This window comes from Solanum dulcamara, chromosome 7 (assembly GCF_947179165.1).
Source record: "Solanum dulcamara chromosome 7, daSolDulc1.2, whole genome shotgun sequence".
NCBI classification, from domain to species: Eukaryota; Viridiplantae; Streptophyta; class Magnoliopsida; order Solanales; family Solanaceae; genus Solanum; species Solanum dulcamara.
In genome coordinates this window covers 7,843,880-7,958,785 of record NC_077243.1, presented here as the reverse complement: position 1 = coordinate 7,958,785, position 114,906 = coordinate 7,843,880, and the positions used below count along the sequence as shown (strand labels likewise).

Here is a 114,906-nt window from a genome sequence, read left to right as displayed (position 1 = left end):
GTGCAAATTCTTGAGTTTTATAGAGTTAAGAGGTGAAAAAGTGATTTTCAGTGTCAACCGGAGCTACGGGTCTTGGAATGGATTTCCGTCAATTCCAGCAGCTCTAAAATGTGGAAATTGGTTTAGGAGAGTTTATGAAATTAGTTTTTGAGTTATAACAAAGATTTTAAGTCTTGAGTTGGGAATTTAAAGAATTTTAGGCCAAGATTTGAGTTTGGTCAACTTTTGGAGTTTCGATACTCGAAATGGAATTCCGACGACTCCGTTGGATTCGGGGGATGGTTTTTGGTCTAGAAGAAGTGTTGGCTGAATTTTTAGAGGTCCCGAGCCCATTTTGATATTTTGAAGGCCTAAGTTGGTTTAGTTGCGATTTTTTGAGTTTCGGGTCAAGGAGACCTCAAATTCATATTTTGATAGTTCCATCAGCTCCAGAATAGACAAATTAGGCTAGTAGCATTGTCGTCATAACTATCGAGACAATCGATACGAGTTTGGGTCATTTGGCGTTTTTGACTTTGAAAGTTAGCCTATGGTTGACTTTGGTCAATATTTTTGGAAAACGCACTCGGATGAAAATTTTGAATGCGCCATTGAGTCCGGAATATCAAATTTAGTGGGGTAGCATATCTGATTTATTTTTATCGGATTCCGAACGAATTCCGAGGGTCCGTTCAGAGACTTTAAATAATGCAAAACCAGAAAAATCTGGTGCAAAAGTGCAGATTTTACACCAGATTTTTCAGACTTTTCTCTCAACTTTGAACCCTCATTTCTTGAGCATTTCAAGTCCAAATCTAGTCATTCAAGAGGCTATCTTCAAGAAATTTTCGCGAGGATTCCATTGGTGAGCTCGGAATTAGAAGCTTCGTTTTAGGTAAGATTAATGTTTTAGATGCTGCCTCGACCATTTTTTGATTCAGATTTTTGTAAAGTTTGGAAGATGATTTCTTGGTCATCTTAGATCCGAATTCAGTGATTCAAAGCTCTAAATTGTGTAGTTTTTCCATAGGAATACAGTGGTGTAATCATAAAGTGATGGAGAAGATTTTTTTTTAGGTAAGATTCGCGTTATAGCAGCTGCCCTTTTTATTTTCGGATTAGATTTTTGATGAACTTTGAGATTTGATATCTTGAGCATTTTGGGTCCGTTTTCAGTGATTCTTGAGGCTAAATTCCTGAGTTTTTTGTAAGGATCATTGTGGTGTGATCAGTTTTAGCTGTAGAGGCTTTATTTCTGATAAATCGCTGTTTAAAGTTGCTGTCTTTTGCCATTTTCGTAATGAAATTGTGGTGATTTTTAGAAAATTGTATTTTCATGATTTGGAACTCGATTCTTGCTCAATTTTAATGGAATTTTCAGCCACGAATCCTACTCGATGTGTAGAATATAATTTTTAAATAAAATTCCAGATTTGACCCTTTTCAAAAATAAATATTTTTTTTGGACAATTTTACCCCCGATTTCGAAACCTATCAATATGGGTGTCATTGGACTCCTTGTGATGTGTATGTTTCATTGTTGATAGTGGATTGTCATTCCGAGCGCTGAATTTGAGAGTTGCTTGTCCGGTGGAGGTATTCGGGTGCGGTTTCGGCAATTGAGGTAGGTTTGGCTATCTTTCTTTGAGATTGAGATGGGGTAATTAGTCATTCATATGTTATAGACTTTGGGATGGGGTTGTAGTATGAGTTGAGAATGTTATATATATTGTGATGCCCGTGTGGAGGATTATTTATTAATGTGTTATCGTGACGGGGTTTATTTGTATTACATAGCCCGTGTGGGGGCCTTATTTGTTATTTTATTTGCTTTGAGAGCATGTGAATTGTGATTTTCCTAAGAGAGAGGCTTGAGTATATTATTTGACTTGTGATGCCGCCTGAGAGATTGAGTTGGGGGTTTTGAGCATACTTGAGTATTGAAATATTGTTGAGAAAGGGGTGAATATTTAAATGAAAGTGTGTTCTTCCCGTTACAATTTATTGAGGGTGAATATCATGTGTAGGTTAAGTTTTGAGAACTTTAAACCTTATACCACATGTGAGTTGATTATTACTTCCATGCATATGTGTTTTAATGCATTCATCCTCATTCATCATATCATGAAACATGGAAAGTTGAGAAATATGGAAATTCTTTTTGAGAAAGAAAATGAAACACCTTTAAACCTTTATATCTTGAGTCCCTGACCGAGGCAGTTTTCCGACAGGGTAGTGGATGCATTGTGATCTCAATCTTTGTATCTTGAGTCTCTGACCGAGGCAGTTTTCCGGCAGGGTAGTGGATGCATTATGATCCTAACCTTTGTATCTTGAGTCCCTGACCGAGGCAGTTTTCCGGCAGGGTAGTGGATGCATTGTGATCCCTTGACCACGAGGAGGTGGCAAGGATAATGAGATATTGTGATTGAGGTATATGGTCTGCGAGACCCCCATGGGTCCTGCTTGGTAGCACAGCTCGGCAGGTGTATACGACAGGCTGTGCGATAGTCTTGATTCCAACGTACCACCACATCATTGCATCATCATATTGCATTGCATTGCATTGATATCTGTGCTGCTTGAATTATCTAATTAATTGTGATTATGAGCTGTTATTATGGGTTTACTTTACTTGCGCCAATATATATATAAACTGGCGGCACCGATGCCGAGGTGGGACTTTTCTGTATGCAGGTGGAAGCGTTCCTTAGTTTATTTTATAGGTTTGATTAATTCCTTATACTCAATCAGCTAAAACCTACTGAGTACATGTGAATTGTACTCACCCCTACTTTTGTGTCCCTTTTTTATGCAGATACTAGTCGGGGTACCTCATGTGGTAATTAATATTCTAGCGGATTGTGTATTCTCAGATTAGTGGTGAGGTCCCAAAATTCGGATCATCACTAGTCTGTCTTTATTTTTCAGTCTTTTGTATCATTCAGAGACTTATGTTGTAACTTCTTATTCGAACCTAGCATTAGATGCTCTTTATACTTATGACACCAAGTTTTGGGATATTTTCTTCATTGTTTTTCTTTTTACTTAAATCATGACATGATTTTCCCTTTAGGAGTCTCGTATGAGTTTTATTTTTAGGCTTACACATCAGGTTGAGTTTTGGGATGTGTGCCATCATGACTTTGATTTTTGGGTCGTGATAATTAGGGTGATCAAGGAAATGTATGAGGGTACCAAAACCAGGGCAAGGACAGTAGGAGGAGACTCAGAGCACTTCCCAGTTGGGATGGGGTTGCATCAAGGATCAACTCTTACTCTATTTTTATTTGTCCTGGTGATGGATGGATTGACGCGACAAATCCAAGGCGAGGTGCCATGGTGTATGCTTTTCGCGGACGACGTAGTCTTGATCGATGAGACCTGTTGTGGAGTTAATGCTAAGCTGGAGGATTGGAAATATACCTTGGAGTCTACAGGGTTTAAGCTGAGTAGGACCAAGATAGAGTACTTAAAGTGCAAGTTTAGCGAGATACCTCAGGAGGTTGGCGTGGAAGTTAGGCTCGGTGGCCACATCATCCAAAAGAAAAGTAGTTTTAGGTACCTTGGATCTATCATGCAAGGCAATGAGGAGATTGATGATGATGTCACACATCGAATTGGAGCAGAGTGGATGAAATTGAGACTAGCTTCCGGAGTGCTATGTGACAAGAAGGTGCCACCAAGACTTAAGGGCAAGTTCTACAAAGTGGTGGTTAGACCGGCTATGTTATATGGGACAGAATGTTTGCCAGTTAGAATCTCCCAAGTCCAAAGGATGAAAGTTGTCGAGATGAGAATATTGAGATGGATGTGTGGGCATACTAGGAGCGACGAGATTAGAAATGAGACTATTCGGAACAAGGTAGGAGTCGCTCCGGTGGAAGACAAGATGAGGGAAATGCGACTAAGATGGTTTGGGCATGTGAAGAGGAGAAACACAGATGCCCCAGTGCGGAGATGTGAGAAGTTGGCCATTGACGGTTTCAAAAGAGGTAGGGGTAGGCCAAAGAAATATTGGGGAGAGGTGATTAGACAGGACATGGCGCAGTTACAGCTTACCGAGGACATGACATTAGATAGGAGGGTGTGGAGGACCCACATTAGGGTAGAAGGCTAGTACATAGTCTTGTGATTCTTTCCTATTAGTAGGCACATTAGTGCGCTACAATTTTGGGAGCTCGGATTCTGTTATTATATATTATTATTTATTACTTTCTGTACTTTATTTACTATATTTTATCTGTGTTGCTGCCATTATTTGCTTTCACATATTACTTTGAAATTCTGAATTTCTTAACATTATATGACCTCTTTTTATGCTTTTTTTGAGCCGAGGGTCTTTCGAAAACAAACGTCCTACCTTGGTCCCAAACCCCACGTTATGAAATTTTCACTGGGTTGTTGTTGTTGTATACATTTAATGATTGAATAAAATTCAGTAGAAAAATAAAATTGTATATTTGCTCGTCTGTATACGTTTCATGATTGAATATGTTTGTTAATAATTTGTAATATTAATTTGTTTTTCGTTTTTAATTAAAAAAAGTATTTAAATTATATACATATAAAAAGTAAAAATCCCATATACTACTAATTGGAGTTGTAAAAATGTAACTGAAATAGCATATATACAAATAAAACATGCTGCAATGACATTAAAATTCACAAACAACCTAAAATATTTAAATGTATAACTAAAGAACGGTTTAATTTGAATAACCAAAACTTAATATTTGTATAAATGTTGTTTGACATATATGCATAATCCTTTGAATATGTATAATACTATTGAATTAAACTTATACATATACAAAAATAAAAATTAATTAAAAGGAAAATAAAACTACCTGCTTATCACCACAACCACGTTACTCACTTGCATCAACATCATCTTCACAATGGGTTTGGGATTCATCTTTACTTGAAGATGTTTCTTTTGCTTTTCTTTTTTTTGTTGGAAACTGTAGAGCCGGCTTCAGAACACTTTTTTTTGCACTTTTCTTTTTTTGTTCGACATTTTTGATTTCGAATTCTGATTTTTTTATTCAAAGATTTTAGGGTCATTGCGGGATTTAGACCTAATCACTTGCTCTATTCTATTTTCAGACATGATTTTGAATTTAGCAATAGAGCCTACATTTTCTCCAAAAACTTGAGTTAGACCCAAGAAAAATGATGGATATTGAACGGAATTTGGAACATGCAAATATATACCTCTAATAATCCGCATTGAGGTAGATTGTTCATCCATATTTTTGAATGAAAAACACTAATTTTACTGAGAGAATGCAAATTTTAAGATGAAAAATATGAGGCAAAGGAAAGAAGTAGAAAAAAATAAACATAACCAAAAAATAAAAGAAACTCAAAATTTAAGAGGGAGGAACAAATTTATTTTTTTTTAAAAATTAGCTGTGTTGCGTGATTTTGGGAGAATATGAACGATTTTGTAGAAAAATAAGCAGTTTGAGGGGAGAGAAGGTAAAAAGATTTGAGGAGAGAGAAGATAAAAAGATTTGTATAAAGATTAAAGACATTTGAATTGATACAACTGCTAAATCCTATAGACGTGGGATACGCCTAATAGCTAAAAGGATAAACTATATCCCTTATTTGTAATTATTTTAAATGTGTTAAGTGGAGTGTCCACATATAAGTGGAATGCCCACCACATTTTTATATTAAAGTGGGGCCCACTAAAAGTGGGCATCCCACTAAATTAACACCTATATATACATTACCATGAATTGGTAATTCATAGTCGTGAAGAAAAGAAAAAAAATATTCTGTGCTTTGCTTCTTCTTCAGTTCTCCTATTTACTCTCTCTTTCAGTATTAAATTGTTAATTTAGTCTCATTTTACAACACGTTATCAGCACGAGGCTCCGACTAATTTTTCAAGGTAACAAAAAGTGGTAAGAAGTTTATTTAAATTTATTTTCATAAAATGGCAAATATTTCAAAAATTGAATTTGTTGCTTTGGATATCTCTGGAAAAGATTACTCTTCATGGGCACTAGATGCCGAAATTCATCTTGAATCGATGGGTCTGGCAGACACCATCAAAGATGATAACACGGCATCTAGTCAAGACCGTGCAAAAGCTATGATTTTCCTCCGCCACCATCTTGACGAGGGTCTTAAATTACAATATCTTACATTAAAAGATCCCTTGAAATTGTGGAAAAATTTAAAAGAAAGGTATGACCACCTGAAGTTGGTCATGCTTCCACAAGCACGTTATGACTGGTTAAATCTGAGACTGATGGACTTTAAAAATATAACTGAATATAATTCTGCTTTATTTAGAATTATAGCTCAGTTAACTTTATGCGGAGATGAAATCACGGAACAAGATAAACTTGAAAAAAAGTACTCCACATTTTCACCCGCGAATATGCTCCTGCAGCAGCAATATCGCGAAAAAGGCTTTAAAAAATATTCTGAATTACTTTCTCACCTTCTTATTGCTGAAAGACATAATGAACTATTAATGAAAAATCATGATAGTCGGCCAGTTGGTTCTTTGCCACTCCCTGAAGTGAATCAGGCAAATTCTAACCAACGAGAAAGAGGCCATGGCCCCAGTCGTGGTCGTGGTCGTGGTCGTAATCAAAGAAGAAATTTTAATCATGATGCTCGGCTGGCACCGAGAAATAACCAGCAATATAAAAGGCAGGGTAAAAAGCCAGAAGCTTTACCGAAGAATAATTCAAAAACAATATGTCATAGATGTGGAGGTGTGGGGCACTGGTCGCGGATTTGCCGGTCATCAAAACGCTTGGTTCAGCTATATCAGGCATCGTTAAAGAGGGCAGAAAATAATCCAGAGACAAATTTTATCTCTGAGGACAATATTGAGCCCATGCATCTGGATGTAGCTGATTTCTTTAATTTTCCAGAAGTAAATATGAATGTTGATAAGCCAGATAATATTTAAACAATTATCTTTGTTGTTGTATTTATTAAATATTATGTTTGTATTTTTCTAGATCCATGTAATAAAATAAAATTTTGTATAATAAATTATGTATTAATTATAATATTTACTTTCTTTCTTTGTGAAGAAAATATGGAAATGCGTCAAATCTTGTTTGGATCAATGATAAATCACGAGGATATTTGTGTAATTGATAGTGGAACAACCCATGCTATATTTAAAGACGAGAAATATTTTTCCAATTTACTTAGAAGAAAAGCTAATGTTACTACAATTTCTGGTAATTCAAAAATGATAGAAGGCTCCGGAAGAGCTACTATAATTCTGCCTAAGGGAACAAAAATTGTTATAGAAGATGCACTATTTTCTTCTAAATCCTCACGAAACTTGTTAAGTTTTAAAGATATCCACAGAAATGGATATCATGTTGAGACACTAAATGAAATGAATATTGAATATCTTGGTATAACCAAGAGTGTCTCAGGCCAGAAATATATTTTGGAAAAATTACCAACTCTGTCATCTGGCCTATATTATGCAAAAATTAGTGCAATTGAAGCAAATATGATCGTAAACCAGAAGTTTACTGATCCAAATATATTTGTGCTATGGCATGATCGAATAGGTCATCCTGGATCAATAATGATGAGACGAATTCTTGAAAATTCAACTGGACATCCGTTAAAGAACCAGAAGATTCTTACAAATGATGAATTTTCATGTGCTGCTTGTTATCAAGGCAAATTAATTGCCAGACCATCGACCCTGAAGGTTGGCATCGAATCTCCTGGCTTTTTAGAGCGTATACATGGAGATATATGTGGACCTATTCATCCACCTAGTGGATTGTTTAGATATTTTATGGTCCTAATAGATGCATCATCTAGATGGTCTCATGTGTGCTTATTATCATCTCGCAACCTGGCGTTTGCGAAATTGTTAGCACAAATAATAAGATTGAGAGCGCAATTCCCAGATTATTCAATTAAGGCCATTCGCCTTGATAATGCTGGAGAATTTACATCCCAAGCATTTAATGATTATTGTTTATCAATTGGGATAAAAATTGAACATCCTGTTGCTCATGTTCATACTCAAAATGGCCTTGCAGAGTCATTTATTAAGCGCCTACAATTAATAGCAAGACCTCTACTAATGAAAACAAAATTGCCAATTACTGTTTGGGGTCATGCTATCTTACATGCAGCAGCACTTGTACGTCTCAGACCGACTCATTATAATAAATACTCCCTGTCACAATTAGTATTTGGTAATGAACCAAATATAGCTCATTTAAGAATTTTTGGTTGTGCGGTATACGTGCCTGTAGCACCACCACAACGTACAAAAATGGGCCCTCATCGAAGGTTGGGCATATATGTTGGGTTTGACTCACCCTCCATAATTCGATACCTTGAACCGTTCACTGGAGATTTATTCACTGCTCGATTTGCAGATTGTCGGTTTGATGAAACAATTTTCCCGCCATTAGGGGGAGAGAAAAAGGAACCCGAAAAAGAAAAAGAAATTGCGTGGAAAGTTTCATCACTATCACATTTTGATCCACGCACCCGCACATGTGAGCAGGAGGTCCAGAAGATCATCCACTTACAGAAAATAGCAAATCAAATGCCAGATGCATTTACTGATTTGAAACGGATAACTAAGTCACATATCCCTGCAGTGAATGTACCTATCCGAATTGATGTCCCAAAAGGATCATCTACAAGTATCATAGCTTCTGAATCTCAAACACGCCAGAAGCGTGGTAGACCGTTGGGCTCAAAGGATAAAAATCCTAGAAAAAGAAGCGTAAGAAATAATAAAGATGATACTACACAGGAACTTCCTGAAGAAGGTCAAGGTTTGAGTAATCCTGATATTCCTGAAGAAATCAGTGAACCCGATACTCAAGTGAATGAAGAACTTTCAATAAGTTCTACCGGTGATGAGATAAATTTAGATCGATCAAAAATTACGGTGGATAATGTTTTTGCGTATAATGTTGCAATTAACCTCATGCAAGATAGTGAAAGTCTTGAACCTAAATCCGTCGAAGATTGTCGACGTAGATGTGATTGGCCAGAATGGCAAAAGGCAATTCAATCAGAATTAGACTCACTTGCTAAACGTGAGGTTTTTGGACCTGTAGTCCAAACCCCTGAAGGTGTAAAACCAGTTGGTTATAAATGGGTTTTTGTTAGAAAACGAAATGAGAGAAATGAAATTGTAAGATATAAGGCACGCCTTGTTGCACAAGGATTCTCTCAAAGACCCGGAGTCAACTATGAAGAAACATATTCACCGGTTATGGATGGGATAACATTTCGATATCTCATCAGTTTAGCTGTACATAAAAATCTTGAAATACACCTAATGGATGTGGTTACAGCTTACCTTTATGGTTCACTTGATAATGAAATTTACATGAAAATCCCAGAAGGATTAAAATTGCCTGAAGCATGTAAAAAGTCTCGGGAAGTATACTCAATAAAACTCGAAAGATCATTATATGGTCTGAAACAATCAGGGCGTATGTGGTATAATCGCCTAAGTGAGTACTTAATAAATGAAGGTTATATTAATGATGTTATTTGTCCATGTGTTTTTATTAAGAAAACGGAATCAGAGTTTGTTATACTCGCCGTTTATGTTGATGACATAAATCTCATTGGAACCCCTGAAGAGGTCCAAAAGGCAATTGAATATCTAAAGAAAGAATTTGAAATGAAAGACCTTGGAAAGACAAAACTTTGTCTAGGTTTACAAATTGAACATTTAGCAGACGGAGTTTTTGTCCATCAATCTGCCTACACTGAGAAAATCTTAAAAAGATTTTACATGGACAAAGCACATCCATTAAGTACTCCAATGGTTGTTCGATCACTTGAAGTAGAAAAAGATCAATTTCGACCTCCAGAAGAGGATGAAGAAATTCTTGGTCCTGAAGTACCATATCTCAGTGCTATTGGTGCACTTATGTACCTTGCTAACGCAACTAGGCCTGATATAACATTTTCTGTAAATTTGCTAGCAAGGTATAGTTCATCCCCAACGCGAAGGCATTGGAACGGTATCAAACATATTTTGCGATACCTGAAGGGTACTATTGATATGGGTTTGTTTTATACTAACAAAGGTTGTGCAGACCTTATTGGTTATGCAGATGCAGGGTATTTATCAGACCCACATAAAGCTCGATCTCAGACAGGTTATCTGTTTACACACGGAGGGACTGTTATATCATGGCGATCTACAAAACAGTCCATAGTTGCTACTTCTTCAAATCATGCTGAAATAATAGCAATTCATGAAGCAAGTAGAGAATGTGTGTGGTTGAGATCGATGATACAGTTCATCAAAAAAAGATGTGGTCTAGAAAATAATGTTAAAATACCCACAATTATATTCGAAGACAATGCCGCGTGTATAGCTCAATTGAAAGGTGGCTTCATAAAAGGAGACAGAACGAAACACATTTCACCAAAATTATTCTTCACACATGATCTTCAGAAGAATGGTGAAATTGATGTACAACAAGTTCGTTCAAGTGATAATCTTGCAGATTTATTCACAAAGGCATTACCAACATCAACTTTTGAGAAGCTAAGGCATAAGGTTGGAATGCGCCGTCTCCAAAATATCAAATGAAGCATTCATCAGGGGGAGTAAATACGCGCTGCACTCTTTTTTCCTTCACCAAGGTTTTGTCCCATTGGGTTTTCCTGGTAAGGTTTTTAATGAGGCAGCAATCAAGGCGTATTATCAGATATGTAGACACAACATCAGAATAACTTAGTATATTATTTCTTGTAAAGTGTTTTTATGTAAACACATTACACGTGGACATCCAAGGGGGAGTGTTAAGTGGAGTGTCCACATATAAGTGGAATGCCCACCACATTTTTATATTAAAGTGGGGCCCACTAAAAGTGGGCATCCCACTAAATTAACACCTATATATACATTACCATGAATTGGTAATTCATAGTCGTGAAGAAAAGAAAAAAAATATTCTGTGCTTTGCTTCTTCTTCAGTTCTCCTATTTACTCTCTCTTTCAGTATTAAATTGTTAATTTAGTCTCATTTTACAACAAAATGATAGTTATATGTCATAATTAACCCTTATATGTTAGCTTAGTCATGTAAGTTATACAATCTCTACTATTTATTTGCATATTTTCAGTCAAGGATTAGTTTAGCTTTTAGTAAAGAGAGGGCCAAAAATGTGGGTATTGTATAGCAAACTCCCGGTTCTTATAGTGTATTTACTAAGGAAGTTAAAAAAATCCTTCCTTATTTCATGCTCCATAGAAATTGACAATAGAGTGGTGACACTAAATCAAATAATTTAATATCGAAATTGAATATATATATATATTAATTAATTAATTAATCATAATTATGATATAAGTGTATGTATTATATTTTACATCTTATATTTATTGATTTTATATAAATATCGAGTGCGTGTATAATTTTGTCTATACATGAACTAGTAATTTTGAAAGATCGTGTTAAAAATCAATATTAAATTCTTGCACTTCAAAATTCAGCTCATTATTATCCAAAGACCTTGTTCATATATGCGCTTAATATTAATTTATGATTTTGAAATCAAGATGATAAATGATAGTTTTACGAAATATGCTGCGTTCTTGAAAGTTGAAACTTTATTATCTTTCAACAGTTCAGAATTTATACCCAATTCTTTCTTTTTTTTCAACTTACTCAATCTTTTTATCCAATAAAGTGCAACATGACATTTTAAATTATCATAAGCCATTTTGATGAGAGGTGTTTGGTATGACCAAAGTCACTTTACCGGAAAATGTTTTTCAATGCTTCGTAGATGAGTGAAAAATATATTAAAAATTAACAGTAACAATATTACCAAATTAGAAAGTATTTTGATGATTTTGAGTATTAAAAATTAACGACAATGCCAAAGTGTTTTGATGATTTTGAGTATTAAATATTAAGATTGTGTAAGGAAAATGTTTATGCCCGTAAGTGACGATTTTTTAATGTTTTTTTACTAGTAAGATTGCGGTGGAGTGATAAATATTCTTTCATTCTTAATCACTAATCAAATGTTTTGAGTTCGAACCCTTTTAGATACGGAGTCGCATTTGTTATGAAGCGTTTTATCCCAATGTGAGACTTTTCAATGTAAATCCAAATGTAATCGGCCTTCGATATCGGATAGGAACAAAAAAAAATAATATTTTTTGGTCATTAAATATTAGATTCATGAAAAATATGTATATTTTAAAAATAATTTCCAGTCATACATGTCACGTGGACTCTATCACACTTTGTAGAAAATACATGGGAAATGCCTTTTGACTTGTGAAGTTCACAGTTGTCAACAAGCACTTCAGTGAAGGTTAATAAGAAGAATAAAAAAGCAAGGAAAAAAATATGTTATTAGTTCTCCTTTTGAGGTCAAAAGGTTAAAGGTAAAACTAGTTTGTACTACATGATATTTAAGAGTTCCTCATATGTCTTTTTTCTCCTTTTTGTTGATGAGATAAACCGCATCAAGCAAGTCTCATGCAATGAATTTGATCGAAAAAATATGTAGATGATTTCAAATCTAAAATCTCAATTTATTTGAAAGATCACCTGCTTAATTAATTCGTCAATTTTTATCTTGTTCTTCGGGGGTACTTTGATGAACTATGATCCCACAGATTCTACCATAAATTGTAATTACCCTCTGTTTTTAATATTACATTAGGTATCGTATCATCATAATAAATAAAGGTGAAGATTTGCCGTGATGGACCCCAAATATCTGTTTATAACGGACCTTTCACAATCTGACACTTATATGACCGTTACAAATTCCTATAATTTTAAATATTCAAATTTGGCCCTCTTTATTGCCACTCCAATTTTTGCTTTCACCAGATGCCCAATATTTACCTTTTTACCCTTCTGAAAGTTGAAATCGGAGTGAAAATAGCAATAAAAAGACTCTTTAAAAACACTCACTCCCTCGCTTTACTGTCAACCGTCGATCTTTCTTAAATCAACGGTTCATGTTTATCCCCCCAATATACAGGATCTTGTTCTTTCCCTCTTTCCCCAACTTCTCGTTTCTCTTGTTTACTCGAGACCCAATCTAGCTAATTAGCATCAAGAATCTTGAATTTTCACTGAAAGTTGTCAACTTTCTTGCAATCCAATCAGTTTTAGCTACTGGGTTACTCGGGAATCAGCAAGGGCATGTTTGGGAGTGTGAGGTTTTTTTGATAGAATGCCAGTTTTCACAAGATCTCAGATAACTGACTCGCAGCCACAGAATGATCAAAGAATTAGACCAAGAACAGATCAAGAAGATACCCAAATGGCTCGAAATTTGAGAAATCCACACCATGGTTTGAAAGAGAAGATGAAAGCACTTACCCTTTTGTATGAACAGCAAAAGCAAGGCTCTGCGGCTATCAAGAATCAATCTTTCAAGCCTGAAGATTCAAGATTTTCGAGTCACCCTAGTGTAGACCTTGTCAGTTCAGGCAGAAGAGCTGAGAAAGAGCAAAAACAATCAAAGCCAATTAGTCATGTGATGAGGGAGAACACTATACATAGTTCAACTGTAACAAAAACTTATGTGCCACCGCCGCCGCCTTCAGGGTTAGATGATGGGAAGGAAAATGTCGCGGTGGTGGCAGGTGGTGACAGAATAGTAGGATTCTCATACCCAAAGAGGGTGAATGCGTCGAGTACTGTGGCAAGAAAGCTTTCAATGGGAGGCCCAACAATGCCACATACAGAGCCTAGGGCAACTAGAAGGACAGTGAAAGAAAATGTACAAGAGTTAGATACCATTTCGGAGAAAGCAGCCAGCAAAGGGGGAGATGGTGATGATGGTGGTAGTAGAATTCTTGTTTTTGTAAGGCTAAGGCCAAGTTCAAGAAAGGAGAGAGAAGCTGGAGCCAGGTGTTGTGTGAAAATAGTGGATGGAAGAGATGTTTATCTGACTGAATTTGCCACCGAGAATGACTACCTTAGGCTAAAGAGGCTCAGGGGGCGACATTTTACTTTTGATGCTTCCTTTCCTGATACTGCTACTCAGCATGATGTTTATTCCACAACGTGAGTTGGAACAATTTTAGTAACTTTCTGTTGATTCCACTAATTGATCCATGATCCATTAATCAAGAAAACAACAATTGTCAAATTTTTGTCAATACTATGAGCCAGCCTTTGATATTTTGATGTGTTAGTAACTAAATAAGTTGTGGCTGCAGTGTCATTTGTAGAATCTTTTAAGGTCTAAAAACCTTTGATGTTAGTGTGATGGCAACTTGATAGTTTGTGGCTGCAGTGTCATTTGTAGAATCTTGTAAGGTCTAAAAGCCTTTGATGTTAGTGTGGTGGCAACTTGATAGTTTGTATCTACAGTGTCATTTGTAGTATCATTTTATTTCTAAAAGCCTTCGATGTTAGTGCGGTAGCAACTTGATAGTTTGTGAGTGCTGTGTCATTTGTAGTATCTTTTGAGGTGTAAAGCTTAAAAATTTGTATTTAAGAGATGGATATTTCTTAGTTTAAGGCTTCTGACTTTCCGTAGTCTTTCTTGAGCAAACCCCAGTTTTTTTGGCAATAGGAGCACATTGTCTGTCTAGCAGATCTTACCTAGTTGTAACATTTGGTAGGTTAAGTGCTCTCATTAAGGCTTTTTACACTGAACCATTGCAATAAAATGGACCTAAATAGAGCAGAATGAATATAGAGTATTCGTTTATCAGACCCCACATGGTAATGCGTCATAGGGGTTGATTGATTGATCTTCAAAATAGTGAACGCTTAACAGAATTGTGAGATTTTAGTCGCTTGTTTGATGAAAAGGGATTTTCTATTCTTTTATTTTTTTTTGAGGTCAAGCTTTTGCTATCAGAGGTAAGACTACCTAAGTCTACTCCTCCTTGATTAAAAATGTAGATAGAATTGAACACTTGGAATCTTGTATTTTCCAGAACAGCAGAGGTAAGACTACCTAAGTCTACTCCTCCTTGATTAAAATGTAGATAGAACTGAACACTTGGAATCTTGTATTTTCCAGAACAGCAGAGCTTGTAGAAGCAGTTCTGCAGGGAAGAAATGGTTCGGTGTTTTGCTATGGTGCCACAGGTGCTGGAAAGACATACACAATGCTTGGTACAATTGAGAATCCAGGGGTAATGGTTTTAGCAATCAAGGATCTCTTTAGCAAGATACGGCAAAGGAGCTTTGATGGGAATCATGTTGTTCATCTTTCATATCTAGAGGTCTACAATGAAACTGTGAGAGATTTGCTGTCCCCAGGAAGACCTTTAGTCCTAAGAGAAGACAAACAGGTATGTGCTTATTTCTAAAGAATGATCAGCTTCACAAACATTAGTCATTAGTGCTTGCCATTTGTTTCTGAAATAGATTAACTGCATACTGTTCCATAATTTTCTTTTGTTGTCCAATCTTTTATACTTGTCTACTAGTAGCTGTAGTAGTTTCTGATCAGGGCTTTCATCTCACACTGCTTATAATGCAGGGTATAGTGGCAGCAGGGCTTACACAGTATAGAGCATACTCCACAGATGAAGTATGTATCCTTGTTTTCTTTTAGATTGGTCATAGTAGAGTATTAGTTGCTAAAACAAAGTTTTGTTGACCTGTATTTCTTTTATGCAACAGGTAATGTCATTGCTCCAACAAGGAAACCTAAACCGAACCACAGAGCCCACCCGCTGCAATGAAACGTCCTCACGCTCTCATGCTATTCTTCAGGTCATTGCAATTTCGTCATATTCATAATTAACGTAGCACCACCAATATTTCTTGATTTTTAATGATATTTTTATTCAACACACAGGTTGTGATTGAATATCATGTCAAAGATAGTTCGAATAACATTGTAAACCGAGTCGGAAAGCTCTCACTCATTGACCTTGCGGGTTCAGAAAGAGCTCTAGCTACTGATCAGAGAACCCTGAGATCACTTGAAGGTGCTAACATAAATAAGTCACTTCTCGCGCTGAGTAGCTGCATCAATGCTCTAGTTGAGGGGAAAAAGCACATTCCTTATCGGAATTCTAAGCTCACGCAACTACTCAAGGATTCACTGGGTGGTGCTTGTAACACCGTGATGATTGCCAATATTAGCCCAAGTAATCTTTCATTTGGTGAAACCCAAAATACACTACACTGGGCTGACCGAGCGAAAGAGATCCGAACAAAGGTTAGAGAATTCATACTACTACTACGCAACATTGTTTTGAGGTCTGGTTGTCATCATAAGTAAAATACTTTTATTGACCATCATGATCTTTTGCCTTCGCGATGCAATGTCTAGTTTGGAATTAAGGTGTGGTTGATTGATTTATTATTCTATGTGTACTGCTTCAAATGAATTTGTCATTTTAGAAGTTACTTTTAGATGCTATAATCTCTAGCCCTGCAGTTGTGTTAAATTTCTGCAGCTTACTATCATACTATGTAATACATTGACTTAAAAAGAGGTGTACATTCATTGAAGTGTGTGTAATGCTACTTAATTATACCCATTGAAGTATCATGAGTTTGAAAAAAGAATGAATGTTGTGCTTCAGAAAGTTACTTCTAACTCCCATGTTTTTCATCTAATGCCAGAGCAGTCCATAATGACATGCAAATGCAGTTGACATTTACATTAGCTGTGAAGCATGAGCATCTATAATTTTCAGTATTTTAGGGATGCATTCTCATCCTAATATCTCCTTTTACCAAGTGCAGGCTTATGATGCACATGAGGAAATGCAAATGCCTGATTCTGAAACAGATCAGGCCAAGTTATTGCTTGAGCTGCAAAAAGAGAATCGTGAATTGAGAATGCGTTTGGCTCATCAGCAGCAAAAGCTGATTACAATCCAGAAGGAAAGTTTGGCTGCAAACTCTTCCCCTGCCCCATCAATAGTTTCCTCTATCTTATCACCAGCACTGTCTTCTGCTCAGCCAAATGAAAAACGAAAAGCAAGGCCCTCTTTCTTGGCTGGAAATTGTTTTACCCCGGAATCCAAGAGAAAAGGTGCAGATGACACAGTTAGAGATCTAAAAAAGATGGTTAAGGGATTGGAGGCAGAAATTGAGAGACTGAAGAAGGATCATGTATTGCAGATAAAGCAGAAAGATGATACAATCCGTGAGTTGTCACGAAAGAGTGCAAAACCAGCAGGAGGGACACAAGTGGGTGGTGTTAAAAGGGTTGTTACAAGGGCAAGCTTGCGGCCAAGGGAAGCACATGATGTTGATTTGAAGAGTCCAAGTCATCGTTTTCATTCTCCAGCTCCCACGGCAAAAAAACGCAGCTTCTGGGATATAACAACAGCGAACAGTCCATCAGTTGTCACTTTAAATGGAAGAAAGACCAGAAGCCATGTTAATACTGAAACAGCAGCAGCTCCATCCATGCTTCTCCAGGTACATTTGATATCTTCTACATTCATTTCACATGTCATTTATTTCATCAAGTTTTTGGCTATCCATGCTTCTTCAAGTATTTTTTCATATCTTCTTCTACATTCATTTCACATGGACGAATTAGTTCATCAACTCTTTGTTACGTGGTTAGATAGATATGGACTTTCAAGTGAGCAGTTGAACAATGGTCCTAAGAGATTTTAAATTTTAGCTTACAAGATCAAAAACAGATACAACTACCCCTCAATCCCAATCAAGTGAGGTTGGCTATATGAATTCTCACCGTCCATGTCACTCCATTTAAGTCCGTCTCAGTGCAATAGTATAAAAACATTAGTCTCTCTGGCACTAGAAGTCATCTACATTTTTCACTGGCACAAGAACCAACTTCATAATCATGCTTTAATAGTGTACCTTTGAGTTCCTTTCTTCTGCGAACTGATGCAGCTTGCATATCCATGTTTCTGGTTTGTGTTCATGTTTGGGCCTCATGTCTTCAATTACACCACTCAGCCAGGATTTGCTCGCCAAAATGTAAAGCACTAAGGAAGGCAGATCACTTGGCAATTCCAATCTAGCTGGGGGCGGCTCACAATCAAGCTTATCGTTTGTCACCCCGGGGCAAGGCAATGGAGGAGCACTCATTCACTAGTATTAGACAACAGTCTAACTGTCTAACAGTGATTAAATCTGTAGTTGTTTATGACTTTTCTCTCTTTTTCTTCCAGATTACTTGGGCTTATTGAAGTCGTGCTATTAATATTATTTCATTGTTTCTTCTGTTATTAAAATTTTGGAAGCACATTTGCTTCAAGTTTCTGTAGATTAGTGTGCTTTTCTAAGTATAAAAATGTTTCAGGATCGCTATGTCTTGACCTTGGCAGATGGTCTTCTTAACCTGAGCAGTGGCATTGTCATCCTATTTTCTGAGTTTGAGTTCCAATACCTAACATGATATGGCCATTAATGACATCAGAAATGAGTTTCAATGAATGGAATAAGGTATTTTTGAGCTATTTTGCTTGTTGGAGGACATAGTTAAGCCAAAGACGCAACGAAAAGGGCATTTTTTAAAGGAAAAAAAACATATCATAGGGTAAAACTTGACTTCATTATGAATGTTTGTTTCATGTTCTATTCTTCCTTTTTAACCACACTTTAATTATTTCAAGGTTGCTTATTATCTCGTGTCAATAAAGGTAAGATAACTCTGTCACTAAAATTTAAATATTATGAGAAGATATTACGTACCAAGTATTATTTTTTTAAATCTCCATGAGATTTGAAACCTAATCTCCCACTATCATTCTTTCTTTTTTTTATTACGTAAATGTCTTGAATGCTCTTTTAACAACGGTCGCAATTCCTTTTTGGTCCTACACAAGACGAGGCCATGTGAAACTAGCTAGGCATACTTATTTTGGCGTGATAGGCAAAAAAACAAGAAAATGTTTTAACAAAGATGATGTATATTTAGCAAGCGATAAATAAAATAAATGCACTGTACTTTCCTAATGATTGAAGCATTAGTAGCAGACTGAAATAATCATACCATACCCAAAAATCATGCTTATACCCTATGTACTTAAAACTGTATCATATCTTACTGGGACCTCTAAAATTCTTGAGATTTTCGTTTTTATTACTAGTATTTTTCCTCCTTAATTTATATTTATCAATTTGCAAATGAATATACATGATTAGATGGGACATAATACAGACAAAAACAATTCCTCGGCATTTTTTGAGCTTATCCTCCTTAAAAATTTGATTTGATTAAGTAGTAGCGGATTCAGATCGTAGTGTATGGATTTTCAAAAATTCATCAATTTTTACACAAATCTTTATCGAGAAATTCATTAAATATGTGACTGAAATTATTGTAGAAATTCATAAAATTTAAGTCGTGGATTCATAGATAATAAAGCAACAAACAACTATTGAAACTTTGAATAATGATAACAACATGATCGAAAGAAAACCTCGATTACTGTGAAAATGTAATCTTATTTTTGATATATTCATTTATTTGATTGTTGTACTCCATCACACATCCACTAAGATGGCCCCCTCAAATATCAACCTTCCCTTTTTCACTTTGTATAAAGGATGTTCAAAATAAAACAAATGAATATAAAGCCTTCAAAATAGGAGAAGAATCATTGCATACGGTAAACAAAACTTTTGTTTGAATGAATGAATACCTCTTTTCTCCTCATAATTAAGTTCTAATAACATCATATTTTACCTATCCCCCTTATTAGTTTATTTATTAGGCATTAATAAGGGGTCAGAACATATTCTGAGACAATCAAATGGACATATATTTACCTATCTAATAAAATTTTGATTTGTTTAGTTATATGTTATTGACCTTCTCTATTGAATGAATCTTGAAGCAATAATAAAAGTTGTTATCGTGTGATCTAGAGGTTTTGAATTCAAGCCGTGAAAACAATTTCTTGCCTTTTTCAGATTCATGCAATAGTGGGAGTTTGGTGTATCATGTTGCCCTTTTTAACCATCTCAATGGAATGAGTATTGACGTAACGGTAAAAGTTGTCATTGTATGATCAAAAGTCATAAATTCAACCTGAAACAATTAGTGTATCATGTTGTCCTGTTTAACCTTCTCTAACTTCTAAACACATCCTTGTTAATGGATATGTCTGTCAAATAAAAGATGCAAAAGTCTGGTAATTTTGAAACTTCTAATAGTATAAAGGGAAAGCTAAGTTCTAAAGCTGAGTAACATGTCAGTCAGTGAAGGAAAGTTTGGGTTGATTTTTGCTTTTGAGGACTTCTATGATTGAGCTTTAGTAGTAGTAGTAGTAGTTTAACTTCTTGGGGTTCTCATGTTACTTTGATCAAGTCCAGACCAAAGATGATATGCACCAAAACCAATGATTGGAACATGCAATTTTTTATACCCTTTGGATCAGATGCCCAAAATTTATCTAGTATCGTATCTAGCTAGTTGCCAGAAAAAGGAACCTAGCAAATCTTTAAAGATTTGAGGAGGAAAAAAGCAGTCAAGAAAAGAAGGAAAAAGAAAAACAAAACCTCTTATTACCTTTTGTCATCACACTTAGAATTTTTTTTTAAAAAGTATGAAGAAGAAACTAGTTAAGGGGTGTTTTTTGTGCTAAGATATTCAAGAATTTCATCATCAAGATAATTTGTACAGTAACAAAGAGCCAATTACTCTGATGTATACAGGAACAAATTGTGTGCCAAAATGTCATGGTATCAACAGAGAATTAGAAGACAAAAAGAATAAATATTTGTCTTATCTGATCATGGACAAATTCAATCATTTATAGGTAACATATATTTTCCATTCCACCCAAGAAAGAGAAAAAAAGATTACAGTAACCCATTGTTGTCCAAAATAAAAGACAAAAAAAAGAAAAAAGAAAACAAAAACATAGAACATTGCTAGATCTCCATGTCCATGGATCAAGAAAAGATTAATATATTCAGTTAAACTCTTCAAGAGAGAAGAGGAAAGAAAAGGACTTCATCTAATATTCTAATAAGTTTTGGTTGATAAACCTTAAACTCTTAGCAAATAAATGCTAAGTTCAGGAGCTCCATTACTATCAGGATTCATCATGTAGAATGCCTCTGAATCTCTTGATCCAATAACTCTCTCAAATTTAGCCCTCATATACATAATCTCACCAGAATCAGCACTTTCTTCTTCTCCATTCCCTGGCAAAACACCAGCACCCATTGATATTGGCTCCACAGCTTTAAGAATCTGCACTTCTTTTGCCCCAATTTCTCTTCTTGTTGCAAAGCCACATTTTTTACCATTACAGTAAGTCCTCCACACAGGCTCATCTATGAGTCTAGACACTTTTTTTTCTTCCTCCTTATCGCATTCCAAGGCGATTCGGACCAACCCGGACGCCATTTCTCGGACTAATCCACTTATAGGTGTGGCTAGCTCAATTAAAAAGGCTGGCTGTGAGCTGGAATCTTTTTGAAATGCAAAATGCACATGTCCACGCCTGTGCCCAAAAAGGGTGCCTACAACTCTGGTTCCAAGGCCTTGTTGGAAGTTAGACCTGTTTCGCCCGAACGCCGTTAGGACAGATTTTAGCCTGGTTACTGCTATAGTTTGCAGCTTCCTCCTAGTTGCTGAAGAAGATTCTTGCTTTAACTGGTTGTTGTTGTCCTCTGCCTTGTTTTCATGGATGGTGTTTAAAGTTGATGACTTGGTGTTTGAGACTTCAGGATTCTTGAAAGAATGTACCTTTATATTCTCTGCTTTCCCTTCTGAGTGCTTTGGAGATGGATCTTTTGATGTTACTTCTTCTTCTTGTTCTTGTTGGTCTTCTTCTTCATTGCTGACTTTAGCTGTCCAGTGGAACTGCCTCTTAGAGGACAAGTCTTGAAAACTCTTTGACATGATTGTCTTCATCTAAGAAAAGAAAATAATCAAGAGTAGGCTGCACCTTTAAAGTGATGGAAGGTAGGAGAGGAGAGTGAGGGGCAGAGAGATTCTTGCTACTACTTCTTTATTCAAGGGATTTTCTTTTTTCTCTCTTTATCTTTTTTAATTTTGTTTTGCTTCTAGTACTTTGTTCAAGCAAATAAGAATCTGATAAAGAAAAACACAAGTGTCCCCACCAACTGTCATGGGAATTGGGAGTATAACACAGAGAAAGGTGAAGGCTTGAGAGGATGTGAGGAGAGAGGTAAATGTTTTGAAATAAAGAAAGGAATCTCAGGGAGACATAAGATGTGTTATTTCACTTTCTTGTGGGGTATGGTGAGAAAGAAATAGCTTGACTGGCTCTTTTTTGACCTGAACACAAACAGTGTGGTCACAAAAATCACAGTGAAAGAGAGAACCAAAGAACCATCACTATTTACACTAGACATCCTCCCAACACAACCTTCTGCTTCATGTCTTGTTCGTATGATAAAACCTGCACACCTTTACCTAAAAGAAACAGAACAGTGATGATGGTTTGCCTCAGCTCCGCAATCAGTCTCAGATTCTGAAACCTTACAAAAGAGATGAAATATTATGTTACTACTCAAGACACAATAGCCTGTGATACGCAGTTCATCAAAGCTGACACTGTGATAAGGGATTTACATCTCTCATTCCTCTTTCTTTTTTGCAGAAAAGAGAAATGCCAACCATATGGTGGGCCTAAATAAAGGCATTTTCTTCAATGTTTCAATGCTTAGTTTCCCTTCTTTGGAAAGGGAAAAGATTTGCACCAAAACCGAGTATGGTGGAGCACCAAAGGCACGACTTAGCAGTCAAAGAAGTGAGTGAATTACTATAGGAAATCATGAGTCAAATGCTAGTAGAAACAAAGTCAGTTGGGGATAATGGTGGATCCAAAGTAAATAGGACACCAATTTAGGCAACTTACAAGGAGGACCCTAGGTTATTGCCATGAGCACTAAGTTGAGTTGTAAAGCCATTACAACGACCAAATAAGCATTCATCATTCGTCCTCTACTGGTTTTCAGTGCTGTGACAATTTTTTATTAGGTAAAAGTAATAAAGATGCAAACCCCAACGCAATCAATCACATAGGTCCTGAGTGGGGGCTGAGTAGGCCAATTAGTGTGAAAGGGCCAACTGACGACAAAGAGACCCAGCAATTCCCACTCTTGACAAATAAAAAACATACTGAAAGCACTTGTAGGCCGTAGAGACTATTCTGAAGAAAGTTCACTAGTCACAAGAAGGCAAGGGTGCCAGGAGCTTTTTGTACATGACAAAAGAGAAACCACTTGTAAAACCAAAGTGGTGCTTGCCTAAAGAAAAAACTAGGCCCTAAGTTAGCAATCCAATTTTTTCTCCACTTCCGGGTCTTGCTGTTTGGGCGGAACTGTAACAACCCCATTCATCCTCGCACGTGCTTCAGCAAACATCCTTTGTTGTGCAGCTAATGCTTCTTCTTCAGTCATTTCAGCTACATTATTGCTCCACTTCCCAGCTCTCACAGTGTCCTATGGGAGAAACACAAAGCAAAAGGGCTCGTTAATGAAGATTTTTTCACCATTAAATCATTTCACATGGTTGCAAAAATTATCGAATTCCAGAATAAATGTTGCATGGCACATTGATCAGTTAAAACTCTAGCCACATGTAGAGAGGCTTTTGGACCAAGGGTGAGAAGAGAAGAGGAATGAATATAAACACTTTGTTTCAACAGCAGAAGGATGTCTTCAAACATCCTAATTTATAAGCCATCCATAGATGCCAACTCATGTAAGAAGACAAACGAGCTCCTACGTACCACGGTCTCCAGCTTGTGTTGTTCATATGCAGCATAAACTTCTTCAATATATTCCCCAAATCCGAGAACCTGAAAGACAAAAGTTGTTATCATTCCAAGGAATTGGAAGGATATAGAACAAATTTTCACAGGCTAACATATTAAAAGTGACCTAAAGGTGACTATTTAGTTAAGATTTCTTGTCATTCAACACTTGCAACTACAGAAGTATTTAAGTACCACACAATAAACTGGTCCAATAGTTGACGGTGAAGGGTAGTTCCTGGAGACCTAAAGAAACACAAATATGATCTCCGCAATTGATGTGGCTAACATCACCACTATGTGTGGTTGTGTGCGCGTGAGGGGGCTAACAAACCAAACATGAACACAATAACAAGGTTTGCATTTCATCATCCTTATTGGAGTCATGCAAATCTGTGATATCATATGAGAAGAGGTTTGAAATCTTTTAAATCACCTTCAAATGAACTCACACTAACGGTGATTACAGGTGAAAACGACAGAGACTTTCAAAAAGAGCAAGATGGAGATGATGAACATAGTAGAGAAACTACAGGATCAAAAAGTACCTCTAAAGCCTTGAGTACGTGTTCTGGTGCAATTGTTCGTTTATCTTCTCTATTACAAACTTCATTTGATTCTGATGATATAAGATTGATGAACTCTGCACAAGAACAATGAAAGGTGAAATACCATGCAAATTAGAATAAGAACCATAATAAGACGATTCTCAGTTATGAAGTCAAGCTACGATTTTATTATAAGGAATGCAAAGAGATGAAATTATATGGGTTATAAAAAGAATGAACCTATATAATCTAGTTGAAGGAAAGAACATAGGAGAGACTTCAATCCTGTTGAAATAGCAAACACAAGTCACCAGCCAAAAAAACATGAATGGAAATATACTTATAAAAAAGCAGCAGCACAAACATATTGTTATGCTTTGTTTCTATCAACCAAATCACAACAGATCTTGAAGGACCAAAACAATTATGGAATAGGTTTTTACTGAGAAATCCTCCCTTTTTGTTTGTTTGGAAGGTTTCCTGATACTTGTACAGACTTAGCATCAAAAGGAAAAAAGAAAAGAGTAACAATCAAGTTTCATTAGAACTCTGTCATTTTAAGTTCCCAAGGCATCTATGGAATACAACTCAAGATGAGTTAAAAGAACTTGAATGCCCTTAATGGTAACCTGTATTATCCAACTATGTCCTAAACTGTTCAATCCTTATTATATTCCCTGTCTTGTGATATGTGTCAAAGAGTGACAACCCCAATAGCTAAGAAACAACTAGAGCAAAAGTCTCTTAGTCAACCATCCTCCTCCAATGTAAATACAGATTAGTATTACTTATTCCACCATAATATTTTACAGAAGCACAGTTGCTATTAGAAGAAAATAGCTACTAACAACAGCACAGCACAGCAGCAGAACTTTAAACTGAACTCAAAAATAAAATCAGACATATTAAATCAACTCACCCACACAACATTCAATCAAAAGATCCTGCGTATCTCTGGCAACACGAACATCAGGGGGCAACATTTCTTTAATAATCTTTGTCATAGTTGCTGAGAAGAGAAAATAGAACTATCAGTATATTCAGCCAAGAAATAAGTAAACCCTCAGGCAAACTCACTCATCTATCCCAAATAGCTAACTCGTTTAGAAAACAAAATGATTCAGAGCATAGGATGAAACCAGAAGCAACAAAAAGAACTTCAATATTTCCACTATTTGGCTTCTGCAACTAAAATCATCAATCTCATCACTCTAATAAATTATCAAATTTATGTTTTTGATATTTGTTAAGTGAGATACATTATAATGACTTGTCAGTAAATTACATATCCTAATGTGTTTCTGCCTCTGTTCTCCTTGGCAAATGGGAGAGGATACATGAAAATATAAACATAACATATAGATAGACATCTTAACGTAGCCTCGTCTAATAACTAAACATTCCAATTTTGAAAATGTACATCTAGACACCTTAATTTGGTTTAAGTTGGCCTCGTCAGCATCCAACTTTGAGAAGACACCCACATTTTCAAAGTTAGATATTTGCAAAGTGCACTTGTGTCCGGTTGAAGTGTCTAGACGGTGACAATGAAAGTTGGAGTGTTCAACTAGTGAAGGCCAAGTTCAAGTATCTATCTAATGTATTATGCCTAAATGATATTGGATAACTCTTTCTAGACAGAAGCAATTAGTATCACTTGTCAGTCACAAGTCTAAGTTTTACCCTCCTCAGAAAAAATTCACAAACTCAGGGGTGGAGCTAATGGGAGGCAAACTGAGCTCAAAAAGATGAACTTCGCCAGGAAATTATACTGTAAAATGGGGCAAAAACGTTTTTGCAGTTATATATAAACAGATGTTAAAGAGGAGATTCTGCTGTTGTGGTAAAGTTGCTTTAAGTCTCAATTTCAAATCCTAGGTGTCACACTTCAGTATTATTTTTTTTTGCTCCACCACTGTCTGCCAGCCTTTGCAAAATTTAATGGCTTTTAATTGCCTGAATCCCCCTTCCAAAAGCAACTAATGTCCCTCTATGCTTACTCCTATTGTGCACTTACATACAAATCTATATGTAGTTCATCTCCTTCTAAGAAAAATATCCAAAGTTTTCATTTTGATGGAATTCCGTCTAGTAAGCCTCGAGATATCACCTATTCATCGGCTCAAAATCTCGTTAATTAGATTTCAACGATAATCAAACAGAAACAGAGGATAATTCACCAACACAAAAAAGTCATCAAAAAGCACAATCACGAGAGCAACAGAAACAAAGAAATAGAATTCATTCTCTGAATATACAGCAGATATGCGCAGCTATAAAGAAAACATGGAGGAAGAGGAAAACCTTTGGGAAGTGAAGCATCCTCCTTCGTCTTACCAACGATATCCATCGGTTCCATTTTAACCCTTCAAAATCAAATTCATAAATTCTTCGAAGAAACAATACCAACTTTCTGCATATCAAACAAAAGCGAAGGCAACGACTGAATACGATAAAAATAACTACAACAACTATTCTTACCTCAGAAACAAAAGTTGCGAAACTAGTAGATCGGCGAGACGAGCGGCAAACCGGCCGATTGGAAGAATTCGAAAGGAGATTGGAGGAGGTGATCGGAGTACGGTGGTGGTTCATGGTGGATATAGAGAGAGAAGGATGTGTTCGCAGACGACTAGGGCAAAGCGCATCCAACGAGGGATTCTCCACGCGCGAATGGATAGGTGTCGTGCATGAGCAGTGGGTCCCATCATCTTTGTGAATGCTAAATGGGACGTGGTAAGCACGCATGAGTGAAGTAGGTGGGATAAGAGGTGACGTTTGCTTATATAGTTTTCCAGTAAAATGGAAAGAGTTTTTGGGTGGATGGAGTTAGTGGTGTCATTAGTGAAAGAGAGGAGACGAGAAAGTTTCTGACTCTTTACCAATTATGTGATGCTGATTTCATTTTGTTAAAATTGGGCTTTCGAAAATCTGGTTTAGGATATCAACTTCATTTTTTTTATTTCTACATTTGGAAATTTAATTTGGGCTTCGTTAACTATGAAATGTCAGCTGCATTTCGTGATATCAACTTCATTTTTTTTATTTCGACATTTGGAAATTTAATTTGGGCTTCGTTAACTATGAAATGTCAGTTGCATTTCGATCAACTTAGATTTTTGAAATCTAGCTTAGAGATGTCAACCTCATTTTTTTTAATTTGAACCTTTTAAAATTGATCTTGGGCTTTATTAATTATGTGATGTCAAATGCATTTCGTTCAAATTGGATTTAGGGATGTCAACCTCATTTCTTTCAATTTGGACCTTTCGAAATTTAATTTGAGCTTCATTAATTATGTGATGTCAACTACATATCATTCAAATTGGCTTTTGAAATCTTGCTTAGGGATTTCAACCTCATTTCATTCAATTTGGATCTTTCGAAATTTGACCTGGGCTCCATTAATTATGTGATGTCAGTTGTATTTCGTTCAAATTGAATTTTGAAAATCTGGCTTAGAGATTTCAACCTCATTTCTTTCAATTTGGACCTTTCGAATTTAACTTGGGTTTCATTAATTATGTGATGTCAACTGCATTTCGTTCAAATCAGGCTTCAAAAATTTGGCTTAGGGATGTCAACCTCATTTCTTTCAATTTGAACCTTTCGAAATTTGACTTGAGCCTCATTAATTATGTGATTTCAATTGTATTTCGTTCAAATTGAGCTTCGAAATTTGGCTTAGGGATGTCAACCTTATTTCTTTCAATTTCGACCTTTCGAAATTTGACTTGGCCTTCATTAATTATGTGATGTCAATTGTATTTCGTTCAAATTTGGCTTAGGGATGTCAACCTCATTTTTTTCAATTTGGACCTTTCGAAATTTGACTTAGATTTCATTAATCATGTGATGTCAACTGCATTTCGTTCAAATTGGACTTTGGAAAACTGGCTTAGGGAGTCAGCCTCATTTCTTACAATTTGGACCTTTCGAAATTTGACTTGGGCCTCGTTAATTATCTGATATAAACTGCATTTTGTTCAAATTGGACTTTTGAAATCTAGCTTAGGAAACTAAACCTTATTTCTTTCAATTTGGACCTTTCAAAATTTGACTTGAGCTTTATTAATTATGTAATATCAACTACATTTTGTTCAAGTTGGACTTTCGAAATATAGCTTATGGATGTCAACCACTTTTTTTTTTTTTTTTTTATCATTTTGAATTTTTCAAAACTTGACTTGGACTTCATTAATTATGTGATGTCAACTGCATTTCGTTCAAATTGGACTTTCGAAATCTGGTTTAGAAATGTCAACCTCATTTCTTCTTGTTTGAATCTTTCAAAATTTGACTTGAACTTTATTAATTATAGGATGTCAATTGCATTTCTTTCAATTTGGGCCTTCTGTACCTATGTTCGGCGCTCCATTTTGGTTTATGATTTTGGGGCTATCATTTTTATTGGTAAAAAATGAATATGTGAGAGTCTAAATCCTATTTCGCTTAATTTGATGCTTTTGTAATTGGGTTGTGACTTATGCATCAATCTCCTTCCACCTCTGCTTTATATGTCGCGTTTCTAATATTTCATCTCATGCACTCTATTTTAGTCTTACTAAATCTAAAATCTTTAGACTCGATCTGTCACCAAATATGTGACCTATTCTTTACTCCATCCCATGTCAAGACATGATGTACTATATCATATGCGAATAACATACACCACGATATTTCTTCTTTATTTTGTTGTGTCACTTTGTCCATTATAAGGCAAATAGGAAAGGATTAAGGATTGAACCCTAATGCAACTCCATCATGTCCAAAAAGTATTTTGAGTCATCTCCCATTCTTCTAACCCAAATCCCGATTTTCTCGTATATATTCTTAATTTCCCTAATGTAAACTACAAATACACCTCTAGGCTCCCGATGACCTTCATAGGAACTTTATCTTGCGTCTTTTCTAGATCAATGAACAACATGTGCAATTTCTCTTCCTGACCTTTTTGGTAACAACTATAAATTATCATTAACACGCAAAGTCAATACACCTAAAAAGCTCCTAATTCAACATAGTCACTCTCCAGGAAGGATATTATGATTATTAGGCCTCCAACCATCAACTAGTTACAAGAAGAATTTCTCTATAAGTCTGCTATACCTGGCCTTTTTTTAGAAGTTCTAAGTACTCTTAGTCTTTCTATAATTCTTTTTTAAATTTGTGTCGCAGTTGATTCATTATTTACGATAATTCCTCTATACAATTTCCACTTCCTTGCATTTTAGTCTTTGTCTGATCTTATGTTACTCTAACAATTGACTTAAAAATACGTGATTTTTATGGTTAATTATTGCCCCGACATAAATATAAATTGATTCTATGAAATACACACCTTCATCCTTATACTTATCTTGACCACTCACTTCCACAAAGTTAGATGGGAAAATTAAATTTTACCCAATTGAAATACATCAAACGTATAAATGGTGGATTAACAATTTGGTAGTCACTCTAATCTCTCCTTCCAAAACTAATTACACCACTTAGTAATTACTGAAGATATATACCACACAAGTATATATACGACAGAAGGGAACCGCCAACGTGTAAAAGTCACGCCGTTGGTTAATATCCGCTCTCCGGGAGACAAATTTGTCGAATCAACGATCACATTTATCAAAATCAAGGAAACTAGGGTTTATAAGTAGCAATTCGAAATTTATTCTCTCCCCGTGTGATGCGGTAGGATCAACATATATACAGGAAAATGGATAGCGACGAGGAAGATTTCGTGTTCTATGGAACACCTATAGAACGAGAGGAAGATGTGAGCAGCCGCAAGAAGAAGGCCATTGCTGAGGCCTCTGGCCTGTTGCGAACTCTTCCCGTATGGAAACAAGAGGTATTCAATTTCATAATCAATGTCACGGGTTTGAAAATAGAAAAACTTCCGTTGGTTTAGGCTCTTGAATTATTGATTCCACTCGCTACTTGCTTGAAAATACTGTTTCTTGAATTCTTTAGAAGTTAGAACTCTATGTTTTAGACGAAGGCATAGTTTCTTGAAGTTTCTTTAAGTTTTCCTGTTTGTTCTTGTGTGAATTTAGTAGAATTTTAGAGGCAATGTAGCCTCGTTTGATGAACATTGAGTTTAAGGTAGTTTTCACGATACTATGATAATGTTGATAATTTGTTTTAACCTTTTGACGAACCTTGAGTACTTTATTAATGTCTATAGCCCATTAAACACCAGTCCCTGCTGATTAAAATGGGTGCTTGATCAAAGATTTTCATCTTCAGAAGCTTTTTATTTATCTGCTTCTATCTCAATTTTTTACTTGTTAATAAAATTGATTTTCAGGTCACAGATGAAGAGGGACGGAGGAGATTTCATGGGGCATTTACTGGCGGTTTTTCTGCTGGATACTACAATACAGTTGGCTCGAAAGAAGGTAGATTGTGACTTCCATTTTATTGTTCTGCTATTTCAGTGACATTTTTCTCAATTTTATTTTGAACCTACTTATGTGAGATTCTTTATGAACCGTCTAAAACAATGTTGTAGGATGGACTCCACAGACATTTACGTCGTCTAGGAAAAACAAAGCTGAAGTCAAACGACAGAGTCTCTTTAACTTCTTGGATGATGATGAGAAAGCTGTATGTTCTCTTCCTTCCGCTTTCTTCATAGATATAAGAATATAAGTATGTTATACTATTTTTGTATGAGTTACGCCAAAAGAAGTCAATCAATTTCCTGACAAAACATCAGCTTTTGGCTGGAGAATATGAAATAATACGGGATGCTTTTCTCAGTATGCTTAATCAACTTTGTTATCAATTAACTTCCGATTGCAAGGCTGGATTTCTTACTTTAAGAGAGATTTCCTGAAAGACACACGACGTCCAGTAGATACATCTAGTGTGTTTTCCTCTGCTGTTTCTTTTCCAAAAGTCACAATTCCAAGTTCATGCTGTCTGATTTGCTGTGGAAAAAATGTGAGTTAACCTATGAGAGACATTGCCTTAAAAATATCCGGTTTACTGTTGGTGATTGAACTCACGAAGTAGCATAATTTTGTTTGTGCTGAATAACAAATCTTGTAGTTGCATTAATGCTGGGATTTTTTTGAAATTATTGAAGAAAGCCATTTTTTTCCTCCTCTCAACTACACTGCCTGCGGAAGCTTGAATTCCTTTTTCTTTCTACCTCATCTTTTGGTTGCCAAGTATTCAAAAGTAGCTGACAATTGACTTGTGTGTTATGTAAAGTGTCCCGGGAAGAGGAAAGAATAAAATATTCATGTCTCTTGTCATTGGCTATGACTGATGTAAATGTTCATTTATATTGACCTTTGCTGTAAATCACTGACAGTTCATGTGTAAAGATAGTTGTGTATGGTGTACCCTTTTTAGAAACTGGTTTCACATGATTTTCTTTTTATTTCCATGCAAATAATTGACTATGGGATGGATGTGCCTGAGTTCTAACTATTTTGAAAGAAATGGTTAAAAGGTCTCTGATATAATTGACAGAAAATGCAGTTTTGTGGATGCTTTTAAAAAATGATATGCTAAAGGGTAATATGATATATAGGTGGATCTTTTCTATTTGAGCTGTGGAGTGTGCTTGAACATACAAAAAAGAAGTTGCAGTTGAACTTGAGCTTTTGCAGAAAACATGATGTGATAGCCACTTATTTCAGAAACACTCACCGTATCTGCTGATTTCTATTAATTCAATTTATTGGTTAAATCAACCATCAAGCCATTGCCTTCTTTTTCTTTCTTTCACTGAAGATTACATTCTATGAGGCTAGATTCTGTATGCACGTGCTGGGTATTTAATGGTTAAATTCATTGGTGTATGATGCCATTTGCTACCGTTTCTTCATTTTGATGAGATCAATTTTTGTGAAAGCTATATTTAGTTATATAGGAGCTCCTCTGTAAGTTTTGTTATCAAAACTAACACAAAAGCTGGTACTATATTCTTTGACGCTATAGATGGTTGAGGAACCCAGGCTGATAAAAAAAGCAATTCATATTTGAATGACTGTTAATGATTGTTGCTCCTACATTTTGATTGAGGATTAGTAAACTACCCAGCTGGTTATGTCCTAGTAGAGTAGCAGTGTAGAACACTGGGTACTTGAATGGCTACTGTGAAGCGTGCAAGTCAGTGTACTTCATTCTCAAAATTCCCTTGTTTTTTGAAGCTTAATGTTGTCCAGCTGATTCTAGTTCTATGACTTCATCAAAGTGTTAGTTTTGTAAATTATGTGGGAAGTTTAGAGTGACATATGTTTGAGTTGAGCTGGTACTGATCATTCGCTCATATTAATTTCCGTTCCCTTAGAAGTTTACTCTGGTTTTTTATATCGTAGGAAATGGAGGGTCGTCTAGGGACATCGATGCAGTATGATACATTTGGATTTACTGCTGCTGAACTTGCTCGTAAACAAGCTGAAAAGGAGCAAAAGCAGAGGTGTTCTATTGTGCTTAGCTGCTTCTTATGTATATAATTGTTAGTTTGTAGCTTGGACTTTAGCTGTTTACTACTTTGTCTTATGGCATCATGTGATTGCTATAATCTAAATATCATTACCTAATTGAGCTGCAACCCTGTTCCCCGCATCTTTTCTTTTACTGTTGAAAGGATTCTATGTTCATTTTTCTACAAGGCATGTTCTTTAAATACTATAATATATGTTTTTGTATCTTCCTGAACAATCTCGTGACTATAAAGGGAGCACTCATCGGGTGAGATAGTAAATGCATGACCTGAGACAACCCTAGACTCCTCTTGATGTACAAATATTATTCTGATTGATATACATAGTTGACATTTAGAATAGTTTTCTGATTTTCTCGATGTACGAGGAGTATAGCTGCACTTATTTGTTGTGCTTCTTTACACTGTCCATGCCAGGCCTACCCTATTCAACATGATTGAGTTAATTGTGTGTCTAATCTTTTACTTTCTTTCATTAGTGTTGGTTGCAAATCGCTTGAGTAGAACTGCATTGAAGGAACCTTAGATGCTTAAATTCCCTATATTGAGCTACTAATTTAGTGAACGTGCGTTGCACGTCTGTGTCACATTAATATTATTAAGTTGAATATTATAAATTTTTGAAAATATTGAACATTTCTTGCAAGCATACATATTTTTTTTTTGAATTTCCCATACGGTGTTTGAAACTAATATTATGTGGTCCTCTTGGTCTGGTGCGAAATTCCGGATAGTATCTTTTACCTAATTGGGATAAAAAGAAAAAAAGGTATTGATTCTATGAAGTTGGTATATGAATTCTACATAGTTGGAGTATAATTTGTGGTTTAAGATAGAAATTAAAAATTAATACAAATAAACTATTACGTCTAAGCAAGCTGTCGATAAAACTAACCTTTTATGATTTTGTTATGCTAGTGTAGGATGATGTCTTGCAACAACAACAATATACCATGTGTCCAATTTGAGAAGGGTAGAGTATACATAGGTTATACTCTACCCTATAGAAGATTGTTTTTGATAGAATTTCAGATCAAGAAAAGACAGTTCACAACAAACTCTATAAAGAAGTAATTAACAGAAATAAAATTAACAATAATAATAACAGAAATAGCTAATAGTATCAGAATGATAACTACAACAAAATAATACAAATTTCAAGATACATGAAACAACATATAGTAACAAAAAAGAAGTAAAAGATACTATAGGATCAATGCTATGACTACTAATATAAATGGACAGCGAAACAACGTACAACTACTTACTAATCTAATTTGTATTAGGATAGTTTGGGATATGTCAATTATCAGTAAAGAGCGAAGATGTGGTAATAATCACTTTTGCTCCTCATTGGACACATATTACTTCTGTTATTATCTTTCTATTACTTTCTGTACTCTGATTACTCTATTTTATCTGTGTAGCTTTCGTTATTTGCTTTCTCATATCGCTTTGAACTTCTTAGCCTTATCTGACCTCTTTTTATGCTTCTTTTGAGCCGAGGGTCTCTTGGAAGCAGCCGTCCTACCTTGGTATGAGTAAGGTCTGCGTACACTTTACCCTCCCCAGACCTCACGTTGTGGGATTTCACTGGGTTGTTGTTGTTGTAGGCTAACATAAAAGAAGATTGATTTCTTGGTGCCAGAAACTTGGATTTAATTCTCTTTTTTTTTGGGTCTCGGAAACTCTCATCTTAGTACCAATAACCTTCATACTCACACAATATACATATTTGATATAATATCAGATCAAACCATAAAACTCACCTGAATCAATCTGAAAATAGCAATAATAAAACATTGTAGTCGATGAACACAATACCTGCTCCGACAATAAACACAATCTCCATTAAGTTGCAACTGCATTATCAATGACACCCTTTGTCATCAAGAAAGAATTTCCAAGTGAAAAGTTCATTCCTAGATTTGCTAAGCTGAAATCTTGCAGCAAGCTAAGTGTTGTGTTATAAAATATTTGAGCATAATCATTAAGTGTTATAGGCACCACCAAGTGTAACACTTACACCACACATAGCCAAGCAACATTCAATCGGTGGAATTCCAACAATTCCAAATTTCCTTGCACCTAGATTTCTTAAACTCCGTGTCAAGTCAAAATACTTCATATAAATTGAAACGAAAGAAATAGGAGTTCTACCTATCATACTGAGCACTATTCACTTATGTTAGCCAAACAATCCACCAGTTCCTAACACCCCTTGCTTCAAATCCTTTCTTCGCTACTCCTCAAGAGGAGCTGGACTCTTCATTACTTCTCGCACAAACCTAAAAACAAGACAAATTAAAGAACATCAAATAACAGCCCAAGAAGCTATAAACAAATCAAATGATTAGTAAAAACATGAAAACATTTTCCCACCATAGATTGTCATCAAAGGAGGCCAGAAAACCAAACCAGAATCACCCATAGCTGAAAAGGTGGAACAACAACAACTTGTCATGTGTTCAAGAATCGTGCATTCCACCAAGAAAGCAAACAAAGAATACAGACCTTATTAAGGCAAGAACAATGTTGGAATAAGAAAGAAACTACTATACAGAAAAGAGCAAATTTCATGATAGGTAGATGATCTCCTGCAAAAGACAAAAATAAACAGAGACTATAATGAGAGTTTCAGATAATTAACAGTACTATGGGCAACTAAAGGAATTGAGATTAAGAGATTGCACAAGTAGGCTCTTTAGTTCCGACTTTAATCGTGCAACCTGTTGCTACTAATCAATGGCCAGATTATCACCAGCGAATTTGTTCGGCTGCTACATATAATTTGAGTTGGAAAATAGTCAAACGCATGGCTGATCAACAGTTTATGGAGACGGAAATTTAATTGAATTCAAAGTATAAATTGTATTAGGACTATTCCGTTATAATCAAATAAGGATTCCTAGGGCAGTGGGATTTTATTTTTTTGTACTCTTTTTTGTACCTTTTGAACCTATTTTTTAGAAGTTTTTTAAAAATCTTTTTTGCTTATTATTTTGGAAGTTTTTTTGGATCAAGTCTATTTTAGTTGAAAAAAGATTCTCTCTTAGGAATTTAATCATAATAAGAAAATCTTCTCCATTTATTTTTTATTATGTTTATTATAGTCAATATATGATATTATTAAAATAATGATACAAAATTAAAGGAAAATTGTGAAAAGATGATTTTGTCTAAAGCGGAGTCTTTTAATGAAGGGCAAAAAGTTCAATCAACATTTGAAGAGTCTTTATGCTTTTAATATAGTATAGATGAGTTAATTATTCTAGTTTCTCTTATCTTCACTTTTCATACTTTGAACATCTTGCTTGTACTGCAGGCCCTCTGCTATACCTGGACCAGTTCCGGATGAAGTGGTACTTCCAGTGACAGGGTCCATTGGTCTGATTCTTTGTACATTGAAAAGTACCATTTTTTGTGAAGAGAATAATTTCTCACTATGTTATTCTTATTTTTTGGGCAGGGCTCACATTACTGCAGAAGATGGGATGGAGACGTGGTCGCTCAATTAACAGCTCACATACTGATTCACTATATAGTATGGCGTCCCCTAATGTCATGCTTAGTCTGCTGGATATTGTTAATGACCTAATGTACTATGCATTACCTGGCAAGCAAATTTTTAGCAATGGACTTAATTGGACACAGCTTTTAAACTAGTTGAAGAAAAGCTTGGGACGAATCATTCTTGATTTCTACTAGTTTTGCAGAATGCTTTACCTTGTTCCTAGAGAATATAGTTTTATTTTACTCCGATAGAACTGTAGGGTAGATGGTTGGACATTGAAAATTTTATATAGTCCAATCAGTTCTTGACAGATGCCTGAAGAAAACATCTTGGAGTTGACAAATGGACCTTACTAGACACGTTTTGCATTGGTTTAGGAAAACTATTTAGACTGGAAGTCTGAACTTATTTGACAAGTTTCAACATAATTTTTTCTGTTTATCTTTGAGAGTTAATTTGATGATGCCTAAACATTTCCCGTGCACATTTATAGGACATATTTGGCTTCTATGAATACCCTCGGAGAGAATTGAGGCTGCCTTTTAGAAGCTATCATTTTAGGACTTTGTTCTTGGCGGAATTTTTTTTCCGATCTTAGTGTTTGATAATTATTTTGAAATTAAACATTTAATTTTCATGCTTTATAACTATGAATGAATTTATTGCTATTAATCCATTCTATAAACTTTTTTCTCTTTCTAATTTGCAGATGCTAAGAGAGAGGCAAGAAAAGCTTTTCTTGCATTTTCTTTTGCTGATGTGGACGCACGACCTTTGGACTCTGGACTAGCTGAAGATGCTGCTGGGACTATCCTGGATCTACCAACTGATGATGGGAGCCAGTTTTCTAAAAGCACACCGGTGTGAACTGTTGCTTTATTTCTTCAAAGCTTTTCTTCGTCATCTAGTGCTTTATATTTGTCTTTTATATTTCTGTTTCAATTTTCAAAATTAATCAGCTTCACTTCTTATCACTTTCATTTCATCTTCATGACACTGCTTCATTTAGTCTATGTTATGAGACCAGGAAACTGGGATGGCGAGTGTGAGTGGAGAACTGTTAGGTTTTTTTAGCTATACTGTATTTTTAGGTGATGCAGTGGGTTGTTACCAAAGCACTATGTTGGTTACTTTAAACTGCCCTTAATCTTTAGAAGAAGTAGTTGTTGTACAGATTTTAGTTTTCTCTTTCTTTTTTAACTAGTACTCTGCCTGGTTGTCTATAGCGAACCTTTGATTGTATGATTGCTCGAATTCATTCAGTCACCTTTTATCCGGTGAGAGAAGGGAATGTCAACGGTAGTGGTTACCCTATAGAACTAATTTTGTATGGACACTTGTGCTTTTTCTGGGGGTGGGTTGGGATGGGGTGAGGTGTGGGGTGTGTGGAGGGGGAACTTATTTATATGAATAGTCTTACGTAGTATTACATCTTCTATGCATATGCGGAGGCATTTTGGTCTCCAACATACCAACTAATTGGGTGTATTTTCTGATCTATTAACGTTGTTCTTCTGCCCGATATCTTGTTCATAGTAATATAATTTGTTGCCCACAGAACATGAAGAGTTAAAGGAGTATAAAAAAGGTGTACTCAATGGACAACATTGTAAGATGTACTCAATTAGAGATTTAAACGATGCAGACAGGCTTTTGGAGATCAGTTGATTCAAGAACAGCCTCTGTTATGCCATTTAATGCCCAAGAAATTCTCTTTACCAATATATTCCTGTCAGAACTGATAAAGACAAAATGGGGTTCTCCATTGAGTTTGATGCATTCATTCCAATTACATGGTTTTACACGGGATCAGAAGTTCATCATTTGCTTGCACTTTCTTTTCCTTTTCGAAACAAAATAGTGATTTCGTATCCTTGCACAAACTTCTATCTCTATCTCCTTTTAGTCTTTTTGTTTTAATGCACTGGTTCCCTAATATTTTCCTGCTTGTTTCCTTACCTCTTTAGGTTTATTTGCTTAATCCAAAGCAAGATTTGCATGGTTTAGGCTATGATCCTTACAAAAATGCTCCTGAGTTCAGAGGTACTTAATGTCTCAATAATAGAGAAAATGTTCAACTGATTTGTCCTTATCAATTATGTGTAACTGATTTGTAACACATTGTCAGTGAATAAGTGCTTGGCTTCTTTTTTTCCCAGAAAAGAAGAGATCACGGCTATCTAATAGTAGGGAAATGGGGCATCAAGATAGAGTCTTGAAGGACAGCCTATTTGGTTTCAAATGTAAGATTTACCCCTCATGTTTTCGATTTTAGCTTGCTTTCCATTTTGTGCTTCTTATCTTCTTTTAAAGACTGCAAACTTTACCCCTCGCGTTTCAGATTTAAGCTTGCTTTCCATTTAGTACCTCTTATTTTCTTTCAAAGACTGCATTACCAATGTATGCTCTTTAGCTATTTGGGTTGATTTTATCAGCAGGAAGGGTTGCTCCTGGATTTGGTGTTGGGGCTCTTGAAGATCTTGATGTTGAAGATGAAGATGTGTATGGATCAGGTTATATATTTTCTTTTTCTCTGTAAATCCAGTTATTGTAAATACACAAATACCAGTCAGTTTCTTTTGTTGATATGTACAAGTACCAGTCAATCAGTTAGCAGTATGGATTGCAGATATTCCTGTTGTTCCTTCTTTAGTTCGTCTCTTTTCAGGACAACACCATAGTTTTCCCCTGTGTCTTCTTTTTTTGTTCACGGCATAAATTTTGGTGCTGCTTTATGCTTATACCAATCACCACCCTTCAGTTTATGCTCATTGACTGGCCCGGGGAAGTGGGGAGGCAGTAGCGGTTGGTGAGCAGAAAGTATGGAATAGGAAAATTGAGGCATTAAGAATTGGAAATTTGTATTTTTCAATATGGGATTCCGTTTGTGCAAAATGCACTAGTAAATTCTATGTAAGTCCCTTCATAGGAGCAATTTGTGCCCTGTTTTGGTGCTCAAGTTTGGTTTGTGTTTGCAGAACATCCTTACTATTTGCTTTTTTCAAGAAAGTAGTAGTCCCCTTAAATTATAAGTTACAGCTTCATTTGGCCATCATATGAGAGAAAGAAATGCTTGTGTCTTTGAATACAAGAAGGACAATGTAGTCATTCTTAAACTCGAAAGTATATTCTTGCTTGGTTTTTGGTGCGATGTAGCTACTCACATTTGTTTTAGAGTTGGATGCTATGGTTGACTTTCTTAGTTCTTTACCTAAACTATAAAGTTTTTTTTTTTAATGTACTTTGCCTCGACATTTTCTTAATGGTGGGATCCGTATTTCTCCTAGTTATTTATCAAAAACTTTGTTTGACCATCCTGGATCTGCAATACTTTTGTTCCTCCTCTCAAGTGTACTTTTCATGAATAAAGTTCAGTGTTGTCCTGTTAAATGCTCCTTTGATCCAGTTTGCAGGTTAGACAATTGCAGAGAATGAGAGTTCTTCTTTTCTTCTAATTTTTGTTACTCTTGTAACCTTGCATCATAGGTCCTTATTGCCCCCTCCAGCTGGTATTGGTGCGGAAGTAGGGGGGGAATAGCAGTTCTGTTTGAAAATTTCTTATCTTGACTAGTATTTTCTCACCAGGTTATGACTTTGAAGAGACTTATGTTGAAGAAGTTGAAGAGCCTTCAAGACCAAAGGTGGAGAATCTGAAAATGTTGGACAGGAAGGCACATGATATTTTACCTGGTTTTAGTGCTGCTTCAAAATCCGACTATCAGCTGGAAAGGTATTTTTATGACACTTAATTCTTATACTGAAAGTAACACAAGCTGTTGGTATCCTTTCCATCTTTGATTACATGCTTTTGTCACTGCGCCTGCTTTAGAGCAATGAAATCTGGAACATAAAAAAACCGTGTGCGGCCTGGGGTATAGACCTCTGCAGTATGTCATTTTATTTTCTTTGGGAATGAAGGATATATATTAGCACCAGTGGTTGCGCCCAGATAGGACTAACAAGAAAAACAGTCTATATGTCACTATTGAAGTAACTAAAAACTCTTGTAATGGTCACATAAATAGGATATGTTTTGGACATCTTCTATACACCAAATGTCTATTATGCATGGGCCAACAAGTTTAAATTGCCATCTATAGCTAACAACCACTGTTTTCTGTCTGGATTCGTCAATTCTAGCCCTAGACCATGAACATAAACAAGTCCCGAGGGAGGAATGCATTAACCAAGGATGTTGAGCAGAAAACTGAAGATGTGCTACACGTCTTGGTAGTCCCACTATGGATGAAGATGTCTTTTATTTTATATAAGGGATTAAGATGCATGCTCTAAATTACAATTCCGCCTATTTCATGAAAATGAGACTTCTCTAGAGTGTTTTGTACGTTCACCCAAGGGTATGAAAACCTTGTAGACCATGGTTCGATCTCAGGGAAAGTGATTTCTTCCCATTTGTCTAAGCCTTTGTGGACTAAGTTGCCCAGTATTTCCACTAGTAGCAGGTGGAATAGTCGAGGTATGTCAAGCTGGCCGAACGCCACCATTATTATAAAAAAAAGGGAGAATGTTTTGTGCACCATTCATTGGATGTAACTGAGCTAATCAAACCTAAGGTGGATTCTTAAGATGAGAGACCTATAAGCATGATAAAGGCCAGATGTTCATACGTCAGAATGTAGGAATCCTTGCTGTTTCGGCACCAAAAGACAGTATTGCCTATAGGGGAAGTTATAATCCATTGATAAGCTAAGTCTTTATAAAATTCCGAACACCCTTTTGGTGCTCCCACAAATGTTTGTTGGCTCTGCGATAAGGGTCATCACATTGCTTTTCTTGCCGTCATGAAGGATTTAATGAATGTTTTCTCCTTAGCTGCATCTACTTTAGAACTGCCATTTTTCTAGATGTGATCAAGGAAATATGAGGTAACTAGTACTTGCTTCTACTGCATGTAGAATAAAGTCTGTTTAGTGTGTTCTAGAAATTGGTTCCTTTTAGGTGTGTGGTTATATATGATAAAAACATTAACTTTTATTTCATATTTCACTCTTAACTCAAATTTATTCTACTATGTTTACAGATTCGAATCTCCTGTGGTACCACAGAATTTTCTCCCCCATCATAAGTTTGCAGCTCCCCTTGAATCTGATAACAAGGCTCCTAGTCTTCCTCCCCCTGTTGTTTCTCCCCCGGAGGATAATAATCTTAAAATATTGATTGAAGGGTTGGCTACATTAGTAGCTCGTTCTGGTAAATTACTTGAGGACCTTTCCAGAGAAAAAAATCAGTTCAACCCTCTATTTGGTTTCTTGAATGGAGGAGAAGGTCATGAATATTATGCAAGGAAACTTTGGGAGGAGAGACAGAAACGTAATGATCAAGGCAAACAACAGTGGGATCCAAAAATGTCTCGGAAAGTGCAGAAGATGACAGCTGAAAACCGTGGCCAGATATTAGGGGAGAAGCCTATTGAAAGAAGCTTGAGAGCTGCAAATTCCTCTGGTATATCTGCTGATGCAATCAATTTAACGTCCAATCTTTCAGACACATTCACCAAACCTGCGTCAATTGTAAGTAGTTTAGTACTCGGTAACTTTAAGTCTAGCTTGATATTCGTTTTAGGCTGAATAATCTAAGACTGTATCATGTGCTAACTTGGCACCTCGTTAAGTCAACTTTGGTAGGGGTTAGTCATGGCAGCGTCTTACTGTTTGATGTTTCTGGTGTTCAAGAAGATTGGTGCTTTGTGGGGCCAGCTTTTTCTTCTTTTGGGCTTAATTGCTTGACTCAATTTTTAGTTGAAAATTGATATTTTACGTATAAGCTCCAAAATTGGCCACTCTTCCTCCTAGTTGAAAGTTTTTCTTGTTCATATATCGAGCTGTGTTCAGATTTGATGCTAACTAGTAAATTAGTGTTTAAGGCCTTAAAAATGCTTTTGAGGTTAGAAAGGTATACTTTAATTAGTTTGGCCATCATATGTCGGAATTTGTTTTTGGTGTGTTGATTCTGAACTTCTGTCTCCAGAATGAACTTCTTGAATCTGCAAAACCTTTTCAAGATGATCCTACTAAGCAGGAAAGGTTCGAGCAGTTTCTGAAGGAGAAGTATCACGGAGGTCTTCGCCCTAAAGACGGTAGTGGAGCAAGTAATATGTCAGAAGCTGCCCGTGCTCGCGAAAGATTAGAATTTGAGTCTGTAGCCGAGACAATAAATAAAGGAAAAAAGGGAAAAGAAAGTGTTCCACCTAGTGAGTTGTTCTCAAGTATGTTACCTACTGCAGGATTGCAATTTACTTCTGGAGCAGCAGAGGTACGTACATTATCCAACTTCTGAGTGAATGTTCATAAGTTGGCAGTTTTGTCCTGTTTTCTAACTACTGTTTCGCAGCTAGCTAAATTTGGTCAAGATGATGGCTTAGCGGCAACAAGTATGTGCCCAAAACGGGAGGAATTTCAGTGGAGACCTGCACCTATTCTGTGCAAGCGCTTTGATCTTATTGACCCTTATATGGGCAAGGTACCAACAATGCTGTATATTTCACGATTGTTATGTGTCAATCTGCCAAATCATACTTCTAAATTTCTATCAAACTCCACCCTTCTACTATCTCCTGGAGAAGTTGCAGCTGTTGACGTCATCGACTTCTTTTTATGAGAATTTAGTTGGGCTTCTGTTAGATGAAAGGACATTGACAGATGTATGATTGTGAACTGTTTTTTCTCTTCTTTTTTTTTGTTCTAATCTAATGTCACTGTAATATACATTCTAGAATGTAGGGATTTTCTAATTTCTTCTCTAAGTAATCCAAATAGCATTAATTTTTCGTTTTAGTGTTAGAATTAGTGTTTTTCTAATTTCTTCTCATTCTAATTGTTAGAATTAAGTTTAGAATGTTAGAAGTGCTCTTTTTTAAATAGGTAATAATTTTAAGTTTCCATATGCAAGTAGTATACAAAAATGTGGAGAAACCTTAACCACAATATGGTTCTCTACAAAAGTCACCCAATCATCTATACAAACAAGGGCCTGATGGGTATACCAAAAAGGAAACTAGAGACAAGAGGCTACTCCTCACATGTGCAAATTAGAAGTGTTAACTTCTTAAATTGGATAGTGTCCTTGTTATATGTAGTGTGTGTGACATCTATAACTAGGTGAATCGTATTTATCTAATTTTGAAGTCATTAATGCATCTTTCTTCTATCATTTTTCTCTCTGCTTCTGTTGCATATCGTCAAGGTTGACGGAGCTCCATCTTGTATTATGCAGCCACCACCAGCTCCTCGTGCGAGGAGCAAATTGGACTCACTTATATATTTGCCTGAGTCTGTCAAAGCTCCAAAGCTTGAGGATGATGTTTCTGGGGGTAGGAGCCAATTCTCTATCCAGGAAGGCCATATAGAAAAAGGAAAAGAAATGGCTGACCGGCAAACTGAGGTTGATGCAGAACCGGAAAATATTGAAAGGCCTGTTGATTTGTACAAGGTATTTAGTCTCTTATTATTCCTCATATTAGGTGTTAATATATATAGTTCCTTATTAGAGGAGAGTGTTCTTGCTAAGTTCTCTCTTATTTGGACTATCATGTTCATTATACAGATTTGGCTACTCCATCTTTGTTCTTGTAATTGGTCATTTTTTGTATTAAGGGACAGCAAAGTATCTTTATTATGCTTTTGCTTCTAATTGTTTCTTCGTCATGTCGAGGTTACAAACTAGTGCGTTAGATTACTTAGTTTTTTACGGATGTCAAAAGGGAATGTTTCTTTCTTATTTTCTTTGGTTGATGAAGGGATGGGGTGGGTTATTTCCTTCCCATTTTGTAGGGCCATGGATGGGTGCAATGACAGTGGTTTGTTACTTTCTGATTATCCTTTTTTCTATGGAATTCCTCCCTGCTTTATGTATCAATTTGGAAAATCTCATTACCTGAGCTAGTGTCAGGGTTAGTTGGTTCAGTTTCTTAGTGCATCACCTAAAATACCACCCCCTGTTTAGGGATGATTTTTGTTGATGTTAACTATTTGAAAAAGTAGTTGAAATGCAACTGTATTATTGTCGTTTCAAGGAGATGATTCTTCACCTCTTTTTCTTTTCTTTGTTCTATGTTGTGGCAGTGGGATGGGTTTCTGGTGTTCGATAGATATTCTAAGAACAATCTGCTGATGAAAGAGTAGTATGAATTCATTTGTCTAACGTGCTTTGTTTAATATTCATCTGTAGGCTATATTCTCTGATGATTCGGATGATGAAGTGGAAACTAGCAATCAGGATGTCACAGAGGATTCTCAAAAGAAGGTTGAAGCTGTTAATACAACTTTAAATCGATTAATAGCAGGTGACTTTTTGGAGTCATTGGGTAAAGAGCTAGGTTTGGAGGTTCCCACCGTTATGCCTCACCCAGAAAACAAAACCAGTAACCCAGCTAAAAAGGACACTGTTCCGTTAAATCTGAGAGCAAAGAGCAATAACCAATCTGGTAATGGTACATCATCCACTTCCCATGCTGTTGGTGCGGATTTGTCAGATCCGGTGTTGGCAGTAGGAAATAATAACCAGAACATCTCTCAAGAAGGTATTTTTTCTAAAGAAGGAACTGTAGATATCAGCTCTTGGAAAAATGGTGGCAGAGGAACTGGAACTGAAAGCTACAGGAATGATGTTGATAAGAATAGGTTTGAAATGGAAGCTAGAACTCATGCAAAAGCAAAAGGAGATCAGTACCGAAATAAGAACAGCAGTTCATCAAAGGATGAAACTGATAGAAAGCGAAAGCGACCTCACAGAAGCAGCAGTTCAGATGCATCTTCTGATTCATCCAAGGGTTATAAAGACCGCCATTCAAGGTCATGGAAGAAAAAAACATCTCAGGAGAAGAGTGGTAGTAGTAAAAGGCACTCAAAGCACCATAAACATAGAAGGAGAGACTCTCGGAGTCCTAGTAGACATTCCCGCCATGTTTCAGAAAAAGACCGCAGAGAAGCCAAGAGAGAGAAGCGTAAATACAAGGACTGAAATGTTTCTACTATATGACCTATTTGAAATTGGATCTAAAGAGTTGCTTGAAATTACTGCTGAATGCTGATTGAATATCTATGATGTCTCAGACAAATGGTTAGTTACTGCTGGAACAGTTCATGCTCCTTGGTTTTACTACTATGTGCCCTTTTGAGTGCTATGCACAGAGATCTTTCTCTTGTGTTAATCTATGTGTGCAAGAGGCCGGATTCTGAAGTTCTCACTAGGAACATCCTTTTGACTTGCAAGATATGATATTGGTTCGGTCTGTTTTCCGGCTTATTCCAGTGATCAAGCTTTTGATTGTAGCAGTTGTATTAATGGTATGGCTGGTCTGAACTTTGTTTCATGCTTACGTTACCAAAAGAATTTTTAATGTTAAAACATACCAGCTAATTTCTTTCTGAGGTCTTGGGAATTCGTTATATATGTTTGTATGTGATTCCCTATTTAATACATGAGTAAGACGGTTTCTCTGTTCTGTTTCTATTTTTCCATTACTTCTTTTTATCTTTAAGGAAGTCCCGCACTGGAAAACAGGAAATGTTGTAGACCTGGGAGAACTTAACGGGGGTGTATGCAGTTTGAAGTTTAGCTGATGCCGTACTAGAAAGAGCTATGCGTTCTCCCCATCCTTGTAAATGAAAACCTTTGGAATGATGATTATGGAGTAATCCATCTGATTTCAAGCTGCTGCGTTACTAGAAAGCATACTGCCTTTGGTGGATTTTATTTTATTTTTGACTATAATGATGCCTCGTCTACAGGCAAACTGATTGACTTAGGCTGGAGTCGACTATATACTATTATTTGCTGCTAATTGTTTTTCTATAACATGACAAACTGTTACCATTTTCTAATGATTATCTCACCTGCTATCTCCCTGTACTTGTATTGGTGGATAAAGCCAACTGGCTGATTATTTTACTTGGAAAACTCACTGATTGCTGGTTCCACTTCCACAGGAGAAGCTCTCCTTGCGCTTCAGTAATTGTGCCTGCATTCTGCTGTTACAAACGTCCTGTGTTTCTGAATCCCTTTGCCATAAACGGGAATAGAAAGCCTTGGCGGTTACATTAACAATCAGTATTCGAAAGTTAGTTACCAAATTTTGTATCTTATATTCGCGTTAGCAAGATAATGAAGATTGAATTAATCGGAGATGATTTCCCTGTATCGTCTTGCCTGTGAATCGGATAAGCTGTCTGCTCTACACAGAAAGTTTCGTTAAACAGGTGAAGTCATGGTGAAAAAAACTTGAAAAGTCCAACTGCCCTCTTATCTAATGGATTAGTAAGGCTAATCAACAGTCCAAGAAAACCATACAGTACAGGAAAGTTGGTAGTGGGAAAGGAAAAGGGCAGAGGAAGAAGTCTAGCAGTTGGCCAGCTAATTTATTAACAATCGACATATGAAATACCCAGATTCTCCGCAAGGAAAGCAATGTTTTAGCTAAGCTTAAAATAAAACAAAGTCTAAAATATCCCATGAATCGATTCAAAGCAGAGCCCAGAACTATTCAGAAATTAGGATAATCAGCAAAAAATTATAAATTTTGTACAGCTGATGGATACAAATAATGAACAATCGACCTCAGTTCATAAGACTATAAAACAGAAATTCCAAGAAATTCGGCAGCAGACCTTGCCATAACAGTTGCAAATTCATTAAAACTAATTACACCATCTCCATCAACATCAGCTTCTTTGATCATCTCAGTTAGTTCGCGATACGACAATGGCTGCCCCATTTTAGCCATTGATCCTGCCAGCTCAGCCAATGTAATGTACCCATTTCCATCGCGATCGAACGATCGAAAAACTTCCAAAAGCTGCCCCTGATTTACCAATACTTGTTCATTAATCAAATCAGGCATAATTGCATTGACAAGTTCATCGAATTCCACAGCCCCATTTCCATTAGAATCCATATTAGCTAACAAAACATGGATTTGGTCCCCATTGGGCTTTAGTCCCAATGAACGTAATAGTGCGGCTAGCTCTAAATGAGTAAGGCTACCATCATCATTCATGTCGAATCTTGAAAATATGTCCCTTAATTGGTCAAGTTGATCAACTTGAAGCCTTGACATTATTTGTTTTCCTCTTTTGTTCATCATTTTGGATTATATGTTTTTGGTGTTAGTATTACAAGAAATGAAAAAAGAGGATACCAAAAAGGAAAAGAGAGAAAAATTGATGGTAATGAAAGGAGTTTTAGGCACTGTTGAAGAGAGATGAGTCACTCTATAATTGGATTTGGGAGGCTATATATGGGTTCCATGTAATGAATTTTTTTAAGTTAAAAAATGGGAGTCGGTGGATTTTAATTTGTTTTTTAGTATGGAAGGATGTCGTTCAATGTATCATTCAAGAATCAACTGAACCTTCCTAGGTCAGTTCTTTGAATTTTCTTTTAAGTCAAATTGTGTCCATACGTGGTGGCCCATTTCACTATTGGACTTAATCCTTGTGCTCCTACTTTTCACCAAAGAGATTAGCTAGAACATGTTATATAATTACATAAAAGAATTTTCATAGATAATTATAGTTTGATCCATAATTGTGAGAAATAACTAGCAATAGTTTGAGAGAGATGGGTGAGAGAGGAAAGAGATGCTAGAAACAAATTGTATTCGACGGATGTATTTCAGATATAATCATGGTTTAAAATGGTGAAAATTAGAAAAGTCTTTGATGGGTAGATACAAGATACATACTTCTTTGAAATCGTGACAGAGGGATGTATCAGTATCAGATACAATCCCAGACTTTATCAAATGTATTAGATAAAATCACGAAGAATATATATATCAAATAAAATTCCAACAAGTCGTTGATCTGCTTTGAAATCGTCACAAAGATTATGTAGCAACTGCTTTGAAAGTTGGTCATTCTCAGAATCTTATTTGTTGATCATTCTCACTACTGAATAACAAATAGCGTTCCCAAGGGAAAATTGCAGTAGAGTAGCAACTAGCAACTGAGCATAATATTTATCAATTGCTTCAAACAACTTACAAATGACACTGCTTTTAAACTAGCACATTTAGCAATAATCGAGGTTTACACAAATAACCATATTATAATAGTATCACATTTTAAGCCCAAATCAAAGCGGGCTTGTTAAACATCTTGCCCCTTACCGTCATCATTATTAGTACTTTCACCACAATTCGAACAGCTCCGCCAGCATAATTTGCTCCTCAGCCACCCAAAGCTGCAATCTCTCTGTTTAATGTTATCCAACGGCGTTGCAGGCTTCCGATTCCTACAATACCTTCCCACTAAACACGAAAGAATTGCGAGAACGGTTAACACAGAGATAACAGCGAAAAAAGGCCCTATGGACCCTGAAGAATGCCAGGAGCTGTTTGGCACTGATTGTTGAGGTTGTTGCTGCAGTGGTTGTTGTTCGTTAGGCCAAATTGTCGAAGCTGTGTTTGCCATTTCTTTGTTGTGTATATATGTGTATTTGTTTGTTTAGTCACATACAACATATATATATATATAGTAAACAGAGGACTCTGCATATTTTATTAATTTAATTTGTACAAAAGTTATGTCCGACGAATGAATGGGACTGTCAGAGAGAAATTAAAAGGTACAACCGAGAGGTGTTGTGCTTTTAAAGAACCAGAGTGGGATTACAACATGGAAAGGCAAAGGAAATTCAGAAATCTTACGCAGATTATTTCAACCTTTTGTTTTCTTTTATAATCTTGATATTCAGATCAATTTATATATATATATATATATATATCTCGATTAATTTTATGAAATATTTGTAATTTTTAATCAGCATACGAGATAATTTTTATTTTCAAGTATAGAACAAATGAAAAGAAATTATCAAATATTTTTGTATCTCTTGATATTTGACACATCATTATTATAACTCACTTAATTAATTACTAGATAACATCTTTAATGCACATTAACTCAATTTTTTGTATGTAATTTCGTATTTCTGTTGTGCTTGTCTGAAATTTATATTTGACTTTTTACACATAAAACATAAAACATAAAAAGTCAGTCCCATGTGGCTACTCTACACTTTGATCTTTTTCCCTTTCCTGAATAATCTTCTTTGCTAAGGCATAGGCCATAAAGATATTAGACAAAGAAGCTAAGTAATCTTTACATTCTCCGATAAATTAATTTTACGCAATCAATATATTTTAACTTGTTGCAGCAAATTAGCAATTACATTTTCTAAATAATTTAAGTTATAATAGGTACTAATCAATTATAATAGATTATTACTTTATTTTTCATATTACTAAGCTTGCTATATATATAAAAATTTATTTATTAGTCAACTTAACTTGATGATATAAAAATTCTTTATCCTATACATATAAAGTTAATGTTGATATTTAATTATTATGAACCTTTATCTGTGTTGTTATTCCATTAATTCTTCGTACCTAAGTTAGTTAATATATCCAGAACATTTAATTTAAAATAAGGACCACCATGGTCAAGAATTATCCTTATCTTTTTTCTTCCCGAATTAAATGTCGGGCAATTAGATGTAGTAGAGAATTGAATGATTGATTCGGTATATATTACTCTAATTTGTAGACTTAAGGGCTTGATGGATGATCACGTCTGAATTTAATTTTTCTATCTTTGATGATGAAGAGTTATAATGAAGAGATAGAGGAAAAGAGGTGCTGTCTATATATCCAAAAATGAAACGTTTGGTGAGCTTAGTAAATGTGCTATGTTCTACCTTATTTTATAGTTTTAATTGACCTAACACATAAACATGCTCTTTGACTTGGCTTCAACTGACTTCTATATCCTTTAATTTTGGGTTTGCACAATTAGGTACTTTAACTTGTATAAAATTAAACAAGTAAATATATGCGTCCAGATATGGGTGGAGCTAGTAGCCCACATGTTCGACAGTATCCGATAAATTTTGCTCAAACAACATGTTTGTGTTAATAAATTTATAAAATATGTACAAATATTAAATATAGAACCCAATTATTATAACTTAAAATCGTCAATTAAAAATTCAGAATCCATAAAGTTGAAATTCTAGTTTAACCTATGCGCGTCCTACGTGGCGTCTGACACGAATTGTCACGTTAGACACGTGCGTCTACATTTTCAAGTTTATACAAATTTAAGTACATATTTATATACATCCAAATTTGAAAGACATAAATACCAATTGAAATCAAGATAAAAAAACACGTTGATATAGTATTATGTTTTAATTCATCTTCCAACAGAGGCTACCTACTTCTTCAGTATTCACCTCGCACCAACATTTTTCGAATTGGTCCTTATTAATTATGTTAGTTATTGAAATGTAAGAGGCCACCTAGACGCTTACAAGTATATTAATTTGAGAAAACTATGATTGTGTGCGTGTGTTTTAATTATACACACGTTCACATCGATGAATGATTGATTGTGCTCTAAGATGGACGTGATCATAGATTTAGTATACGTGAGAGAATAATTAAGTACACATATATATTGTTTCTATCTAAATAAATAATTTTGGTTTTCCTCAATGGATTCGAGTTGAGACCTTTCTAGTGTTTAAGGTTTTGTGTTAGTTATGGTTTGTATATGAATAGGGGTGGCAAATGAGTTGTTTGAGCTGATTTTGGGTGAGCTTTTTTTGTGAGTTAAAATGGATTATCTAAACTTAGCACATTTATGAAAGGGAAAAATTACGCAGATAAACAAACATATACTAGTTAATTAGCTAACATAGCTATAGTTTGAATTAATTATGGCTCGCGGCAAACATCTAGCTGTAATTACAATTTGAGTTGTATAATTCTCGCGATTATACAGTTAAGTTTTGTATAATTCGCGGAATTTATACAAAATATTGTGCGCGAATCGAATTGTATAGCGAAATATACAAACACTACAAATTGTATAGCGAATTATACAAAAGTTGTACATGAATTGTATAGTGAAATATACAAGCGTTATACAAAAAATGCGAATTGTATAACGAATTATATAAACGTATATAAATGCTGCGCGAACTATACAAACGTATACAAATGCTGCGCGAATTATACAAACACTGCTATAACTATAGCTACGAATTGTAATTAACAAACTATTGTTATAGAGTATAATTAAGATAAAATTTCCATAATATTCAGATATAACAAACATTAAGCGTCATTCATTTCGTTAAGCCGAATTGCTGAGTTCGTGGCTGAAGTGGGATAGTCAGGAAAATATTAGTGTTTGCTGTACCAATTGTCAAATGTTAATTAATGTCATCAATTATTTTGTTATATTTTTATATATGTGATTGATGGTTAATTTCTCGGATGATAATTATTAATTGAGTGATAATTTTAAAAATCAACTTCTGATTTAATTGATCAAATAGGTTTGATTTTTTGTTTATCCTTTGATATTCAAGTAAATTAATTGAATGATATAGATTCATGTTAGATAAATTTATTAAGGAGGAGGTAAAATTGATTCTCTTTGGAAGTTTAGTATTCTGATGATTTAATTCAAGATCAATGGTTGTGGATGATAAAATTCCATCCATCTTATAATTTCCCTCGATAGTTATTAAGATGTTTCATTTTAATTGTTGTTTGAATTTATTTCACATTAAAATAAATAAATATAATTAATGTATAATGTATTAAGTTACCTTTTTTTATTAGATAATTTTTGAGAATTGAGCGTTATCAAAAGAACTACCGTATTTTAATGTTAAGGATCTACGTTAAATTCATTCCTAATGTCCAACAAAACATTGACGGATATTTTCTTCCTTTTATACTTGTTGATTTGACTCTAGTTCGTTTATCAACTATTTGACTTACAGGGTTTACATAATAACTCTTCTAACTTTTTACTCTTGCTTTCTCATAATTAATACATATCAATCATTCACAAATATTTTATTTGTCCTAATTCTTAGTGTAATTATTTAGAAAGGTCCATTCGTAAGAGAAAATAATTTAGAGATCAATTGCATGAAGAATGCGTTGTTCAAAATCATCCTTAATGACTTTATCTTGTTTCTCGTTACACAACTAATTACATAATGAATTCAGATATACAAATCATTAGAGTATATCATAGTTCTCCTTTGAATAAATACTATGACATACAATCATTATTTTAAAAAAAAATAATCAGTAATAGGCATTTAATTTTTTTTAATCAAACATGGCAAATATACTTGATATACTAATATATTTGACTAAAGAATGTTAATTTATCTCATCATGTTTACTATTTATGGAGTGACTAATTCAACTTTGGATAAATTCATAAGCACTATTAAAGATAGTTAAATTCAATTTATCTATTTTTTTCTTAATAATAGACATCTCTTCAGCATCATGGATAAATGTCAAGCTTTACACATGTATGTTTTTCCGGGACATACTAGTTTAACCACTTTGGTGACTAACAAATAATTAGATGAACGTAACTACATGAAAGAAATAAATATTAGGTCACTTTATGCATGTGTATTTTTTTTTCCAACATTCTATTTTGGTCACTTTGATGACTAACAAACTATAAACATTAACAACTGCATAGTATTCATGTATGATCATTTTATGTATGGGAATAATTTAATCATTCTACTTCGATAATTTTGATAACTTACGACACATTTAATAATTTTTATTCAAGTTTTCAATGTTCTTTGACATATTTTTATATGTTTTTAATGTCAGAATATTATTTTATAGATATTGAATGTCAAAATTACAAGGAAAAGTTTAGAAAATGCCTCAATTGGCATTCCACCAGCCGTAGATCAGAAGAAAGGGTTGTGGATCCTGACATGAATTAGATTAGATAGTGATGCATAAAGAGTCTTATAAAATTGATCAACTGGCGATGAAAAATGTGAACTATATATATATTACATTCATGGTTCATCGTTCTGAGAAAGACGAAAATAAAAAGATGAATCACAAAAGATTTCACTGTTCGTGGAATGTTATATGATCCGTGGATTAGAACAAAACAACAACCTAATAATCCTAGGCAAAAATCAATAGTGGACTAAAAGAAGATTCACGGTCTGTGGATTAAAACAAGACAGCAGTCCATTAAGTAACCCTAGGCGTACCAGAATCAACTTTGGACTTAAAGGCCATTTTACTTACGTATGTAAATGATTTAATCATTCCATTTCGATCACTTCGATAACTAACAAATTATATAAACACAATCACAAACATAAAAAATTGTTAAGTAACCTTATGCATGCAGGAATCAACAGTGGACGTAAAGGTCATTATATGTATGTACGTACATAATTTAATCATTCTAGTTGAGTCGTTTGAATGATTAACAAACTATTCATACTATATTAAAAGCATAAAGACCCTTAAAATGTTGATTGAACTTTTTATCCTTCATTAAAAAACTCTCCTTTAGACAATATCGTCTTTTTTATTTTTTTGAATTGTTGTTTTTTATTTTTATTATAATATTTAAAATTAAAGAGTCCTAATATATGATAGGAAGAAAATATATGATAAGTTGTATTAGGAGAATTAAAAATTAAGTAATATATGATAAAAATAAAAAATATTTATCATCAAAATGGAGTCATAATAGTAGTTAGTAGTTTAATAACGAGAAGAAAAATCCTAATAGGACTGACTCCTTATACACACACGCACAAACACCATCTCAATAGAAGTATTAACTGCCTCTTCTTCTTCTTTTTCAATTACTTTACCAATTATTTTTTAATATTTTTTACTTCATAATCCGCTAATCCTAAATAGCTATTGCATCATTTATTTTCTCTGTACAAACATGAATTTCACTCAAGAAATTTTTAAATATTCTGATTCGTGCCCTCTTCTTGCATTCATTATCATCATATTTTTTTTGACTTTCTTTATTTCTTTTAGTTAATAGCTTTGAAGATTATATATTATACATAATCAACAATCGACAATGAATTCTTCTCGTGTTTCTCTTTTAGTTGTTGAACGAAACAAGTTTGTAGCCGTTGAACGAAATTGCTGGAAAAAAATCAAAGGTTTATCACTTTCTTTTTTTTCTTGCTTTTTTTAATTGTGACTTAGTTTTGATTATGTTATTTAACTATAGTTTGAGAAATAATTTGTTTGTTTGAATTTTTTGCCCTTTATTGAAGGACAACCTTTAGACAAAATCATCTTTTTACTATTTTTCTCAAATAATTATTTTACTATTTTTAATTTAAAATAAAAATTTGACGTGATAAAAAAAAAGTTCTTCTTTTGGGTTCAAGTGGCATAAACTAAACAAGGGAAAAAAGATGGCAAAGGTTAAAACAACACCAAGAAAAAAGGATTATAAAGGGAGAAAAAATTGGCGTAAGTTAGAATAACAAGGAAAAAAGATAAGTTAGAATAAAAAAGAAAAAATATTTATTTTGAGAATAAGTAGGAAACTTATTAATAGAAAACTCCTAATATTTAGGAATTATTATAATAACAAGGAAAAGAGATGGCAAAGGTTAAAACAACACCAAGAAAAAGGATTATAAAAGGAGAAAAAAATTGGCATAAGTTAGAATAACAAGGAAAAAATATTTAATTTGAGAATAAGTAGGAAACATATTAATGCAAAACTCCTGATATTTAGGAATTATTATTTTTGATTTAGCTTAGTTTAGTTTATTTGGAACCCATGTTATTGTAATATGATAAATAATTTGTGGAAGAAAAACGACATATATTTTAGGTAACAAGGAAAAAAAGATTTTATTTTATTTGAGAATAAGTAGAAATTTATTATTTAAGCTCCTAATATTTAGGAATTATTATTTTTGGTTTAGTTTATTTAGAACCCAAGTTATTGTAATATGATAAATAATATGTGGACTTGGAGGAAAATATTTTGGACTTCTATAAATTGAGAATCATTGCTTTGTACAATAGTACAATAGCATCAACAATGACTCAACAATAGACAAAATCCCCATTTATTATTTTTCTCAGATTAATAATTAAAATCAAATAATATCTTTTTTATTAGTTTTTTTTTTTATTGAGATTGAAGGATAAAGAAGGTGGATAAAAATTTATGTATATTGCTTTACTTAAAATTCTAGCTTTAATCTGAACTCAATATTATTTTTCTCCATTCGGAGTTTAATACTCATATTGAGGCATGATTAAATTAAATTTTTGTTGAAAAATTTCACGTTGGACATATATAGTGTATATTTTGTTGGGGGAAGAAGTAAACTAAGCGCGTATTTTTAATGAAATTAAAATAATTAATAAATTCTTTGATCTTAATACATAATATTGAAAAGGACACATAATCATGATTTTGATAGAAAATACAAATATTTTAATAATAATTTATGAGGAGGTAAAAGGTTTACATGAATTCAAAATTCGATGAGAAATTAAGAATTTTGGTCCCGTTGAACATATGATTGTTATAGTCAAGTGGAATTAATTTTAAGGTCACAAATATTAGAAAATTATTAAAAGAAATTTTTTTAATATAATTTTTTTAAAAAAAGATAAAAGATGATGATTAGTATTCTGTACAAAGAGAATAAAAAAAATGACGTGTTTATAACTTTGATGATATGGGTTGGTAATAGTTATTTTAATTTTTTAAAATTGTATACTCAAGATATGACACAAACATGATAATTTATTTATTTTAAATACACTTTATTTTTATTAATTAACACAATATATACATATAAAGCACGTACACTAAATTAGTATAAATATAATCACAAACATCGAATAGTAATAAGTAATTTTCTGTAGACGGTATGTACGAATCATAAAAACATAAAACATAAGAATATTTTATACATAATTGATATTTTTCACATTTTAGTTAGGTCACTTTGATGACTAACGAGCCATAACTTTTAATGCTGCATAAAATATAAATAAATATTGCTATCATTTTAATTTGACCACTTTAATGACTAACAAATTATAAAACATTAAACACTCAAGTATTTATTATTCAGTGTAAGGATCACGATCAATTATTGCACAATATAAAAACAAAACATAATCATTACAATATGTGAAACTTCAACTGTAGTTTTGAATTTGTGTAAAAATTAAAAAAATTATTAATAGGATTTTATTAAATTAATAGTCCAATTACTTAATTTTAAGTAGTCCAATACAAATTATTTTACTTTAAGAAGTCGACAGGAAAAAGAATGCTAAAGAATTCGACTAGTAAACTTAAAAACATACAAAATGTAATTGGAGAAATTTTATTTTCAAAGAACATGAGTAATTAAGCTTGAAGAAAATCATCCAAAGGAAATCACATTGGCTATGGCTGAATTTTGTAGTAAATTATTCCCACGGAAAATTAATCCTAAAAATAAATTTTTCTTAGATTTTTAATTAACCAATCATCAATTGAATAATACTTGCGGATAACATAATTAACTTTTACGGAAATTCTAAAAAAATATGATATGTCAGTCTTCATGAACATTAAAGAAACAACTTTTTAACACACTAATGGCTGGTCATGATAATTATATATTCACGAGGAAGAGTATTTTTATAGAGGAAGATTATCAGTTTAAATAATCTAGCCTCAGATATCGTACGCAAACTTAATTTAATGTCATTCTGAATTTTAAACATGATATTCTTATAAAAGAACATTACAGAAAGTGCATTTGTCAATATAAATTATATTATTACGAAGCGAAAATGTTAATTGAAGCTGATTTCTACCTCTTTATTCTAGCCTTACTTAACATAATAGTCAGTGATGGAATTGAACAGAAAATATGTGGTAACTTTAATGAATTGAGGGAGTGTATCCATATATGTTCGTGAAGTAACCAATCAAATTGATGAGATTGCTTTTTATTAAATACTTTATTTTATTTTCAATTTTGCTTCAGATTCTCTGTCAGTTATTGAAATCAGCCTTAATCTATGGACTTCACATTAATGGAGCCACAATTTTTATTTTTATTTTAAAAAAGGTTCGACAATATAATGTTTAGTATGAAGAAAATTATTTTTCTTGGAAAAAAATTTCAAAAAAATAAGTAAATTTCTTATTTTCTCTTTTTATATATATTAGTAAGCGACAAAAATTATTATGCTAAGAATATTTATACATAATATATATAAGTATTATGAATAAAGGTTGGGGAGTGTGGTAATGGAAATAGAGCCTCCAAGGTAAGGATAAAATGATATGGGTTAGAGGGTAAATGTTATATTGTTTTAAATGGTATGTTTTTTTTTTGGAATTTTTTTTATGACACATTTAACACATAAAAAAATATAATAATATAATTTACATATCTTAATTTAATATTATAAAATTTAAAAAAGTTTTATTTTTTCAAACTATATGTCAAACATTGTGGAGTGTAAATTCAGTACTGCTAAGCTAGAGGTATGGAGACAAACATTGAAAACTAATGCGTTCAAGTAGAGTAGGATCAAGATATAATATGTGGAGTGTAAATTCAGTAAGACGATATACGAGGAAGGCGTGTAAGTGAGGCTTAACACACAAAATATTCCTAAGAGAGACAGATTCAAATACCTTGGGTCAATAATCCAAATGAGTGAGGATATCGACCAGGATATCACACACCGTACTGAATCGGTGTGGATGAAATGAAGGCTTACCTCTGAAATCTTGTGTGATAAAAAGGTACCACAAAATCTTAAAGAAAAGTTCTATAGGGTGGTGGTTTGGCCGACATTATTGTATGAAGCGAATTGATGGCCAGTTAAAAACTCACTTGTTCAACATATGCATGTTGCGGAGATGAAGATGCTTGGGTGGATGTGTGGTCATACTAGTAGCGGTAAGAATAGAAGTGAGAATATTTAGAATAATGTGAGAGTGACATTATGGTGAACAAGATGACAAAAGCGAGAATGATATGGTATGCGCATGTAAAGAGAAACGTGTATACACTAGTAAGAAGGTGTGAGAGGTAGGTCATAGAAGACATGCAGAAAGGTATGGGTAGACTGAAAAAATATTGAAAATAGGTGATAAAACAGTATATGATTACCGAGGACATTGACCTTAAATTTGAAGATGTAGAGGACATATTAGGTAAAAAGTTAATAGGTAGTGTAGTGTTGTCTTACTTAGGATGGTTTGTGTTTGCCAATTTATTAGTTGTATTACTCTAGTTGTTGTTTTTGATCTTTATTGTTTTCAATAATCTATCCAAGTAAGTTGTTTATTGCATTTCGATTATTGCATTAGTTTAATGTTGTTGTTTCTCCCTTTTAATAGACTTTGCATTATTTTTTTTGCGTTGTGCTATAATTTTTCTTTATATTTGGAATAGTTGTATTTGATTGAGGATCGTTTGAAAATAGTATTTTTATTTTTACGAGATGATAATAAAATTTGCGTATATTTTACTCTCTTATGACCTCAGTTATGATATTATTGTTATGTCAAATAAAAATCAGATAGATAAATTAAACGAAGTAAGTACTTCCTCCATTTCAAAATAATTGAATTGTTGGAGTATGACACACATCTTTAAAGAAAGACATAAATTAATCATGTTTTTTCATTTTTGTTCTTTTCAAACTTCATGCTAACTCTTAATATTCATTTAATTCATTCTTGGAATTCAATATTAAAAATTTAATTAATGAAGGATAAAATTGAAAAAAGTTTTCAATATCTATTTTGAATATTAAATAATTTAATTTTTTTAAATACAAAAAAATATTTTAATAATTCAATTATTTTGAAATGATCGGAGTATATAAGAAGGGAGCGGATTCCTTTAATAAGGATCCAAACACGTGTACACTGTTCCCAAGCACTCTTCAGCTTGCCCCGGGACTCCCAATTAATTTTATACAAACACGTCACTCTCACTATTTCCACGACTTAACTGTTCAAATTACCCCTTTCCATCAAATATTACTGGTCAGCACCTTTACTATCCAGGGATAAAGTAGTAATTCACTTTCTCTCTAGTTACCCACAGGTATGCATATATAATAACCCCACATCTTCTGATAAATAAACACCATCAGTATACCTAAAAAGAAATAGAAAAAGAAAAAAAGGGTGCGTGACAGTTCATCAATGGCAGCTACCCAGTCTGGCCTTTTACAGTTACCAGCTGGGTTTTATCTTCTTCCTCCACTCTCTCTCTCTCTTGAATCTTTTCGATAGATTCCTGTAGTTTTTTTTTTTTTTTTGTGTATGTGTGTGTATAAATATTTTTTTGGTTATATCGTCAGCCTGTGTTTCTGCCAATTTTTTTTTTTTGGTAGATATAATTAATTTGTGGTTGTGGAGGTTAGATCTATGTGGTACGAGTTTTTTTTTGGTTGGGTGAGAACACTGGAGGCAGCGGTTCATCGATCTGTTCCCTGAAAAGCGATAAACAAAATTAAGCAACAGGAATCGATCGATAAACCTCTGCATCCAGTGCTTAACCCACAATCACATTGTTAGGGCATCGATCTGGTTTTAAGTTTTCTAGCTGGTATTCGATTTGAGGTCTCCATTAATCTAGATTTGCGTTGTTTAAGATCTATTTTAAGAAGAGAAAAGCCTCTTCTATCTCATGTTTTGAGGTCTCGATTAATCTAGATTTGCGTTGTTTAAGATCTATTTTAAGAAGGAAAAAAACGTTTTCTGTCTAAATTTTCTGAGATCTCGATTAATCTGGATTTGCGTTGGTTAAGATCTATGCAAGGAAAAAATGTTTTCTATCTGAATTTTTTTGGTAACTATTCTCCCGTTTAATTATGCAAGAGGAGTTCATGATAAGCTCCGATGCACCTCCTCCTGCTTCCACCTGAAAAACTAGCTCTACATTATCACTTTAATTTGATTGTGGTTTTTTTCTCTTTTATTGCTATTTTAGGGTTTATTTCTCGAATATCTCGCAGTTATTACCTCAGAAAAGGAAAAAAATTGATATAATAATTATTAATTGAGTGATTTATTCATATTGATATAATAATTATTAATTGAGTGATTATTCGAGAAATTAACCTTATGTTTTAGCTGCTTTTTGTTGGATTTTCTTAATATACGTAAAATTTGATGTCCTACTGATTATAGCAGGTATAAAGATTCCGATCAACATTATTTGCAAAAACTTATTTGGTGATATGCTAGTCTTTTGTCTTATTTTTCCCCCTAATTTCTTGTCATTTAGTTGTATGTTCTTGCTACTTCTTTTTTTTATATATATTAGTAGTAGTATTTGCGTGCTGCGATTACTTTAGATAAGGGCAAATCTTCATTGTAAAATAGGATGTATTTTTCCCTTATTTAGTTCAGTTGCACGGCATCATTGTACATATCGCTTGGTCACTTGATTAAGCACAACCACTTTAGATAACCCTATCAATATTTAAATATTCTGAATTTTGTAAAATAATATTAATATTTGTTCTAATATCTAATTTTATTCTAGATTTAGAATCAAATTTACACAAAAAATTAAATAATTTAGAACTAGGTATTAGTTGTATAGTTATGTAATGTTTATTTTCGCTTTACAAGTTGGAACTTGGAAGACCCAAATCTTGTACAGTATTTTTTTAGTCAGCTAACTTTAGATTGTTGTTTGTTAGAATTTTTATCTTTTTTCCCCAACTTAGTTTAGTAGAGTGAGTCACAAAGTAGTTTTTTTAAAGTGAAACTGATGGAGTACCTCCTATTTGCATAGTTTATCTTTTCGAAAACAGTGCCTTTTTTCCTTCACTGCATGGTGAAAATTACGTCTGAACTTTTTGGGGTCTGAGTTTTAGTTTTTTATTACTAACATATTATAAATTGCAATTTTTTCGTATAAACATAATAAAAAAATATATTTTATAATGTCTGGCAAATTTTACATCATTCGACACTATAAAGGATATTGTTTAAAGAAAATTGTGATAACTAAAACGAAACAAAGAAACGTAACAAAGGTATATAAAATACGTAACTTATCCTGATTTTAAGTTACGTCTCCCAGATTCTTTAAAACTGACGTTTAATTCACGTGGGATTCTTAAAATGCACCATTTTAATGGATCCTATATTGTATCCGTCGCTAATTATCACACTAATTTTATTTTTTAAATATTTTAATACTTTTTTTTGTCAATTTGTTTTTAATTTGATTTTTCTTTTACTTATCAAATTTGACAAATCAAGAAAGTATAATTTGTTTTTACTTATTATATTCTCAATTTACTGTGGTATCAAAATATTTTGAAATTTGGATTATTGCTTTAGTGATTAATAAAAGTAAAATAGTAACTCACTATATCAATAATTGATTTCTTAATAGGTATGTTGAGTCAAATATTGACAAGTAAAAAAGAACGGAAGGAGTATTATTTTATTATACAATATTTTTATTTAAACATTATATAAATTATATGTTTTAAATTAATGTAATATTTTTTTAATATTAATTTTAGATTAAAATTTAATTTTTTTTATAAATAATTTTTCTATACATGGCTTTTTTAAAATTAAATTTATGTTAATTCTACTATAAATTTTAATTGAATATAATTATAATTAATTTTTACAAAAATTAAATATAAAAAAATATAAATTGATGGATAAATAATAAAATGTAATTATCGAAAATAATAACATTCAACAAAATAGTAATTAGCATACATCAAAATTAAAATATCAAATACATAATTATTTTAAAGAGTACAAAAATATAATAATTTACAAAAAAATAACAACAACTTAATAATTTGATAGATTATTTACAAAACATATTTATTTAATTATGTTTCGTTAATGATTTCACTTTTATTTGTGTTATTCATTATCATTTATGATAAATAATATTTGCTAGCAATTTATATTATTTAAAAAATTATGATATAAATAATTTTATATTAAATAGCTGTAAAAGAAAACAATATGGAATTTGTATATAGTGAATGTTTTAGAAAAAAAATTGTTTTATGAAATAAAAAAATATAAATAAAATAAAATAAAAAGTAACAACATAATAATCAAGAGAAAAAAAGATTTTTTTTTGGGCACTAAAATTTAATGCAGTGAGTTTGAATTGATTTACACTAAAAATCAAACTTATACCAAAATTTGGTAAATTTGGTGTTTGGGCTGGGGATGCCCGTTTCCCTACGAAGGAAAGTTGGAAATCATTTTACAGAAAATATTTTCCTCTATTCCAAACACACAAGAAGCTTGCAACATATTTTTTACCTCAACAATGATAAGATCCATTAACTTGTAAGATTTTTACTTTTCTTTAAGAACTTGTGGTTTAGTTACAACAATAGTGTTTAGTTGTTTTAAATACCAGTCTCGTTGATATATGAATTTTCTTTTTCTTTTTATATGTCCCATCTCTTGTTTCTGTTTCAGGTTTCTATATATCAATCACTTCTCAACTGATGTCAATTGAAATTAATAATATGATAAAAAAAAAACTTTTTATTGACGTTCTCTATGTTTTTTAGGTTAGATTAACAATAAGAATCAATTCCTTATCAACTCGTTAATTGTGTGTCACTTTCAAAATTAGTGAGTCAAAAGTTGTTACTTGTTATGGGAGTTTCTTTTGTTTCTCTAGGAGAAGAGAAAGTTTACCTAGTAAAGAAAGTATTGAATGTGTGGGAAACATGTTGTGTTTGAAAGTAAAGATGCAACTAGTTTAAAGTGCCAAATCGTCAGAGAATCTTTACAAGTGAAGTGAACTCATAGGAATCTGGGGTATCACATTCTTTTTGCAAAGCTAGAAACCTAGTCAACAAGGTTGGAGCAATCAAAATTAACTATATTTTGATTGTACCTCAATAGCATCACTTAAAGGAAAAGATTCTCCGTCACTTTCAAGAAAAAGAAAACTTTTTTTTATCGTGTTATATTATTATTGTTATATTTTTTTTCAATCAAGACTCGTTCTATTTGTATCATCCCACAAAGGTATAGGGTAAGGTTGATGTATATGCAACCTTTCTCAAATTTTACGTGTGAAATAATATTAGATATGCTATTATTGTTGTTAACTGGCGAAATAGTTTCAGATAAATTATTCTACCCAGAAATATTTTCCTCAATTTTTGTTGGATATCGTTCCTCTTTATAATTTTTCTCTATTTTTTGAAGGGCCTATTTGAATGAGTGATATTTGTTCTATTTGTATTACAAAGATCAAGATTTAAAAAATAACTCAACAATAATCTCAACTGTAGTTAAGCCAATACATATTGGAAAAAAAACACACTCTAATTTTAGTAACAATAATATCTATCTCCCACAAAATTATGCACCTTTTATTATCAGTATTTCCATTCTATACCCTTTTCACGGAAAAAAAACTCGGTTTTGAGTTCTTTTTGAATATTTTTTTACCATGTTTGTCTGAATACTTCCGTTATTTGATCCTGTTCTATTTTGTTTAGATCTAATCGACTCTGAATATCATGGACGAATCTAGGGTTTGGTGCAGGTTAACATTTTTGGGAACTTAATAACTTTGCACTGATCTAATATTTATATAGAGAAATTTATTAAATATATTTAAAAAATATTTGTTGGATTGATCTCAATAACAAATTAGACTCTTGGTCCAGTAACGAAAATGGAACCCATTTAAGTTTTACTGATTTCTTTGACGAGGGTTCGATTTCTCTTTGACAATTATAATAAAATTTTCTTTTTTAATTTGGGATATCTGAGAAACTGTACACTCCAAATCTTGGATTCACTCGAATATTATTTATGTATATGACTTACCATCCAATAAAAAAAAAGGGAGAAAAAAGTGGATCAAAAATTGTGTCACTCCATAAAGTTTATATTGTAAGACTATGGATTTAGGTAACTCCTTTTTTACTCTAGTTAATAAAATGGTGTTAGTTTGGGGACTCAAATTATTAATTTCTTCCATCAAGGAACTACCTAATATTATTTAATTGGGAAAGAAAATAATTATTTCGATTACTTAATATGTGGACCACATTTTAAAAATCTCAAACACAAAAGTTTCAACACTATTTCGTCACACGTGACGAAGTTCTATGCATTCTTCGAGATAAATAAATAAAAAAGGTGTCCTCATTTCATGAACATAAAGATGTCCTCATTTCATGACAAGTGGAACTTAAATAAATGTTTCAACCCATTGGGAACATGGTGCAATTGACAAAGAGGTGATAAATGGACCATCACAATTAGGGGTGTTGAAGGTCGGATAAAAAACGATTCAAATTGAAAAATCAGATAAAATAGATCAAATAAATTAGTTTTTATTTAGTTTGATTTGGTTTAATTTTATATTTTTAAAAATCGATAATATTTAATTTAATTTTAATTTTATTCAAAAAAATCGAAGAAATAATCAAACCGATCAATTATTTACATATTTTTTTATAATTATATATACATAATATATTATTTTTATGAATATTTTTTATGTAAAAAATACAACACACTAATTTAAAATAGTAAGATATGATACATCTTTTATTTGTATAATCATATCATTAGCTTATACATTATTTAATAAGTTTATGTTGTTTAGTAAATTGGATTGGCTAACAATATAAACAGGAAGTTAAACATAATTAAAGTTTTGATATACGAATTATAAGATTCAATATGGCACGAAGACAATTTATTTTTTTGAATGAATGATTGTCTTTTCTTCTCTTTTGAATGAGTCGTTTCTTTTATTTTTTGTATATGGTTTATAACATAATAAACGAACCAAACTAAACTGAAATCAATAACAACCAAAACGATGGATGTATATTTTAATTGGTTTGGTTTTAATAATTTTAGAATCGATTAAATTAGTTTAATTTTGATTTTGATCAATAACCGATCCAAACTGACCCATGAACACCCCTAAATCACAATGATACATCCTTCCTTCACTCTTATTTATTACGCACTCCTTAATAAATAATACTAATTAATAGTATTTTAACATAATATATATATATGTTAATTTAGGTATAATTTTAAGTCTTGAAAATGATTTGAGAAAATAAATAACTAAAGTTGAAAATAAAATATAAAAATATATAATTATTTTTTAAAAATATATTAAAAGCGATAAATAAATAAAAAAATATTTTTAAAATAATGAATAAGTAAAATTGAATCGGAGGAATAACAGTATTTGCCATTAAGCAAACATGAATAACGCCAAATTGTGAATGGAAACATATCCATTTCACAGCCAATATAATGACATTCTTTGATGGTGAAATGTTTTTTTGTTTGCGTGCGCCACATTAGTAATTATGCTGAAATGTTAATGATTGGTGATTATGATAATTAAGAGATAAACTTATTGTAGTTAGATTGCAATCAAATCATTATTACATTGATTAAATAATACTTCCTATATGTCATATAATTAGAGTTGTCAAAATGGGCTAGGTCAATTCAATCTAATCTAACCCTAAAGGGCTAGCGAGTTAAATGGATAAGGATATGTTGAGCCTTTTAAATAAAGGGCCTACAAAATAACAGTCCAACTGAGCTCTAAGTGCAGGTTGACCTTATAATCAAAAGATGGACAATATTGAACTCTTAAAAAGACTATCAAACATTGATCAACACAACACGTCAAAAAAATTCACATGTCCATGAATTTCACACACTTTAGTGAAATACTTACAAAACAATAGAACATGTAAGATACAATAGTCAACAATCATAACATTCATCACAACAACATACATTATATGATCATTTTTTCATAAACTAAACAAAGAAAGGAGAAACGAGAAATTATGCATAAACATAAAAGTAAAAGAGGTCAAAGATTCATAGTTATACTAACTTCAATTGTCTAATTGCTGAAGATTTGACAAAATAAAACATTACTTAATATATATTTTAAAATGACCCACGGATCGGCCTCTGAGGCTCGCGGGTTGAGCCCATGAGGCTGGCGGGTCAAATGAGGCCGGGCGAAAAAGTCTCGTTCCTAAATAAGCTGAAATTTTTTACCTTAACTTCACATAATTCAAGGGTTGGGTTGGGTTGAGTCGGCCCACGGGTCGAAGCCATTTTGATAGCTCTACTCATATTTGGGGGTCACTATACTATCTCTTATTAGTTGATCATCTTACTAAATTAAGAAAACATTAATTGATTTCTTTTCATATTACCCTTACAATTAAATCTTTTTGGAAGTGTTCACACTTGTTTGTAAAATTTCAAAGAAGTTTTTACGGCGTGAATTGGTAAAATTATCATTATTTATGATTTCTTAATACGTGTGTAAAAAAAAATGATCAACTAATATGGAACAAAATTGAATAACAGGAAAAAAATGCATCGAATTCATATCTATTAACTGATTTTTTTTTTAATTAATTCTTTAGGGAGGATTGGTCCCATAAATTAAAGAAAAAAAGTAATCAGTATAGCCTTGTAGGATGCAATTTGGACCCCATGTTCGTTTAAGCAAATGTAGGATAAGTTTCAACATTACTGAAGCATATATTGCAGGTTGTAGTGGAATAGTTGGTGTCCTTCCACTTTTAAGCAGATATCTTGGTTAATTCTTCGAAAGAATTCGATTGAAAACATCGTCAAAGAGTATTTCACTCTACCAAACAACCCCATGATCCAATGAGGTCACGAAAGCTACTGCCTGGCAACAACTAGTTCCATTTGGTGAGTTCTGAATCCTGGCCCATTAAACCATGGACCTATTTTGACAAGCCTTCTTGTGATGCTATAAGCAGCCCAATTGTTGATAGCTTTTCTCTTAGGCAAATATATTGCAAAAATTTACGCAACATAACAGTTAAATGAAGTCAATAAAAAAAAAAGAATCCTAATAAATATTTCTTACAAAATTTTGATCAGTATATAATTTATTATCTGTTAGTGATTATACTTCCTTAGACCGTTTCTTTTATAATACTTCCAAGATCTCTTACATTTTGCTCCTTACTCAAACTCATGACCTTAGAGTTGGAGGTGAGTGTGTTTACCAAGTAAGTAACCCTTGTCGTCTACACTTGCTAAAAACTCTGAGTATACACACATGACACAACTGGAAAAAATTGTTAATATCCCAATAAATTGCTTACTAGTTTTGGAGGCAGAAACATAAGAAGAAAACATCAAATAAACTTTGGTATTAAAAAGTAACTATGTAAAGCATGCAAACTGGTCTCAACAGAAACAAAGCAAATATATGATGAGAAAAGCTAATACTACCTAACTTATATGAAAAGGAACCGATAAGACATCTAAAGTTGGTACGATTTTTCATTACTGAAAGAAGGAGCTACAATCACTGAAGAATATACCTTTGAACTTCCCTGTAATTGAATCCCACAGATCTCTTCTTTATTTATACTTTCTTGAACTAATGGTTCCTCTGTTTCTAAACTTTCATTATTTTGACATTTCCCTGCAAGTTTCTTCATGATGGCATGTTTAAGAAGTTGATATAATCTCGGATTTTTTTCCAACAAACTGCAATTCTCTTCATGGGTTTTCAAGATTCCCTGGTTCTTGAAATTTGTTTTCGCATTTCTTCCACGAAGAAGACGTGCAGCACTATCATAAGCCAAAGCTGCTTCCTCTGCTTTGTCAAAAGTACCAAGCCAGAGCCTCAGTTTTTGTGAAGTTTCTTTGATTTCAGCAACCCATCTGCCTGATGGCCTTTGTCTCACTCCAATAAATTTCTTTCCATCATTTGAGGAAATTGGCTTTGACTCTGTTTTTGCCACTTGCTTTTTTTCTTGGATATTTTTGGATGAGTTGTTTAAGGACTCTGATGGGGATTTTGAGTTTTCCATTCTAATACTTAGTTTAGAGAGGAGATTAGAAGTGGTTTAGTTTTATGATTAAGGAGATGTGAAACTACTGCTTTTGTATATAATAGTGTGTTGATTGTCCTTATTGGGACATTTTAGTAAGTAGTTGAAAGATTATAAAATACATGTTATATATAGCATCATGATTGATACCAAATAACAATAACAATTACGTCTCAATTTTTAAGTAAATTAGGACTAATTACATGACTTTTCATTGATCAAATCGTTCAATTTATACTCAAATGAGATCAGCATTGTACAAAATTTTAAAATAAAAATACTAATGATTCTCTACTTGTGTGTGTGGGTTGTTCGAAAGGATAGAATTAAAGTGGAATATTAACGACGTCGGACCTTTGAGATACAAATTTAAGTTATATGCTAATACAGAAAATAAAATTTATACCATTAGTTTAGTGCAATTGAAAAGGCAACAACACATAATTACTTTACTTTTCCTATCATTTTATTAGGCTTGTTATTAAAAATTACTTATTATTGTAGGTTAGCTATGACATGAAATATAGATAAACTATTATAATGCATAGAGCTGAAATCTTGAAACATTAGGTGCTAAGCTACAAATAACATTTGTCATATCCTGTTATAGGATCAACTTTAAATGATAAAAGGTTAGCACAACTAATGCCCTTGGCTTAGTACTTCCAAGAGCTAGCAAACAAAATTAACTCATCAAAAGTCCAAAAAATGAATAGAGCTCTTTTCTGTTTCTTTCTGATCATTTGACTTCACTCTCTCTCCTCTCAGAAAGATGAAAAACGAATATTTTGTTGTTGTCACATAGTGTATGTCTTTGTTAGTCTCATAGAACATTCTCATTTTAATACTATGACACTTCGATTCTCATTAGTTTTGCTTTAACATATGCTTACGTCAAAGTGTTTGGTAGATTTGTCATGCACTCTTCAAAATAATTCTCACATTATAAATGTATTTGGTTAATCTGTGTTTCTCATGCTTATTGTTTCCAATATTTATAATTTAGGTATTGCTGCAGAAATCTGGTTATTTTAATATTTGTAAAAGAATACTACGTTCATTGTCCATGGGTACTTATTATCTCCTATCAACACAAGAATTAGTTGAGGTGTGCGGAAGTTGAACTGAACACTACGGTTATAAGAACATTATAATAGGATGTTGTTTACTGGTATGTTGACCAAACTTTTTAGTGAAGATATAAGATATATCTTGTAGTGACAAGTAGTTGCTCACTTTCAGTCCTCCTTACAACTGGATACAAAATATATAATTACAAATGATGCTATATCTTGTATTCTATGTGTGTGTAGTTTTATGTTATTGGTAATATTTTTGGATTTAATAATCAAGTAGGGGTTGATTGTGCATTTAGTCGCACGATTTGTCCTTCAAATGAGTTAGGTCTTTAATTTTTGCCCTTAGCTATCAAACTTATGATGTGCCTTTTAAGTAGGCGAGGCATAACCTGCGAGATATTATGATGTGAAAAATATAAACTTGTGTCCGGTGAAAAAGTTTTTATCACGAGGAGCAAAAATTAAAGATCAACACAAAATACGGACAAGAGTGCAAATGATCCTTGATTGTATCTTCTACTAATATTTTGAAATGGGCTAAACCAGCCAGCCCAACCAATCTACATATAGGTCTCATTTGGGTCAATTTTAATGGGCTAACAGCAATGGGGCTTTGACCCAACTGATAAGACATTGGTCCATTAAGAGCCCAATTCTCTAACTAAGAGTCCATTTGCCTATGGTCCCTGCGCATTTTTTCAAAGAAAAATGAATAATCAAAATATCATTTATACCCAAACAAAAAAGATTTTTTATACTATTCAGATCACTTAATAAGTGAAAAGTTGTTTTACTAGCATAGTGTTATAAATTAACTAACTTAATAATTTTATAAAGGAGGAAGAGTAAGAAAATATAGAGAGAGTAGTAGAAATTTTTCTCTCTGTGTATATTTCACTGCCAAAAACACAGACTATTTATAGGCAGGAAAAGTTTAGAAAGGAAGGAAAAAATAGTGGGCAAATTGCCCACTTAAGTGGGCCCCACACAACACTTGCAAGTGGACATCCAATTCATTGTCCATCTTGCATTTTAACACTCCCCCTTGGATGTCCACTTGAAATGTGTATCAATAAAAACTTTACAAAAATAATATACATAGTTATTCTGAACATCCATAGATGTTGTGCCTCGTTAAAACCTTATTAGGAAAAACCCAGTGGGAAAAGCCTAATGAAGGAAAAAGAGTACACACATCTGATAATACGCCTTGAGTGCTGCCTCATTAAAAACCTTATCAGGAAAACCCAGTGGGACAAAACCTTGACTAAGGGAAAAAGAGTACAGCGCGTATTTTGCTCCCCCTGATGAAAATATCACTTAATATCTCGAAGACGACGCATTCCAATTTTGTATCTCATTTTCTCAAAGGTTGAAGTTGGCAATGCTTTGGTGAACATATCCGCCAAATTGTCACTTGAACGAATTTGTTGGACATCTATTTCACCCTTCTTTTGAAGATCATGAGTGAAAAAGAATTTTGGTGAAATATGTTTTGTTCTGTCTCCTTTGATGTATCCTCCCTTCAGTTGAGCTATACATGCAACATTGTCTTCATACAATATTGTTGGAGCGTTTTTTGTCAAAGAAAGACCACATGTTTCTTGAATGTGTTCAGTTATTGATCTTAACCAAACACATTCTCGACTTGCTTCATGAATGGCTATTATCTCTGCATGATTTGAGGAAGTGACAACCATAGTTTGCTTTGTTGAACGCCATGATATAGCTGTACCACCACATGTAAATAAATAGCCTGTTTGCGATCGACCTTTATGGGGATCAGATAAATATCCCGCATCTGCATAACCGATCAATTGTGACATGGAGTCATTTGAGTAAAACAATCCCATATCAATGGTACCTCGAAGGTATCTGAATATATGTTTAATTCCATTCCAGTGTCTGCGTGTTGGTGAAGAACTAAATCTTGCTAACAAGTTTACTGAGAAAGCTATATCTGGTCTAGAATTGTTGGCAAGATACATTAATGCACCAATTGCACTAAGGTATGGTATTTCAGCACTAATAAGTTCTTCATCATTTTCATAAGGCCGAAACGGGTCTGTATTAATATCAAGAGATCTCACAACCATTGGAGTACTCAATGGGTGTGCTTTATCCATATAAAATCTCTTTAAAATATTTTCAGTAAATGTTGACTGATGGACAAATATCCCATTTGTAAAATGTTCAATTTGTAGACCAAGACAAAATTTTGTCTTTCCAAGGTCTTTCATTTCAAACTCTTTTTTCAGGCATTTTACTGCCTTTGAAAGTTCTTCCGGAGTTCCAATAATATTCAAATCATCAACATATACTGCTATTATGACAAATTCAGATTCAGACCTTCTCATAAAGACACAAGGGCAAATTGGATCATTTTTATATCCTTCTTTTAGCAAATATTCGCTAAGACGATTATACCACATTCGCCCTGATTGTTTCAACCCGTACAAGGATTTTTGAAGCTTTATTGAACAATTTTCTCGAGAATCCTTGTATGCTTCAGGCACTTTAAACCCTTCGGGAATTTTCATAAAAATGTCGTGGTCCAATGAGCCATATAAATAGGCAGTGACCACGTCCATTAAGTGCATTTCAAGCTTTTCATGAACTGCCAAATTCATTAGATACCTGAAAGTAATTGCATCCACCACAGGGGAATATGTTTCCATATAGTCAATGCCAGGTCTTTGCGAAAAACATTAGGCTACAAGTCGTGCTTTATATCGTACGACTTCACCCTTTTCATTTCGTTTACGCACAAAAACCCATTTGTGCCCTACTGGCTTAACACCTTCAGGTATTCGAACTATTGATCCGAAAACTTTACGTTTTTCAAGTGAAGTTAACTCTGCTTGAATTGCATCCTTCCATCTTGGCCAATCATTTCTCTGTCTGCATTCATCGACAGATTTTGGTTCAAGATCCTTATCTTGTTGCATTATTTCAATGGCAACATTATAAGCAAAAATATTATCGACCACAATATCAGTTCGGTTCCACCGTTTTCCTGTCGAGACATAACTTATTGAGATTTCTTCATTCTCATTATTTTTAGGTATTTGAACCTCCTCGGTGGTATCACCATTTGTTGTGTCTCTGGGCTCTTCTTGAGCACTCGCCTCCAAATTATGATCATCTTGATCATTTATTCCTTTCCTTTTTCGAGGATTTTTATCTTTGGAACCAAATGGTCTTCCACGTTTTAAGCATGGTCTAGACTCATTTGCCTGAATAAGTTGTCCTACCGGAACATCAACTCGAACTTGAGCATTAGCAGCTGGGATATGCGATTTAGTAACCCGTGGAAGGTTAGTAAATGCATCCGGCAGTTGATTTGCAATATTCTGCAAATAAATCATCTTTTGAACTTCTTGCTCACATTGATTTGTTCGAGGATCTAAATGAGATAGTGACAATGAATTCCAATCTATCTCATTTTTCAACTGCTTATGTTCTCCCCCTAATATTGGGTATACTGATTCATCAAAATGACAATCAGCGAATCTTGCCGTAAATAAATCTCCAGTCATAGGTTCCAGATATTTTATAATAGAAGGAGATTCATACCCAACATATATTCCCAACCTTCTTTGGGGACCCATCTTTGTGCTGTGCGGTGGAGCAATTGGGACATATACCGCACACCCAAATATTCTAAGATGGGATATATTTGGCTCCCTTCCAAACGCCAACTGTAATGGGGAAAATTCATGATAATTTGTTGGCCTTACGCGCACAAGTGATGCTGCATGCAAAATAGCATGCCCCCATACTGAAATAGGAAGTTTTGTCCTCATTAGCAATGGTCTAGCTATCCATTGGAGGCGTTTAATCAATGATTCTGCTAGACCATTTTGAGTATGTACATGAGCGACCGGATGCTCAACTTTTATTCCAATCGACATACAATAATCATTAAATGATTGAGATGTAAATTCACCAGCATTATCAAGACGAATTGTCTTTATTGCATAATCTGGAAATTGTGCTCTTAACCTTATAATTTGAGCTAACAATCTCGCAAAAGCCATGTTGCGAGTTGATAATAAGCACACATGTGACCATCTTGTAGATGCATCTATCAAGACCATATAATATTTGAATGGTCCACATGAAGGGTGAATTGACCCACATATATCATCCTGTATACGTTCCAGAAACGCAGGGGATTCAATCCCAACCTTAGTTGCTGATGGTTTGATAATCAGTTTTCCTTGGGAACAAGCAACACAAGAGAAATGCTTAGATTGAAGAATTTTCTGATTCTTCAAAGTGTGTCCATGTGAATTCTCAATAATTCTGCGCATCATATTATAACCGGGATGGCCCAACCGGTCATGCCAAATGATAAAATTATTAGAATCAGTAAACCTTTTGTTTACAATGGCATGTGATTCAACAGTACCAATATTTATATGGTACAACCCAGAAGAAAGTGCAGGTAATTTTTCGTGCACAATTTTCTTCTCCATATTTATTGTAGTAATATAAAGGTATTCAACCTTTCCTTCATTTGCAGTCTCAATATGATAGCCATTTTGACGAATAACCTTGAAACTTAACAAGTTTCTTTGAGACTTACTACAATATAATACATTATCAATTACCAATATCGTTCCTCCAGGTAGTAATAAGACTGCTTTTTCAGAGCCTTCAATTAATTTTGTACTACCAGATATTGTATTGACATAGGCATTTTTCATAATCAAATGACAAAAATATTTCTTTTCTTTTAATATCGTATGAGTTGTGGCACTATCCAAAATGCACATATCTCCATTATTCATCTTGAATCCAATTGAAGACTGATAAATTTATTTATCTTCATAAAATAAAAATTCATAGTAAGAAATAAAATAAGTAACAATTTTGCTAGAAAAACATAAGTCCCCCTTTTTTTTTTTTAAAGTTAAATTATGGTAATTTAGAATTTTAAAAAATATATGATTCAATTATGATGAATGTTACAATAATTTAGTTTATGAAATTATATATTTATTAACCTTAAATAAATATTATACACAAGTATTAAAAACAAATATAAAATATTATAAAACATTAATATAATATTATTCATCATGTATAGATAATTTGTTTATTGACAAAAATAATACAATCATTATATATTATTAATGTCTAAAACATTAAAAAGAATAAACAGTTAGTATAATGACATTAAATAAGGCGAATATTATTTTTAGTAATAATATGATATTAAGGTTAAATAATAGCACACTAATAGTAATTAATTACAACATTGTAAAATAGCATAATGTAATAAACAATATACAATTATCATAAAAATGTGACCTTGATTATTATTTTTTTTCTTCAAATACATAAACGTAAAAACACAATAATTTGAAGTACATGATAACATATTAAAAAAAAACATGAAATTAAACATCAATTAAGATCCTTAAAAAAATCTTTAACCTCCAAATGAGTAATATCATTGAGGTCATTAAAATCATCATCCCTTAAGGCCAGATTTGTTTCAATATTATCATTATTCAAATGCCTTGCATCAACATTATTTTCGAACGCCAAATGTGACTCTATCCGAGCATTAGAAGAAGAGGCACCACCTCTATTTGCCTTTCTTTTAAAAGAATTTTGATAAAGTCTTACAAAATGCTCAGGCGTCCGACATTCATTTTTCCAGTGGCCTTTCATGCCACAACGATGACAGTTACTTTTTGAAGGGCCATTTTGAGAACTGATATTATTCTCCCTTTTATGTTGACCACCACCACGACGATTATTATATCGTCCTCTGCCATTGCCACGCCCACGCACATTATTGTGACCTTGATATTTATTATGTCTTCTTTCAGACTGGCCATGTGCTTTTACCATATTTGTCTCCGGTAACGGAGCAGTTCCAGTGGGACGGACTTCATGATTTTTCATTAAAAGGGCATTATGTTGTTCAGCCACCAGAAGGCATGAAATCAATTCAGAGTATTTTTTAAAATCCTTTTCACGGTATTGCTGCTGTAATATTACATTAGAGGCATGAAAAGTAGTTAGTGTCTTTTCTAACATGTCCTCATCATTTATATTTTCCCCACATAATTTTAATTGGGAAGTTATTCTAAATACAACAGAATTATACTCAATTACGGTTTTAAAATCTTGAAACCGTAAGTGCATCCACTCATAACGAGCCCTTGGCAATACCGTTGCCCTGAGGTGGTCATACCTCCCTTTTAAGTCTTTCCACAATTCAAGTGGATCTTTCACTGTCAAGTATTCCATTTTTAGGCTTTCATCTAGATGATGACGAAGGAAAATCATAGCCTTTGCTTTATCCTGACTTGATGGTGTATTTCCTTCAATTATAGCATCACCAAGACCCTTAGCGGTAAGGTGAATTTCAACATCAAGTACCCATGACAAATAATTTTTATCAGAAATATCAAGTGCCACAAATTCCAATTTTGACAAGTTTGACATGATGAAAATTAATTTGAAAGTAATAAAGATAACTTAAAAATTAAATTTCTTTAGTAGATATACCTGATATAGAAGTTAATTTTCTGAAAAATTAGAGTTTCGTGCTGATAACGTGTTATAAATTAACTAACTTAATAATTTTATAAAGGAGGAAGAGTAAGAAAATATAGAGAGAGTAGTAGAAATTTTTCTTTCTCTGTGTATATTTCACTGCCAAAAACACAGACTATTTATAGGCAGGAAAAGTTTAGAAAGGAAGGAAAAAATAATGGGCAAATTGCCCACTTAAGTGGGCCCCACACAACACTTGCAAGTGGACATCCAATTCATTGTCCATCTTGCATTTTAACACATAGAACGTTTTGTTTTAATTTATGTTTTCTTGTTCAAGTGAAAAAGGAAAAAAAGCTTATGTAAAAAGAAGATGTAAATTTTCAAACAGCTCTCCTATTTCTCCGAAACTTTTATCATAATTCCTTTTCCACCAAACATCAATGAAAATTGAAAAAGTATGGATGGCTGAATATGTTGTAGATCATTTTGCAGTGGATAAAATCGCCAAAAAGAAGTAAACTTTACTGAGTGGATAAAGGTCTTGCAAAGCATGTATTGGCAGCAAACTCAGGATTCATCATTATGTTATGCTATACATACTGCTTGAAGTCATGTTTCCTGTACTTTGGCATTTTCCCTGAGGATTTTGAAACAGTGTGCTCAATAGTAGCAGGATTTTTCCCACTATTTGTGATTAAAGTTATCGAAAACAGTTTTTCTACTCCCTTAATGGAATCACACGGGTTATGTTGTTATTGTTGTATTTGTTGTTAAATAGTTGAACTAACAAGAATGTTAGAAGAAGGAAAAAACAGGTAAAAGGAATGAAAGGTCTCAATTCTCATATGTCCTATTTCTATCTGTTTTAGACTTTATGGACAAAATTAGTTGGTGCTTGTTGTGGTTGGAAGATGATAGATATCTCATACAATTAATCTAGATGGGCGAAAATTTATCGATATATCATCATTAAAAGAAACAAAAAGTATTGTACTACTAATCTCACGACCCAGTACTACTACTGTCTGCTAATGAACAAATTGCAGAAGGATGCGGTACACAATAGGGAAGCGATGGGCTCCACGTTTTTTCATCTTATAAGCCACGTGTCATCATCCTTATGGCTTCTTCAGAATTTTGTAATACCGCGTCGGATAATAAGGACCAAAGAAGACTCGAATCAAATTCATCCGTTGAGTTGTTTCTCAATTTCTCATCACACATTGCCCATCATCTATGATAGTTGTGACAATTAGTACGACAAACTCCATTAATTCATCATAATCAACTTCCAGCAGAGAGACAGACAGTGGCAAAGAGGCTGAAAAGTGATGGCACTTAGAGCTTCAGCCACCGCTAAATCACCTCTTCCACCGCCCCCTTCTTCTTCTTCATCACCACCTAAAGTCTTTAGTCTTCCTAAACTCTCTCAAAAACCTGAATTCACTTCAAAATCTGTGTCAGTGTCATTCTCTACATCCACTGCTCTTTTCCTCTTTCCCCTTTTCACTGCCACTCATGAAGCCAGAGCAATCAACTTACCCAAGGAAGATATCGTCTCTTCTCTTAATCAGGTACCCATTACGAGTTTCCCCCTATTTTAATTTTTCACCACTTTTTCTTGGGTTTTTAGTAAAACCCATTCTTCAAATATGATTTTTAACTTTGTTAACCCTGATAGTCTTGTTAGATTAAAGTTGGTACCTTTTTGACAATTTCTTACTTGGGCGATTGTGGATTCTACATCATATGTAGTACTCACTCCTTTTCATTTTATTTGTAAGGTTTTAATGTGCACAGAGTTTAAGAATGTAAAGAAAATGTTTGAATCTTATGGTAAAGATACGTGGAATATACCAAAATGCTCTTTAATCTTTGTGGTCTTCCAAATATCAAAATGTTCTTTAATGTTGTGTAACATGTCACATGAAAAGTTGCTAAAAAAGCAAAGAGGCATTCTTTTGACATGGACTAAAAAGGAATGTAAGACAAATAAATTGAAATGGAGGGAGTAGTTGTTACAGTTCCACAAAGTTCTGTGTTGTGTTTGTGAAAAAAACTTGTTTCTTGACATTTGGTACTTAGCAATTTATTGGAAGCTTCATCTTTCCAGGTAGAATCTGCTGTTAATCAAGCTCAAGAGGTTGGTTCGAACATCTTTGATACTGCAAGCCGAGTGATTGGAACCGTGATTGAATTTGTGAAGCCCGGGATTGATGCAGCACTGCCTTTAGTAAAGCAGGCAGGAGAGGAAGTTTTGAAGAATGCTTCTCCTGTCATATCTGATGCCACTAGGAAAGCCCAAGAGGCAATGCAGAGCGCTGGCATGGACTCTCAGCCAGTGATGACTGCAGCTAAGGTTGGGCTATATAAAAGTTCTCATTTGACAGGCTTTAAGTCAGATTCATCTGTGCAATGTGAATAACTTGCCAGCTATCCATTACTCGCTTTTTGACCAGCGAAATTTACTTATAAGAAACAACATGGATGTAATTCATGTGTGAGGAAAAAGGATCTTCGTTGATATAGCTACTAGCACTAGATATAGAACAAAACAGTCTTCAACGTTTCATTCTTCTTTATACCATTTGTGGTCATGATATGATGTTCTTGGACTTTTCCATGTCGTTGTATTTTGAGTTTCGCCTTTCTTTACTCAACTTTACGAGATAAATGATTGTTTGGTTGCAGACAGTAGTTGATGCAGCTCAACAGACATCCAAGGTGATTGAAGGGGCCAAACCAATCGCCTCATCCACAGTTGAAACCATTTCATCAACTGATCCAGCTGTTATTGCAGTGGCTGGTGGCACATTATTCCTGGCATATCTTCTACTTCCCCCTGTCTTCTCCGCTCTCTCTTTCAGCTTTCGTGGTTACAAGGGTAATTGAATGGGTTTTCTGACTTCTGTTTATTTCCCTTAATTTTGTTGCTTTAGACCATTGAGATATACAGTGTAAACCATTCCCTCTAACAAAGGTGTACAAATGTAAACCAAAAAACTAACTTTTAACCATAATTTTATAGCATTGAAATGTAGATGTAGTAACCAGGAGGAATCTCCTAAAGCGCATAAAAATAGTGCTCCTAATAGTTCTAAGAATAATATATATTAGATTATGAAACTTCTCAACAAACTCGGTCACAAGATCCAATACCTGCTAGCAGATGAGAAATGCAACTGCTCATTTGTCTTCTACATAGTCAATTCTATGAAGGGTACAAATGGAAAAACTATGTATATCATGTAGTTATTGGTCATGCATTTAAAAACCTATTTGCTTTAGAATGTCCGTAAATTCCTTTCTCCCAGAATGGGGCAATAATTCATTAGACTGAGAGGGCAGTATGCAAGTACTAATAGCTTTTAAATATTCAATGACCTGAAGGCACTAATAATGCTTGTTTCCTGCATTTCTTTAATGGTAGCGCAGCTGGCGCTACTCAAGTGATCGCCTTCTCAAATAAACTAAGATCACTTTTTCTCACAAGCTTCTTCCATAAGCCTCCCCCTCCCCGTAAGATAATCAGATTGGCTGGGTAGGTTGGTTCATTCAGTTATCTTGAGTGACTAAAATCATTATCATACTTGAAATTGTGTTGACTATTTGTTTTAATAGCATTATCTTGACGCCAATTTCCTTGTTTGTAGATTTATTACCCATTTTATTTTTCCTGTTAATTTTGGGAATTAAGAAATTTGGAATGCAATTTCCAGGTGAACTAACTCCTGCTCAAACACTGGACAATATGTGTTCTAAGAATTATGTCTTGATTGATATTAGAACAGAGAAGGACAAGGATAAGGCTGGAATTCCCCGTCTTCCATCTAGTGCTAAAAACAAGATGATTCAAATCCCGTAAGTTGGGTTTCTTCAAGTTTATATTCTTGCTTAGTAGATTTGCTATCCTCTAAAAAAGGTAAAAAAAATAAAAAAAATAATGAATGGTGTTCTATCATTACACGCATCATGTTGTATTTCAACTGCCTCTAATGTTTCAAATTGCTCTATCTCGGAAACAAGCTTGTCGAGATAAATACATTAGAGCATTAGAGTGACATGCATAAAGACTAACATAAGTCTATTTTGTTACTTGTCTGAAGGGTTAATAAGGTTCTCTTTAATTTCTTGAGTAATTCTCGGTCAGAAACATCATTGTTTTTTGTTTGGGCAAAGTGTGCATGGTTCTTGATTGAGGCTGAACCAAACATTTCCTTTTTTATATATTTGTATCTTTTTCATTTTCTCTTTCCTCGCTACATTCTCCTTTACCAATTGGGGTTTGGGGGGGTTGGCAGAATAAGATTAGCATGGACTTCACGATAATAATGGAGAATAACAGCTTTACATATTCAGAGCTCCAATGTGCTTTAAGTTCAAGTTTGACAAAAAAAATGTAGTAGTACCTGGAGATAAATTGACTTTTTATACTAGTGAGAAGTTGACCTGGTTCAGGATACTTGCTTTCATCTTATTCTTTTTTGTACACGAAATCATTTAACTCTGAACTTCCTAGGGCAGATATGGAAAAAGATCTACATATGTATGTTTACACTTGTGCATATGTTTTCCTGGTATATTTCAGTTTGGAAGATTTACCGAGTAAGGTAAGGAATCTTATGAGAAATTCGAAGAAAGTGGAAGCTGAAATAGTGGCTCTGAAGATATCATTCCTCAAGAAAGTCAACAAGGGGTCTAACATTGTGATAATGGACTCGTGAGTTTCTCTAATTTTCTTATAATCTACTCGAACATTTCACTTAATTCCCTTCTGGTCTTATAGTCTATGTGCACCTTTGTATAATTTTAGTCATCAATGATATTCTCTTAAAACTTTTCAGGTACTCGGATTCAGCTAAAACAGTTGCTAAATCGCTGACGAGCTTTGGCTTCAAGAACTGCTGGATCATGACTGATGGCTTCTCCGGAGGTAGGGGGTGGTTGCAGAGTCGGCTGGGAACAGATTCGTACAACTTTTCTTTTGCAGAAATTTTATCACCATCAAGAGTCATTCCAGGAGCAGGTAGACGTTTTGGTACAACAGGCACTGTCAAATTGCTTTCAGATTGACAAATCTCCCTTGTAATGGACCAACAAATTGGCCATAGTATAGTTGAATTCTTAAAGATAACCTTCTGTAATTCTTTGATCAGTTCTTATGACCTATCTTCTTGCCTAAGTTCTTTACTTTGTTTTGGCATGTCACTACATGCTTTCAAATTCTATTTGTACATCCAACATAAAAAAGTTCAGCCATATGACACATAGAACAAGGTTTGACTCCTCACAGAAACAACTCAGGATCGGTATTCAAGCAGTCGGTTCCTGGCCCTTCTCTTTCTTGCCATGTGCCAATGTTAAACAAAATGCAGTATTTTGCTCCCTGCATTTTCAATGATACTACAATTCAATGTAACTACATTCCACCAGCGGTAGTCTACACCATGAAATAGATAATCTACGTCAACTCTATACTGAAGATAAAGGAAGACAAATATGTCAGTTTTATGCAGAATGCCTCTCAAATTGAGAGTCTAATAACGTGTCAGTTTTTTGTTAAATGCCTCCCACATTGAGTCTTGCAATTAAAGGAATCAGATGGACTCTATGAAACAAAACAATTCAGAGAAAACTCTAATACCATGTCACTTTTCTCTATGAATGTCGTCTCTCAAATTGAGAGACTTGCAATTAAATCGAAAATATTTTGATTTACATGCATGAAGATTTGACATCCCTATCCGTAAAGATTTAACTATTATATTCCTCCAAATATATTATTCCTACCTGTTATATTACAATGTTTTTTATCTTTGATTTCTATCTAATCTCTGTAATTAAACCGGTACATATAACACTATATAATTACATAAGTATACATAATTATTCTCTATCAGTTCATGATATGTGAGTTGTTCATCATGCTAATAAAATACACAGTTACTGTCCTTTCTCTAACAATCTGACAGGGATCTAGATGGGAATCTAAGGGTTTAATTGGGATCTAATTGTAAATATCAGAACTACAATTCTGACTCAAATAACAGAAACAGGACTTGTGGGTCTAAAAAACTAATCTCCTACATTTAACTACCACTACCAGTTTTGTACAACTCCTTCAATACCTGGTATCACCACTGCTAGCTAAGCTCTGAATTTTAATAAGAAGCATTCTATTCCCCGTACTAGTTTATGCATCATCCTCGAATTTCAATAGTTAAACAATTTGTTATTTCATCATAATCTTATATGTCTTTTGAATTATTAATTATTATCACTTATAATATTTTTTACTCTTTTTCATTTCAATTTGTTTGTTTTATTTTTCCTTTTAATCGACTTCAAAATAAATAACTTTTTTTTGGACAACTCTATCATTTTTACTTTCCACGTGACATGTTTTAAAAAAATGAATACTTTTGAAATCTGTGATCTAGAACACCCATTAACCATTTGTGTAACTATGGATCATTTCATTTTTAAAGTTGAATCTCAAATCTATTTTTCATCTCCATTTTCATAAATTTCAAATAAAAGACTATTATTTACTTTTAAAAAATATAACCAAACACAATCATAATTTTTAAATAACGTAAAAAATATTTTAAATTTATAATCAAATGTATAATTAAAAAAAATATTTTTTAGTCATAGTACATGGTAACAATTAAGGGGTTGCTGATTAGAGTTACACAGATATTAGTAATATTGAGATTAGTTATGAGGAAAGCTATATTATTTTATGGAGATATTAGTCATCATGTACACCCTTCGCCCTATTTTATATAAGTTAGTTTGACTTGATATGAAATTTTTTTAAAAAAAGAAACACTTTTTAAATTTGTGATCTAAGATAAGTGATAAATATTTGTATGGATTATTCTAATTTAAAAGGAAATTGAGTCATATAAACGGGGGCAAATGAAGTATTAGTTATTCTATCTTATATTCTACGTAAAATAATAGATAGATTCACTCAAACTTTTATATATATATTAATTGTACGAATTTTTAAATTATCAATCAAACATCATATTAATTCTATACCTAAGTAATTTATTTTCATTATCAAAGATTGTATTAGTTATAAAGGATTTAAAAGTTGTATAAATCTTCTCGAAACCAGCCATCAACCGACCCCTACAGTCCAATCCAACAGTTAATTTCATGCCACTAAACTACACGATTCGGTACACAAGCAAATTCACGTGTAGTGTCGTGACAACTGAGAAGAAACGCTAAAACTGAGCCATCTTTTTTCTGAATCTGTCATTTTCGATTGCCATGGCACGTCATCAACCTCTGCGCTCTGTCACCGTCGAGGACATCCAGGCGCTGCAGGGAATCTCCTCCGACGCCGCCGCCCAACTCCACCGAAAGCTCACCGAGGTAATTGCTAATTACGGGGCTGACGCTACCAAGACATGGCAGCACATTTCCCAATACCTTCTTACTCCGGACCTTCCCTTCGCCTTCCATCAGATGATGTACTATGGCTGTTACTTTGACTATGGACCTGACCCCCCTGCTTGGTTGCCCGACCCGTTAGTATTCTTCAATTGCCCAATTTGTTCAATATTACTAATACTTTGTGTTTCAATTTACGTATTTTAGTTACTATTTGGAGAGAAAGGATATCTTTTGAATGACTGATTTTTTCAAATACTTTTTAAATGTTTTGAGTTTTTATTCCACGGATCCGTCAACGTCAACATGTATAGGGTGACTTAGGACAAAGGGAAGAATTACCTAGTATTTTTTGTCTCTACATTGAAATTTGAACTTGACCCCTTGGCTCTCAATCACTTTATTGATTATTGGGCCACAACTCAGGTGCATTGACGTACTACTTTTTAGGTAGTTTCTAGATATATAATTTTTTTGTTTCCAAAAAATTGAAGATACTATATCTGAATTAGAATTAGTTAGTTTGACCCTCGTATTCCAAATCATAATCGAAAAGGAGGGAATATTAGTTAAAGATAGTTACAGAATTTCATGAAGTAAGGTGAACAGTTGATAAATGTTCTTTAACTGCGAAGAGATTGTATTTTGATTTGGATATGAGTAGTGTATTATGAACTTCAAGTTAATTTTGTTTGTGGGGAGTTGCTGAATGGTTGTGTTAAGTTGTCCAATATTTGAGCTTATGATGTGTTGCGCCTGGCACAGGGAAGCTGCTAAGTTGACTAACATTGGTAAGTTATTGGAGCGGCGAGGAAAGGAGTTACTGGGGTCAAGTTATAAAGATCCAATTTCAAGTTTCTCTGATTTTCAAGAATTTACAGTCTCAAACTTGGAGGTACTTTTATGTTTTGCCTGCATTATTTGCAGCTTAAATTTCTTGTTTGTGAATGAGTAAATATTGATAGTGTCCTTTTTTTTCCGTCTTACTGGAAACTTTTCCGTTTTAAAATATCTTTGTAGATGTACTGGAAGATTGTATTTGAGGAAATGAATATTTCTTTCTCTGTTAGTCCTGAATGTATTTTGCGTGAAACTCTATTGCACCCTGGTGGTCAATGGCTTCCTGGAGCATGTTTGAATCCTGCCAAGAATTGCTTGAGGTTGAATGCAAAGAGGAGTTCAAGTGACGTAGTTGTGATAACTCGTGATGAAGGAGATGATGAGGCACCTGTTACCAAATTGACTCTTGAGGAACTAAGATCAGCAGTATGGTACAATGGCTTTTGTTACTGTTACAAATTGAGTTGTAGTATGTATATTGATTTGTTTTTCAAGTCAGAATACTTGCGATGTGATTGGGATACCTGTAAATATTCCATTGAGTCTTCCTGCTGCGTGGCCTAAAATATATCATTATGTGCATCATAAAATGTTGGTCCTTTGATAAGTCGTACGTACCACAAAATGTGCTGACAATTATTACTTCATGGTGACTCAGCTCTGGTCATGACTCATATCTGAAAAAATGTTAAGATGTACTCTATCAACAAGATCCAGTGGCAAAAGCACTCCACTTTGAACAAGGAGGTTGGATCTTCAAGTCACCAAAGGAGTATAGTGGGAAAAGGCCACCATGGCTTCTGCCTAGGCAGGAGGCTTGTATGGGGGCTGGGAGGAGGGGATTAGGAGTTTATGTATATTAAATAAATGTACTCTCTCAACAATTCCAGTGTGAACCATCCCCATTCCATGTGATACATGGGGAAATATGATTTGCTAGTAATATAGGAAATATTGTGCACAAAGAAACATAAAAAAAAGGGTGAGTGGTGCATCTTGGATATTACCTCTTACTAAGTCAAGGAGGCGGTGAAAACCAAATGATGAATGCTGTTAATTGATGAAAGGAGAGAAATTCACCCCAGGTATTCACTAAGATGTCCAGATCTTCTACTAGCATCTGAATGTTTATTTCATATATTCCCTGGTCTGCTTGTGAAATGGACTGGAACGAAAACCTGGAAAATTAAGCAAGGATTGCTGTGAGATGGTGTTGAAGACATATAAAAGAATGTGTTATGTCACTTGAAAACAAGAGAATACACTTATTAACCAATTTATTTGACTTCTAACAAAGTTCACACACCCATTGGCATGGCTTATGTATGAGCATCAAGTCAGTGAATCTTTTGCACATGCCAGCAGTACAATCAAATCACATCTTATTAAAGTAGGTGATGACTGGAGGATAAGGCTTTAGAGAGGTAACTGGGTAGACTGGCTGCCAACCAGGAACTCCGGGTGCATGGCCTAATAATGCCTCTGCTCTGTTAAATTCTACAATGAATTACTATTGAATGGGGTGACTAGGATTTCCTTTCTATAAATTCTACAATGAATTACTATTGAATGGGGTGACTAGGATTTCCTTTCTACATCAAACAAACCCCGAGTCAACTGTTGCAAATGTTTTTCTATTTCCTTTATTCCTCATGAAAGGCACTTTTGATCATATGTTCTGCACATTGCATTAGCTAGAGAATTGTGGCCTTAAACATGTTATATTTGTATCCACTGTGTTATGCCTTCTAAAACAGTAAAAAACTTTAGAGCAGTCAAACTCTGACATGAAAGTTTGTTGGGAAGAATGCGATGCTGATTTGATATATACTCCATGTTTGTTGTGAAGAAAGAAGAGAATTTCGAGTATTTTGAGGTTGAGCAATCTGATTTTTCCCAGAATGGATAAATCCTACCTTCAATAATATGAAACCTATGTAGTAGCAACTTTCTTTTTCTCAAAAATGAAAAATTACTTAGCACCTTAAGGATAAAATCAGAGAAAGTTGCTTGAGATGGCTTGATCATGTTCTGCATCAAACTAACATATGCATTGGTTCGTAGGTGTGAAACTATGGTGAGTGAAGGTGTTAAATGGTATGAGGTACACCTAAAATCATATGGAAGGAAATTGTCTCGCAAAGACATAATTTCTTGGAATTAGTGCGGAATTATCTAAAGATAGGACAAAATGGAAGAAAAAGATTCATATAGGTGATATCTACTAGTTGAGAATAAGTTTTATTCTTGTTAGCACGTTGATCTGAACCTATTGCTTTTCTAGAAGTATTTTGACCTTACTATAGATTTATATGCCAGTAAAAATATAGAGAACTTCTAATAATATTGTAATTACTATCACTATTATTCATGTATATTTAACTTGTCTTTTTACTTCTATTTTTATTTGGTATATGATGATAATATGAGTTGAACTTAAATGGACAAACATGGTCAGAGAGGATTCATATAACTAACCCCAACTTATTTGGGACTGAGATGTAATTGTTATTTGTTTGTTCTGTTGTTATGAGTTATGAATACTAATTGTAAAAGCCTTTTTATATCACAGGAGAGTGGCATATTCCATTGATACACTGGGATTGGAAAAAGGATCTGCAGTTGCCATAGATATGCCAATGGATGTCAATTCCGTAGTGATCTACTTGGCCATTGTTATTGCGGGTTATGTGGTTGTCTCAATTGCTGACAGTTTTGCTCCAACTGAAATTGCGACGAGGCTCATGATATCAAAAGCAAAGGCTATTTTCACTCAGGTTGATTTCATTTCTCCTTCTGTGGAAGTAAACAAAATTATGTGCCTGAATACTGTTTTTCGATTCCAAGTATAGCCCGCACTACTTTTCCGACGTATATAACAGCGTCTTCATGTAGGAAAGTATATAAAACTGGCTAGATCAAAACTGTTTGGTGATATCTTAGGCAACCTAGCTATTGCAGTAGGGTTGTGGATGGAGAAGAAGAGAAGCTCAAGTTGACATATTGTAAACAAAAACTATTGGATAGGAAGATTAAAAGTTATGCAAGCCATTTGGTAACTAAAACTAGTTGAGTTCCCTTTCCATGCTTGGACCATACCAGCACCCACTGCCACCTAACAGAAAAGGAAGAACCAAGTAGTTGTTTTAATATTACTACTTGACACAGAGGTTCTTACAGTTAAATTTGATTCATGGATAATGCTAATAAAGATGTATGGAATCTTTTATTAACTTCATATTAAATTAAACGTGATAAGATCAAGAGATTCTATCTTTAGTTATCTGCAGAACAGCTCTTCGAAAGTTATTACTAAGTTGACTAAGTGGCAAAAAAACAACCAATTTTGGTTCCTTTCTGAATAATTAATTGGGGATAAATGCATTACATATGAGAATGCTAAATTGTTTGTCACTTTGAGAAAGTTGGAGAGGGTGGTGGAGATAGGGTGGGGAGAGGAGTGTCAATTTCAGAGAATTAGCTCGGATTCATGCCGGGGCAGTGGACTACTGAAGCAATCCATCTTATGCGGAGACTAGTGGAGACATTGACGATGATGTCACGCATCGCATTGGGGCAGCTTGGACGAAATGAAGGCTTGCCTCTGGAGTCATGTGTGATAAGAAGGTACCACCTAAACTTTAAGGTAAGTTCTATAGAATGCTGGTTAGGCCGTCGTTGTTATATGGTGTTGAGTGTTGGCCAGTCAAGAACTATCATGTTCAGAAAATGCATGTTGCGGAGATGAGGATGTTGAGATGGATGTGTGGACATATTAGGAGTGATAAGATTAGGAACGAGGTTATTCGGGAGAAGGTGAGAGTGGCCTCTGTGGCAGACAAGATGAGAGAAGCGAGACTGAGATGGTTTGGGCATGTGTAGAGGAGGTGTATCGATGCCCCAATTAGGAGGTGCGAACAGTTGGATTTGGGGGCTATGCGGAGGGGTAGGGGTAGACTGAAAAAATATTGGGGAGAGGTGGTTAGACAGGATATGGCACAACTTCATATCACCGAGGACATGACCTTAGATAGAAAGGAGTAGAGGTCGCGTATTAGGGTAGAAGGCTAATAAGGGTAGAAGGCTAGCAAGGGTAGAATGTTGTCTTGCTCTGTGAAAATTTAGGGTTGGTCTTAGGTCTAGGCGTGCCAGTATAGTTGTGTTGTTATTGCTCTTTGATTATCACTTTATTTTGCTATTGGTATTGTTCTTGTCTTGTAGAATTTGTATCGCTTCTCGTTTTAGTCGATATGATATATATATATATATATTGTTGTTCTCTTATCTGACTTCTTTTTTTTGATTTTACTGAGCTGAGGGTCTTTCGGAAACAACCGTCCTACCTTGGTAAGAGTCAGGTCTGCGTACACTTTACTCTCCCCAGACCCCACGTTGTGGGATTTCATTGGGTCGTTGTTGTTGTTGTATATATTGTTGTTCTCTCTTTCTTGGGACTGATACTTTTGAGCCGAGGGTCTTTCGGAAAAAACCTCTCTGTCTCCATGAGGTAGTGGTAAGGTCTGCGTACCCTCTACCTTCCCTAAACCCCACTTGTGAGATTTCACTGGGTATGTTGTTGTTGTTTGAGAAAGTTGGAGATGAATTACCAAGTATAGCTCGTAACAATCAATCTTGGATGCATTGTTTAGAATGAAAAGGTAACCTGAGTAACCTATCCTTCTTGGGGTGTCAGCTTTGTAGATCTGAACTACTGGGATTCTCATAGAGAACCTGTAGTTAATGGTTGATTCCTCTTTCAAGAGTTCCCAGTGAAAACATATGCAGATTAAATTCATATGCTATGGCGAAAATGGAGAATTGAATTAATGCCATGGTACTTCATTTGGGAAAAAGAATATTGTGGCTAATGCTCATATGCTCCATGACTCCACCCCATGACCATATCTCCTTCAGAGATTATTTGAATTCATCTTGAAGGCTGTTCTTATCCTTTGAAATTCTGATTCTTTATGTTTGATCTCTCTCTCATTCATGGGCTAAAACTCTTTTGGTTGACTATATTCCTAGGATTTCATTAGCCGTGGTGGCAAAAAACTTCCATTGTACAGGTGATATCCTAGCCCTGTGTCATTTTGTTTTATTTTATTTGTTTCACCCTCCTAACATAAATTTCTAACCTGCAGTAAAGTGATTGATTCTCAATCACCAATGGCGATTGTAATTCCCAATAGAAGCTCCACTTTGAACATAAAATTGCGTGATGGTGACATTTCATGGCATGACTTCCTAGAAAGAGTAGACAAATCTAAGTAAGCACTCCTCTTTCTGACGCCATTTCATGGCTTTAATTCCCTCCTTTTGATAGCTAAAGTTGGAGTTTGCTTCACTAATGATTTACTTCTATCTAGCTATTCTATGCTGACACAAAAAATGAGCAAGAACTAGATGATCTGGTAGAGTCCACTTCTGTCATCCTTTAGAGAGACAATTGTAAGAGTTTTAGTGTACAACTACATTGAAATTCATCATTCTTTAGATTCATGCTGTTAGCCTGTTAACAACGACTGTTTCTTGAACATGCACATGTACCTGCAGTATGGACTTCATGGAACTTGCTGCTATAATTTCACTCTCACTCATTTTTCTGCTGGCTTATCATGGAGAGACAATGTAATGCGACTCAGGGGCTTATGTTACACATAATCTTGTTTTGAGTTGGTGTCTGTTAACACACGTAGAACCATTCATCTCATCGGGCTGTGAGCTTAAGTACCAGTTTATCATGATTTATAGACATTTTTACCAATTAGGCACTGATTTAAGTAATAATAGTAGTAGTAGCAGTGGTGGTATTAGTAAATAGCAAAGTATATAATAGAAGAAACGTTACTTGGATTTTGAAATGACCTTTGATCTTTATTTTGAGTTTAATTTTTGGAGGGTCACCTTGATTGCTAAAGGGTGAAAGTTCATACCTTATCTTTTCATAGACTTCTGCTGCTGTCTCTTATGATCCTCTCCTGTATAACTTTTCCATTTGATTTCGGAACACCATCTTTTCTATTGACTCTGTTGTCTTGTGTGATGCCAGTCTAATGAATTGCAATTTTCTTTAGATCTTGCCATTCATAGGATCTATATATTGGCACTAACTATGTGTATACTTTGGAATACCATCAATCATTTTGCTGAAACTTAGAAGCCTCTAGTTTGATTTGCATTACTTCCTCTCAGTTTTGTGCCATCAAGAATTATGCATAATGCTTGAAATGCAATTTTTCTTCTTGCATTACTTATTTTCTTTCGGATATTTTTATCAGTGCATAAATCGTATAGTATCTACTTAAATATAAATACTTTATAATGGCCAACCACTGTTGGGAAGTATTACATGGAAAGTTGGGAAGGTGCTCTTGCACAAGATTAGTTCTTCCAGAAACATCACAGATCGGGGGAAGTATGTAAATTCTTTGAAATTTGAATCTATCTTACGATGAAGTAGTTAGTGATGAAGCAAGGAAGTTATATCTACATGATGTTAATTTCTAGAAGATAGCTCTATACCTCTTGGAAGTCTTGCTCTCTTGCTAGACAAGGAATGAGTTTGAGAATGTCTGAACACATTTATAGTCTTCAAGAAGCTAGAATGAGAGTGAAATTCTTGGTTGAAAAGCTTAAAATTGTTTCATGCTAATAAAGGACAAGGATGATAATCCGGTTATAATGCATGATGTTCTTCGAGATCTAGTCATATATATTTACATCCAGAGACTACATTTTTGTGATAAACCATGAGTTAATATCTATAACAGTGGCCAAGATTTTTTTTTTTGATAAAGTAATAAATTTCATTAAAGGAAAGGACAAAAGTGTGCCGGTATACAAGAAGTATTATGAGGATTTCATCATGAATTGACAAGTTTTACACTGGTTGCCCGCCTACCACAAACCTCCTACTTTATTCGGGCTTGGTCCTGAAAATGTAAGCAAGCTCACACATGCAGAGGTTCCCGTATACAAGAAGTATACCAAAAAATAGAAAACCTTAAAAAAAGAAGACATGGTTTGCTACAAATGACACCCAATCATCTATACTATAGGTTCCTCATGGGTGCACCAAAAGGAAATAAGAGAAAAGAGGTTATTCCTCAAATGTACAAACATCTTTCTCTACTGTCTTAAAAGCTCTCCTATAAGCTCTTCATACGGCCAAAAAAGTGCCAGAGGAGCAACAATCAACATCTCATACTCTGCATCTTCTCTTAAGTCTTCTAAAATCCCAGGTAAACATTGTTTCTTTCATGGTGCCCAACATCACCCGCTCAAGTCTGAACATCTCAGAATTTCCCACCATAAACATGATGCTATCCAACAATATAAAAGGAGGCGATTCACATCTTCCTCTGATTTTTACACATGAAGCACCAACACAACTAATGTTCCCCTTCAAGTTTTCCGCTGTCAGGATCACCCCCCTCACAGCTAGCCAAGTGAACCGACAAATCTTTCTCAGTATCCATACCGAAATATGTGGAAAAGACTCCTCTAATAAAAAAATTCCCGTAGAAGTACTTGATAGAATATATGCCATCCCTTCCACCCCCACCTCCCTTTTTTTTCCTTTCATATGTCATGTATATCCATTTTTTTTTGAATGGTGAAGCAATTCGACCAAGTTTTGAAATCTTCAACCTCCAGACTTGCAAGTTTATCCTAAAACTCAAATTCCAATGCACTTCTCCCCATGTACTTTGGATCTTGCATCTTCTTTGGCAAGAATTTCTACCTAACAGTGTTTTACAAATCTTTCAATTCTTAGATTAAAAAGTAAATAATAGATACTAGAAATAGATAGTCAGTAATCCTTATAAGTCCTTACATATAAAGCAAATGCATATCCAAATCACAAACGGAGCAAAATCCTATTCTTCAACAAGATCCTCAAACTCCTGAAGTGCCATCAACAAGGGTTCTACTTGGTCCTCATCTTCATCATCGGAGGCCTCATCAACAAGGGTTCTACTTGAACTTGAACTTGAACCTGTAGCTACTCTTTCCTTTTTCCTGAAAATACTCCCCCTAAAACCATAAATATTCTCCTCAACATCACTTGCCATAGCAACATCACCTCACCATAAGTTAGATCTTCTCCTTCGTATACTTCATTACTTCATCAACGCATTGCTCCAAGGCATTAAGGTGACAGGCTGTCGTTTTGCACTTCGTCGATTTTAATAACACTGCTATATAAATTAGGAAATGTGATTCTCAATGTTGTTATCGCACACATATGTGCATTTTTAGTCCATCCCCTTCCAGAGCTTGGGACTAAGGCATAGGTGTTCTTGAACTTTCAAATGACTTGTAGATCGTCAGAAATCACTACAGAGCCATCAGCAGCAATACACCAAAATAGCTTCACTCCACTCTGAACCTGCAATTTTACAATGGCTGCAGATATAAAATAAATAAAAAATCTATCCCAGCTTTACTATCATGGATAACAAAGGCCAAGAAGACATCCAGCTTCACTACTTACTAAGGCAACCAGTACAGTTCCAGCTTTACTATCATAGATAACAAAGGCCAAGCCTGTCAAAAGAAAAGTATACTGCTTAGTACCTGCTTGGCTTTATTACAGATTCTAAATGTTGATGCTTATGCCAAGAGGACTTCCGAATTGGGAAGCATTATGATAGTCCTTTACTCGAATTGAGGTTTTGCTTACATACCTATTCTTCCTCAATCGTGGTAATAGGATCTTTTACCATCTAAGCCGCTACCTTGACTCATGTTCTAAATCATTAACTATGATTTTCTCATTTTACATTTAGCTAAAAATAACTCTGGCACTGGAATAAAAAGTTGTTGATCTCTCTCTTTAAATAGCAGGGAAATTGAGTATATTGGGGTGGAACTACCTGTTGAAGCATTCACAAATATCCTTTTCTCTTCTGGCACGACAGGTATTTTGATATCCATTGCAAGTATTCTGTCTTGTTCACTTACTCTATGATTTGGTGCCAAAATTTTCTCGATGACCGCTTAAAATTAATTCAAGGTTCCGTAGTGACTTAGTATATGTTCATTCATACCTTAATAAAAAAAAATTGTATACATTCATTCATTTTCTCTCATGGAATGAAGGACCCTTTTACTTATCAGCAATATCTTACCTTTTAAAAGAAAGGGACCCATTCTTTTCCTACCACATTTAAAAGAAGAACATTTCCTGACAATTATGGGGAAAGAGTTCAGTTTTTTTCTATCGTCCTTGTATAATTCATTTTAAGTATCAGTATGAGAATAATATAAAAACTGCTTAGTCGACTTATTCATGAAGGATTAAGAAAAAATTTAGACTAGAACTACTAATATAAGATACTCTCTATAAATGTGTTTTAGGGGAACCAAAAGCGATTCCATGGACTGCGACTACGCCCCTTAGGGCGGCTGCTGATGGATGGTCCCATTTTAACATTGGCAAAGGTGATGTGGTGGCCTGGCCTACTAATCTTGGATGGATGATGGGCCCTTTGCTAATTTACTCTACTCTGCTGAATGGAGCAACCATGGCCTTATACAATGGGTCCCCCCTTGGTTCTGGCTTTGCTAAGTTTGTTCAGGTGTGATGCAATCTAACACTGTAGAACCATTTCAAATACCAAATCAATAGTGGTGGTGATGTTGATGATGACAAACAACTTTGATTTGTAAAACAAAAAATTTATGAATCTGACTAGTTGCATACTTGATTGGTCTTACGTAAAGCAAGGAACTCTCTGAATACCGTTCAATACTTCAAGCTAGATGATTAGGGGATTTGTGCAAATTTGAGGTGCCACACTTTCTGAACCAAGTAGATAGAACAACAAATCTAAGCATTTATGCCACTACAACCTAGGACCAACTCTGTAATTAGTATTAGTATTTTAGACATCATTCTTTTTCCCCCCTAATACTATCAACTATTGAACATAAGATTTCTGAAGGCTAGAGTACCATCCCGAATGACTTCAGATTAAACATTTGGTTCTACTGTGTACAAGCTCACTTCTCTTTACAAATTTTCCATTTATAGATTCTACCAGTTTTTTCCATCTAAAATCCTCAAGAACTTATCTAGGATGCTAAAGTAACTATGCTTGGCGTGGTCCCAAGTATTGTGAGGGCATGGAAATCCACAAATTGCACTGCTGGTCATGATTGGTCATCCATCTGGTAATTCTTCTTAAACATCTTCGAAATAGTTAGAGCTTTACAAACACACTATATTGTTACAGAAAATTAGGTGTTATTTTTGTTTCCTTTTCTTTTCACCCCTAGTCATCCATACAAACACTTTCATTTGGTCTTAAGCGTATCTATTCTTTAGAATTACATTTGACTTCTGTAATCCATATTGAACTTGAAACTTCTCACCCTCCAAAGATATTTCCAAGAATTTTCTAGCTTAATTTAGTTATGTATGATGGCAGTCACTTTGCCTCCACCGGTGAAGCATCTGGTGTGGATGATTCCCTTTGGCTGATGGGAAGAGCTCACTACAAGCCTGTAATAGAGATCTGTGGCGGGACAGAACTTGGTGGTGGATTCATTGCTGGTTCATTGTTGCAACCACAATCTTTATCTGCTTTTAGCACAGCAGCTATGGGTTGTAGTCTATTTATTCTTGGCAAAGATGGGTCCCCGAGAGTAAGTATTTTTTAGCCTTTATCAAACAATAAAGAGTGATTTTCGTATAAAATGATGCAAGAGTTCATGAACACTGATCAGTTAAAAGATGCAAGCACTGTTGGTCTTATGTAGGAGTCCGTTAAACATTCTAATGCATTAGCTCTTGGTAAATTTCAACTATTGCATATACTGCATCTAGGGGTTGCCACTGGTAAAAGTTAAGCTATTTACATTACCGTAACCTCACAGGGGATGGATGAAACTTATGAAATGAAGGTTTGCCACATCAAAAAATCAGTAGTTATCCCTGGAAGGGAGACACACACTCATGAACAATGTGTTGGATGAAAGCTCCTCTTACTATTTGTTGTTAACTCTATACTTCCAATGTTGCTAAGTAGTTGGACATGTTTAGGAGAAATTACTCACGGCCAGGAAATTCTGAATGGAGCAACAAGGAAGTCATCAGCACTAAATATGTTATGGCAGACAAGAAAGCACTGGAAAAATTTCAAATATCTGTGGGGGATAGGAGAAAGATTAGGATTTTATTGAATGTAGAGCTGAAAACAGGTGGAAAATGAGCATCCGGAAAAATTATTCGATTGGGAGATGTATAAAGCTGGTCAACACCTATGGAGAATTAAAAATTGAAGGACTTGGACAGTGGACCCGATTCCTTAATTGAAAAGCAAACAAAAATAGTACTATCTTCTTTGTTAAATCCTGTTAGAACTTCAAGCAGAGTAGAAAATATGAAAAAGGATTGGTCATGGGTAAAATATCATAGGAGAGAGGAAGAGTTACAGGAATTGGGTAGGATTCTATTATGCAAACGGCAGTGAAAGTGATCTGTATTCTCCTTTTTGCTTTGCAAGGGAGAGAGGGGGGATGTATGGTGGTTGAGGGTTGTAAAGAAAGAGAGCTTCCTTTTTATTCATAAGTTGGTGTTGTAAGTACATTTGAGTAGGACAGGTTCAAACTTTACCTAAATGCCGTTTTCTTGGTTTAGTACAGGGTTCTAAGGAACAGGGGATAAGCAGGTCTGCTAATGGCAATTGATGGCTGCTAAATAAAAAGTTGAAACTTTACATTGTAGTTAAATATTTTTAGTGGCCCTTAAAGATATTCAGTACATTCAAAGTAATTCTGTAACTCTAATTGTAGCCATTTAATTTTCCTGGGGTTGGTGAATTGGCCCTCGGTCCCCTTCTATTTGGGGCATCAAGCACATTGCTGAATGCTGACCACTATGGTGTATACTTCAAAGGAATGCCTGTTTGGAATGGAAAGGTTAGCTTGTTATTATTTCTGATTCTACCTTGGTGCTTTATTCTTTTTCCAGATACGTACTTAATGTGTTACTAATTACCTAGCAGGTTCTTAGAAGACATGGAGATGTATTTGAGCGTACTTCTAGAGGTTATTACCGTGCACATGGCCGTGCAGATGACACCATGAATCTGGGGGGTGTAAAGGTCTATCCTTTACCTTGTATTGTTACTTAAAAATCATGAATTTATTAGGGTCTCTTTGGTTTAAGACTTCATTTGGAAAAAAGTTATTACTTGAGACTATTTTGTCAAATTTTCAGTTAAATCAATACTGCTTATCATAACTGACATTAGCTCCATAAATGAAACAGCAACTGTCCCCTTACATCTATTTGTTCTTTGTACCTTAGTATATTTATGAACACAGGTTCTCTCTTCTAGCTTATCAACTGCATTTGTTGCAGACAACTTTATGTATTGTTTTCTCTTACCCGCTACTGAAACTTATGATCCTCTTGCCAGGTAAGTTCAGTGGAGATTGAGAAAATTTGTAATGCAGGTGATGAAAGTATCCTCGAGACAGCAGCTGTTGGGGTGCCACTACCTGGAGGTGGCCCTGATAAGTTAGTTATCGCCGTTGTATTTAAGGATTCCAAGGGGTCAAAGGACAATTTGAATTCATTGAAAGTTTCTCTCAACTCAGCTTTGCAGAAGAAACTGAATCCTCTATTCAAGGTATGCATATAATAGTCAGCTTTGACAATACGAAGTTTGAAAGTTGATGTTTCCTTATCATGTCTAAAATATTGCAGGTTTCACATATAGTAGCCCTCCCTTCCCTTCCAAGAACAACAACAAATAAAGTTATGAGAAGAATTTTGAGACAGCAATTTTCTCAAGTTGGCTCTAAACTATGACCTATGTAGTTCCTGTTCTCAAAAAAGACAAGTCGATCAAAGTAGGAGCGGGAGACATTGTTTATTTACATTTGTTGTAGTATAACTTTTCATTTCCTGTCCTATCTTTCAATAAGTAGTCAGCTGCCGGCGCAACTTCTAATTATAGATTATGATTAGAACTAATGCTATGAGACTAATGACGCATTTAAACAATTATTCAATAATGATGGATTATTCCATCCGATGTGCTGTGTAACTGTGTTTGTGGCTAATCCTGGTTGTTTTGACTATCCTTTCACTAGATTAATTGCATAAAATAGCCGATTTTTTCTAACATTGAGCCTTCAAAGTGAAGTGAGTTATACAAGTGCAATTGTGCAAAAGTTGCCAAAATCTTAAACTAAAAGTAAATGTCTAAATTTAATGATTTTAAGGACAAGTGACAAATCTATTGTGTCAGCGTTTCATATTCATTAAAAAAAAAATGACGAATTTTTATATTAGTCAAATGATATAATGAAGATCACAAAATTTAAAAGTCATCTTCATTTTTCAAAACTTTGTATCTAGTAAACAACCTATGTCACAGAGATTATAATGGAACTAAGCTAATTTTGAGGAGCAAAAGTTGAACACAATATAATGGGACTGAATACGAATTAATCTATAATTCGAGGACCAGAAGTGGAATTAAATTACTTGTAGAATAGGGGTACAATGCGCACCCAGCTGAGCCTAGAGCCTACTAGCTCTTTCTATTTTCACCATATACATAATCGAAAAGCTTAGCAAGAAGTTCCACCTAACCGGAGTAAATCCTCTCGGCCGGCACGGCCTCTATGGAAATTTCTTCTCCACAATAAGCTCGATTTCATTCAGAAATCAGTTCAAAAATCTAGTGTTCTTTTTCTCTTTTGGAGAGGAGAATTTTCATGGCGGCAACTCTCATATTGAGACCTACCCTTTCCTCTGCTTTCCTCGGCCAAAAACTGTAAGTTGTCTTATTATCTGCTTAGAGAAATTGTCTGCGTCGTATTGAACATTTGGGATCTATTAATATGTTGTTGGTATGTTAAAGTTCCTACTATTCGCTAACTTTTGTGCAGTTCGAGTAGAGGAAATTCGAAGAGGTCGGAACCCTCTTGTTTGTTTTCAAGGGGTGCAAAATGTGCGACGGATACGGCTTATGGAGGTGGGTTTTCTAATACTAATTAACACCTATCAAATTGAAAATTCTATGTATTGACGCTACTATGAAAAGGGAACCGCAAGAAGATATAACAGACAACAGTAATTGATGAATTATAGATTAAGAACTTCGTGGCCTGTAAGGATTTTGGGTTAGTGTTGAAATAAGCCTTACAATGTTATAATGATCTTGAGTCTTGGTGCTCAAGAAGTTGATTTGGAACTAAGTAATTAGTAGGGAAACTTTATACTAGAAGAATTTTAGAGATGGCAACTCTGTAAATTTCTCTATTCAAAACTCGTTTGAAAATGGTAGAAGGGATTTAAACAGGAATCCTGAAGCACAGATATCTTCTGAAGGCTTAATCTTTCACTCTGTGCCAAATTAATGAGAAAGACTGTCAACTTTTTTTCACTTAGCCAGCTTCTTTATGTTACCAATGAGTGGTAACAGAGGGAAAACTTGATGTTAAAGTAACTTCTCTTTTGGCATTGGATAAGTTACATGTGTAAGTTTGATCTCTGGTTCTTTTTCGAGTTGTTTGATTAACATTCTAGCATGAAACATCTAGTCTGATGTTCACGATCTGATTTCTGAAGGTAACGTTCCGAAGTTTTCTCGATTGAATGTTTGGGACCCTTACAAACGTCTTGGAATAAGTCGTGATGCCTCTGAGGAAGAAGTTTGGAGTTCGCGCAACTTTTTGTTAAACCAGTATGCCAATCATGAGAGAAGTGCAGAATCAATTGAAGCTGCTTTTGAGAAAATACTAATGAAAAGCTTCATAAATAGAAAGAAGACAAAGATTAACTTGAAAACAAGGCTAAAAAAGCAAGTCGAGGAATCTCCGCCTTGGGTTCAGAACCTCCTCAGCTTTGTGGAACTTCCACCACCTGTAATTATCTTGAGGAGATTATTCCTCTTTGGATTCATGGCATGCTGGAGTGTGATGAACTCTGCTGAAGCTGGCCCTGCATTCCAGGTTTGTTCTGTCTCAATTTTTATCTGTGATAAGACTTCAAAGCTCACTTGCTTTGCCAATATCCATAGGGGGTGGGAGGGCATGTTCTTAAGACCACACTGTGCCCTGCATTGAATATATTTCTTAATCAGTGCAAATTTATTCCGACATAAATCTCATAGTTGGTAAAGCTCTGTACTACTTCTGACACCACTGTCATAAAAAATAAGATCTAGGTGTTTTCGTCCCATTTGTCTAACTCTTGGTGGCAGAGTTACCATGTCTAGTGCTAGTGGGAGGTAGCACAGGTTCCTATGGAATAATCGAGGTGCACGTAAACTTGCTTAGACACCACCATCATAAAAAACAGTTGGGCTTTTGCACTACTTTCTAAAGCATTAATTTTACTCTTAATGTTGTTGTATTGCAAGCGCAACCAAAAAGTAGATAAATATAGAAAATATAAGGAGACTTTACTGATTAAAAAAGGAAAAAAGAAAGATAAGGATACCCAACGCAGTATGTGAACAGAATTCAAAAGTCATCATTCTTCTGTAAATAAAGAATTACTGATTAGTCTGTAAAGAGCAAAGAGCTTATATCTTCTTTATCAAAAAAATTGCAAAATACTTTTTTCTTAATCATGTTCATCTCAATGTTCCTTGCATCCTTGTTGAGCATCTTCATTTGTATTGTGCCGTTTTCAGAGAGAAGAAAGGATGGAGGGGGCTCTGTTAAAGGAAATAAGAATTGGCCTCTTTATAGTACTGTTAACGATGTGGGTTAACATCAGTTAAGTGTATGATTGTAGTCTTGTTTTAGAGTTATGGACAATTATCACCAATTGAGCTGGTTTTTGGGTCAAGTTGGGCCTAATGTTCATTTTCTTGTCAAAGTCAGACCCAGACGTTGGGTCACCCATGTTATGTTACTCTACGCTGTCTAACCCTAGGTGTGCTAAATTCTTACATCAGTAAAGTATATGGATTGTAGTCTTCTTTTGACTAAGCTACCACTAGAGCTAGTTTTTAGGATTCAATTAGGACCAAGATTAATTTTCTGGACAGTTAAAAGTTTCCAAACTCAATTATAGGAAACTTGAGAACCTTTTAAATGATCATGTATTCTGGAACATCTCTCTGAAATCCTCTCTTTCTAGCTCCGGTTTTTACCATAAGAAGGGTCATGGACTATGAGCACCGTGTATTTCCAGGGAAATGGAAAATGTCAGAACAGGTCAGGAAACAAATCAGTATTAAGTAAAAAAGTCCACCTTTCAGACCTCAAATGACTACTAGGCTTTCTCAGTTATCCCTCTAGGGTCTAACTGCCTATACTTGGAAGCACCCACATCAGTGACCGCTAGGTTTTGCTGGTTTAGCTCCATAACAGTATAAAATTCAAAAACTAAAAGTGATGGTTATTCTCCTATGTTTCAGTTGAAAATGCAGACAGTTCAGAGTTTGACCTGCATTTAATAATGCAAGGCTTGTATTGAGCAGCTGTGGATGGTATAGTGGTTTGGCTGCTTTCATTCTGAATCATGTTTTCTGATATTTCTCTGACTTGAAATAATTGGCTCTGACAAGCTTTTTAAAATTTTAAATAAATGTATTCCAGCTTTATTTACAGATAACTTTTTTTATGCAGGTAGCTATATCATTTGGAGCTTGTGTGTACTTCCTCAATGACAAAACAAAGAGCTTAGGTAGAGCTGCTCTTATAGGGTAAGTTGATTGGTTGTCTCAGTTTTGGACAAAAATAAAGATGCTGATTTCTAAATTCCAGTATCATTTTCCAATATTTCACTTTCATCATTGACTTCTTACTATTACTAAGTGTGCACCTTTTATATATCAGGTTTGGAGGCCTTGTGGCTGGTTGGTTCTGTGGTTCACTGTTGGTTCCCATGATTCCTTCGTATCTGCTGCAACCAACATGGAGTCTTGAACTCTTAACGTCTCTCTTCATATATGTTTCCTTGTTTCTGTCCTGTACTTTCCTCAAATGAGACTCTAGAGAACCTTTTTTACTGCAGCATTTTTGACATGTTGCATCTTGCGTAATTCATGGTGTTCCTCAAATACTTTGTACCTTTGAGCTAGTTATATGATGATTAGAAATTGTTATCATGCTAGTAGGAATTAAGATCGATGTTTATTCTCCCTTTACTCTTGAATTTTTCAAATGATGCAAGTGGAAGATACATGTATCTGGGCTCCTTGGTTCTCCTTGCCCAAAGTTGAAGTAAAAACTTAATGGGGGAGAACTGCTCCATTTGCTGCACTTGCTCATCCTATTGGTTTTTTCATCTTCTGTTCTGGCATTTATCTTATCTTTTTCTTTGTTTTGTCTTCTTCCTGGCATTTTTTTGATCTGCAAGATCTAACTTATTGCAATATCAAGAGGGAAGGATGTAAAGGGATTAAAAGGACTTCAAAGGTTCAATTAGATCGCACATTTGTCTGAAATCTCAATGTAGCATGTGCAACAAACTTATGTGGTTCACTTGAAGCATTTGGCCTTCTCATTTAGGAGATGAACTCTTGAGTTGTTGACAACGATTTCAGTATACGTAGAGAAGATGGTACTACTTACTATGGGGTGTACGTCTTCTGGCTTTTGACCACTAGAGAAAGGTTGGGGCACTTGATTATGATGATAGGAAGAGGTAACAAATTAAGTTTGATGTCAGGTGTTACTCGAGTAAATAAAAGTTCTATCAGAACCTTGACCTACTACTTGTTCAGGTTCCTTTTTCCAGCATTGTCGATTTTTACCTATCCAGTTTAGTACTTTGAATCATAAAAAAATGTGAATATTAATAAGACAATAGTCGAAATGTGAAGTCCTTACATCAGGATGCTGCTAGATTTTGGCAAGCTTCTTATCAGTGAAGACTTCCAAGAGAAGAAGTGAAAAGTGATCCATATGATCATAGAGAAAGGCTTGCCTTGTACGTTTTTTTAGAGTATGCTGCAGTTCCTTTTCGTTGGAGTCTTTTGCTACTTGGATCCATCAATGAAGTGAAAAATTTAGCCCCGTAAAGTAGAAGGGCCAGTATTTGGTAAAGTCATTCCAATCTCCAGCGGTAAGGTAACTTCTCTTGCTAGTCCATATTAGTTGGGGAAAACGAGTAAAGCACAACTCATCAAACTCAAGAATGCGTATATGTTTAAAATTAAAAATGCAATTTAATTAAGAATAAACAGATAAATAGCTAAACATTAGATGGAGAAATGAAGTTGGTAATAAACAATAATTACAACATCAATGTCTTATACCCCATCCAAACCAAGCTTCAGTCAAACAAATACTGTTAATCATTAAGAAAATGGAGATGCAACGAATCAATATGGCTCATGCAGGGCATGATTTTTGCCTATGATTTCCCTTTGATTTGTTGTTCCTGAATGCACAGCAGCCAACACCGTAAACAAAGAGGACAAGAAGTAAGAGGCCAAAGTTGACGAGGGAACATATCTTCCAATCTTTCTGGATGTGGTCAAGGAATGCCACCTTACATGATTGACAATTGAAGCAGAGCTCGCTCTGTACATTGCTCCAAATCTTGCAGTCATCGTCTGCTACCGCTGGCCCTGTATTGGGCATGGTCCAGTAAGTAGCATTGTGGAACTCCAAGCCGCAGTAAGTGGGTGGCTTGCAGCAACTCGACTGCACGCACCACAGCAAAGACTTAAATTATATACACTAACCTAGTGAAATAGCTATTTTTTAAATGATACACACTTCTAAGTCATCAAAATGGAACTTTCAAGTCACAATCAGTCTTTTTTGCTTTAGAAATCTTCTTTGACCAAAACATAAAATACCACTTAATGCTCATCATAGAGATTTAACTTTTATTAAGTTACCTGATTGTATATATGTTTGTTGCATCATCAATGCAATGAACTTTTAAATTCAGAATTACTTTACGTAATCTTTCTGCTAGTCAGGGGCGAAGGGAGAGTATAAGTTAGAGGTTGGATAAACCCAATAACTTCTGTTTAGATCATGCATTTGTATTAGGAACTCCATTAAATTGTGAATCCAATAACTATGACGACTACGATTTATGTGGCAAGTACAGATCGCCATATGAATTCATTGAGAAATTTGATAATGGGTAAAGACAAAAGATAAGAACCTGAATATGAGTGAGTCTATATTTGTAAAAATCAGCCCCTTTGTCAGTTGGTATACGCTGACAAAATTTGGTATCAACCAAACAACTCTTAATCTCCCCCCAATTCTCTGCATTATCCACATACTTCTGCAACCATTTGGTGTAATCTCCAGATTTGATTTCCTTATAACCTCTCCCAGATAATGCCTTGCTCACATTTTTATTTGTGACCAAAATTGTGAACAACGTGAAACAGAGCAATCCAACAATGAGCAAAAACAACAAGAACAAATATATCAACAGTATAAACGAGAATCCGCACAAGGACCCAATCAATCCCAATATCGAAACAACCAGTAGATACACTCCCAGTATCAGCAAAGGCTTTTGCAACACTTCCTGGCAAAGCTTAGAGCTGTTGTTTAAGTTGAGCCAAATTGAAAGCCCTATGGCTACTAGAGAAACCAATAGAGTAACACAATTAAGGAATGTAATTATGAAATTGCTTCCTCGGACCATCTTCCTTAGTTTTTTTTTTTTTTTGGATGAATGGATTTAGAAAATTGAAAAAAAATATTAGTGTAATATGGTTAATATAGAATAGGAGAGGCAAAAGGCGCAAGAACCATTAAAAATAATAATAATAATTAACAAGTAGTTTCTAAATTTCAGCCACTAAATAGCTGTTGACTTAGTTAAAGATGATAGGCAAAAATATAGGGAGAAATTGGGATTAGACTATTTTATTACTTGGTAAAACTTGGAAGATAAAACTTTTAAAATTCTATAAAAACACACTTTTTGTTTTCTTTATAGTAAATGTACTTTCAGAAAAAATATGAACAACAAATAACACAAAAGATGTAGTATTAGTTGAACTGTTAGTCATAGTTTTCCTACACCATGGTGTACTTCAAATGCATTGGCAAAAAACATCAACACAATCACGAGAGCCAGCACGCCAGAATGTACAAAATAGTCGGCAATCTTTGTCAAAAGAAACCCAATTGCTACAAAAGTCAGAAAGTGACTAATAAGAAGAGCAATTTCCTTGAAATTTTTTCCATCTTGTGTGTTGTGATATTTCATTTTATAAACTTAACACGTTGTTTACTATTGCTTGTTTCTCTACTTAGTTATTACGTTTTTTTCAGAATATATCGCTAATTGCACTTTCCATGTTAAATTTGCTCCAGGCTAGATCAGCTCTTGGTAACAAAAGAGTTGAATATTGTTGGGGTTTATTCTGCTCTAAACTCTTAAATAAACAAGTATTAAATAATCGTAGATCTTCAAGAATAACAAAAGTGTGGCTTTTTATATCTCCTTTCAATTTTTTTTTGTTTGAATTAGTTTGATATAAATCTTCTGTTGCTAATTTAATACACTTGCCTGTACATTGTAAAAGTCAGTGGTGCTCCTTGCTGCTTTCCTCCTCCTCCTTGCTATATTCATCATATTCTTGCTTTTAATGGTATGAAGTATGAACATTATCCTATTTCTTGCAACACTGTAACCTATTTGCACTATTGTTTAAACAAATATTGCTATATGAGTTACATCTATGTAAGTTTCTTAATAAACTTCAGGACTGTTTAAAGGAATTAGGGTAGGTTACGTGATTGATTACAAATATTAGGATATAGTTTTCTATTCTCTCTAAAGATCCTAGCAGTAGATAGGAAAAAAATATTCAAATTACCCTGACATCCCATCAGTATTTTAAAAGACGGGGACATGAGGCGAGACATTTTACACACCACATGATAAGATATAAGCCTCATGGATCTACAAGGTGTATATCTCATCTATCTTCAATTTTTATAATTCTATTACTAAAAAAAATAAGCAAAAATAACATTTTCAATAATTCTATCAATAGTTTCAAATATATCACTAATAATAAAAAAAAATATATTATAATTATTATTTGAGAAAGGTAACACACAAAAAAATCAATACCCGAGATAATCTTTAAAAATGAAATCATCATTAATTACCACATCTACTAGTCCTTCCTACTCTCAACTAATATTTGAACTAATTATTGTTTATATATTTCAAAGCAGGAGAACGATAAAAAATGTAAGAGCAATGACAAAAAGGCATAAATTTCTAGGAAAATAGTTTATGAAATACTTATCCCAACAATTCAACCATGGTTATCTAAAAAATTATTTATGGCAATGTCATTTTCTATGAGAATTATTTTATTTATTTATTTATATAGTTTAAAAAAAATCACTATAACATGAAAACATGATAACTAAAGTGTAAATATCATTACACCAATAATTAAGAAAATTTGATTTATAGCAAAAATACTTTTAAAACAATAAAATTAAATTTAACCGCCAATACTTATGATTCACGCACGGGGCTTATGCCTCAAATTCTAGGACGTATGCCCTATGTATCTACACCTTTCATTTGTGTTCCAAAACAATTTTGATATGCCTCGTTCGAAAACTTGCCCCGAAAACGTCTTTTAAAACACTACATCTTGCACGAGAATATACAAATAACATTTTTTTTTACCTTTAATATTAATTTGAGTTTGAGTCATAGTTAATTGATTGATTTTTATTCTTTTGCCTGAAGTTAGAAAAGATGATATGAGGATACACATCTTGTGTTTGTATTAAAAAAATCTACTTTTTTGTCATAATATTTTAGAGTTTTGAATTAAACAACTCAAATTTTGTATTAATAACTAAAGTTTTTACAACAATATTCAAGGTACTATATTGCAAACAAATGGTTAACATCTTATTAACTAGAATTAATCTATACTAATTATAAATAATAATAATAATATTATGTGAATTTAAAGACTTTGTGTCTTTTAAAAATACTATACTAAAAACAAGTAATATTTAAGAATAAAAAAGACGACTCTAAATTATTACTATTTTTGTAGGTATATGTATATATTTAAGACCTCTTATAATAATTATATTGAAGGTTATAAAAAAAAAAGAACAAAATCTTCTTTTAATATAGTTAACATAAAATAACACAGGCAAAACCTTCTCGTCAGTGTAAATTAAACACCATAAAACTTTTGAATTGATCAAAGAAAATAATCTCTAAATTTTAGCCAATAATACAGTGCGATTGTTGTTGACACCCTTTTCTGTAAAATTGTTACTAGTTGGGTCAAGTAAATTAAAAATATCTAACAAAATATTCTAATAGATTAATATGAACATTATAAGTTGTTTAGTAATAAAACCAATTATTGATGATAACTTATTCTCGATTACTTCTTCCGTAACTAAAGGTCATAGTTTTTTTTATATTCTAATAACAAAAATCGAGACAAAAATTACTTACAACCTTTGAATTTGTTTTTTCCATGCCATAGATATTCACAAAATGAGTACATTTCGCTAGCTCATCAAAATAGAAAGGGTTGTTCCTTCATTTTACAATTTAATTTATCTTTTTCCAACATAAATTTATCTAATGTGACTTATCACGCTTAAATACAAATGCGCCAATTATATAGAAGCTTGTCATAAAATAAGTAAAATTGGTTTGTAAATTCAAATTGAGTAATTAAGTTAAAGTAGATGCATATTTTTTTTATACGTCAATCTAGTTATATGATGATTAAAAATTATTATCTAATTCCTTTCTCTTCTATCTGAAAAATCTAACTTATTCCAATATCAAGAGGGAAGGATATAAAGGGATTAGGAGGAATTAAAGGCTCTAAGGGCGTAATCATACTTCCTCACAACATCTTTATTGTGTATGCAAATGAAGTTTTTTTACCAAAAAAAGCTATGTGAAACAAAACTAGCATTGTGGTTCACTTGAAAACATCCCCAATGATGAAGATTAACTATTTTGAGTAGTTAATAAGATTCGGGACATTTTTTATGATAGGAGGAAGGTACTAACATATTAAATAAGTTATGCTATCAGGTGTAGCTCGACTAAATAAAAGTTATTGTAAATTATCCTTCTACTTGTACAGTTTTTCTTTCCAGCGTTGTCTACTTTTACCTTTTATGTTTTAGGAATTCAAATAAAAAATCGAATCTAAAGTGATTGGACTCTGAATGGTCATACTATTAATTACTCCAGACCTAATTAAACATAAGATGTAAGTGAAGACGGTAATAAGCAAGAAATATAATATGATAGAGTATTGTCTATCCCAAGCCAAACTTTAGTCATCAAGCAAATAAATCAGAGTGTAAATTTAAAACCTAAATATGAAATCACTTTTGATAAAAATTGAAATTGGAGTTGAAATCAAAATGTAAAGACCAATATGGCTAGCTCATGCAGGGTAGTGTTTGTGTTTAATATATCTCTTCTTTGATCTGTTGTTCTTGAGAGCGCAGAAAACAATGAGCACAGGAAGGAAGATGCAAAAGTTGATTGAGGAACAATTGCTCCTAATGATTCTTGATGCTGTTAAAAAACGCTTCCTTAATTACATGATTGGTGGCTTAAGCAGATTTTTGTATGTCCATTGCTCCAAAGCTTGCAGTCATTGTTTGCTAAGGCGAACCCTGCTTTGGGCATGGTCCAATAGGCAGCTCTGCGGAAAACTTGCGTAGTTCACTTGATGAATCATTTTGCCGCCCTCTCATTTACCTGAGATGATGAACTCCTTTTGAGTGGTTGAAACAGATTTCAGCACACGTAGTGAAGATGACATTACTTGATATGCTTTATTTTTACCTATCCAGTTTTAGTACTTTGAATCAAAATAAAAAATAAGATGTGAATAGTAACAACCCAAAACTCTGAAATGTTAAGTGTTTACGCTGCTAGATTTTGGCAAGCTTTTCATAATCAGTGGAGATGTCCAATTCTAGCGGTAAGATAACTTCTCTTGCCAGTTCATATTAAGAAAAAAAATGAGTGAAAGTACGATTGATCAAGACTCAAGAATGTGTATAGGTTTCAAATTAATAATGTCATACAAATGAGAATAAATAGACTCGGTAATCAGGAGGAGTATACACCCGAACCCTCTTGGCAAATGGCAAAAAATTTGAATTCCCTAAACACAAGACTAGAGGTCAACTAAGTTGTTTAAGAGTTCAAAATTCAACTTGAGGTTCCAAATTCAAATTTTAAGCATTATATTTTTATTTTTTTCAAATTGTTGGAAATCCTATAGAAAATACCTCATTATGAGCACCTGTAGGGAATTCTCTTAGCTTGAGGCGTGTCAAAAACACTGTCCTTGGGGATATTTCACCCAATATTGGTGTATTTCCAAATTCAGCAAGCTCTTTTAATATAAAATTAGGAGCCAGAATTTAACAAAGATTAAATAATTATAAATTCAGCAAAAGAAAATAAGAAGAAGATTTGCTCTCTATTTTTTCCGCTTATCCTTTCTCAATATTGGAGCAACACAAAAGAGTGTAAAACCATTCTCCTAGTGTTAAGGATTAAATTAGTAGTAAAGGCTAGTCATTGCATTCAGTCATTGCCATGAATGCAATTCCTCATGAAGAAAAGAAACGTTCCAACTGTTAGAAATTTGACCGAAATAAATGTTGATATTGGAAATAATTAAAAAGATATTAAAACTCATTTAATAGAATGAATATAGATTACATTTCATTTTGAGATCTCAAAAATATTTTCCTAATACAAACCTACTTAATGAAAATCTTGAATCCGCCACCGTAAGTAATAGTAAAGAATAACTACAATACAGTGTTTTATACCATCCAAACCAAGCTTCAAGTCAAACAAATATTAATCATAACGAAAATGGAAATGTAACGAACCAATAGAGTATTTCTATGGTCCATTGGATATAATCCTTAGGACGAAACGACTTTAGCTGTAGTATGAATTTCTTTACCTAATTTATCAACTGATTTGTTTGCAAAGAAGTCTCTGTCCTCTGTAGCATCGGCAGTTGGAAAATCAATAGCTTTAGATAAAGCTACTCAAATCAAGTCAAGACCTAGAACAACTAGGGTCAAGGTTATACTTGATCTAATGGATAAGCTTCCAAATGGTATAAGGCTGCAGTTTGTGGATGGAAAATCTGGTAAATTGATCGAGGTGTTTCAGGAGATTGTCTATGATATCTGCCTTTGTATTGCAATTATTGTAAGTACCAAGGTTATGATGAGGTAGTTGTTGTTTGATCTCGAAAAGAATCCAAAATAACAAACAAATTGATGATACCATTGAAGCTGCTTTGAAAGGTATTAGCGATATTCGAAAAATATCAAGGTGATGCAAGGGAAATATTAAATGAAAAAAGAAGGGTTGTAGGTGTCAATCAAATAAAGCTACTGCTTTAGATCAACAATTGGTTGCTGCCACTTCTGAGCAAAATCGTGCAAACACAATGGATGCTGATACAGGTAATATTGGTCATCAAACAACTGCTGGAAACAAAGATATTTTATAGGTTTCAAATGATCAAGAGCTAGCTCTAAGGCCTAAATCTACAGAGATATGATAACAGTAAAAAATTGTGAATGTTATAGGCGTTTACAATAACTAGCAGACTGCTACTAATGAGGTGCAATCAAGAAAAATTGGACTGAATTTGATGTCTAATGCAACTAAAATGCAGGGGAAACACCAAGAGTTGGGGTAGATTTGCCGCTGCAAGTTGATTCAGGACAAAAACTAATTGATACAGATAATGTTGAAGATGCTGAAAATTCTGGGCAGCATGTTTTGCAATTTGAAAACGAAAATGCAACTAAAAATTGGACTTTGGTTGCGCACAAAAATTCAACTACTAGTCGGACCCTTTCCACAACTAGTCAAAACAATTCTCCAGGTAATGAAAAGGGTGTGACTGAGAATTTTCAGGACAATGAGAGGAGGCAAGATACTAGTAATGCTTCAAGAGACCTATTGTGTTCGAATAGCTTTGATGCTTTATTGAAGGCTCCAACATTATACATTTCTAATCCTGAAGTAGCTAGCTAAGATTATTCAAGAAACTCAGGATGTCATGTTACTCAAATCCAATCCAGCTATCAAGCCACATATGGTCACATCAAACACCTCGGCTCATGAGGTCTCTTCCCAATCTTTGGAGTCGCTTGGTGAATCTGGAAAGCTACTAATGTCAACAGAGAATGACAATGATTTGGTGAAAGAAGAGCAGGTTTCACCACCTGCTTTGAATAGAATATTAAGCCATAAGCTCCCGTATTTGTGCCTAAGAGTGTGATTGCAAAGAAGAATGAGTCAAGGGCCTTAGCGTCAAGATTTAGTCCAACTCATGCTTATACAATTGATTCCGGAGAGGATTCTTTTGATGAAGATGAGCAAGATGATATGCTGGACATATGCTTTGATAGAGTGGCTAGGGAAGGGGATATCACCTAGGCAACAAAGAAGTGGAAGCAACAAAAGCATAAAGAAGACACATGGAAGGCAACATAGTTGGGATGGTAAAGCGACCGAGGAGTTTGTTCTAAGGCACCTACCCATGCGATTGGCAAAAGCAGAATCATATGACAATATTAATAGGTTCATCAAGATCCAATAAATCCATAAAGAAGTGATGAATATCAAGTGTTGTTGGATAGATTTGAAGAAGAAGACAAGAGGAAAATACTTCAAGTTACATAGCAAACAAAGTGGAGGACAAGAAAGAGTCCGAAGTTGCTGATGGAATATATCTTCCAATCTTTCTGGAGTTGGTCGAGGAATGGTGTCGTACATGATTGACAATTGAAGCAGAGCTCGCTCTGTACATTGCTCCAAATCTTGCAGTCATTGTCTGCTACTGCCGGCCCTGCTTTGGGCATGGTCCAGTAGGTAGCATTGTGAAACTCCAAGCCGCAATAAGTGGGAGGCTGGCAACAACTCGACTGCACGCGCAAAAACAAAGATGTAAGTTGTATAGACTAAGTATAACATTTTTACGTAGTTTCTAGTTCTTCGATTTCTGTTACTATTTATGAATATCTAAATAGATGGAGATATAGTTGTTTGTTTCCACTTTAATTAATGTGGTGTTGAAGAGAAGTATTAAATTGAAAGAAATAATAAATCAGGATAATTCAGTCAAATTAAAATAAAAATGACAAGTATTTAAGAACTGAGGAAGTATTAATAACTTGATGTACTATCTTTTTTGCATCATCAATGCTGGAACTTAAACTCACGAAAATATAATTACGACATAATCATTATGTAATCCATATATCTACTAGTAGATTAATTGAGAAAGGAGATAATGGACAAAGACAAAAGTAATTAAGAACTTGAATATCAGGGAAGATATATTTGTAGAAATCAACTCTTTTACCAACAGTTTGACAAACTTTGAAATCAATCAAACTGCTCTTAATCTGCTCCCAATTCTCTGCATTCAACACATACTTCTTCAACAAGTAGTGGGAGTAATTTCCATCTCTCCCAAATAAAGCCCTGCTCGCATTTCTATTAGTCACCAAAACTCCGAACAGCGACAAACAGAGCAGTCCCAAAAAATCAAGGACAACGAGATCACACATATCCAGCTGATAAACGTGACTCGACACAACGACGCAACTAATGCCAAAAACGAAACAACCAGCTGAAACACTCCCAGTATTAGCAAAGGTTTCAGCAACACTTTCTGGCAAAGCGTAACGCTGTCGCTGAAATGTAACCAAATTGAAAAACCTATCACTGCCAGAGAAACCAAAAGAGTCACACAGTAAACGAATATCCGTATCTTTTCGCTGCTTAGTCGGCCCATTTTTATTTTTTTTTTATTTTTGCGGATGAATGAATTACAAAATTTGAAACAAACAACAAAAGCGATCTAAGTGAAATCCCACGACGTGGGTCTGAGATTGTAAAGTGTATGCCTTAGTGTATGGGGTAGGACGACAGTTTCAAAAAAACTTATGACTCTTATTCTCTTAATAATGAGGGCGAAATGGACGGAAAGGAGGCTGATGAAAAAGTCTACAGGGAAATGTTCCAATTAATATGCACTAATTTGTTAGTATTTAGGCTTAATACATCATACATCATCAGTCCTTTAAACTTTTAAACTTATTAGAATATTCTATTAAGATATTCAAACTAAATTATATTTTAATTGCTAGTAAAGTTTTTTCAATTAAATATTTTTTATTTAAATTTTGAAAGAAAATTTACGCTTGTTTCTTTGTTTTGTCAGTTAGATGATTAAGTTGACAACATAAAATATGTTATCTTCTTTAATTATCTGCATCAACCTCAAGTAGAAAATATCTACTTAGGATTTACGGCTTATTAAGGCAAATACATATAATTAAAAGAAATGACATATTTTATGTGGATAATTAACTACCTAATAAACGAATGAGAATAGAAAAAAAGAAATTGAAGTGTTCAATTGAAACATGACTTAATTCAAATATTTAAATAAAATATTTTAAGCCTATTAGTTACCCCTCATGTTGGAGTTATTTACGGAATTAGCATTTCCTGCTACAGTTTATGAGTCAGGCATGAATGAGGCTCTCCTCCGTTACTCAATTTCTCTATTTCCCAAGTGCCACATATCAAAATAAAATACTTAAAATATTTTGAATATAAAATCATTGAAAAGATAAGAAAACATCAACTTAATATAGTTTAAAGCTTATATCATAATTCAAATAAGTAAAGTAGAATCTTCTTCTTTATAAGATGGTTTAGTATTTCCGGATTGTGGGGGGAGAAGTTTCCAGTTTTAGAAAAGGAAAATATTGGATCATTCTTTAGCAGATTTTAATCATTTTCTTTATGTCTATCTCTAATGAGCAACCAATTAAAGAGAGTTTGAAATGCTTGAGAAGTCTTATATGCATTAATATTTATCTCCACATTCGTGATCAAAGGCCATCAAGAAACACATCAAACAAGTTAAAGGAAAACTAGAAAAGCTCTAAAGAAATATACTTATATTTTATTTTTTAGTAACTTATTAAAAGATCAAGAAAAAAATTCAAACTAAAATTTGATGTAAGCATATTCAAAATATTTAATGGCATAATTGAATATTAATTTCTTCATATTTTATTTGTGATACCCAAATCAATCTCCTTAATCAAACTCAAACTTCATCAAATTCCACATCTAGCCTCGAATTTTTGAATTGACATTTGTGAAGAAAAGAATCATGTAACACCATTCATAGATCTAAATAGGGTGAAAATAATTTTCACCCCATTTTTGCTTTTAAAATCAAACTCTCCCTTAATTTTGAACAATAATCAAACTCTCCTCTTTATCTCATGCATTGTTCATTTTACTCTTATTATATCACATCTATTTAATAACTCTTTATATTATATATAATTTACTTTTTAACATAGATATTTATAACTTTTTTCTTTAAGTTCTTTAACATTATACATAGAATAATATTTTAAAGAATTTATCACAAAATTTAATATTATTCTTATGACCGTTATTTCAATATAATATACATTAAGTGTGTGTATATGTATGTATACGTATATTTTTTTCTTTTTCCACTATTTTACTCCATGCGTTTCATATTACTTGACTCTTCTTGATATATATGACATCCCTTAAAATATTAATTAGAGGTGTATTTTACTAACTAACATTATTAACAATATTTTGAAACCTTAAATTTGACTATTACTACTTTATGCAGTTATTTAATACTAATAGTAGAAATAAAAAGATATTAAACATTTCTTAAATTTCATAAATTGGACAAATAAATTTTTTTTAAAAAAACAACTATTTTTTAGAATGAGAGTAGAGTAATATAAATGGCAGTAAGTATTCTCTTCTATATAAATAAACAAGTTTTGATTGACATTGATGGAGTATTACACAAATTATAATCTAAAATAATTTAAAATCTAAATAATGCAATCTTTAAAAATTTGTCCTTAATTAAATTAATTATTTGTATTTCCTACATTGAAATATATTTATACAGTTATTATTCTCTTTTATTTTCACTTGTATAAATAAATATTAGAGTTTTGATTATTATTAATATAATTAATTTTCTCATTATGCTAATTTACTTCATTATAGAACATCATTAACATATATACTTAATTTTTACTTTTTTGTCCAAAAAATAATGTTTATGCTTTTATGAAAATATTTTTACATTAAATAAAAAAAATAAAAATATCATGATTTCTAAAGAAGTAAAAAAAAGTTGATAATGAAAGAATATAATAAGTATTTTAAAATTTTAATTAGAATAAAAAGAGAAGTTTAATTATTGTTGAAAGTTGAGGGATATTTAATTTTAAAAGTAAAGTTGGATCACCAGATCTAAATATCTATTGACATCCTAAAATAAACAGTAACCCCAATATCTATTGACATCCTAAAATAAACAGTAACCCCAAAAGTACAAAATTTTCACATCTTATTTTCGTAGTTACTTCATAATTCAATTGAATAAAATTTGCACACTTATCATGGTATTGAAATTAGATGGTCAGTCAAAATGGTAGAGTATTAAGTGATAGAAGGATATTTATCAAAGCAAAATATAAATTTTACAAATAATTATAAGAATCACATCGTAGTGAATGTTGGACTTCTAAAGTCCAAACATATTCACGAGATGATTATTGCAGAGAAGTGAATGTTAAGATGGACGTGATGTCATATAAAATTTGATAAAATTAAAAATAATCATACCAAAAAATGCAAGTAATACACATTAAAAAATAAGATAAAATACCTTGAGATAGTTAAATCACTACCCATATTATGCTAAAATGAAACGAAATAGACCTAAAATCACATAAAAGTAAATCGATTCGAAAGACTAAATTAGTATAGACTTAACTAAAATAAAACATAATGAAAGAATTAGACTCATATAGATATAATCTTTTGAAATTAATGTAGACTTAACTAAAATAAAACATGAGGGAAAAGACTCACATAGGTGAACGTACATTTGTGAAAATGTTTTAATTTTGTTAGTATGTTGATTTTCACTTTTATAAATATTTTAAAATATATATTTTTATCGTATTGATATGAAAATGCAACTTAAAATAT

General features: G+C 33.9%; 12 protein-coding genes across 18 annotated transcripts; 5 read left to right on the top strand and 7 right to left on the bottom strand.

Moving 5' to 3' along the window:
• The first annotated feature begins 12,807 nt into the window (after positions 1-12,807).
• LOC129896596 (kinesin-like protein KIN-8A) lies at positions 12,808-18,288 on the top strand. Of its 2 annotated transcripts, none has more exons than XM_055972534.1 (7): positions 12,808-14,027; positions 14,998-15,271; positions 15,463-15,513; positions 15,606-15,698; positions 15,784-16,149; positions 16,683-17,366; positions 17,814-18,288. In XM_055972534.1, exons 1-7 carry the CDS (start codon positions 13,189-13,191, stop codon positions 17,910-17,912), a joined length of 2,406 nt encoding a protein of 801 aa, XP_055828509.1. In that variant the 5' UTR covers positions 12,808-13,188; the 3' UTR covers positions 17,913-18,288. The 2 variants fall into 2 exon arrangements, with proteins under 2 accessions (XP_055828509.1, XP_055828510.1); XM_055972535.1 differs by having other exon boundaries at positions 12,809-14,027; positions 17,880-18,288.
• Positions 18,289-20,682: 2,394 nt separating this feature from the next.
• On the bottom strand, positions 20,683-22,533 carry LOC129895023 (protein MIZU-KUSSEI 1). Its single transcript, XM_055970650.1, has one exon. It carries the CDS (start codon positions 21,793-21,795, stop codon positions 20,923-20,925), a length of 873 nt encoding a protein of 290 aa, XP_055826625.1. The 5' UTR covers positions 21,796-22,533; the 3' UTR covers positions 20,683-20,922.
• Positions 22,534-23,010: 477 nt separating this feature from the next.
• On the bottom strand, positions 23,011-27,119 carry LOC129895025 (protein Dr1 homolog). 3 transcript variants are annotated; one of them, XM_055970651.1, is made up of 7 exons: positions 26,695-27,119; positions 26,518-26,579; positions 25,133-25,222; positions 24,454-24,498; positions 24,214-24,308; positions 23,642-23,710; positions 23,011-23,351 (listed from the first exon to the last, which is right to left on the bottom strand). In XM_055970651.1, exons 2-7 carry the CDS (start codon positions 26,570-26,572, stop codon positions 23,181-23,183), a joined length of 525 nt encoding a protein of 174 aa, XP_055826626.1. In that variant the 5' UTR covers positions 26,573-26,579; positions 26,695-27,119; the 3' UTR covers positions 23,011-23,180. The 3 variants fall into 3 exon arrangements, with proteins under 3 accessions (XP_055826626.1, XP_055826627.1, XP_055826628.1); XM_055970652.1 differs by lacking the exon at positions 24,454-24,498 and having other exon boundaries at positions 26,695-27,115; XM_055970653.1 differs by lacking the exons at positions 24,454-24,498; positions 25,133-25,222 and having other exon boundaries at positions 26,695-27,117.
• A 2,486-nt stretch (positions 27,120-29,605) lies between these two features.
• Positions 29,606-46,320, top strand: LOC129896918 (G patch domain-containing protein TGH). Of its 2 annotated transcripts, XR_008768078.1 has the most exons (17): positions 29,606-30,064; positions 30,524-30,614; positions 30,728-30,822; positions 32,550-32,650; positions 36,003-36,064; positions 36,147-36,221; positions 36,901-37,052; positions 38,159-38,234; positions 38,351-38,434; positions 38,627-38,704; positions 39,777-39,921; positions 41,233-41,722; positions 42,180-42,464; positions 42,543-42,671; positions 43,425-43,640; positions 44,379-45,496; positions 46,139-46,320. XR_008768078.1 is itself a non-coding variant. In XM_055972911.1 (16 exons), exons 1-16 carry the CDS (start codon positions 29,930-29,932, stop codon positions 45,168-45,170), a joined length of 3,006 nt encoding a protein of 1,001 aa, XP_055828886.1. In that variant the 5' UTR covers positions 29,606-29,929; the 3' UTR covers positions 45,171-45,660. The 2 variants fall into 2 exon arrangements, 1 of the variants encoding a protein (XP_055828886.1); XM_055972911.1 differs by lacking the exon at positions 46,139-46,320 and having other exon boundaries at positions 44,379-45,660.
• Positions 46,321-46,599: 279 nt separating this feature from the next.
• On the bottom strand, positions 46,600-48,299 carry LOC129895480 (probable calcium-binding protein CML15). Its single transcript, XM_055971204.1, has one exon. The coding sequence runs from the start codon at positions 47,290-47,292 to the stop codon at positions 46,780-46,782; it is 513 nt and encodes a 170-aa protein (XP_055827179.1). The 5' UTR covers positions 47,293-48,299; the 3' UTR covers positions 46,600-46,779.
• On the bottom strand, positions 48,299-48,622 carry LOC129893985 (uncharacterized). Its single transcript, XM_055969460.1, has one exon. The coding sequence runs from the start codon at positions 48,620-48,622 to the stop codon at positions 48,299-48,301; it is 324 nt and encodes a 107-aa protein (XP_055825435.1).
• Positions 48,623-67,251: 18,629 nt separating this feature from the next.
• Positions 67,252-68,024, bottom strand: LOC129896239 (ethylene-responsive transcription factor CRF1-like). Its single transcript, XM_055972095.1, has one exon. The coding sequence runs from the start codon at positions 67,948-67,950 to the stop codon at positions 67,396-67,398; it is 555 nt and encodes a 184-aa protein (XP_055828070.1). The 5' UTR covers positions 67,951-68,024; the 3' UTR covers positions 67,252-67,395.
• Positions 68,025-76,627: 8,603 nt separating this feature from the next.
• LOC129894095 (calcium sensing receptor, chloroplastic) lies at positions 76,628-80,754 on the top strand. Its single transcript, XM_055969615.1, has 6 exons — positions 76,628-77,146; positions 77,686-77,931; positions 78,264-78,456; positions 79,292-79,433; positions 80,161-80,292; positions 80,417-80,754. The coding sequence occupies exons 1-6, from the start codon at positions 76,904-76,906 to the stop codon at positions 80,643-80,645; spliced, it is 1,185 nt and encodes a 394-aa protein (XP_055825590.1). The 5' UTR covers positions 76,628-76,903; the 3' UTR covers positions 80,646-80,754.
• Positions 80,755-82,678: 1,924 nt separating this feature from the next.
• Positions 82,679-96,889, top strand: LOC129894094 (hexanoyl-CoA synthase). 3 transcript variants are annotated; one of them, XM_055969612.1, is made up of 14 exons: positions 82,679-83,119; positions 83,748-83,877; positions 84,003-84,253; positions 86,395-86,599; positions 88,851-88,891; positions 88,967-89,092; positions 92,673-92,749; positions 93,189-93,409; positions 93,910-94,004; positions 94,262-94,478; positions 95,628-95,753; positions 95,840-95,938; positions 96,257-96,469; positions 96,547-96,889. In XM_055969612.1, exons 1-14 carry the CDS (start codon positions 82,860-82,862, stop codon positions 96,649-96,651), a joined length of 2,166 nt encoding a protein of 721 aa, XP_055825587.1. In that variant the 5' UTR covers positions 82,679-82,859; the 3' UTR covers positions 96,652-96,889. The 3 variants fall into 3 exon arrangements, with proteins under 3 accessions (XP_055825587.1, XP_055825588.1, XP_055825589.1); XM_055969613.1 differs by having other exon boundaries at positions 82,680-83,119; positions 92,676-92,749; XM_055969614.1 differs by having other exon boundaries at positions 82,875-82,964.
• Positions 96,890-97,356: 467 nt separating this feature from the next.
• Positions 97,357-100,915, top strand: LOC129895792 (protein CHAPERONE-LIKE PROTEIN OF POR1, chloroplastic). The gene is made up of 5 exons (XM_055971560.1): positions 97,357-97,624; positions 97,740-97,825; positions 98,422-98,804; positions 100,434-100,510; positions 100,644-100,915. Exons 1-5 carry the CDS (start codon positions 97,566-97,568, stop codon positions 100,792-100,794), a joined length of 756 nt encoding a protein of 251 aa, XP_055827535.1. The 5' UTR covers positions 97,357-97,565; the 3' UTR covers positions 100,795-100,915.
• A 1,182-nt stretch (positions 100,916-102,097) lies between these two features.
• Positions 102,098-103,431, bottom strand: LOC129896820 (tetraspanin-8-like). Its single transcript, XM_055972800.1, has 2 exons — positions 102,934-103,431; positions 102,098-102,458 (listed from the first exon to the last, which is right to left on the bottom strand). Exons 1-2 carry the CDS (start codon positions 103,429-103,431, stop codon positions 102,144-102,146), a joined length of 813 nt encoding a protein of 270 aa, XP_055828775.1. The 3' UTR covers positions 102,098-102,143.
• Positions 103,432-110,646: 7,215 nt separating this feature from the next.
• On the bottom strand, positions 110,647-111,586 carry LOC129893983 (tetraspanin-7-like). The gene is made up of 2 exons (XM_055969456.1): positions 111,185-111,586; positions 110,647-110,744 (listed from the first exon to the last, which is right to left on the bottom strand). The coding sequence occupies exons 1-2, from the start codon at positions 111,390-111,392 to the stop codon at positions 110,647-110,649; spliced, it is 306 nt and encodes a 101-aa protein (XP_055825431.1). The 5' UTR covers positions 111,393-111,586.
• Positions 111,587-114,906: the final 3,320 nt, after the last annotated feature.

Bases quoted from the DNA above. Each gene is read 5' to 3' on its own strand.
- LOC129895480 (XM_055971204.1), bottom strand. From the start codon at position 47,292: ATGATGAACAAAAGAGGAAAACAAATAATGTCAAGGCTTCAAGTTGAT.
- LOC129896239 (XM_055972095.1), bottom strand. From the start codon at position 67,950: ATGGAAAACTCAAAATCCCCATCAGAGTCCTTAAACAACTCATCCAAA.
- LOC129894095 (XM_055969615.1), top strand. From the start codon at position 76,904: ATGGCACTTAGAGCTTCAGCCACCGCTAAATCACCTCTTCCACCGCCC. The intron at 77,147-77,685 runs GTACCCATTACG...TCATCTTTCCAG, and splicing joins TCGTCTCTTCTCTTAATCAG to GTAGAATCTGCTGTTAATCA. The intron at 77,932-78,263 runs GTTGGGCTATAT...GTTTGGTTGCAG, and splicing joins CAGTGATGACTGCAGCTAAG to ACAGTAGTTGATGCAGCTCA.
- LOC129893985 (XM_055969460.1), bottom strand. From the start codon at position 48,622: ATGGCAAACACAGCTTCGACAATTTGGCCTAACGAACAACAACCACTG.
- LOC129894094 (XM_055969612.1), top strand. From the start codon at position 82,860: ATGGCACGTCATCAACCTCTGCGCTCTGTCACCGTCGAGGACATCCAG. The intron at 95,754-95,839 runs GTTAGCTTGTTA...ATTACCTAGCAG, and splicing joins TGCCTGTTTGGAATGGAAAG to GTTCTTAGAAGACATGGAGA. The intron at 96,470-96,546 runs GTATGCATATAA...AAAATATTGCAG, and splicing joins AACTGAATCCTCTATTCAAG to GTTTCACATATAGTAGCCCT.
- LOC129893983 (XM_055969456.1), bottom strand. From the start codon at position 111,392: ATGTGTGATCTCGTTGTCCTTGATTTTTTGGGACTGCTCTGTTTGTCG. The intron at 110,745-111,184 runs GTAAAAGAGTTG...TTGCGCGTGCAG, and splicing joins CAAAGTTTGTCAAACTGTTG to TCGAGTTGTTGCCAGCCTCC.
- LOC129896820 (XM_055972800.1), bottom strand. From the start codon at position 103,431: ATGGTCCGAGGAAGCAATTTCATAATTACATTCCTTAATTGTGTTACT. The intron at 102,459-102,933 runs GTTCTTATCTTT...TGGTGCGTGCAG, and splicing joins ATAGACTCACTCATATTCAG to TCGAGTTGCTGCAAGCCACC.
- LOC129895023 (XM_055970650.1), bottom strand. From the start codon at position 21,795: ATGAAGACAATCATGTCAAAGAGTTTTCAAGACTTGTCCTCTAAGAGG.
- LOC129896596 (XM_055972534.1), top strand. From the start codon at position 13,189: ATGCCAGTTTTCACAAGATCTCAGATAACTGACTCGCAGCCACAGAAT. The intron at 15,272-15,462 runs GTATGTGCTTAT...CTTATAATGCAG, and splicing joins TCCTAAGAGAAGACAAACAG to GGTATAGTGGCAGCAGGGCT. The intron at 15,514-15,605 runs GTATGTATCCTT...TTTATGCAACAG, and splicing joins GAGCATACTCCACAGATGAA to GTAATGTCATTGCTCCAACA.
- LOC129895792 (XM_055971560.1), top strand. From the start codon at position 97,566: ATGGCGGCAACTCTCATATTGAGACCTACCCTTTCCTCTGCTTTCCTC. The intron at 97,625-97,739 runs GTAAGTTGTCTT...ACTTTTGTGCAG, and splicing joins GCTTTCCTCGGCCAAAAACT to TTCGAGTAGAGGAAATTCGA. The intron at 97,826-98,421 runs GTGGGTTTTCTA...TGATTTCTGAAG, and splicing joins GACGGATACGGCTTATGGAG to GTAACGTTCCGAAGTTTTCT.
- LOC129895025 (XM_055970651.1), bottom strand. From the start codon at position 26,572: ATGGAACCGATGGATATCGTTGGTAAGACGAAGGAGGATGCTTCACTT. The intron at 24,309-24,453 runs GTTCATTCTTTT...GTTCTTGTGCAG, and splicing joins CCTTCAACTAGATTATATAG to AGTTCATCAATCTTATATCA. The intron at 23,352-23,641 runs GTACGTAGGAGC...TTTCTCCCATAG, and splicing joins AACACAAGCTGGAGACCGTG to GACACTGTGAGAGCTGGGAA.
- LOC129896918 (XM_055972911.1), top strand. From the start codon at position 29,930: ATGGATAGCGACGAGGAAGATTTCGTGTTCTATGGAACACCTATAGAA. The intron at 30,823-32,549 runs GTATGTTCTCTT...TTTATATCGTAG, and splicing joins TGGATGATGATGAGAAAGCT to GAAATGGAGGGTCGTCTAGG. The intron at 39,922-41,232 runs GTATTTTTATGA...CTATGTTTACAG, and splicing joins TCCGACTATCAGCTGGAAAG to ATTCGAATCTCCTGTGGTAC.